At 40.2% G+C, this 144,179-nt stretch overlaps 1 protein-coding gene across 2 annotated transcripts; it reads right to left on the bottom strand.

Moving 5' to 3' along the window:
- Nucleotides 1-60,317: 60,317 nt before the first annotated feature.
- LOC107386783 (gamma-aminobutyric acid receptor subunit beta-2) lies at nucleotides 60,318-140,903 on the bottom strand. 2 transcript variants are annotated; one of them, XM_015961398.3, is made up of 10 exons: nucleotides 140,679-140,903; nucleotides 140,442-140,539; nucleotides 139,785-139,852; nucleotides 99,787-100,007; nucleotides 84,824-84,906; nucleotides 68,303-68,440; nucleotides 64,872-65,024; nucleotides 63,031-63,275; nucleotides 61,684-61,824; nucleotides 60,318-61,438 (listed from the first exon to the last, which is right to left on the bottom strand). In XM_015961398.3, the coding sequence occupies exons 1-10, from the start codon at nucleotides 140,759-140,761 to the stop codon at nucleotides 61,088-61,090; spliced, it is 1,581 nt and encodes a 526-aa protein (XP_015816884.1). In that variant the 5' UTR covers nucleotides 140,762-140,903; the 3' UTR covers nucleotides 60,318-61,087. The 2 variants fall into 2 exon arrangements, with proteins under 2 accessions (XP_015816884.1, XP_054586703.1); XM_054730728.2 differs by lacking the exon at nucleotides 68,303-68,440.
- Between the last annotated feature and the right edge of the window lie 3,276 nt (nucleotides 140,904-144,179).

Genomic DNA, 144,179 nt, shown 5'->3' with positions numbered 1-144,179 from the left:
TCTTTCTACCCATGCTGCTCTGTTTACAACTCGTTCGCAGGGACCGACGACATAACGCTCTTGCGCATGCGCAGCTGTCTTGGCAAGTTCTCGTTATGAAGGACGGGTACCGAAACGAGGCACCGTTTGAAACGACGTGAATCGGTGCTCGGTCGGTACTATGGAATTTGGTCAGTACCTTAAAAAGTACCGAATTCGGTACCCATCCCTAGTCCCTACACCCCCAGCAGGTCCCTGAGGTCCAGTGATCAAAGCCTACTGGTTGTGCAGAGCACCAGGCTAAAGACCAAAGGTGACAGATCATTTGCTGCTGTGGCCCCCAGATTCTGGAACTCTCTCCCCCTGAACCTGAGATCAGTGGACTCCTTTAAAAAGCAGCTGAAGACTCACTTGTTCAAGCTGGCTTTTGTGTGACCTTCATCACCCTCTCCTTGTTCTGTTCTCAGGATTCTCACCTTCCTCAGGATCCACTGATTTCCCTCTTTCCAGTTCACTTCCTCTCTTTCTTAACATCTTTTAATCACAATTGCCTATTGTTACTTTTTTTAAACATATATATTTTTTTTACCATTTTCTAAATGCTTTTTTATATTTTTACATGTTTTGCTTTTGTGGCACTTGAGTGCTCGAGTGGCACTATAGAAATGATACTTTCTTCTTCTTCTTCTTGTGATTTGAGACTGAAGTCATTGAACTCTTTCTTTTTCTTCATCTTTCCTGCCACATGCTCTCCATCCTTCCAACTGACATTTGGAGTAAAGCAGAGAGAAGAGTGGAATTTGAGCAAGTGGAGTATTTCCTCCGCTGACAGCCTTCCAACCATCCTTCCAAGCACTGGTCAGCTGTGAAATAATAACAGCTGAACCAGAACTCCATCCTCCTGTATGCACTTCAAATGTGATGTCCTCTCACGTGTGGTTGCAGGACCTTTGGTAAATAATTCTATTACTGCTTTGAATTTAAGCCCCTTCTTATTTAGGAAGGGGAACATCTTTGGAGATCTCACTATTCTAGAAGTTGCAATGGTATTTTAACTTCAGATTCTCCAGTTTGGATGGGTTAGGTTAGGAAGTCCTACTGTTTTTTCCTGAAATTCTGTTTTGATTTAGGAAATCTTTTTTTAAACCCCCCGAGAATTGCGGTTGTAAAAATGTCACATTAAGTCAACAAAAATAAACTTTCCCATTTTTAGCTTTTTGAAACCAAATTTACATTATTATATTTACCCTCTATGGCATAGTGTTCCCTACAGGTAGCAAACCATTTACCTGCAACTCACACTGCCCCCTTATTTTTTATTTAGTGTGGGATGAATAAAAGTATCACCACAGATGCCCCTGTCCAATAAAAAGAGGGTTGAAGGGAATGCAACGCTTTGGGCACGGAGAAGTCCTTTCTTGAAGCAGAGTTGGATGATTCCCATTGCCATTGATTGGTAACTGAGTGTCACTTTTAGCATGTTTAAATTTGTGACAATGTTTAAATAAACATTTTTTTATGAGCATGACCATGCAAAGAAGAAATTTTGATCATTTTATGACACAGTTTGTTATCATTTATATGTTAAAATGATCTGTTTTCATATGATGCCTCAAGATAACTCTCCGCAGTCAGGACACTTTTTCTCAGACAATATCTTTTGACAGATTGGATATCTGCTTGTTACAACATGATTCTATTAACTGTTAAACTTTACAATTGCAAACTACAAAGACCTTTACTTTTAGAAAGAGATGAGGAAAATCGATTGTACAAGATCCAACCATCACTTTCCCCAGTTATCATCCAAACTAACCTCAATGCCAATGGGTGAGATACTGGCCATTGATCAGGAAATGGTCTCATTCAAGAGAAGGCATAGAATGAAGCAATATCTAGCAGCAAAACAAGAAATCGGGCTTACAAGGTACTCCTCATGACTGGTTTGGATGGTGTGCTGGTAAATCTACACAGACAGCTGTGCAACCCCCAGGTCCAGCAGATGTAGGAGCTAGTGGCAATATTGCCCTGCACTTGGCTCAAATTATACCTAAGCATGGAAACAGCAAGCTCATCTTTGATTACTCGTTGACAAATGTGCCCCTGCTGCTCACTGGTACTGGAACTGGTGGCTCAGCAAGACATTTCCAGCAGAGGTACTGTTCGTGGTAACAGAATGCAGGCATTGACTTGACCTGTGATGCTTATCAGAACAGAGCAGGGCATGGATCTTTGACAGAGAAGATGGCCATGGTTGAAGCAAACACCATGCATGTAGTGGAGTGGTATGATAACCATTCAGTGACCCTTCTGATCACATTGGAGCCCATCCTGTCACTGACGTTGACAGGTGGTATTGCAACCAGTAGATGATCACAAAGGTCCCCTGCCCTGCTATAGTATATAAGTGGAGTGGATCTGCTTGATTCACTCCTTGCAATGTAAACCAAAATCAGAGTTAAGAAGTGGTACCAACAACATCTATTCCATTTCCTGGAATTGCTCTCATGACCGCCTTGCTACAGCACCATGGAGGTACCATGGAGAAGAGGACAAGAAGGAACCAAAGATCGATCCAATGAGGCTGTATATTTTTAAGACATTCATTGCTGAAGGCCTTTTAAGTGGAAATAATCTGAGCAAGAAAGGCAGCCCCAGTACCTCCACTTCAAGGGAGGGTGGATCTGGATGCTTCAGCTCACTGAGGATCATGGCACAACAGAAGAGGAGATGCAAAATAATAAAATGCATAGGTACTCCACAAATCAAGTTCTGGAAGTGTGATCACCTCCGCTTCAAATCAGCAAGCAACTGTTTCCTGAGATTGTATAAAGAAGAAAATATGGCTGACAAGATGCCCATCTATCTCAGCTCTCTCGCTCTCTCTCTCTCTCTCTCTCTCTCTCTCTCTCTCTCTCTCTCTCTCACACACACACACACACACACACACACACACACACACACACACACACACACACACACACACATACTTTTGTTTTCATAGGTGAAACAGATGTGTTTATTTTATGTTTGATTGGTTAGAAACATTTCTGGATCCAAATAAACTTATTTTCTAAACAAGATATTGTTTTTTTGGCTTGTAAACAACATATGTCACACTGGAGAAACCCCTGGAGTTTTGGAACCCTTGAAGCACATTGTTGCCCTGAGGCAATGTCACCAACTCTGGTTCTGGGGGGTCAAATTTATGATGGATGTATTTTCAGGGATGACCAAGTTCCCAAAGTATGGGGTGAAATTTTTTTTTCAGCCCAAAAACAAAAAGTCATGCAGGAGAGGGATACGTCCTATTGTTCAGTTCTGCAATGTAATTGAAAGGTAGATTGTGTTATTGGGCCCAGTTATCTTACTGTGCTGTCTGCCCTGTTGAATCCATTAATTGGGGCAATAATAGACCTTATTCAACAAGTCATTCACAGATAAACAGCGATAAAAATCACATAAATAAAAGGTATGTGTCTTTTTGAGATAAATGTTAAAATTGGACTGATATCTTGGACATGTCTTCACATTCATTTTATTTCTTAGTTGATCTGAACTGTCGTTAATTTAAAATGAAAATGTTTTGCTTTAGGATTTATAACTTACCAATGAATTGCCCTGCATCAGATATAACTGTAATTTCCCATACTTTAAATGACTCTTGAACTACTCACAAAGTTCTTGGTAATTGGATAAGCATGAAGACAGAACAATCTGACCCGTGATACATTAAAAGTTCAATGCGCAGGCTACCTGTGTGAATTGAGCTAAAGTAAAGAGCATTTAAAGGATGTACTGAAATGAATCAGTATAGATTGCTATTCCATGAACAGAGAAGGCCTTACTTTGAGCTAAAGTGTGGGATAGTGTACTACTCCACTGCCAAGAACAGTGTCTGTATCTGTAAATTGCTTGTGGGACTTTGGGACCATTAGGCATGAAAGAGGTGTAGCAGAATGTTCACACGTTTACTACTGTGTCAGTGTGGGATTAAGTGATCAGGGTAAACCTGGTGTGCTAGTTCAATGCCCTGCTGTAGAGTTAGTTTTTGTTGCTGCGCTAACACTCGAGTTTCCTGGCATAATTAATGGCTGACATTTTATTTCAATGCAAGAAATTTTGTTCTACACCATAAATCACACCACGTCTCGTTTGTAGACTCAGAAATGATGGGGACATTCTATTTAATACACTGTTTGTGTGAGGTACCTCTTCATAATAAAACTCCCTTTTTAATTATTAATCATTAATGAATAAAGACATGTTTTACACTTTAAGATAATGCTCCCTTTTGATTCTACATGTTTCAGTCATTAATAAACAACAATGTGCTTTACACTTTACAATAAGGCTCCATTTTAAAATTGTATTTATAAAGCACACTATTATATGCCCCAAAACGGTTTACAAATGCTTATAGTGCTTAAAAATAAAAACTCTGTCTGAAATGTTTAATATATCAACTCTTGATAAAGTACATAGATGAAGAGATTTGGCTCACTATTTGGGAAAAGTAATGAGTTTAGTCTCTTTCTCGCCCTTAAAGTAGTACTTTGCTTATATTTTATTACATCTGCAGTGGTTTCTAGTAGGAAAGAATGCCTTGCAGAACGTACTTGAAAGGGGAAAAAAGCTCTGGTGCAGCAGTTTAAGGAATTGCAGTGAGCCAGATCAAAGTTGAGCTTAATTCGACAGGACTCGGGAGGAGGCTGAGAAATCCCCAGTGTTGGGAACGTTACTTTAAAAAAGTAATTAGTTATAGTTACTGATTACTTTGTCAAAAAAGTAACTCAGTTACTAACTGAGTTACAAGATCATAAAAGTAACTAATTACCAACAAAAGTAACTACTTAGTTACTTTTTTCATTAAAGAATGCAAGAATTACTACAATAGTAAAATATAAATGACCAATGACTGAACATAATAAAACGTATGTCCAAATGTTTTTTATAAACCTGAATAATTTAAACAAATAAGCACTTAACAGGAGGAACTACTAATAGGAACATTACACTAATCTAGACTATTAAAAGGTCACTGTGTGATATTTAACAAGACCCCAATCAGCTAAAATTTTAAATTGCAAATAGAAACACCTGTAAAGGTTCCCGAGCCTTTAAATGGTCTCTCAGTCTAGTTAAATTACAGAAATAAATGTAATTTTGCACAGCATTCTAATTTTTCCAGCTTCACATAATTGTGTGTTTTTACTAGCATTTCTGTTGCTGCTAATCTAGTAATGGTTAAATAAATAAATATCCTTTAAAATGACACTAGAAGTGGCACAGATCTGATGGAGGACTTACATTTACTAACTTGGGTCAGACCCAACCACAGAAGAGCTGAAGCTGGGTGGTAAACACACACAGGTAGTTCTAGTAACACCTGAGCTCCATTACATTTGAGACTGATGCATCAGTGTTACAGCGGGACTAAAGACGTGATCAGAAACAGGTTACAGCTGGATGATCTAGGAAGGTAGAAGATCAGGAAGTCTGAGCGGTGAACAGGTGAGCGGACCTTCGGGACGTCCCGCTGTCACGCTAAGGGCACGGCTGCAGACCCCCCGCAGATTCGCTGCTGCAGCAACAAATCTGTGGGGGGTCTGCAGCCGTAGATATTCATCACGTCTTCCTCATTCTTCACGGGCCGTGATGCTCTTAAACATCTACCTCTTTAGCTCCTGATCAGCTGATGACAGATTCAACACACCGCGCTGCTTAACGCACGCATTTCCTTACCAGTAACAGGAATGACGTTTTGATAAAAGAAGACGTAATTAATTAGTTTGCTCGTTACAGAAAGAAATATTTTTTATTAACGCGGTTATTTTAAACTGAGTTATTCCTGTTGTGTCTACAGAATGCAGTGACTGAGACCGTGAGGGTCTCCGCCCACCCGGCCAATCATCATCGTGTTTGTAAGTGTGTTACCGACACCTCTCTCTCCCTGGCTGCAGCTGAAGTGTGGCGGTCAGAAAGTCTCACACTGCTGCTCAACGTTCGTCAAGCACATAGTAACGCACAACCTTCCATCCCCAGTAACGGTAACGGCGTTGCGGCGGCGGGAAAAGTAATTAATTAGATTATTCCGTTACCTATAAAAGAACGCAGTTAGAAACGCCGTTATACTTAAATGGCGTTACTCCCAACACTGGAAATCCCCCTGCCAAGTTCCGTTGAATGTGCTCACTCCCAAGGACCTAAGTGTGTGTTTGCGTGGAATGTCGTCGGTGGAAGTGTATAAGGTGCAAATAAAATTGGGGTGCAGGTTGCCACAGGAATGCGGAAATGGGGTCCATACCTGCACTCCCTGTCTTGTCCACCCCCAAGGTCCTATGTGCATGTTTTTGTGATAATGTGATGGAGCAGGAGGAGAGAAATATGCGGGGATGGGGAGGAATGGCTGGTTGGGCTAACCCCTTCTTTCCACCGGAGCCATCAGCAGCACGTTACTGCAGCAGCACGCCTTGCTCGCGTAAGCTGCTGCTTGGCCCTTCCCATGAGACGCGAAGCAGCAGGGGAGCAGCTGTCACCGATAGAGCACGAAGTCACACGAGTGACTTCGTCAGTAAACACAACAACAAGCAGGTGAAAACTACAACATGGCTCCAAAAGGTTTGTGTTTTATGTTCTGTCCTTTTTATAATTGCCAATGCGGACCTGAAAAACAAAGGAGACCGCTAGCTAGGAGATAACTTCTCACGGGGCTGCACAGTTAGTAACTTTTTTTTTTTTAGTAAAGCAACAGGAAGGCAGTACGTTTCTTTATTCTGAAAATCTTGGGAGCTTCGCTCCGTTTCCGCGTCCGATTTCCTGTCTTTCCTTCCCCAAAAATGTCGAACTTAACCCGTTTCAGAGGCGTAGCGCGTAGAAAATAGAACCGGCGCGTAAGGGCCGCGACATGCTGCTTCTGAGACGCGGCCGACTCGCGCTGCTGACGGCTCCGGTGGAATAGGTTCTGTTGACCACAGTGGTTCCTATCAGCAGCTATGACGTGCTGCTGCAGTAACATGCTGCTGACGGCTCCGGTGGAAAGAAGGGGTTAGCCCTCCAACGAGCCAGCTCCTTTCACTGGCCCCAATAGGCACCTCTCTTGTCAAATTGCCACCCAGGGCAAGGAGACCCCAGCCCATCCTGCCAGGGCCCAAAGAAGCAGCATTACAGAGCCTCATGAAGTCCAAGGGCACCAACCCAGCCCCACCCCAGCAGAATATCTATGCCCATCCCTGCATTTGCACAACTTCCAGATTATATAAGACATAGGACATCCAGGTAAGGTTGGGTCCTCCCCCTTCTGGACCTCCCCCTCCCCTGTGATGGGACAGCAGAGGAGCCAAGGTCTACCCGAGGCCCCCGAACCCAGGCCAGGCACTGCTGAATGTTCCTGCCTTCTTCCCGGCAGCATACATATCAGGACCCGTCCCCCAAGGCCCCGCCCAGATCCCCACACGGGACCGGCCACCCCCACACCCCGAGCCCCCAGACACCCCCCCCCCCACCCCCCAGACCTGCCCAGGGGCAATGCAGCTGCCAGGCAGCGACCCATGGTCGCCGCCAAGACCTCCAAGGGGCCCCACTCACAACCGCCAGTAGTCCACCACCCGAGGCAACCCAAGCACCTCCAGAGGGGGGCAACGGCCCCCCAGTCCCAGACACCCACAGTGAACCCACTTCCAGGGAACATCCGGATACTCCAAACTCAGACCCTCCACCCCCCCACCCACATCATCCCGCAGGACAACATCAATGGGCCCCCATAATCGCTATGTGATGGAACCTATCAAAGGAGTCCAGAGAGATTGATTTGAAGTGGAAGTAGAGGCTAAACCAGGTGTAATATGATCTAACAAAAGATTGAGCAGACAGAGTGCAGCGGTGAGCATGCGCTGACATTGACGGCCGAGCACCGGATACACGGCAGCGTTTGAAGCAGATGGCAGCTCGTTAACAGACATCCACACTTAAGACGCATTTTTGCCTAATTTATCTACTGACAACTCAAAAAATAATCTGGTAATTATAACTCACTCAACCTGGCGGTAAGTGAAGAAAATGTAGAAACTTTTCAAAACTATATTGACAGAGTTTTTCGTTATGGGTCCGAAGAAATCAGCAGCTGAGCCTGAAATACCTGGGACCAAGAGGAGCCATCCTCGGGACTCGCCAGAGGCCTCATCTCCCCGTAAGGACATATTAGAATTATTAGATTCTATAGATAAACGGCTTCTGGGATTTGAGGGGCATCTTCATCTGCTTGAGGTTCTACACCAGGAGTTTCAGAACCTCCGTCAGTCTCTGGAGTTCAGCCAGGAGCAGGTGGAGCGGCTCGCCGCTGAGAACGTGTCTCTGCGGGAGTCCGTTTCTTCCCTGGAAGAGGGAATGACGCGGATCACCCTGGACAACAAGACTCTGAAGGAGACGGTTTTGGACCTTCAGGCCCGTAGCATGAGGGATAATTTGGTGTTCGCAGGCCTGCCGGAGCAGATGGGAGGGGCGGAGAACTGCGAGCAACAATCAAGAACTTTCTCCAGACCCAAATGAAGATACCCGAAGAAACGGTAAAAAACATCACCTTTCACCGGGTACATTGCCTTGGAGCTAAAAGAGTGGACAGCAGAAGACCTCGTCCCATTGTGGCTAAATTTGAACATTTTAAGCAGAAGGATCTTGTTAAAAGTCACGGAAGAGAGCTCAAAGGGAAAGACTTCAGCGTAAATGACCAGTTCCCTAAGGAAATCCTGGATCGGCGCTGTTGAGGGTCTGCCCTCATGAGAAAATTACTATGCAGTATTTCTCCAAAAGACTGTGCCAAAAATGCCCTGGAGCGTCTGCCCTCATGAGAAAATTACTACGCAGCATTTTCTCCAAAAACTGTGTCATCTGTGCTCTGAAAAAGCAGATAATAAATTCCAGCGCCAGCAGACTCCATTTCCCATTATTCTCTGCCCGGAAGCAACGTGATGACGTCACCAAAGCGACATCGAACCTCCACACGCCCCACCCGCTGGCTGGAGAATCTATAAGATCCAGCGTAGAACGAAACTTAATTCTCTTTTGTCCCAGTCTCAGCTGGTGTTGAAGAGACTTCTGCTACAGCTCCGGACGCAGGCACGAGGCCCGAGCCGCTGAAAAGCAACGGAAAACGTCATTTGACGATCGAGCAACGAGGGACGCTTCAAGTTCGTTCAGCCAAGAGTTTTCCTTTTTTTTTCTCTTTCACTTTTTCTTCCGTTTCTCTTAATAGTCCGAATAAGCAGTCAACCGCGCGATTGCTTCATATTAAAAGACGGTTTTTCTCTTCCGTACCAAATAAGTCATCCAGACCATCTTGAAGTAAGATATTTTCTTTCATTCTAATATCTAAGTTGTTTTGAGCTGTGGCCACAGCATAAACAGATCGTTAGATATTTCAGTTGTTTTATGATTGTTTTGCTTTGCTTCCTGATTATTTGTGAAGTGGTTTTGAAGTGTTTGGTTAAGTTTTACTGTGATTGAACATGCTTTGGAAGTTATAGTGAAAGTTGCTCACGTACACGCACGCATACACAGACACACACACACACACACACACACACACACACACACACACACACACACACACACACACACACACACACACACACACACACACACACACACACACACACATTCTGGTTTTCAGTGTTTGGGAGGACACACACATCCCACATACATTTTGGGTCCTTGCTCCCTAAACAAAGGGATCGGCCATTTTGTTTCAAAACTACCTCCATCTTGGGTTACCCCATATCAGATTGTCACGTCACATTATCATTTTATTGATTAATTACTTGTTATTCGTTTGATAAAATAAGTTGGTGGATATTAATTAGCTAACACTTTGGGAGGAGCTGAAGTGGGTATGTTAGTTAATAAATGTTATTGCCAATTAAGCATTTGTCTCATGTGAATTTGTTTGTGTTGATATAAATACAACTGCTGCTCGTGAAAAGAATTCTTACGAACCTCAGACAAATTGATGAGAGGCTTGGATTCATTTTCCCCTGTTAAAAAGGGGTGGTGCCCCGAGGATACACAATGATTTCCTAATTACGTAATAAATCGGTAAATATTTCCATATTTAGGAATTTATTGATGAATCCAAAAAGTAAGTAAAGCTTACAAATTATTCGTTGACTAATAATCACAACAGCGCCGAGTTCTCTTTCCGCTGCGCAAAAAGTTTATCCAGGATGGGAAGAGGGCTGTCATCTCGGTGGATAAGCTTTACGTGGACAATAAACTTTACAAGGAGCGAGGAGTGACAGACTGGCTGTATTAGCCCAACATCAGGTCAGACATTTACTATTCTTATCAGGAATCACTCGGTTTGATCATGTCGGGATTAAATAGCTGCTAAATCCGTTTTCTAGATGATGAGATCACCTGTTCATCATCACCTCACACCCCTATCTTTTCTTAGTTCTTTCTTCTTTTTTAACCTGTATAATTCTTTCCTTTCCTCTCTTTACCTGCTTCTGTACCTTTACAACTGTATGGCACAACCACACAACTTTCCAACACTGCGTCAGACTACACACACACACACACACACACACACACACACACACACACACAAATATGTATATATATAAAAAATCCACAGCACAATATCATAATTTACGCGTCAAATAATACAACCACAAACACTGATGGATCATTAGTATTATTATTATTTACTTTTCTGTTATTTATTAACATAATATTTCATACATTTATATACTTATTCCATCCTATTCACATGAAGGCATCATATTTTAGCTACTCACACACACATCTATGGGTGCACTTAGGTTTGTCTCGTGGAACGTACATGGAGCTGGCTCCATAGAGAAAAGAATAAAGATTTTTGATCAGCTAAAGAGAGTGCAAGCAGACGTAATATTATTACAAGAGACTCATAGATCTGCCACATCCGCAGATGAACTTAAAACACCTGAGTTTCCCAACATGTTCTCTGCCTGCTATAACTCTAGGAAAAGAGGTGTAGCTATTTTAATACAAAAAAACATCAATTTCACAGTATTGGACACAGTCTCTGATCCAGAGGGTAGATTTATAATGTTAAAAATATCTGTACAGAATCAAAGCTTATGTATTGTCAGCATATACTGTCCAAATATTGATGACCCTTCATTCTTTCATAATTTTTTCTCTCTACTCTCCGAACACTTAGACTGTCCACTTATACTTGGAGGCGATTTAAATTTTTGGATGAACTCTTTAACCGACAGGCTCAGTACAGCTGGGACTCAGCGCAATTGGCAATCCACTAATATAGTTAAACAGTACATGAGTGATTATGGGCTTTGTGATGCATGGCGATCTCTTCATCCTAACCGTAGAGAATATACTTTTTTTCACATGTCCATCACTCATTCATGTTTGGATCATTTTCTAGTCAGCAGTTGGCTGACATTTCAGACACTGACATACACTCCATAGTTGTCAGCGACCATGTTCCGGTTTCTTTAACTCTGGTAAACAAGAAGACAATCCCACCAAGCAAAAACTGGAGGTTTAATACATCACTGCTTAAAGATGAAGGTTTTATAGAATTTTTTAAAAAGGAGTGGGCTTTATATTTAGAACATAATGAACTGCCTGGAACATCAGCATCTGTTCTCTGGGAGGCTGGAAAAACAGTGATGAGAGGTAAAATCTCTTTCTCATCACATAAGAAATAAAAAGAAACAGAAAACGAACGCATTCAGGAGTTAGAGGAAATCATTAAGTCTTTAGAGGCATCCACAGAAGAAGCGTTAATGAGCAAATTACGTAAAGCTAAATTAGAACTTCATGGAATTATTGACAAAAATACACAATTTTTAGCATAAAGACTACGAATAGAAAACTTTGAACATAGCAATAAATCAGGTAAATTTTTTGCTAGCCAGTAAAAAATTAATAAAGAGAAAACTACCATATCTGCTGTTAAAGACTCAACCAGGAATATAGTTTATGACACTGAAAGCATTAACAACACTTTCAGAGACTTTTACCAAACTTTGTACTCACCACAGATAAACCCATCAGATAACGAGATCAATGAGTTCCTTGACAGGTGTTGGTCTTTCTTCTGTTAGACCAAGCACGGGTACGGAGAAGATGGAGTTAAACACCTTTTGAGTTGGCAGAATGCGGAGACAAATGATCAGAAGTCCAGTCACTGTTTTCACCGCTCATGAGGGGGAGAGCCTTTGCAACATACAGCAGGTCCCGCGACCTGCTCCCGTCAGTTGCTTCGGACAGACTCTCGCCGTTCTGCTGAAACGGCTGATTTTTATTGAAAAGCACAGGAATGTAACATACGCAGTTTGCCATACACACACGTAATTCTGCCATCTGCACCTGTAGACGCACGTCAGCTAATAGCCTTGTTAATGAAAGACCAATTCATCCCAAGGACATGCAACCTTGAGATGACCAGGACACATCCTGCAACATCCTTTGCTAACAAAGACAGTTGTTCTTGTATTGAGGAACTGAAGGAAGGAACACTTTCACTCCCTTTTGGAGTTCCTGCAGCTGTTTAGAGCTCATGCAGGAGAGAAGCACAGAGAGGCCTTTGATATTATAACATGATTCCATAATGAAAAAAGTATCATATAACAATGAATAATAAAAGAGCTTATATGAGAGTTACATATATTTTCAATCCCCCTTTTGAACTCTTTTAAGAGTTCAATAAAGATATAAGAAATCAAAACAATAACACCAAATTCCATCAAAAATGAATCTAATAAGCAAAGTTTTAAAATACAAATACAAACAATCAATCAGATTACATTTTCTCATATTTCTAGCAGTAAACTAATACAAAAAACATGATCATATATTTAACTGAACATGTTACAACATGAATGGATCGCATGCTCACCGTATGAGGGCGAAAAACCCTAATTATCGTACGTCAAATAGGGAAAATTCCCCCATGTCCCCCCATTTTGGGGCGAACACCTTTTGGCACAGAGTGGGCATGCCTAGGTCATCAATGATCAAAAAATAAAAACAACACAATCAAAAAACTCATAGAAATGAACAGGTGAAGGGATTGTTACATAAATCACTGAACATTCTCACACTCTAACATCATCTTCTTCATCATGAGAGTCATCACTATCACAGAGGGTTCCCTTCCCAAATAGATGTTAGGATTGGCTAGTAACAAGGGCATCTGGATAATTGGGTCAGCAGGTGGAGGAGAGATGGCAATGGTGATCAATCCTTGTAAAATAAATGAGGGTGTAAAATATAACCCTTGTAGAATGTTCGTATGGTGGTTACTTCTTCCCCCTGTTGAGGTCCCTCCACTGGCTCCAGGCAGCTGCAGGGGGTGATGATGTCACGATTCTCGTCCTGCAGGATGTGGTGGCAGCTTGGCATGCTACCTCGTCCCGCAGAATTGGTAGCTTGGCACGCTACTGTAGTCAGCTACTTCTCTTCCTGGTTTTTGGAACCTTTCTCTGGTTAGGCAGATGTCAGCTGCTTCTCGTCCTGGTCCTTGGGTACTTTTGCTGGTCAGGCAGATGTCGGCTGCTTCTCTTCCAGGTTAGGCTCCTCCCTCTGTGACAGGTTTTCTTGGACCTCGGTCAGGGTGCGGTGTGGCTCCTCCGCTGCAGCACACTGGGTCCAATGGTACCAGGAGTCTCCTTTGCCGTCCAGCCGGACAGCGTGTGACGTCCTCTCCGTGATCCTGTAGGGTCCGGTCCACCTCGGTTCCGTCCACTTCCTCTTGGTGACCTTCAGCAGGACCCAGACGCCTGGCACCGAAGGCGAAGTATCTTCGTGTGTGTAGTTTTGGTCCAATGAAGGCTTTCTCGGCTTGTGCAGTCCAATTGATCTCGGCAGATAGTTGGTAGGAAGATTCGCACTCCGGCCGGACCAGAAGTTCCCCGAACCGATCGCCTAGGGATTAAAGGTTATGCACAAAAATGTCCTAGCTCTTACTGACCCTAGCCTCTGATACCTTCAACATCAGACACATACAGTTACGAACAGCAAGCGCAATTAAAGGTACAGTGACATCACGACATGGACACACACAGACACACAAACACATACACATGCACATACACAGAGAGAGAGGGAGAGAGTAAGAATGTGTGTGGGAGAAAGAAATGAGTGGGATCCACTTTGCCACCAGCATCTCCACCTGTGTCACAGAGAAAAAATTACAAAGAAATTAAAACACAAAGCAAACAACAATAATTCAATGAGTATAAATGATCAAACTAAAATATACAACCATGCATGGGTTTTATAACAGTTCCGGCAACACTGGAGAGGAAGCCTTGTACAATGAATTCTTAAGATGTCCTTCATCAATTAGAGGTTATAGCCAAATTGTTTCAGGATCCTGAATTTGAATTGGTCAATTTACTCAGAATAGTCCAATTGCTTTGTTGATGTTTCTCAAGGCTCGGCCATGCCCATATAGATAAATAAACAAACAAACAAAACAAACACAGTCAAACACACGGTCCATACACGTCTCTGTGCCCTCACACACCAAGCAAATGTCAGACTGAAGCGAAAGTGTGAAAACACTTAACCTAACGCTAAATCAGTGGAAAGAAAAAAATAAGACCTAAAGCGTGTAATCAAATTAATCCAACAAAACTTCCCATAACTGCCGTTCTAAACTCATGTTGCGGTGTGATCTTCTCCAATTATAAATTAGGACAACCACTTTTACTATCAATTCAACCAAATAGTTTCAGGTTGTCCCTTACCTAAACTACCTGTCTTTCTTACCTTCTTTCTTTCTTTTCTTTCTTTTTTAAGAACACTACTCGCACAAGAAATCCTAAGAATTAATTCACTACTTAAGGTTAATTCATAAATAACGAAACTGCAGTTACAGGTTTGTTTGTGCACAGTATTGGCAATCAGCAGTTTTTTTTCCTTATCTCCTCATCTAGAAGTGTGCTTCTGTGCTACTCCTCCATCTATAACACAAGTTAGTATCATCCTTAAAGCATCTGAAATTAAGCTGCATTGCTAAATCAATAACGTGATTTGTGCCAAGAAATACTCCCCTATCCTCTTCCTTCCTCCAGTGGCACCGAACGACAGATTCTAGATCAATTTAACGTTTTATTACTATTACGTTTCATTTAATTAATTTTGCTTTTTCTCTCTTATTTTTATCTATTTATTTATTTATGTTATTTACTTATTTATCATGCCATCCTGTGATGATAATCTTAAAGACTTTTTAGCCAATTGTCGTCAAAAAGGCCAATTAAAAATATTATGTTAAAGATTTCACAAGATAAAAATGTGAACATAATTTTTATCGAATGAGGGGTACCATTATTCAATATTTTTGTAACATTATTTTCTACGTTAGAACTTACAGCTGATAGAAAAATATAGGATCAGCTAGGTTTGGCTAGATCTGTTGGGAAACTCAACGGAGCTGAAACAACACTGTTGTCTCGGATGAGATGTTCCATGAATCATTTAGTCAGCTGAATGCCAAATTATTCATTTAATGTTTATTTTTATGCAATGAATGGAATGGGATGGAACGTTACTATAAACTGTCCGGAAATTTGCGCATGTTTGCTCGAAGGAGAGAACTGTTGAAGCCTAAAGCGTTCTCCTAGACTTATAAATAGACACCGTTTCCTTAACCAATGAAAATAAGTGATAACGCTGATGTATTCCGTTTTGAAAAGAAAATAAGGCTTTACTGCATGTCCGCTGCAGCTGAGAATCCTAAGACAATAAAGATTATATTGACGTCCAATGGTGAGTTGGGCTGAAATCCAGGTTACTAATCCTATTATTTATTTATTTATTGTTATTATTATTATTATCTTTTTTTTTTAGGCTAACTTTCTCAGTTAACTATGTTCTACAGTAGTTTAGTAAATTTTCCACAGTTCTGACATTTCATCAATTCAACTGGTTGTTGCCAAAAAGCCTTGTTCATTACCTGACTGCAGCAAGCACTCTTTTACTGGGTGTAACCATAGGAAACAGTCTCTTTTGAGCCTCTCTTTGTAAGTCCAGGATGACCACCGTCATTGATTAAAGTTCACATGTTAGCACACATGCTCCCCCTTTTGTACTTTGTTTCATCAGCAGCAGGGCAAATAAGTTTCTGCCTCTTTGTCCATCTTGTAGTGCTCCCCGTCTTGATGTTATAAGTCACAGCTTTTGGTGAGGGCTTCCAGGTTCTCTTTGTATAGAAGTCAGACCCAAACATTCTTTGCAGCTGGTTGTGACAGGCCCACCCAGTAAAGTTCATGCCCACCACAATGCACAGCAAACGTTTTCCTTAAATATGTTGATTGGGTTGAAATGACAGAACTTTCTCTTTTTACAAATCAAAATCAACAATGGTTTCTAATAATTAGTCAACTTTATTGACCCAAAGGTAAATCTAGACTACTTCCTATGCACAATTTGTTCTGAATCATCAAATCAGTTCTACACAGGTTTTAAACATTAAGCACAATCTATCCCAAATGCAAGATCCCTCCTTTCATTTTTTATTTATCTATTTTTATTTTAGGAAAATAACTACCAGTTTTTAACTCAAAACAGCCTGGTACAGTTTCTAGCCAGGTTACAGGAAATAATACTTAGTTTATCTGTTTTTTCATTATTCAGCGTCCCAAAATCCAGCCATTAACGTTAATAGTTCTTAAAGTTGAGGCAAGACAATTATTGGATTTTGTTTTATAGCAAGATTTAACAAATATTTTGTTTCTTGACTGATTATTTGTTAATTTTATGGTTTTCATAAAGATGATCCTGAGAAGTTCAGAGCTGCTTTTCGCAGCACCCTGTGCTATTTTTAGACTACGGGATTCTTGTGTGTAAAAGTGGGTGGAGTCAGGTCCCCAGGCTGAAACTCCAGTCATTCTCACTAGATCTGTCCGAGAGGAAGGATCTCCTGAATACCCTAACCAGGAGCCTTAAGGTACGTCCAAAACACCGAAAAATATCCTTTCTAAAGTCACAAATTGCTTAAAACTGCATGTTACACAGAAAAACAGAGAGAGCGAGGGAGTCCAGCTGACTCCACGGCCCATAATCAGACAAAATACTTCCTTTATAACCACAACCATGCAACTTTTGTATTTTAAAGGATTTACTTGTCATCACACTAACGATAAATTCTTTTTCTATTGTTTCCACAGTCTCTTGAACTAAATAACCGTCTAGCAAAAACATGGACCGCACCGTTTCTCAAGCAGCTGCTCCCTCTATTAAAAACTGAGTCATTTCAGGAGAAGATCCAGCGAAAGCAGCATTTACTTCTCATGCAAGAAGACACGCATCCACTCATTCACAAGGCACAGAGGCATTCTTTGTTTGTCACAGTCTTTTTTTTTTTTAAGTAAGTCAGTCCGTCACTTATTTATTCTCTCTCTCTCTATATATATATATAATATTTTAAGCACAGAATTTATTTAACACTGCACTGGTTATTTTCAGAATTTAATGCTTACTATGCTTTTAAGCAGGCCTTATGTAACATTAGAGCAAATCCAATTGCAATTTTTTTGAGAGCGCTCTGAGGAATAGTTTATATATTTATTTTCTGCAGATCTGTTTTGATTTTACTGTTTAGCAGCTACCTGACTTTATGTATATGTATATCCATATATTTCTGAAATAAAGCTGTCATATACAACCTTACTTGCATTTCTTATTGTTTTTTTTTTTTTTTTTTTTTTTTTTTTTAATCTCCAGGCCACTTAACCCCCAGATCGGGGTCACTCACATGCTGCACCGCACACAAATGATTATCACGCTTCTACACTACATATGTATATATATGTATACACATATACATACATACACACATACATATACATATGTTGCTTTAAAAACCTTTTATTTATTAACTTATGGTGTTCTGTTCAAAGACTAATCAGAACAGGGTTGCAGAATTTGAATTTTGCGTAGCTCCAAACATTAATTTTAGCACTGCAGTGTAATTTACATATAAGAGTTGCAACTTTTTAAAGCTCTCATTTATCTTATTTATTTATTTTCTGGTACCGCATCAGGCCTTCACACACACACCCAGCGCTGTACACACACACGCACACACGGAGCTCCCAAAACTCTGCTCTGCATTCTGCACTCTCCTAGTGCTGCACTTTCAATCCAGAGCCGTAAGCAGCCTCTTGCTGCGCCTCACACACACAGGCTGAACTCAGCTTACACACACAGTGAAGCTTGTCTACAGCTGTGCCTTTTTCTCTCGATTCTGCAGCCTTCACTTCCCAAATCTTGCTCCAGTTACCTCTACTGTTAACATCTACCCCTTTTTCCTTCATCGCCTTTTCTGCTGACTTTCTCAATAAAACCTTATTTCTCGTGGCTTCAACTGGGCTGCTTGTCATATTTAAAACATTGCTTATTTTATGCAAAAACAGTTACCTTAGAACATTTTTCTCATCTCATACAAAAGGTCCTCGACCTTTAAAATCTAGGGAGCTCTCTTTAGCCTCCCCTGCCCTTAACCCGAACCAGGTCCTCGACCTGTGCTTTAGGGAGCTCTCTTTAGCCTCCCAGGGCCTCAACACAAACCAGGTCCTCGACCTGTGGACTTTTAGGGTTCCCACACCTATGGACTCTTCGCCAAGCTCTTATATAACCTCGTTATATTTTCTATTCGCTCGTCAGCAAATAGTGTGGTCAGCCACGACCTGGAAAATGGAATTTAGGGCTTCTCTAATAACCCTGGGCCTCCAACCCTTCTTCTGTACTATTTCCTTATCTCATTTATCATTTAACCATTGTAAAATCCTTATCTTATTTCACCATTAAACCATTACAAAAAAAATCTCTTATTTTTTCTGCACTTGTCTCCACTTTCTTCTCCAACTATTATTTTAGGACCACAGCTACTATGATTCTGGACACAAAGGCTTTGGATAAATCCAATGAGCAGTTTTTAGAAATAAGGTTCTGCTCACCTTGTTTTCCACCGCGGTGTTCTGTGCCAAGATCGTTCACTGGGTCGGTTGGTCAAATTGTCCTCCAAAAACTCCTTTTTCTTCAAAAAGAAAAAATCCTGTTCGTGACGCCAAATTTGTTGGTCTTTCTTCTGTTAGACCAAGCACGGGTACGGAGAAGATGGAGTTAAACACCTTTTGAGTTGGCAGAATGTGGAGACAAATGATCAGAAGTCCAGTCACTGTTTTCACCGCTCATGAGGGGGAGAGCCTTTGCAACATACAGCAGGTCCCGCGACCTGCTCCCGTCAGTTGCTTCGGACAGACTCTCGCCGTTCTGCTGAAACGGCTGATTTTTATTGAAAAGCACAGGAATGTAACATATGCAGTTTGACATACACACACGTAATTCTGCCATCTGCACCTGTAGACGCACGTCAGCTAATAGCCTTGTTAATGAAAGACCAATTCATCCCAAGGACATGCAACCTTGAGATGACCAGGACACATCCTGCAACATCCTTTGCTAACAAAGACAGTTGTTCTTGTATTGAGGAACTGAAGGAAGGAACACTTTCACTCCCTTTTGGAGTTCCTGCAGCTGTTTAGAGCTCATGCAGGAGAGAAGCACAGAGAGGCCTTTGATATTATAACATGATTCCATAATGAAAAAAGTATCATATAACAATGAATAATAAAAGAGCTTATATGAGAGTTACATATATTTTCACAGGATAACACTTTCCAAATTATCAGACAGCCAAGTTACAGTCCTGGACTCGCCACTAACATCAGCAGAGCTCCAGGAAGCCCTTAAATCCATGACTAATAGGAAAGCTCCAGGTCCAGACGGGTTTCCAGCAGAGTTCTACAAAGAATTCTGGATCATTCTGGGTCCAATATTTTTTAGAATGGTGAGGGAAATCAGGCGCTGAGGTGAGCATGCGCTGACGGCCGATCACCGGATACACGGCAGAGTTTGAAGCTGATGGCAGCTCGTTAATAAACATTCACAAACAATTAAGACACATTTTCGCCTAATTTATTTACTGACAACGCAAAAAATAATCTGGTAAGTGTAACTCACTCAATCTGGAGGTAAGTGAAGAAAATTCAGAAAGTTTACTAAATTATATTGACAAAGTTTTTGAGTTATTCGTCATGGGTCCGAAGAAATCAGCAGCTGAGGCTGAAACACCTGCTGGGACCAAGAGGAGCCGTCCTCAGGACTCGCCTGAGGCCTCATCTCCCCGTAAGGACATATTAGAATTATTAGATTCTATAGATAAACAGCTTCTGGGATTTGAGGGGCGACTTCATCTGCTCGAGGTTCTTCACCAGGAGTTTCAGAACCTCCGAACATCTCTGGAGTTCAGTCAGGAGCAGGTTGAACGGCTCGCTGCTGAGAACGCGTCTCTGCGGGAGTCCGTTTCTTCCCTGGAAGAGGGAATGACGCGGATCACCCAGGACAACAAGACTCTGAAGGAGACGGTTTTGGACCTTCAGGCCCGCAGCATGAGGGATAATCTGGTGTTCGCAGGTCTGCCGGAGCAGACGGGAGGGGCGGAGAACTGCGAACATACAATCAAGAATTTTCTCCAGACAGAAATGAAGATTCCAGAAGAAACGATAAAAAACATCACATTTCACCGGGTACATCGCCTTGGAGCTAAAAGAGGGGACAGCAGAAGACCTCGTCCCATCGTGGCTAAATTTGAACATTTTAAGCAGAAGGATCTTGTTAAAAGTCACGGAAGAGAGCTCAAAGGAAAATATTTCAGCGTAAATGATCAGTTCCCGAAGGAGATTCTGGATCGACGCCGGGTTCTCTTTCCGCTACGTAAAAAGTTTATCCAGGATGGGAAGAGAGCTGTCATCTCGGTGGATAAGCTTTATGTGGAAAATAAACTTTACAAGGAGCGAGGAGTGACTGACTGGCTGTATTAGCCCAACATCAGGTCAGACATTTATTATTCTTATCAGGATTCACTGGGTTTGATCACGTCAGGATTAAACAGCTGCTAAATCCATTTTCTAGATGATGAGATCACCTGTTCTTCACCACTTCACACCCCATCACCCCTTCTTTTTAGTTCTTTCTTCTTTTCTAACCTGTATCTGTACTTTCCCTTCCTCTTTACTTGGTTCTGTTCCTTTACACCTGTATGGCACAACCACACAACTTTCCAATACTGCGTCAGACTCGACACACACACACACACACACACACACACACACACACACACACACACACACACACACACACACACACACACACACACACACACACACACACGCACACAGCACACACACAACACGCACGCACACATGCACACACACACACATGCACACACACACACATGCACACATGCACACATGCACACACACATGCACACACACGCACGCACACACACACACACACACACACAAACACACACACACACACACAGATATATTAAATTCATAGCACAATATCATAATTTATGCGTCAAATAATACAACCACAAACACTGTTGGATCTTTATTATTATTATTATTATTTACTTTTTTTGTTATTTATTAACATACTATTTATACATTTATATACTTATTCCATCCTATTCACATGAAGGCGTCATATTTTAGCTACTCACACACACATCTATGGGTGCACTAAGGTTTGTCTCATGGAACGTACATGGGGCTGGCTCTAGAGAGAAGAGATTAAAATTTTTTGATCAGTTAAAGAGAGTGCAAGCAGACGTAATGTTGTTACAAGAGACTCATAGATCTGCCACATCCGCAGATGAACTTAAGACACCTGAATTTCCCAGCATGTTCTCTGCCTGCTATAACTCTAGGCAAAGAGGTGTAGCTATTTTAATACACAAAAACATCAATTTCACAGTATTGAACACAGTTTCTGATCCAGAGGGTAGATTTATAATGTTAAAATTATCTGTACAGAACCAACGCTTATGTATCGTCAGCATATACTGTCCAAATATTGATGACCCTCCATTCTTTCATATTTTTTTCTCTGTACTCTCCGAACACTTGGACTGTCCACTTATACTGGGAGGTGATTTTAATTTTTGGATGAATTCCTTAACAGACAGGCTCAGTACAGCTGGGACTCAGCGCAATTGGCAATCCACTAACATAGTTAAACAGTACATGAGTGATTATGGGCTTTGTGATGCATGGCGATCTCTTCATCCTAACGGTAGAGAGTATACTTTTTTCGCACGTCCATCACTCTCACTCACGTTTGGATTATTTTCTAGTCAGCAGCTCATTGTTGGCTGACATTTCAGACACTGAGATACACCCCATAGTTGTCAGCGACCATGCTCCGGTTTCTTTAACTCTGGTAAATAAGAAGACAATCCCACCAAGCAAAAACTGGAGGTTTAATACATCACTGCTTAAAGACAAAGGTTTTATAGATTTTTTTAAAAAGGAGTGGGCTTTATATTTAGAACATAATGACCTGCCTGGAACATCAGCACATATTCTTTGGGAGGCAGGAAAGGCAGTGATGAGAGGTAAAATAATCTCTTTCTCATCACATAGGAAAAAACAGAAAACAAACGTATTCAGGAGTTAGAAGAAATCATCAAGTCTTTAGAGGCATCCACAGAAGAAGAGTCAATGAGCAAATTACGTAAAGCTAAATTAGAACTTCATGGAATTATTGACAAAAAGACACAATTTTTAGCACAAAGACTACGAATAGGAAACTTCGAACATAGTAATAAATCAGGTAAATTCTTAGCTAGCCAATTAAAAATAAATAAAGAGAAAACTACCATATCTGCTGTTAAAGACTCAACCGGGAATATAGTTAATGACCCTGAAAGAATAAACAACACCTTCAGAGACTTTTACCAAACTTTGTACTCACCACAGATAAACCCATCAGATAATGAGATCAATGAGTTCCTTGACAGGATAACACTTCCTAAATTATCAGACAGCCAAGTTACAGTCCTGACACTAACATCAGCGGAGCTCCAGGAAGCCCTTAAATCCATGACTAATAGGAAAGCTCCAGGTCCAGACGGGTTCCCAGTAGAATTTTACAAAGAATTCTGGATCATTCTGGCTCCAACATTTTTCAGAATGGTGAGGGAAATCGAAGAGAGCGGCAGATTACAGCCAAACATGAATTCAGCCAATATTAGTCCCTTGTTAAAACCAGGCAAAGACCCAGCATTTCCAACCAGCTATCGCCCAATTTCTCTTATTAATGTTGATCTCAAAATAATTTGTAAAGCCCTGGCCAAAAGATTAGAGAAGGTAACCCCCTTCATAATACACCCTGACCAAACTGGTTTCATTAAAGGTAGACAGTCATCCACAAACTCACGTAGATTACTTAATTTGATAGATTTCTCTTACAGTAGAAACATAGAAACTAGTATATTATCTCTAGATGCAGAAAAAGCTTTTGATAGAGTTAACTGGAAGTTCTCATTTGCAACTTTACATAAATTTGGCTTCGGGAACTTCTTCATAAACTGGCTAGAAACATTATACAGTTCACCAACAGCACGTGTCAGGACGAACGACCAAATATCAGCTAGCTTCTGTCTTCAGAGGGGGACCAGGCAGGGATGCCCACTCTCCCCCTCACTTTTTGCTATCTTTATCGAACCACTAGCAGCAGCAATTAGGCAAACAACAGATATTAAAGGGATAAAGTGTAAGAAAATAGAACATAAGATCAGTCTTTATGCAGATGATGTTTTACTCTTTCTCCAGAATTCTCAATCCTCTCTCTCCCAAGCAATAGAACTGATAAACTCTTTTTCAAGAGTTTCAGATTACTCTATAAACTGGTTAAAATCCACAGTTCTACCAATTAATTTCTCATTTATCAATTTGCTCAATACACAATTGGAGTCGGGGAATATCACTTACCTGGGAATTAATATCTCTCCCAAGTTAGCAGATCTAACCAAACTAAACTACATCCCACTTTTAAAGAAAGTGGAAGATGATCTTGCAAGATGGAAATCCTTACCGATATCACTCATGGGGAGAGTTGCTACAATTAAAATGATGGTCTTACCCAGAATAAATTACTTATTTTCAATGATCCCAAACAAACCACCAGCTGACTGTTTTAGATCTCTGGACTCCTCATATACCAAATTCCTTTGGCAGGATAAACCACGAATTAGCTTAAAAACGCTTCAGAAAACCAAATACAGAGGAGGACTGGATCTACCCAACTTTTATTATTATTTCTTAGCCAACAGGCTGCAATATATACCAAGATGGTTGCAAGATAACCCACTAGATGAGTCTTGGTTAGACATAGAACAGACACTTTGCAATACGATAGAGCTTTCAGACTTACCATTTATTAGCTCAAGCATAAGAAAATATGAAAGCTTCAAAAGTATTAGTATCAGCACCTCTCTGACAGCATGGTGGGAGTATCTTAAAATGACAGTCTTCACTAGTACCATGCAGACACACACCTATCTGGAATAATCCTGATATTTTGCAAAATAGTAAAATGATGAACCTTCCGGACCGGAAAAATAAAGGAATCCTATACCTGGAACACATATATGAAGGATTGGACTTCATCCCATTTAATATAATAGTCTCCCAATTTGGAATTGATAAGAATAGCTTTTTTGAATACCACCAAATTAAATCTGTAGTCAAGCAAAAATTTAAGCTAAAAAAAATAGAATTACAAACACCACCAAGGGTATTAGACTTCTATAATCTCAAACCCCCCAAACTACTGTCTAAAGTATATAAGACACAGTCCAAAATAGACAATAGAATAGCAATCCCTATTGAAAAATGGGAGGTGGATCTATCAGTCAGCTTTGACCAGAACTTCTGGTCCCAAACTTGTTTAAAAAGTTTTAAAATGATCAGACACTCCAATTTACAATTAATTCAGTACAAAATTCTACACAGAGTACACTATACAGGTCATCGGATGTTCAAGATGGGGTTTGTGTCATCTGACACTTGTACACACTGCAAAAACAACATTCCTGACAATTACATTCATGCACTGTGGTCCTGTCCACCTGTCCAGGAATTGTGGGGTAGAGTATGTGAAGACCTGTCAAAGCCTCTGAAATGTCATATCGCAACCACCCCCTCTCTTTGTTTACTGGGAAACCTGGACGATGTCCCGATTGAAACAGCTTTGGTTCACGTGGTTCTGACTGCCATATGCATCGCTAAGAATACTATCCTCTTGAATTGGAAAAATAGAGAAACTCTCTGCATTAACCAGTATAGAAATCTTTTGCAAGCTTGATAATTCATCAAAGTTGGGTGTTGTGGGTTTTTTTTTTCATTTGATTGATGAATTTCCCTTCATACAAACCTTAATTAATCATCAAAAGACATGTTTTTCCCCCACTTTTCATAAGGTTGAAATGTCTCTTAAGGAATCCCCACCAACTGTAAAAAACAAAAAACAAAAAAAAAAAAAAAACGATTTGCATGACTTCATTAATTTGCAGAATGACATTTTGGCTAATATTTTCCCCTGGGAAAAATTTAAGTCTTGGCAATTCAGATTTTAATGTTGTTACCTTAGTTAGAAAACAAGTAATCCAACCAGTGAACAAACTTTGTGAAGAAATAGCTCCAACAATTTGTCCCTGATATGGTATAAATTTTACTTTTTCCAGGTGTAAGGAAAATATACTAGTGTAGAAAGAGCAGGGGAGTCTAAAAACTGACTTTTGAAGCTCTTTTTTAACGCGAAAGTGGCACTTCACCAAAGATAAAGTTCCTGAAGCAGACCATTTTATGCGTTTGTTCTGTGTCAAGTAGACAGAAGGTAATTCTCTGCTTTATTATTAAAACATGCAATCATGCCATTTACAATGATGTTAAAGTGTTTGATTAAATAACTACTTTTGCATGGTGGAAAATTATGAAGCTGTTAAAAAATATAAAAAAAGTCTGGCCTTTTTTGTCTTATTTCCGAGAGCCTCATCACAATGAAGTATTCGATTAGAACCAGTCTTTTCTTGTTTTGATCATCAAGACTTATTTTAAAAAGTGTTACTTTTTAGTGTGAAATACAAATTTGAGATGGAAATTCTCCCTAAATTAGAAAAAAAAAACAATGAATCTTGACATCATTTAGTTTACTAAATACACATAGAAAATAAAAGTATGCTGCAACTCCCTACAATACAGGAAATGGGTATGGAGTAAGAATTTGATATATTTGTGATTCTCAAATCCACTATTCAACTTTTTCATATTTGTAAATCATTTTCTTTAGCCAGTATGTGCTAAAATGACCCCTTACAGGGTTAATGAAATGCCACTCCAACCTCTATCGTCTCTGTAGACAAATTACCGCATTTGCAACTTCAGAGTGCCAGTCTGCCACCTGTGTGAAATTCACCTAACTTACCTGGCGCTGCAGTCTGGTTCCAGCATGTTTCCATAGATCATGAACACAGCTGATTTGTTTCATTTAGTAATGAATATCTCCTGTAGACACTAATGAAGGCTGAGGAGGCATTTCAGCATCTTGATTAAGTCAGTAAAAAGTGAAGCACGCAGCGAGGAGATGAGTTTCACTTTTGCTTTGACCACAGATAATTAATAACAGACACTAGGGGGTGGTAAAAGCAAGCAAAACTGCCAAGTGTGCCTTTAAAAGATGGACGACACACCTAAGTTGAATATTTAGAGCCCATCCCTGAAGAGGGTGTACCAATCCATCAAATGGAGATCAGACTGAGATCAAACAGCCTTTTAATGGTGATGTGACTTCAAGATTTCCACTTCCACACACATTATTGCCTTATCATATAACCGATGTGACATTCATATGAAAGAGTGGTGTGTTACTTTGCATTTGTTAATATTACGAACAAATGCTAGTCAAGCAGGAAGCCTTCTGCTGTTTTTGTAAATATAGTCTAAAAAACAACCCTTGATAAATGTGTTAGACCTGATTAAAAATCTTAGATTCCTTTAAGAAGCTCCACACCTCAACCCCTTGGAGAAAAAATATCTATGACCCACCTCCCCTGCATTTTAGATGCTGCATGACATGTATAATGCTCCAGAAATATTTCTGTCACTGCAACCTAGAAATGTGGGCTCCGATTCAATTTTCTGACAATCCACATGAGGGATTTACTCTGTAAAACATCTTATTGAAAGCTTATTTCCCCTGACTTCTCATTTTAGTATCCTACGACACTCCAAGGGAAACAAAATCTTGCCAACGTTGTATTACAAAACCAGCTGTACACTAAAACTGGAGGATTAGTAAACACATCATCTGTTTCCTGTTAATTCTTTGGGTTTGAGACAGAAGAAAGACGTCACGCTAGGCTTTGATTTCCTGGATTGTTTTTTTCATCTGCATCGGTGCCTGTGTATGGTGTCCGAGTCTGCTTTTACAGGAAGTATAAAGATTTTTCAGAGTGGAAGCTGGAAAGCCATGCTGCAGAAAGTCTTACACCATACATTCCTCTGACATGGTATGTGTTTCAACATGGAGGACCATATGTTGTTCCACTTGCTGCCCTAATGTTTAATTTTAACCACCTGGTTGGGAATTACTAACACCTGTTCTCCATTTGGGAGCACCTGCCTTTATTGATTATATTCTAATTATTTTTTATTGCATTGGCTGGTGAAAAAAACAATTTAGCTGCTATTGAAGATGATTAAATGTGGAAAAAAGTGGTTCACACTATGTTCATTTAATGCTTTTGTTAATCTCAGAGGCAAAATAATTGTTTTAACTCTGGTTTTCAGTCTTGTCCTCATTTGTATATGCTCTCTTGAATTTGGGGGTGGATGGATTGACGCCGAGGACACACCGGACGCGGAAGCACTGCAAAGTGCCGCGAAAATGGGGCCGCCTTCATTTGGCACCCTTGTTAAGCTATTCCATAGACCACATGGGCCGCCGAAGTGCCGCAAAGTGCCGAAGCGCCGCAAAGTGCCTCACGCCGGCGCTCCAGCCCGCGCCGTACAGCGATCATTTCGGCGTCGGCTCTATTTTTTTCACGAGCCGCAGGTGAATCGCGTCAATTCTGGCAGGAAGTCAAACCTAGACATAAGAGTCAGGCCGGTAAAGTTAACAAAATAAAGCATTTCAAAATAAAGTTCCACAATAGTCAAATGTGTTCGTAATCAGACACTGCAGAAAAACCACACGAACACACACACACATACACACACATCGAACTTGTGTGCGTGTGTGACCACGTGAAGGGGGGTGTGGTTTTGGGTGTCTTTTCACCGGAGCAAACAGGAGAGAGGCAGAAAGTGTGAGGCAAGCAGTTAAGATGGATGACTTTAAATTAATTATGGAAGTTGAGAAACACAGGGAGCTGTACGACCCCCGAAAAACATGGTTATTTACGTACCCATTTCGGAAGAAACTGCTAGGATACAGCTGCAGAATTGGAGCGGGTTCCAAGAGATTCAACTGGCAGAAACAACTGGTTCAAACCATAGGTTCACACACACACACACACACACACACACACACACACACACACACACACACACACACACGTACAAACACTCAAATGTAGAGGAAAAGAGCTGAGAAAAGGCAGAGAGGAAATGGAGGACACCAAGTGTTTAAAAGAAAAACTACAGCTGACCTGAGGCGCGCCTCGACTGGGGCGCGTCTGATCTAAACTGAGGAGCGGCGAGCAGCGGCCAAATTTCGTGAGCGATTCGCTTCTCGGCGCTTCACGGTGCTTCCGCGGCCGGTGTGTCCCCGGCGTTACTTGCAGAAGTAAATCGGCTGCTTCTGTGGGACTACTTTGAACTGAAGTTACTGTTACAAGTTGCTAAAATGTCCAGCTCAAATACAACAACCGTCTATTAGAATTGTGACCATGAAGGAACTGAGGCAAATGCCTCTCTTTCTGACATTTATCAAAGACATAATCTCTTTATCCCAACAACCTACCCTGCATCTCCAATTGTAGTGGAAACAAAACAAGCCACAGCTTAAATTAAGATTTGCAAACCATGGCCCTCATTTATCAATTTATCCACAGAGCTGTGCGTATTTCATGAGTAGGAACAATTTTAATGTGTAGGGTATTTACTAGGGATGAGCCGAATACTCGTTTCAGACGAGTATCCGGTACGGATAAAGCATTTTTGACGAATACGAGCATGAAACGAGTAAAACGAGTCAATATCTGTAATCGTGCTGAGTGGCTGAATTTCCAGGTCTTGCCAGAGGATCATTACAGTATAATCTGGCCAAAGATGGACCCGTCGCCCACACCAGATTGGCGTTCAAATGTAGAGTCTGCTATTGGCAACTTAGAGACAAACGTTCAGGATATGTTGTCCATGCTGAATCTGTTGTCCACAGCTTCTGCACCGTGGACGGAAGCTCCGCCCACTTTATCCGCTCCTCCCCAGTTTCACGCCCTCCAAACACCCACGAGCCACATTTGACTCTGCCTGAGGTTTTCAGAGGCAAACCTGATCAATGCAGGGCTTTCCTCACTCAGTGTGAAGTGCACTTTGAACTTCAACCCTCCTCCTTCCCCTCCGGAAGAGCCAAGGTTGCCTTTGTCATTTCTCTTTTATCTGGAAAATCCAAGCTGTGGGGAACAGCTGAGTGGCAAGCAGAAACTTATAGATGTTACTGCTAGTTATGTGGAATGTGCCATCGCTATGGCAAATCAACTCTCTATCCTTTCCCAGCCTGGACGGGACTGTGGGAAGGCTGCTGAAATGTTCCAGGGTCACTGCAACCCTCCAACCCTCAATGCTCCTCCCCTATCCACACTGAGGTGACATGTGCTGCCTATCGTGGCTGCAGGAACTAAAGTAGGGATAGTCCCAACCCACCATCCCACCCAGTGGACACTTATGTTGTGTTGTCTGAAGTCTGTTGCATCTATGTTTGAGGTGTTTTTTGCAGAGCAACGCTGCCCTCCTGGTGGGAGGGTAACTTGGAAGTGCCTTTTTTCCCTCCACCTGAACCAATCCTCATGTAACTCCTCTTATCTCTATTAAGGTAGTGCGACTCAGGGTTGCGAATGACCACAGTCACCAATTCTTGTCATGTGTCTTGCCCATGTATGTGTGATCTCTGAATTGTGTGTACTGAACCTCTAATTTCCCTCTGGGATTAATAAAGTATCTTTGATTTGATTTGCTACAAGGAATTTGCTGTAGAACTGCTAATGGTTTTTAGCCCATTGTTGCCATCCAGAGAGGCAGCATGGGGTCTCCTCACCATAAGGCAGGGTAGGAAAAGAGTGACAAAGTACATAATTGATTTTCATTTCCTATCTGCGGGAAGCAACTGGAATGGGGATGCCCTCTGTGATGCATTTTACCAAGGAATCTGTGAGCAAATCAAGGATGAGCTTGCAGCCTGAGACCTCCTCCAGAGGCTGGAGTAACTGGAGGCCCTGGCCACCAGTGTCAACCTGCGACTCCATGAGCGAAAGCAAGAGAGAAGCCGACCCTATCCAGGGCATCAAGTGGAACACAGTTCTCGGCCCCTTCCCAATCCTCACACCCCCTGTCAGAGCCCTGCCAAATCCTGTTGAGACCCCAAAACCCATGCAGATTGGCCATTCCAAACTTTCGCCACAGGAACATGAGATGCTTTACAGGAGGACTGTGCTTTTACTGCGGAGGAGGGGGCCACCATCGCCTCCAGTGTCCATAGAGGGGGGCTAACACAGAAGTTAAGAAGCTTCTCCTAAGTAATCCGTCTGTCACTAAAGCTTCTCTGTGAAACCCCCTACAGATCCAGATCCTCACCAGGGACCGACACAAAACCGTTCCTGCCCTGGTGGATTCAGGTGCTGATACAGAGTTCATGGACTCGGAGCTGGCTCACCACCTTGGCATCCAACTATGCCCCACATCCAGGCCGCAAGAAGTGGTCACTATTGACGGTCATGTCCTGCACCATATAACACATGAAACCACTCCAGTTACGTCAATCACAGGTGGCAATCATCGAGAAACCCTATCCTTTTTGGCAATAAAATCCCCTGACCTCCCTGTCATTTTGGGGGCTTCATGGCTACGTAAACACAACCCTCACATAGACTGGAACACAGGAGAGGTCCTCAACTGGTCTGCCCAATGTCATGCATCCTGTCTGCTTATGGCAGAGCCCCCAGGTCAGTCTGCTCCAGGTATTGAGCAAATGTTCCCTGACCTCTCTAAGGTTCCCCCTGACTACCATGATCTCAAGGAGGTGTTCAACAAGCACCGTGCTTGCTCTCTCCCTCCTCATAGACACTACGATTGTGCCATCGATCTACTGCCTCCCTGGGGGAGGTTGTATTCAATGTCTGATCCAGAAAATTTGGCTATGGAACAATGTATCAAGGAGTCACTACAGGCTGGCATAATCTGCCCTTTATCATCCCCTGCTGGAGCAGGATTCTTCTTTGTGGCTAAGAAGGATGGATCTCTTAGAGCTGTCACCCATTGCCTCTCATGAACACAGCTTTTGATTTACTTCAAGGAGCCACCGTGTTTACACGGTTGGACCTCAGGGGTGCTTTTCACCTGGACAGAATCAGGTAAGGGGATGAATTGAAAACTGCTTTAACCACACCAATCGGCCGCTATGAGTATCTAGTCATGCCCTTCAGTCTAACAAATGCACCTGCAGTTTTTCAAGCCCTAGTCAATGACGTTCTACGAGACATGATTAATCAGTTTGTTTTTGTTTACCTTGATGATATATTCATTTTCTCCAAAGACCTTTCCACTCATCGACAACATGTTTGTTTGATTCTCCTCCCTCTTTTACAGAACAACCTCTTTATTAAAGCTGAGAAATGTGAATTTCATCAGGCCACCACCTCCTTTTTAGGTTTTGTAGAGAAGGAAGTGACACGCCACCATCAACGTCAGCCTGAGGAAGTCTGCAGCCGCAGGCGAAATGTAGCGAAAAAACAGGTAACGAAACCGTTTCTGTGTTTTAAAAAAGAATGATAGCATGGAATTAGAAACAAGACACAGCAAGAACACACCTAAGATGTTCAAAGAGAAATACAGACAACAAGGAACGAAGGACTTCCGCCGTTTGGAGCGATTACACCAGAAATGCGCACGTCTAAGAAACCACCTTCGCTTCTGTTTAAGATGCCGGGACGAAAACATCACACCCACAAGCCTACAGCTGAAAACACGGATCCGGACCAAGACAGCACAAAATATAATAGAAAGAGCACAGAGAGCACTGCTCAAGGAGAGGATAAGAAACGTCATAACCAAACAGAAGCAAGTAGAAGACAAACTGGAAAGAAGACACCTGGACCTTAAAAGGAGTTACAAACTCGATAAACAAATGGAGGAACTAATTAAAGGACACATGATGGAAAAACAGGAAAAAGAGTTCACAAAAGTAAAAGAAAGACACATAAAGAAGTTAAACAAACTCATAAACAAGAAAAAGAGGGAGGAAATACAAGATAACTCCACACCAAACTCATGGGTATGCAACATTTCACAATACGAACTAACAGAAGCAGAAGAGAGCATATTAAAGAAAGGTTTAAACTTTGCAGTTACACCAAAAGAAATACCATATGATGAATTCATAGTAGCAACAGAACTAGCATGTCAACAGATCACAGATGAGGGAAAGAAAACAGAACTCAGAAATAACGTAGTTGAGATATTAAAAAACTGCCAAATTCAACACAGCATTGTTACAAAAGAAGAACAATCAGCCATGACAGCTTTATCCAAAAATGAACAGATAATTATTCTACCGGCAGACAAAGGAAGAACTACAGTAGTTATGGACAGAGAAAAATATAATCAACAGATGAAACAGATGTTAGAAGACAAAAATACATATGAAATACTTAAAAAAGATCCAACAGAAAACATTAAGAAAAACATGAAAAAAATACTGAAGCCACTACAAGAAAAAGGCTAAATAACAGAGAAATGTACAAACACTGGATTCCTACAGCAAACATAACACCAAGAATATATGGAACGACTAAAATACACAAACAAAACACCCCACTTAGACCAGTAGTTGATAGCATAGGTACACTAACATACAACATGGCAAGAGATATCAGCAGAATCATCAGCCCGTTATTAGGAAACACAGATCAACTCTGCAAAAATAGCATAGAACTGGCAAAAGAACTAAAGGAGATTACAATAGAAGACAACGACATACTCATCTCACACAACGTCACATCCCTGTTCACAAAAACACCAACCCAAAAAACCATAGACATAGTAGTTAACAGAATCAGACAGGACAAGATTTTACACAAAAGAACAAACCTCACAGCAGATGACAGCACAACTGATAGGACTGGTAGCTAACTACACTTACTTCACATATGACAACACAATATACAAACAACTGGAAGGCTTTGCCATGGGTAACCAGTTATCAGCCACCCTGTGCGAGTTTTTCATGGAAGACCTAGAGCAGAAAGCCATAGCCACCCCCCCCCCCCCCCCCCAAACGGCAAAATAAAACTATGGAAACGCTACGTAGACGACATACTGGAAATCATAACAAAAGGACTAACAGAAACACTAACACAATACTTAAATAACATTGATGACACAGGCAGCATAAAATTCACTTATGAGTCAGAAACAGAAGGCAGTATAGCATTTATGGATATGGAAATCACCAGGCAGACCGACAGGACCCTAAACATAAATACATATGGGAAACCAACACACACAGACCAATATCTATTATGGACATCAGAACACCCTACCATACACAAAATGTCAGTAATCAGAACACTATATCACCGAGCAAACATAATAACAGAAGAAAGAGACCGTAAACAAGAGGACAAACACATACAATACACTTTAAAGACTTGCGGATACCCGACATGGGTAATAAACAAAGGAAAACAACAAACAAAAACAGAAAGAAAAGAACAACCTAAGCAAAGAACCAGAAACCCAGAAAGACAAGAACCAAAACCAGTGATAACCCTACCATACATCAGAGGATAACAGAAAAAATAAGAGCAACGATGAAAAAACACAACATAAACACACCGACAAAACCATACACAACAGTTAGAAAAAGACTAGTACACCCAAAAGACAAAATATCAGCTGGACTTAAATGTGGAGTCATTCACGAAATCCCATGTAAACTTTGCAATAAAACATATATATGAGAAACCGGACGCCAACTCAACACACGAACAATAGAACATAGAAAGGAGTGCGAGAAAGAGGCAAGTCGAAAACACACGAGAGCAGCAAAATAAGAAGCAGAAAGTACAATAAAGAAGTCAGCCGTAACAGATCACTGCATACGAGAAAATCATATAATGGACTGGGACAGCACAAGGATCATAAACATCGAACAACAAAAATACAAAAGATGGATTAAAGAAGCAATCGAGATAAGGAGACGTGGATGTGGGACCATGAACAGGGACGATGGAGTTTACACATTGGACTGCGCATGGGACTGCATCGTCGGAGAGGGGAGAGCGGGCAGCAGAGGGCGACAACGTCCTCTGCTGCCCGCAGATAAACGGAGAAGGAAGTGACGCACCACCATCGGCGTCATCCTGAGGAAGTTTGCAGCTGCAAGCGAAACGTAGCGAAAAAACAGGTAACAAAACCGTTTCTGTGTTTTAAAAAAGAACGATAGCATGGGATTTCCTTAAACGTTTGAAGGTCTCTCTCTCTCTTCTCTTGTCTCTCAGTTAATACAAAGTGTTATCTAAATCCCTGCAATAAAAAGATCAAATCTTCTGATTTAAATAACCCAGCATTCGTAAGATGGAATTCATACTCGATATGAATTTTTAATGTCTTATGGTCCTTAATTAAATGTAATTAACACTCATTACACCAGATATGCTCATTTGGGTTCAAGTCCGGGCTCTGGCTGGGCCATTCAAGAACAGTCAGAGTATCTGCGAAGCCACTTCTTTGTTATTTTTGCTGTGCGCTTAGGTCATTGCCATGTTAGAAAGTCCAGGATATCCCTGTACTTGGCTGCATTCATCGTTCCCTCGATTGCAACCAGTCATTCATTCGCTGCAGCAGAAAAACACACCCACAGCATGATGCTGTCACCTCCATGCTTTACAGTGGGGACTGTACTGGACAAGTGATGAGCAGTGCCTGGTTTTCTCCACACATACCGCTTAGGATTAAGGCCAAAAAGTTCTATCTTGGTCTCATCAGACCAATGGGCCACTCTGCCATGAAGCCCTGACTAGTGGAGAGCTGCAGTGATGGTTGACTTTCTACAACTTTCTCCCATCTCCTACATCTCTGGAGCTCAGCCACAGTGATTTTTGGGTTCTTCTTTACCTCTGCCACCAAGGTTTTTCTCCCCAGTAGCTCAGTTTGGCTGGATGGCCTGCTCTAGGAAGGGTTTTGGTCGTCCCAAACGTCTTCTATTTAAGGATTATGGAGGCCACTGTGCTCTTAGGAACCTTAACTGCAGCAGTGATCTTTTTGTAACCTTGACCAGATCTGTGCCTTTCTACATGAGCTCTTCAGGCAGTTCGTTTGACCTCATGATTCTCATTAGCTCTGACATGCATTGCAAGGTTTTATATAGACAGGTGTGTGGCTTTCCTAATCAAGTCCAGTCAGTATAATCAAACACAGCTGAATTCCAGAGAAGTGTAGGACCATCTCAGTAATGATCAGAACAAATGGAAAGCACCAGAGTTAAATATATTTGTGTCACAGCAAAGGGTCTGCCTACTTAGGACCATGCAATATTTCAGTTTGTCTTTTTTAAATAAATCTGCATACATTTCTAAAATCCTGTGTTTTTCTGTCAGTGGGGGGGGGGGGGCTGTGTGTACATTAATGAGGGGGGAAATTTGAACGTCGTTGATTTTAGCAAACTGCTGAAATATAACAAAGAGTGAAAAATTGATGAGGTCTGAATAATTTCCGTACCCACCATTTTAATGTTACTCTGCAGAAAAAGCCAGCGGGCTATAGATATGTTACAGCCTAGATTGATGTCATTTTTAAACTTTATCTTTCTTAAATATAGGTTTGCAAAGTCACACCTTTCATATTATCTATCAACACAATTTATTTAAAGGGCCATGAAGCTAAAGCCTACCCTGCCACTGACCTCATTATACATACAGAAAAGAAGTGGAACATTTCTTAAACAGTAATGATGGTAATTTAAGTTTCATGCCTGTGGAAGCTATTTTAGTCCTTCATGTTGATCACTTCAATAGTTCAACACTGTTGTGTCCCTCCCAGATTTTTGATCGGCATGTTTACTGACATGCATATCCCATTCTGTTAAAGTGCACATTGCCATACCAAAGGGCAATAATGCAGAGCTGAGGTTGAGCACAGAAACAATGGCTGCCTACTGCCAATGATGAGCTAAATGTAGATACTCAGCAGGCACCGTCTATGCTATGATACAACTGCTGTACCAGCCAGTTAAATAGCTAGTCATCGGTAGCCAAAAGGCCCTGTGGAGTAGCCAAGAGGGGGTGGCTAACTGGCCAAGAGAGTGAGTCATTCTCTATGGCTACAATGTTTAATCAGAAAGCACACAGACCTCAGGCTAGATGCTGGGGGAGGGTGGTGGTGAATGCAAAGTAACAATAATAACGTAAACACCAGTTGGTGTGTGTGTGTGTGTGTGTGTGTGTGTGTGTGTGTGTGTGTGTGTGTGTGTGTGTGTGTGTGTGTGTGTGTGTGTGTTCAGCAACAGAAACATAAAAATACAGGGTGTTAATAAATGGTCATTGACATGCTTCAGTAAAAGGAAGCATTTGATTTCCACCACAGAACCACATCACCTAAACATGATTAATTGTAGCCAAATGTTTTCGCAAAAAACTAAAGTGGAATTCCTAACTGTGTTTTATCATTTACCCTCCTTTTTGATAATGGCTCTTTCGGAATCACTTTGCTGCTAAGACACTTAATATCTTTAATAAATTTAACATATTATACTAAATAAATGAGAACAAATTGCACCTTTGTGGCAGGCTGCTAGTGGGCAATGTTCTTTTCCACATTGTTTATGTGTAGAGTGTAGAAGACAAAGAAACAGAAGCACACACTGCAGCTTTAGAGGGGCAATCATATATACTTGTTACAGCGTACAGTGAATATAGGCTCCAAGACAAACACTGACGTGTCCTTACAAAAGGCCTAGAAGAGAAATTTGTTTCTGTTCCAGATGCGAAGTAGCTACTGATTCAGATTTACAAAGCTATTGGTGAAGCTCTTTGGGTTAACCTTCTTATGGGACAGATTCAGGCTGCAGCAGACGGTGAAAACTGCACTAGTCTAATTGGCATAACCTTGGCAACCCTTTTATTAATTGTACACTAAATGAACACAAAAGATAAATCTGAATATCCTTCATTTGCTATATGGAACATAGTCAAGTCAGGAGCCAAAACATGGCATGTATTAATCAAAAATTATAGTAGAAATTATTTGCTTTAAATTACATATAAATCTGGAGCAAACACACTGAGTGACTCTTATAAATAAGTATTTTAACCTCCAAAAGTGTTTTGCACAAGTTATTTTTGCTTTTGCTCCCTTTATGGTCCAGACAAATATACTTAAATCAACTGAAATGTTCTAGAAATGTGGTTCCCTTTAATTCCAAACACAAATATTCATATCATTTGTATGTTGCTTCGTGTTGACATTTTAAAATTTGGTTATATATATATATATATATATATATATATATATATATATATATATATATATATATATATATATATATATATATATATGATGAGACAATACTGGCAAATGGTATTTTGTGCCAGTTGTTGAGTGATGAAAAGATTGTGTCGAAACATTTTCTACGTTAGTGACTTTTGAACTGCCCTTTTGTGCTTTTCACTTGTTTTCTGTTATTTTGATTACATTAAATTGTACGTGTAGTACTGAGGAGGATACAAAAGCATCAGGGAGCCTCTTGCATCCTCCTCTATGTGTTGCAAAGAGTGCAACATTTGTCAAAACAAATCCATAACACATAACCTGTGACCTGTATGCTTTAAACAGATGTTTCCCCACATCCTCCCCCTTGTTTTCTGTTATTTTGATTACATTCAATTGTACATGTGGATGTCTAATCTGCAGCTGTTACACACCTGCTTAGACTCTATCAAAACCTGGATGGCTGGGAGCTTTCTTCAGCTGAATGAAGATAAGACTGAGATCCTCATCTGTGCCCCAGACAAGCTGGTTTCCAAAGTCAGAGACTCTCTTGGTCAGCTTGCTTCTCACACCAAACCTTCCGTCAGGAATCTTGGTGTGACCTTTGACCCAGCTCTCACCCTGGATTCTCATCTCAGTTCTCTTGTTTGCTCTTCCTTCTTCCATCTCACGTGCTAAGCTGAGTCCCGTTCTGTCCCGCTCTGAACTTGAGATTGTTATCCACACCTTCATCTCCTCACGCTTAGTCTACTGTAATTCTCTTTTCACGTGTCTGAGCAGAACCTCCCTGAACCGTCTACAGGTGGTTCAGAATGCCTGTGCTTGGCTTCTGACCAAGTCCTCCAAACACACCCACATCACCCCGCTTCTCCTCCAGCTTCACTGGCTGCCAGTCAACTTCAGGGTTCATTTCAAGATCCTGGTTCTGGTCTATAGGGCCTTACATGGACAAGCACCATCTTACACTGGTGATCTTATTAGGCCCTGTCCACACGTAGCCGGGGATCTGCCAAAACGTAGATATTTTTCTACGTTTTGGCCTGTCATCCACACGAAAACAGAGTTTTTTTCTCACAAAAACGTATCTTTTTAAAAACTCCGGCCAAAGTGAAGATCTGCGTTTTCTCCGTTTTGGGTGTCTGCATGTGGACAGACAAAAGCGGAGTTTTAAGGTCCGCAACGTCACTTTCTGCAACAAAAAAATGCTGACATCACGTGTGCGACCTGTGTTTACACTAGCCGACAGCATGGATGCCCTCAGAGCTGCGCTCGCTTTATCAATTGTCCAAGTGCTTTTTGCTTGTTTGTTTTTGCAAGCGGAATTACTGCTACTTGCGGAAGACCACAGACGAAGGACGAGATTAAGAACGGGGGAAGTACTGCCGCCTACAGGTCTGGCATGTTCTTAACAACGAAGTTATCCGGGTACGTGTGGACAGAGTTTTTTTAAAAACAAGGTGGTGTGGATGCAAGTTTTGGAGGGGCGGATATATTTAAAAAAAAAAAAACGGCTATGTGTGGACTAGGCCTTAGTCCCTACACCCCCAGCAGGTCCCTAAGGTCCAGTGATGAAAGCCTACTGGTTGTGCAGCGCACCAGGCTAAAGATCAAAGGTGACAGATCATTTGCTGCTGTGGTCCCCAAACTCTGGAACTCTCTCCCTGTAATGGTCGAAGAACAATTTGTTTGAGACTTATCACTGTGCAATTAAAGAATAAAAGGTGCATAGGATATTATAATAAAAGTGTTGAAGGTTGATAAGTGTAGTTGTGTGTAAACTAGTAATTTCCCATTGTTTACGGTGCACATGAATGCATCACAGTTATATTGTAAATTCTTTACCCGAGGTGCTCATCATAAAGATTTATGAACACTGAAGAAAGGTTATTCTGTATGTGGTTCTAAAGGCGCACACGGTAACTGTTTTAAAGATCCTGTTTTTAATTTATTTAAGATGTAAATATTACTAATTGTGGTGATGTTTATTTCTTTACTTGTGTTACTGTACGGAATTTGAGACCTTTCAGGCTCTAAAAGAGAACTGTAATTACAAGATCTGAGCCAAATGTTCTTTATTTAGTTTTCATGGTGTTGATGGAGAAGAGAAAGTAAAGGCAAGAATAAATCTTCAAAGACACCCGTATGATTTGTGGCCATTATTTCATCAGACCTGTGCCGCTATACTCCCCCTGAGCCTGAGATCAGTGGACTCAGTGGACTCTGTTAAAAAGCAGCAGAAAACTCACTTGTTCTAAGTGGCTTTTGTATGATCTTCTTCACCACTCTCTCTTTATTCTGCTCTCCCCAGCTATTCCACCTTCCTCAGGATCCACCGATTTCCTTCTTTCCTATTCACATTCTCTCTTTCTTAACATTTTTTAATCACAATTGTCTATTTTTTGCTCATTATAATATATATTTGTAACCATTTTCTAAATTATTTTTCAGATTTTTACATTTTTTGTTTTTGTGAAGCGCCTCATGATTTTTATCTTGAGAGGCGCTAAAGAAATGTTATCTTCTTCTTCTTCTTCATTTCCAGCTGTGAGAGAATCTTTGGTGGAATACATCCTGCTGTGCTGTACTTATGGACCAGTGTCCACATTCTCTCATACTGATTGTGTAAAAATGCTTCAGTTATGTCAAAAATTTTGAAAAACATCTTAGGTGCTGCAGCAGCTATTCAGAAATTAGCTCTTTTCACAATGTTGTCAAAAAAGAGGCTCAACAATTAAAGATAAAAAAAGGAAGAAACAATCTTTTATACAACACCTCTCAAGATAAAAATCATGAGGTGCTTCACAAAAACAAAAATAAAAGAAAAAGAAAAATGATAAAAAAATATAAAATTGGGAGAAGTAAAAAAAAGTGATATACAAATGCGAGGAGAAGGAAAGAGAAAATGAATAAGAAAGAGGTAATCAGTGGATTCTGAGAAAGACAGAATGAAGGTCACGCAAAAGCCAGCTTTAACAGGTGAGTTTTCAGCTTCTTTTTAAAGGAGTCCACTGAGTCCACTGATCTCAGGCTCAGAGGGAGAGAGGTCCAGAGTCTGGGGGCCACATCAGCAAATCATCTGTCACCTTTGGTCTTTAGCACAGGAGTTAAGTGCTCGCCCCGTATCCAGAATGTTGCAGGTTGAGCCCCGCTCAGTCTGCCGCTGTCGTTGTGTCCTTGGGCAAGACACTTAACCCACGTTGCCTGCTGGTGGTGGTCGGAGGGACCGGTGGCGCCAGTGCTCGTCAGCCTCACCTCTGTCAGTGCGCCCCAGGGCAGCTGTGGCTACATTGTAGCTCATCCCCACCAGTGTGTGAATGTGTGTGTGAATGGGTGAATGACTGATTTTGTTGTAAAGTACCTTGAGGGGTTCCAGGACTCTAGAAGGTGCTATATCAAATACAGGCCAGTTACCATTTTTTTACAACCAGTAGGCTTTGGTCACTGGACCTTACGGACCTGCTGGGGGCGCAGGGACTGAGAAGATCACCAATGTAAGATGGTGCTTGTCCATGTAAGTCCCTATAGACCAGAACCAGGATCTTGAAATGAACCCTGAAGTTGACTGGCAGCCAGTGAAGCTGGAGGAGAAGCGGGGTGATGTGGGTGTGTTTGGAGGACTTGGTCAGAAGCCAAGCAAAGGCATTCTGAACCACCTGTAGACGGTTCAGGGAGGTTCTGCTCAGCCAAGTGAAGAGCCAGTTGCAGTAGTCTAAGCGTGAGGAGATGAAGGTGTGGATAACAATCTCAAGTTCAGAGCGGGACAGAATGAGACTCAGCTTAGCAATGTTCCTGAGATGGAAGAAGATAGAGCGAACAAGAGAACTGACATGAGAATCCAGGGTGAGAGCTGGCTCAAAGTCACGCCAAGATTCCTGACAGAAGGTTTGGTGTGAGAAGCAAGCTGACCAAGAGAGTCTCTGACTTTGGGAACCAGCTTGTCTGGGTCACGGATGAGAATTTCAGTCTTATCTTCATTCAGCTGTAGCCATTCTTTGTGCTCTTTATCTTACAAGATTGACATTGATGACATAACCCACTGAAACTTTTTAGCTAACACCGTAATACCAAAAAGTCAGTTTGTCTATCAACATGTGTCATTCATGTGGAGAGCAAGATATTTCCCAGTAGCATCTTCAAAGTGGCTTTTACAAACTGCCATGAGGACATAAAAAGCCCAACCCTCCATTAATCCTCAATAAACAACCCATAAAAATGGTCTGATTCAAGAGTCCCAAAGTGCATTAGGTCAACTTTGAGCTGTATTTCTTGTATATGAAAAGTGCTGTACAAACAAACAGCAATGTGACTCTGCCACTGCCCCTGTTTGCAAAGTTGATGTTTAATCCTCACAAATACTACGACCCTAAAGGAGTTCTACCATGTTATGGAGTTGCCAATACTAACGGTTAGCTTCTACTAGTGTGAGACTTTCTCTGCTGTTTCCCGGACGCTAAAACGACAACAGCCTTCCCCGACGCGAGTCACGATTGGTAAGTCGATGCATGTTAACTGGCAGTGTGACGTAGATCTGTCAGGTTTTTTTCAAATCCTAGAGTTTCACCATCTATTTTCTATCAGAAGCTAATGCAGGCTATAGGTGTAGTAAGAAAAACTCATAGTGACCCATTATAATCATGAATAATAATAAAATTAATAAAAAGTTATTTTTCATTGAAGCTGACCTTTAAATAAAACGTTTTTAAATAAAACAAATACATACCATTTTAGCATATCCATGCCTCATACCACACGTCTTCTATGTTTAATGTACAGTAGCAGTTTAACAAAAGCGCTATCATTTCCAGATTTAAACAACTCCAAAAGAAAATAACTTTTTATGCATTTTACACAAGTAGTACTCATTTATGCTGTTGTGCAAAGAAGCACAAGTGTGTTTTTAGGTAAATGTGGAGTTATCTTGGAAACCTCTGCCTATATCATTTAGTGGATAATGTGCTGTTTACTTGGCTTTGACAGACAGTACACAATGCTGGGATCCTTCTCTACTTGTCTTTGCCATTCACACTAACAGATTAACATATAATTATACAGCATTTGTGCACTGCCAGTGCCCCCTGTGGGATCCACCTGGTCTTAGGAACCCCATGGTGTTGGTTTCACAGCACTTCTCTTCCTCTGCACATGCTATTCTCGAGAACAGGGGGTCATGATAAATAATGACCTCATTTTCAAAGTGCTATGTTGGCTTTTACACTCTATGTTGCACAAAAGTGATGATGGCATCATTGATATTTTTTATTTAAATAGCTGCATTGTTGGATGGATAGATATAAACAATTTCCCATCTGTGCTGAACGGTTGTAGGTTTTTGCCGAGTAGCTGTTTCAAAATGCCATTACTGCATGTTCAAATGTCTTATTTGAGCATGAGGTTATATCTGGGTATGAGGATACTCTGATGAACATCATTTATACACTTCAACATAGGCAGTTCAAGTTCCTGAACATTCTCTCCAACAAGCTTGATGTTCTATTGATGTCAATTAAGTTTTTTTAATGTGTTTGAAAACCAAATGTTTTTTGAAGTTGTAATCTTACTTCAGCATTAAAAATTTAAACACATTCAGCAGCAGATCTTAGGGCTCCAAACCCGCTCCAACTTGATTTCCAATTTATTATTATTATCCATCCATTTTCAGCTGCTTATCTGAGTCGGGTTGCGGGGGCAGCAGCCTAAGCTTATTTAATTCAATTCATTTCAGTTTGTTTGTATAGTGCCGAATCACAACAAGCGTTGTCTCAAGGTACTTCACACAGAAAACATTCCAATACAGGTCAGGTCATTAAGCCAGTCAGTAAAAAGTTTACTATATAAGGAACCCAGCAGATTGCATCAAGTCACTGACTGGTGTGAGTGACTTTACAGCAATCCTCATGCTAAGCAATCATGCAGCAATAGTGGAGAGGAAAACTCCCTTTTATCGGGAAGAACACACACACACACACACACACACACACACACACACACACACACGCACACGCACACGCACACGCACACACACACACACACACACACACACACACACACACACACACACACACACACACACGTCCATAGGCCCAGACTTCCCTCTCCCGAGCTACTTGCATCCTATGGGCCATTCCCATCTGTACCGGGTCGGCCCGGGCCGGGTAGCCCCAGTCGGCCCCAGCCTGGCCCGGTTGATTCCACACATCCTTGCCTTAAGCCCATGTGGGCTGATTCTACCCACCAATCAGAGGCTTGCTCTAATGGAAGGTGTGAATGGGCTGATTCTACCCACCAATCAGAGGCTTGCTCTAATGGAAGGTGTGAATTTGCTGTCAGCAGTGGGCGTATTGGCCCTGGTCGGCCTGAAGCAGTACCCCTCGGGAAGAGGGCCGAGAATGAGCCTTGGTTGGCCCGGGAAAATTCCAGGCCACCCAGATATGTAAACAACCTACGCTACCCGGCCCGGGCCGACCCGGTACAGGTGGGAATGGGGCTCAAGAAGCATCCTGACCAGAGGCCCGGGTCACCTTAGCTGGATCCTTTAGATGTTATTATTATTATTATTATTAGAATTAGTAGTAGTAGTAGTAGTAATAATAGTAGTAGTAGTATTACTATTTTCATAACTATTTTCATTTAATTGCATCTTCAAATGTCATGTATACTAAATTTATTTTTAATCGTAAATACATTAAAAACATATGTTTCTGTGTATATTTTCTTTCATGGAAAAAACATGTTTGGGCGGCAAATCCTAACGCTGATTTTTACCGTAATGATTTTAGTATTTTTAGCTTTCTTAGCCTGAAAGGGGGGGAAAAAAAAACAAAGGGTTGATTGACGTTGTTAAATTGGCCTTGAAAATGTACTATTGTCTACTTCTTTTCATGGACATTGTGATGGACAGTGTTTGCCCCGCCTCCCGCCCAAATCCTGTGTAATCTGTCAGAAACTCAGTGTCTTTACCTTTTAAGTTGATAAAACTGCTTCAATGACTGGAGGTAAACGCAGGATTTACATGTACTGACCTTAACAATCAAAATGAATAAAAGCTTAATCTCCCCTTGCCTCTTTTTAATTAATTTAACCCTGAAGGTGACAATTTTGCCCAAATAAAAAGATGTTTAAGACCATTAACAAAAATGAACTAAAGAGACATTTTGGACTTATTGAAATAGGCCAACATATCTGCTTTTCACGTAATTATCCAAGGGGAACTTGTTTTTTAATCCACTAATGTCTTTGTTTGCAACATTCAGAATGACTTGATAACATATGCAGGAATCTTTTATGCATGAATGGCAGCGCGTGTGAAACTAAGACTGCTATAACATCTATGCTTGTACAATACGTTTTATAAAAAAAAGGGCATGCAATTTGATTGCATGACTGTGAGAATCAAAGGACAGTTACCCAAAAATAACCACATAAGTGAAATAACCATCATATATAATTACTATGTGAATGCACATCTGCTTTGAACGAGCTCTTTTCTTCTGTTAATCCATGAGAGAATAAACTACTTGAGTTCAACGTCATTTATATAATTACATTTTTCCTGGCTTTTTTAAATTTGACCCATTTGAATAGAGACAATTTGATTTTAATCAAAGCCGTTAATACAAAAGACACAAAAGACTTGAACAAAAGACAAAAGAATGCCTTTTTATTAAAGCAGCTTTTTCAAATTCAAAATGATGAGATTAGTTACCAGACCAAATCAGTAGAAAAGCTGTGTTTCCACAATGAGATTTCTATAAAATTTCTGGGAGGGGGAAAAGTGATTTGGAGATACGATCATGTGTTCCTCTCAACTGTTTGGTCTCCATACAAATCAGCCCTTTCAGAACTTTGGTAAGACGTCAGCGTATCACAGCTGCTTTCACAATGAGTGATGCCACTTATCAGCACCAAACAATGTCTATGGGAATTAATAACGTTAAACGTTTAATCCTGTCAAAGTATGGCATAATGCTGAGCAGTGGCTCAGGAGGTAGGGTGGGTTGTCCAGTAACCAGAAGGTTGCAGGTTTGATCCCAGCTCTGACCAGAGAATGCTGCTGTTGTAAAAAACAAGTTATGTCCAAGGTAAACAGAAGTCCATGGCAGTGCAGAGACCACCCCCTTAAACAAAATCCATCGTATGGTTTGGATCAAGAAAAAAACAAGTTTGCAAACTGGAATGGAACCATTCTTCAACACAAATTTAACTTCTATATTCTGCATGAGTATGACTATTATCTTAATTTCTATTAATATAATAACAAATATAACTGAAAAAACAACAACAACTTTAATTTTCAAGCAAGAAGGCAAGTCAATGCACTACATTGTTTAATCTGTTTCAACGGATGTAAAAAAACTAAAAACTAGGCCAATTTCCTCGACAAGCAACCCGGTGGCAAGGCACACACACACACACACACACACACACACACACACACACACACACACACACACACACACACACACACACACGCACGCACACACACACACACACACACACATATATGTATGCACACATTGTGACTGGCTGACGATATCTTCACTCTAATCAGAATCTTAATTACTCTGCTAGCAGCGTCCCATTAACATATACTCTTCCTAATTACCAGGGACACGTGCATAGAAGACAAGAGAGATGGAGGGGAAAGAATAAAATAAGTTTCTTGAGATGAAAAATAAATTAACATAGCTATGTCGCAAAAATAAAAGCGGCAGCCCGACTAACTCATTTTGCCTGGCTGACACAATCCAGTTCAGCTCGATACTTTTGGTGGAATAAAAGATAACCGAACAAAGTCAGCAGACACAGGTTTATTTATTACAGCTCTTTGTCCTTGGGTCATGTCTCTGGCTAAGTCAACTGGAAGTGCTTGGCTGCTTTCATGGTAACAAGGCAGCATGACTAATAAAAAGGATGGGTGAATGCCTGTGAAAAATTGCAACTAGTTGTTTGAGAACATTGTTCTTGATATCTGGGTTCAACTCTGGTGAGCAAAAGTAAGTGATAATTTTTTGACGGGTTTCATTTTTAAGATGGGAACACTTTTTGAGACCGTAAACAATATTCCACACTTCAAATCTTACTTAAACCTTTAAAAACAAATAATAACAAAGTGCTGTGTCGCTAAAACAGAAGGTTTTATTACAAAAAGGGTGCACAGAAGGGTAATTACAACTATATATATATATAAAGCTAACAGGACTATATACAAAGGGGAGAATGGAAAACACCACCCCAGAAGGGGGTGGGGATAAAACAACCGAGAAAAATAAGAGCTTTCCTGATAAGCAGGAAAGCTCTGGGGAGATCCAAAGTCAAAGTCAAATATGTTCCGACGTCTAGAAGCCAAATTGCCAAATCCTAAATATCCAACATCCGAAAGAGTATGTAAACCAAAGACTAGCGAGCTAAACGAGTTTTACCTAAAGCACACGAGGAGAAGAGAATAGTATAAACTCAAAGAGTCTACACGACCCTGAACCTTTTCACTCAATGGGAGGAGAGGCGAGCCTTTTAACTGTGTGACCAGGTGATGACTAATAGAGAACAGCTGCAAAGGAAACCGGATGAGGAGGGAGCTGAGGGGGCCATCTAATGGCGAGCGTAAGTACCCCCCCCCCCCCCCCCCAAGAGAATAAATAGGAAACTAATTCCACCATGAGGTCTCCCGCTGTCTATACACAGAGGAAGAAATACCTAACTAACCCTGGATCACAGAAGGCGGGCTGATTAAACACAAAATATCTTGCTACGCTGATCCCCAGCGCTGCGGAGTGTTCCCGAGATGTCTGCTTGCACAGACAACACTAGCCTTCATTGGATTCGACATCTACAAACAAAAGCCTACAAGGCAGCCCCACGATCAAAACTGCGTGACAGAGCGGTGGTGATGAGGATGACAGGGCCCTTCTTTTGGCAAATCTCCAGGTTGAATTCCTGGAGAAGGAGGGCCCACCACATCAGCTGCTGGCCAGACTAGAGGGTTGTGGTCTGAAAAAAAATAATAGGGGAAAATTAATTGTTTCTAACTCAGACATGGAAATGTTGCAGAGCCCATCTGGGTGCTACAGTTTCATTTTTGACGGTTGAATAGTGAAGATGTGCGCAGTTGAACTTCCGAGAGAAGTAGCATATTGGGTGATCAAGCCCGGCGTCATCCTCCTGGATGAGGACAGCTCCAGCCCCTGCTTTTGCTCCAGCTGAAAAGGTTGAGTGAGATCTGGAGCAGCTAAAACAGGAGCACATTCGAGTAATTTTTGCAGAGACACAAAAGTGCTTTGGCATTCTGGGGTCCAAGAGAAAGGGACACAAGTACTGAGCATATCAGTAAGGGGCTGAGCTATCACTGAGAAATTACGGCAAAAACATCTATAGAACTCAGCCATCTCAAGAAATCGCCAGAGCTCATGATGAGTTGTGGGAGGCAGAAAGGCCACCATTTCCTGAATGTTATCGGACGAAGGAGCAACATCACCTAGAACAAAACGAGATGCCAGACAGTGGTCAGTTTTCTGAGCATCAGCCAACGATTTACAAGAACCAGGTAAATCCACTTGAGGATCTCCAGAGGCCAGATCAGACGCTTTTACAGCCGCATCTGTCTTGGCAACATCAGTCAACATCTTAAACCCCGAGTTGTTAAGCGAAACTTCCGGGTCTTTCTTAAGCTGGGAGTGAGGCAGCACACAAGTAGGTAGCTTATCCAGACTTTCCCCGATTTCAGGCGAAGAAATGAGCTCAGGAGGAGGTAACACTAATCCACCAACAGCGTCGTTCCCCAAAATCAGGTCTACTCCCTGGGTCGGCAACTCATCTAAAATGGCTACCCTTAGGCTACCAGTAATCAAAGGACAAGTGAGGTGAATATGATGAACCTCCGCTGGAACCGAACCCATGTCAATACCCCGCAACAACACAGAATAACCAGCCCGACTGGTTACAGAAAACGGTAACACACTCCATTTTATCAGGGTTTGAGAAGCTCCGGTATCTCTTAAAATTACCACCTCATGGTTAGCCTTGTTGCCTAACAGAGACCACCCCAGCTGACAAAAACGGGTTAAAGCTGGAGAGAGGGGTTTCACATTCATCCAACCTGTGTGAGATAACAGCACAAGCAGCCATGGGCTTCGTTGGAGGAGGGTTTCCACTCCTCCGGTTTTTCTGCTGGAGACGAAAGCAATCACGAATGAAATGACCTCTCTTGTGACAATAGGAACACTCAGGTGGGACATCATACTCAGAAGGAGTATCAGAGGGTCTCCTACGTCGAGTGGGGTCAGCTCTTGACTCCCAGGACCGATGAGTTAAAGTGAACTCGTCGGCTAATAGAGCAGCAGCAGAGAGTTGAGCCATTCTGTTCATTTAGGTACAAAACAAGTCTCTCCGATACATGTCAAACTCCTGTATCATAATTAATTCCTTCAAGTCACTCAAGGAGTCTACCCCTGAAGCAGAACACCACTTCTCAAAAAGGACCGATTTAGCATGAGCATATTCAACAAACGTCTGGTGAGGCAGAGGTTTTTCTGAGCGAAAGCACTGACGGTAGGCCTCAGGAATGAGCTCATAAGCATTTAACATGGCAGCTTTTACACACTCATAATTTGAACTGTCCATTAGAGACAGAGCCAAAATTACCCGAAGAGCCTTACCAGAGAGCCTGCACTGCAAAAGTAGAGACTAAACTTCACAAGGCCACTGAAGAGTCACCGAAATCCGCTCGAAAGCAAGGAAATAGCCATCCACCTCAGTCTCTCGGAAGGGCGGAAGGAGGGAGACACACTTGGAGACATCAAATGCGGGCGATAACGAAGTGGCAGCCGGTGGAGACAAGGCATCTCGGGACTGTTCATGCGGAGACGAAGACGAGGGCGAAGGACGGTCGGCAGCCGTCTGGTTTGAGGAAGCGGCGGCTTCCAGAGTCTTCATCTGGAGAGCTATTTCTCGGAGGCGAACCTCAGTGTCCATGCGCTTGAGTTCTATTTCATGTCAAAGAGTCCTTTCAAGAGTCTTTTCTTCAGCTTCAATCTTTAGGTGAGCCAGGCGCAGCTTCAGATGAGCGCCAGTAAGCGGAGTACAGGGAGGACTTGCTCCAGACGAATCAGAAGCCTGAGACGAACATTCAGCTGAGGAAGGTGGAGCTGAAGCGAGGGTCTCCCTCTTCTGGACGAGCCGGACTTTTTCCTCATCCGAGGGCGGTGGAGACACACCAGGAGAGGACAGCGAAGGGAGCATTCCCTGGGTTTTCAAGTAGTCCAACACCAATTTTCACAAAGTGGCTTTAGTTAGCTGCTTCGGCAGAGGGAGACTGAAGTGGGTGGCAACCTGCTGCAGGTCAGTTTTTTGGCAACTCTCCAGCAGCCGGCGCGAAGGAGCCTCCACAAACGCAGACAGGTCAAAGGTTGCCATGCTCTGACTCTAAGGGACACAAACACAATGTTAATATTTTGACACACACCTAGAAATGTCGAGAAAGGGTGGTAAATAAATATAAATCCCGGACGAGCCCCCACGTTATTACGTCCCCGGCTCTCTAGGAGTGATGTGGAAGAGGGAGTAATAAAAGAGGTGTGCGGGTGAAATAATAAAGTGCTGTGTCACTATAACAGGTTTTATTACAAAAAGGGTGCACAGAAGGGTATTTACAACAACAATATATATATATATATATATATATATATATATATATATATATATATATACATACATATATATATACATATATATATATATATATATACATACATATATATATATATATATATATATATATATATATATATACATATATATATATATATATATATATATATGTATATATATATATATATATATATATATATATATATATATATACATACATATATATTATATATATATATATATATATATATATATATAAATACATACATATATATATATATAAATACATACATATATATATATTATATATATATATATATATATATATATATATATATATATATATATATATATATATATATATATATATATACATATATATATATATATAACAGGACTATATACAAAGGGGAGAATGGAAAACGCCACCCCAGAAGGGGGTGGGGATAAAACAACCGAGAATAATAAAAGCTTTCCTGATAAGCAGGAAAGCTCTGGGGAGATCCAAAGTCACAGTCAAATACGTTCCGAAGTCTAGAAGCCAAATTGTCAAATCCTAAATATCCAAAACCCGAAAGAGTGTGTAAACCGAAGACTAGCGAGCGAAACAAGTTTTATCAAAAGCACACGAGGAGAAGAGAATAATATAAACTCAAAGAGTCTACACTTGTCATGACTCCCATCTTTCAGCCTTCATTCAGCACACCTGGTCTCCTCATCAAGCTACAGCCAAGACCTGTTTTCCCTAGCAACCTCAGTCAGCACCTTATCAACTCCATTCATCTCACCTGTTCCTGTCATCAGCTTCATCCACTTCCCCTGCTCCTGTCTCCTCAGCTCATCACACACACCTGCTTCCCCTGCTACATATTCACCAGCCAGCCACCAGTTCACTACCCCATTATTGAAAGCCTTTGCAAGTAAATCTTCCAGCCATCCACCCTGCCTGACCTCAGCCTCCGGACCTCGTTTTTTGCTCCTGCTCCCTTGTATTCTGCCTGCCATTACGACCTTCGCATGTCTCCAACTCCATCTCCAGCCTCTCCCACCTCGGGTAACTTCACTAAGAATAAAATATTTTTTTTAATCTATTTTTACTGTGTTTGGCGTCTTCACAGGTCTTCTAAGTTCTGTTCATGACAACACTACCCTGGACCTTCTCACTCAATGGGAGGAGAGGTGAGCCTTTTAACTGAGTGACTAGGCGATAACTAATGGAGAACAGCTGCAAAGGAAACCGGATGAGGAGGGAGCTGCCGGGGCCATCTAGTGGGGAGCATACGTAACAGTGATGTTCTGGCTACTGAGGGCAGTGGGGGTCTGAGTGACTTTTCATGAACTCTGTAACCCCTACTTCACACTGGAAGCATCAGCCGAGCATAACGGCAGCAGAACGGTTTACTCACGAGTTTCGAAGCGTGACCAGGAGAATTTCAGCTAGGGAGCCCCTTCTCTGCTGTAATCCTCGCTGGTCTCATGAGACCACAAAATCTCTCAAGTTTATGTCATCCGCCTTTAAACCAAGAAGAAGGAAATCACTTTTGACATTGCTGTTTGATGTTATATATGACGATTTTCCTCTCCACTGCCAGGATCAAAGCCATGAAAAACACACGGTTGCACTTCTGGAAAAATGCTGGGAGTAAATAAGCCGTTAGGTCACTTGTATTAATGTAATCTACATCGATATGAAATCACATGGCTGTAATAATCTTTTTTTTTTTAATTACCAGGGGTTTTACACTGAAACCATGTGTGATTTCTTGTCTAGCCCTTTGTTAACTGTGGAAATTGTCGTATCCCAGAAGCAGCTCATGACAAAAATAGAACCCAATCCCATCTTTACCTGAAAATTTCCCCCATAGCTTCTAATGGGTTGTAATTTAAAATTGTGACATTTTGCTGCAGTTACGCTCTACTGATGCTTCCAGTGTGAAGTAGGGGTAAAGGGTCATTTTGCCACCTACTGGCTCAAGAAAATTATATAAAAATATGATAAGTAGCATTTTGTCCCTTTAAAAAAACCATACAACAGTGTTTTATCTCCTCAAGCCGTGGTCTGTACGCTAGAGACGATTCTTGTGACAGGATTTACTCGAGTACTTTCAGTGGCTCACCCATTTAAAATAATGGTATGTTGGCTGAGCAAGCTCTGCTTCTTCAGTCAGTTTAAAGAGAAACTGCAAGGTGATGACCAAAAATGACTGTCGTGGGTGAAGGATGAAAAGGAACATTCTGTATTAGACCCTAATGTCTTTGTTTCAGTGCCAGGCCTGCCTACAGTTGTGTGTCATGACTCATGTCCTGCTATCCAGAGACACCATGGCTCAATTTCAACCACACTGTGGCTCAGTTTCAAACTCCAGCATTACACCATGCTTGTATAACAAGCACATATGCAGATTTGAATAGATCCTTGTTGCTATGAGATACATATTCTTCAGAATTAGCTGGTGTATACTACTGCTATTTACAGCCGTTTGAAATAGTAATGGGACACTAAAAATGAGAAAACCTAATGGAAGGCAGATTGACTTTATCCACATTTGGATATGTTTAGTTTTCATATTCCAACAAACCTTAACAATAAATGGTGAATGGTCTGTTTTTATATAGCACCTTGTTAGGGTTCCATAACCCCCAAAGGCGCCACCGGTCCCCCGACCACCACCAGCAGGAGCCAGGATTGAACCTGCAGGTTGCAGGTTACTGGACTACCCACTCTACCTCCCGAGCTACTGCTGTCGCACAGAAAAGAATAGTCTTTAATATTTGAGCAACAAAAGTTTTCTACAAGGCACAACTCATAAAGATTATGTATCCATGTCATGAACAACACAGCTAACTAGTAAAACAAATTCTCTTGTTGGCATTCATGCTTGTTATGAGTTGCTTGGTGGGCTGGGTGTCTGCACTGTCCCACTGTAATGAGGAGAAAATGATGAATATTGGCCATTTTCATACTTTATGTATTTTGCAGTGACACAAGGCTCAAATAATAGAAGACCCATACATATCATAGTATCCACATAGCTTGGCTCCTTCTCCTCAAGCTGGTCACCAGCCTGATCACGTTTTGCTGTGGAATGGAATCCCGATCCACAACCAGGAGTTAAAAGGCAACCTGCATTTCTGCGATTCTTACTGATGTACATACACAAAGCCCAAACAACTAAACTGTTGTCAATCAGCTCAAGATTTGATGCTATAATTTGTATTAACCTCACACACGTGTACTACAGCTAATTAGAAGTTCTTCGGGTGATAATGTTTTCTTTTGGACTTCTTTGTTTATTGATGTCATTTTTATTTAAGTCTTAATCTATTTTTTTGGTCTTTTTTCAATTATTATTACAATGTTATTATTTTAAAGGGATACAAAGCAGTTTTGCTTGCTTTTAGCACCCACAGGTACACAGGTACCTGCGTACACAGGTGCTCGTGTCCGTTCACTGTCATTCAGGGGCGGATTTGGACTGAAGAAGATCCGGGGCTTAACACACGTGCGCGAGCACACACACCGCACACACACACACACACACACACACACACACACACACACACACACACACACACACACATACATACACACACACACACACACACACACACACACACACACACACACACACACACACACACACACGTAACACGCACTAGTCTTTTCATAAAACATGCGGGGCTTGAGCCCAAGTAGCCGGGCCTAACGCCACCCCTGCTGTCATTTACATACAGACACACCCTCGATTAACCATATTTGGTCACACTTTGTCCTCAGCATGTGGGAGGATTCCCAGTTTTTTTCCAGAAAAAATAAGAAAAACTTTATTGACAACAAGACCGAAACACTGGCTGCCAAAGAGCAAAATAACCAAACAAGTTGCAGAGATTATAAACGCAGTCCGGACAGAGTAGAGGTTCCCATCAGAAAGAAATAAAAAATGAATTTGATAAATTGTGGAGTAATGGGTTGTCATTTACATTTATGGAGTCCTTCTGTTTGGAGTTAGTTTCATTTGGAAATGCTGAGTGCAGCCTCGCCTCTTCTGAGCTGTCAGTCTGGTTGCGGGTATGATCAGGGAGCAGAGGAGGTTCTGGAGGGTTCTCGTAGTTGTACAATAAAATATTAACTGGAATCGGATTTGTGAGGTTTGTCAGACTAGAAAAGGTCCCCAACCACAGCATAGCAGAAGGAGTTCCTTTGAGATCAGAGAGCTCATGGAGAATGCATTCCCTCCAGAGAGCATGTTCTGGTAAATCCTCCAATAACACAAAACAGCCATGATATAATGTCAGATTCCCGTCGATCACTGGTGCCTTTTATTGGTTTTAAGCACCAATTATGCGAAAAAGCCCTTTTTCCATCGACACAACTATGTAATGGATAAATATAATTTGTGGATGAGGAACACGTGTGGATGACTGAGACCTTCAGAATTGCTGTTCCCTTGTTTTACAACTAGATGCTGTTCCTGCGCATGGTCAGAGCTATTCTTATATTTAGGAACATTTTCACACACAAGTACAAATTGGTAAATAACACATAATGCGTAAAACCAATCCCACGCACAAAATATGCACAGAGCTGCAGTATTAGCTCGCAGGACACATGGCAACCCCACATTGACGGTAAACAGGAGTTACGTCCCTCCTTTCTTTGTTTTGAAAGGAGAAAAACTGAAGATCCCCACAGCCAGCTGGACATGAAATATGTTTCAGTTTAACCTTCCTTCCAAAATGACTGAAACATTAGACTCTTTTGGGAATTTCTCACTGTAAGATTTTCACTATATTCTTACAATACTGCACCTTTAAAATCTCAGAATCAACTTGTGAAAACACTAAAACTGTGCCTTAGTACAAGCATCAACTCCTTCCAGATTGAAGAAAGGAAATTTGCATTAACCAATTTAATTATGAGTGTTTTTGATTTCTTTCAAGTTACCCCAAACAAGCAAGCATGCAGAAAAGTAATTAAAGATTAAGAAATGGGGAGCCCTTCAACAGATGGAACGGCCTTAATAAATCTCAATTTTTACATTGCTAAGTGTCACCGAGAGTCCCCACAGAGAAATCTTTCTTCATAATATTTAGCTTGGATGATCTTCTAAACATGTTATCATGCTGGGCTCTATGTTCTATTAAGCTGCATAATTGAAAAGGAATAATAATAATAATATAACAATAATAATAATAACACTGTAGTATCATAGTTGTTTGAGCCAATCTCCTTCATTAAATGAAATAGAAAAACAAACACAGATTCTGAACTTTCTACAATATTTATTGACAATGTCATAATTTTCATCATTTTTTATATTAAAGACAAAGCATTATTCTTAACGGGATTAAAGAAGAGATTGGCGAAGGTTTTCATGGATTGTTCTGGAGAGTGGCACGTAGGATTTCTTGGTGGTTTCTTGGAGGGTAAACAGGGTTTGAAGCTGCTTGTAGAGAGGTCCAGGGCAGCAGGAGGCTAAGGCTTCTTCTGTGAGTGTGTGCAAACATACACTGTCACCAAGAGGCGTCGTGTAGGCTCTTTAAGATATCAGTCTTGCTACGCTCCAGGGATGATTTGGTTGTCCAATGAAAATTTTCCATTTGTGAAACCCAAAACTTTTCCAGTACAAAGAGGAAGGTATTTTCATATCTGAAAGTTTAAATATGACAACTTAGCATGGAAAGATTTCATTGGCGTACATCAATCGATAAATTTTCCATTTCCATCAAGGATGTAATCATTCGGTATATCAGTTAGAAAATTTTATTTTTACTTATAATATAGAAGTATAAAAATATATAAAACAACGAAAACAAAATGCACTGTGAGTTACAAACACATATTCAAAGTTCACTCTACTCGCTCACACACCAGAACATACCTCATACAGTATTACTCTGAAGATTAGAGCAAATTAGAAAAATATAATAGCTGAGGTGGACTTGGTGCCCCAAAGTGTTTAGGTATAATTCAGGTGTCTAAATTATACCTATACAATTAGAAAAGGGGAAAAGTGACATGCTGCTTTATGATTCATGTGTACTATATATAACATTTTGATGTTTATGTTGAACACAGAAAGCAAATAAACTAGGATTTAATCACACACAAGCTCATTTTCGTTTTCCTCAAATGCAACTGTTAAGCTTAGGTAAATGTGAATAATAGGTTTAGAATTAATAATGACCACAGTTAAGAAATCTAAGCTTAATATTTGAATTTTCCTGAGAATCAATATTAGGTTTAGAATGGTTAATTGTGGTTACCGTGCCAGATGTGATGGTTTCATCATGTCCTGATTCGGAGAAGAACATCTTCTCTAGGACTTATACCTTTTTCAAAAGAGGTACTCATTTGTACAAAAATGTGTACTTTTGCTGACATCTTACCCCTTAGGGTGCAAAGAAATGGACTACATTCATAAATACAGTTGAAGATTTTTGGCAAATACAATGATTTGTACTGTAGTAAACAGAAAAAAAGTGATATTTAAAGTTATACTATCATATTTACATAATTTCACCTCACCCTTTGCATTCTCAACATTACACTCTAAATAATACAAAAATGTCATTTTTGTCCAGTCAGCATTTATCTACAGAAATAGGTTGTTTCAAACTATAAATAATATACTTCTTGGTATTTACATATCGAAATAGCTTTGATAGTTTGATTTGAGTCCTTTTGGCCTGTTCAATTAACCTTTTTATTCTTCTTTTACTCATATTTTCATTTCCTGACACAGGTAAGAGAACATTGCAAACAAAAAAAAAAGATATATCGAGGCTTATTTTAAAAATACTGAGCTAAAATTTCATGTGGTAGTTACTGAACTAAAATAGACTCAGAGTGTTTTAAAATGTTGCCAGTAGACATGTTTCCACTATCAAAACTTCAGGACAATGTTACTGGAACTTTTCGGCTTATGCGTGTCCCTTACACGGGCCATTTTCAGGAACATTAGAGTAACAGAACAGGGGTAGGTACCCAGAAATGCCCAGTAGAGTCACTGTGTGGAACATTTGATAAACTCACACTGGTTGGTCGTATCTCAGTAGGAAAGGACATCAGCAGACGTCGTCCAAAACAACAAGCATTAGTAGAATTAGAAGAGTTGCTTGTGAAACAGAATGGAAGCACAAGCAAATACAGCTATTGCTTCTTTAAAATTGACATAACTAAACTCACATCAAAAAGCGCAGCAGAAACCCCCTCAACATTATTCACGAGGCTTAGTTGTCTCACAGAGTGCTGTAAAAATCGGTATCCAGCAAAGGTTGTGCTCCAATATGTAATGAATTCAGTCTAACCATATAGCAGCATATAAATATGAAACAAACCAGCTACAAAGAGGAAATTAGGTACTTATTTAGCTTTGTTCCTGCACTCATCGATGTCCTGTTGTTTAGTTGACGTAGTAAAGCCAATAAACGATGTTGAAAAAGGAAAAAACTGTTTGGAGATCATCCATGACCGTTTGTCAATTGAAGGAATCTCCCCCACAATGGCTTTGTTGTATCACAGAGCACTCTAAAAACCGATGCTTCTTCTGGCCATTAAACGCCACATTTTACATCACACAGCAGCTTTCCTGGTCCTCCATATGGAATAAATTTCAGTGGCATCACTCTCTGCTGAAGTAGTCTCAACATGCTGGCGTCTGTGCGACGTCCAGAAAGGGCTGAATTTGCATGGAGATGCAACGGCTAAGAGGATTGGGTCATCGTATCTCTAGGTTGATTCCCCCCTCCCAGAAACTACCCTGAAGTTCCGACAATAAAAACACGCTTGTTAATCGCTAAATTCAACCTTGTTTGTTAGCTAAATGCCTCACAGACTAAGTAATCCTTTGATGTGCATCAGAAATTTTTGAAGTCATCCAAATTTAAGTTGACTGCCATTATCATAAAAATAGAGGGTCGATATTTTTGCAAGGAATGCTAGGACTAATTGGCAACTGTAATAATTTATTTTTTTTATTTGTATAGCAATATTCTTATATTCTAAAATATTTCTTTGTTGTTTTTGTGTTGTTCAATATTTTGGGGCTTTTATATACACACATATATATATATATATATATATATATATATATATATATATATATATATATAAACTGCAGGTTAGTTAGCGGTGATGTTTATTTTGTTTATATATTTTATATATGACAAATGACAACAAGGTGAGTTTTACTCATACTATTCTATTTTGTGCTTCTGTATTTCATCAGAGCTGTAGTTAAACATTTTAAACTTAAAAATAAATAAATAAAATGAATTGCCAAACTTGGTTACTTGCACTTGGCTACTTTGTGCAGTTTTTGATTAGATTACATACAAATAAATATGAGTTTGATCAATTAAAAAATACTAAAAACTATGAGAGAAAAGTACAATAATTAGTCCTTTTCTCAAACAAATTTTGAACATTTCTTAATTTTTTTAAACATCTCTTATTTAAAGTGTAATTTGCCAGGCAGTGCTACCTAAATGTGCTTACAGTACATAAATGCATTGTGGGAAAATGTTTTAGTTATAACAATAATTGTTATTTAAAAGGTCAGGCATACTTTTACAATATCATATATCAATAACTTTTTCTGAGATAAATTAAACCGATGAATACCATAAACAAAATACATATATACCTGATAACATGTTTCATATACACTATCCAGATTTTCATATTAATCTGTCCTTAAATATTTAGAGAATATTGACTCATTCTCCTTAAACTAGTGGCAATAAATAACCTATTTGTCACTTTTAGTTGTTTTTCTTGAACTAAAGTTGAACAAAAATGTAAATCTGTCGGCTCCATGTAACTCACCATACTCTTTTAAATTTGACATTGTATATGTAACTACATAAGTATTTATTACTCCTTTAAATTGTCATTAATGGTTCTTTTTTTATATACCTAATCTTGTTTTTATCCACACAAAATACCAAATATTGGTTTGGTTCTTTTACACATATTTCTTTATAGTCTGTGTCATTTACTTTTTCTCTCTTAATTTGGTTTTCCCTGAAATTAAAGAAGAAATTGTTCAAATGTTTCAAAAGACAAGTCATGTTCACCAGGTCTAAGAACTATGATTAAGCCTATATGGCTTTTAAGAGCTTTTGTGCAAAACCACTTGGACAATTTACGTTGTGACCTCAGTAGCTACGTTTACATGGCCACAAATAATCGGAGGGATTGTCGTATCAGATCAAACATTCTTCATGTAAACATGTCAACTGGAATATCGTGATGCGACACGACCCGGTCAGAAAAAAAATCCTTCTGATTGAGAGAGGTGGTTTTGTCCAATCATCATTCTGATTGACATCCATGTAGACACCCATTTGGATTGTTGGGGTAAAATAATGCCCACTGTGCATGTATACATGATGTCTTTTTGCCTGTGCTGACACTCAGGACAAGTCAACAACAAGGCAGGAGGTAAACAGAAGTAGTCTTTTGACGACTATTTTTTACTGGAAGCACTCCGAGAGCTCAATATTATTTAACGTCTCGATGGTCGAAAGGCTCGAAAAGCAGAGTTATACACTTAAGTGCATGTAAAGTTGCAGGAAGTGCCACCAAATTCACTAAAGTGTTGACCAAATTAAAAAACCGTTGGAAAGGTAAATCCACGGACAAAGATGGAGTTTGTTTACAAATTTTTTTACAGGAAAGACAACTCTGCACATGCTCAACCTATTTAAATCTGATTGAATGCTTGGTGCATGTATACTCACGGCATAACTGGATCACTTCAGTTAGTGTCCATGTAAACAGAGATTTGGGATTTCTGATTAACCAAGAGTTGAATCAGATAGGGGAAATGTGGCACATGTAAACGTAGCTAGTGTTAAAATGAAAATGAAAAAAAAAATGTTTTTAGTTAAAAGCTCAATAAAATTTAGAAAATAAAAGACAAGTTAATAAATAATAAACAAAAATCTGGTCTAAGAGAATGAAAAAAAATCAAACATAGTTCTCAGAAAACAAGTATTCTTTTAAAAGTGTTGATAATTGAAATGGATGAAAATGTGGATTTTTGTGCTTTTATGCATCTGGGCTTTTTTTTTTTTTTTTTTTTTTGTTATACCTTGTAGTTTTAGTCATCTCTTAATGCACCCATACTGGATATGAGTGCTATTTAAAGAAACACAAAATACCCCACAGATAATAAACAAATAAAGCCAGTTTTTTTTAAATTACAAACAATATAGTCTTTTAAAAACAAAACAAGCCATTATAACACAATTGCTGAGCATATTCTGAATTATTCTGTTAAGAGTTTTGGAATGACAATTTAAAAACTTAATATAATCTAAATGACAAACTGTATCACCATTACACTACAACAAAAAGAAAAAAAGGCTAAAATGTAAATGGAAACTATTTGAAATATTTACAGATATTATTTTTTTCTTTGACATGAATGTTAAAAAAGTTAACTTGAAACTTTCAAGCACTTTCAGTGAAATTTCCACTTAAGTACAATGTAAACCTTTAAATTTGCACCTAAGTGAGTTTTTAGCTTTGTTAGTGTAACATGTATTAAATCTGACTTTAAATACAAAGTACAAACTCAAAACAATTATTTTAAGAAACAGAAATAATAACAAAAAATAAATAAATACATTATTTAGGAACAGGCACCTTATAAGTGTCATCTCTTTTTTATAAGGTTTTTAAGTGTTAGCCAGCAAAGGTTATGCTCCAAGATGTAATGAATTCAGTCTAACTGTATCACATCATATAAATATGAAACAAATCAGATACAAAGAGGAAAGTAGCAACATGTTTTGCTTTGTTCCTGCACTCATCGATGTCCTGTTGTTTAGTTGACGTAGTAAAGCCAATACACAATGTTGAAGAAGGAAAACACTGTTGGGAAGATCATCCTTGACCACTTGTCAATGGAGTTTACATCAGTCAAATCTGGGATGGTGATTTTCAACTGAGATGCCCGCCTTCGTAGTCGGCTCTTCTTTTGAGTCATATGGCGCTCCAGAGCATTTCGGCCAAAGTTGTGCTTGGCCAGGCCCGCTTTGCGGTACTGCAGGTTGGAGCTGTCGTAGGTTAACATGGTATTCCGTGGATCATTGAGACCCAGAGCCAGCTCTGTGACGCCCATGTCATTCTTGATATCGAGAGTTCCCAAGAGGATATTTTCGTGCGGGTCCATCTGCTTAGGGGAAAGAGTCAAGTTTGTGTGTTTTTTTAATGAGTATTTTTTTATTACATGCAATGAGAAAAATTATCAATCAGGTTTAACAAAAACGTGTAAATGTAAGTGTGGTATGTGGCAGGTATTTTTTTTACCCAACACAAGGCTAGCCTTAAATACACATAGCATTTGATGATAATAAATTGCATATTTGACCTTTTTCTAAATCAGTATAGGTCATGTGAATCAGCAGTTTTTTGTCATACCTTATTCTTTTGATCACCAAGTCCAATTGCTGCATCATCCATAAAGATTGGTTCCCACATCGAGTCATGGCCAGCTAGATCTCTTTGTTTCATTCTTGCATACAAAGTATCATCTCTGCCAACCACATTACCCACAAGCCACTGCAAGCAGAATTAAAAAGTGGCAAAGATGCACTAATTTAGTGTATACTGGCAAATATTTACTGCATAGATTAATTCCTCTGACCACAGCTCCATTTAAATACACAGTGTGCCTGCTTTGTTATTGAATCATGATATTTAAAATTGAAAGATTTGGACTCTTCTTTTTCTGCATTATCGTGGTGTTGCAGAAGTTATTGCTGCAATATTTTTGAGTCACTTTTTGGGGGGTATTTTACAACAGAAAACACATCGCCAGTTCATGTGCAGTCATGGTGGTCATTTATGTCTCCACTTGTAAATAATTGCTTCATTTTAGCTCAGATTGGAAAGAGGGAAAAAAGAGAGATTCTTTTAAATTATGGCAAAGAGCCACATGGCTCAGATACCCATTTTCTTTTTGTTTCAGTTGGCAACATGTCACACTGGGCTCTCAAATACTCCCAGTAAAAGCTCATTAGACTGGCTTCATGAAGGCAGGCAACAATTGTTCCACCCTCTACATAATGATGTGACATTTCTATTCTTTTGCTAGCAATTATTCCAAGTTTCTGTGGCTTTAGAATAATTACAAGCAACTTGGATATATGAACAATTAAATCAAGAGTGTCATGCAAAGTAAAAGAAAAAAGTGAATTAATTAATTTAGTGCTTTAAATGTTCTCAGCTCAAACACAAGACTAAACGGTGGTTTACATAAGGTGTCTCTCTAGAGCAGGGGTATTCAATTCCAGTCCTGGGGGTGGTGGTATCCAGCATGTTTTAGTATTAACCCTGTTTCATCACACCTGATTTCAATCAGCAGGTGATTAACAGGCTTCTGCAGAGCCTGATGAGCTGCTGCACAAGTGAATCAACCACTGAATCTAGTGTGTTGAAGTAGAGAAACCACTAAAACGTGCAGGACATCGGCCCACCAGGCCCGGAATTGAATACCCTGGCTCTAGAGTGATGGAAACATTTTTAAAGTAATTTTATAAGTTTATAAAGAAAAACAATTATATGCATACATATTTTAAAAATATGATGGCAATATGACATTTCTTGGGTTAACAATTTTGTATATTGTCTTTGATCTATCAGTTTTGCAAAGTTTCAAGTTGTGTTGAAAAAGTCTAACGTTTCTATTCATTTTTTTTTCTTTAATTGCAATTCCTGCATTTTTGGCAAGCATTTTCCCCTCAAACATGCCAACCTGATAAGTACCTTGTTAGGGTCCATCCTCATCTTTTCATTGTTAGCTGTAGCTGTCTTCTCTGCAGCTTTTTTCTGGCGCTGTGGACCCTGGCCAAAAAAGATGTAGTTCACCAGAGCATATTCCAACAGGGCCAGGAAGACAAACACAAAGCAACCCATAAGGTACATGTCTATGGCCTTGACGTATGGGATTTTGGGTAGGGTTTCTCTCAGGTGTGTGTTAATGGTTGTCATGGTGAGCACCGTTGTGATACCTGGTAGAGAAGGAACAAGACGAAAAAGACAACACATTTTAAAATTTGTGAAATTAGGTAATAGGTTGTTTATTTATCCATATACAAGCAAGTGAAAAAAATATCTATTTTGTTTAATTGTAAAAGGGTCAGCAGAGCTACATTTTTGTTATCAGACAAGTTAGCAAAATATCACATCAGACAGTTTTTTGGACAGTGTGTACAAGCGAGGGACAAAATGACAAGGACAAGGACCTGGAATTCCCAACACATTCTGCTTTTTTGTTCCTCTCTCATTCTGCTTTGTTAGCAACTCAGGCTAGCGTCAGCAGTAGCTCAGGTTGGTGTTAGCAGCTCAGGCTAACATTAGCAGTACTCTGGCTAGCATTGGAGGCACATGTTAGCATTAGCAGTAGCTCTGGCTAGCATTGTCAGCTCAGGCTAGCATTAGCAGTTCAGGCTAGCATTAGCAGTTGCTCAGTCTAGCGTTGTTTTGTGGTTAGCATTATCATCACCAATGTTTATTTATTGCCAACAATGAAGTAGGTCGAAACATAGCCATGTAAAATGTCTATGTATGACATGTTAAATCAACTTTTATCAGATAAAAAAGATTTCTCAGAGGTTATTGCAGCATTGTTCATTTGCAGCAGGCCAGAGATGGCACAGACTTTATGGTATGCTGCATTAGATGCCCCACTACCTAAATTCAACAACAATGTAAAGGAGGTTTAAATTATATGATCCCTTTAATTACTGTGTTTCATTTAGCAAACATATGGCTTGGCATTTTGCATGCTTTTAAACACAGCCTATGGAAATGTCAATATATTATTTACAAATAGCACATGAAGCCTAATCCTAGAACCCCAGTGCTTTCCCATGCATGAATAAAAAAAAAAGAGTTCAGAGCTCCCAACAACAACCTGAAATTCCCCTTTATACCCAATGAATCTTAATGCATTTTTTTTAAAGCAAATTCAGTTTGGAGTCACAGAATACAACTTTTTTTTTAAATTTTTTTGTGCTTTTGTCTTAACATATGACAAGTGACCACTGCTTAGACTAAAAATCAAGCAATTTCCCATTCAGGTTTTGCAAGAGCTTATCAGCAGCCAGCTGACTGAAGCCAATTCCAATGCCTCGTCAGAGTGAAGTGGTTTCCTCAACAGGACATTTCTCAACACCGTTGACCTGATTCCATTATGAAGCTTTACCCTTTTTTTTTGTTTTGTTGCTGCAGCCCACACCTGGCATCCCACAGGATCACTATTAGCAGCTCAGTAGTCAATCAGCAAAATTGTCTTGTCAACTAAATCAAAGGATGAGTAAAGGGGTGAATAAAGCAAGCTAGATCCTGAGTAGAAAGACTCAAAACAAGGCTGCATAGGATTTAGATAGGAGGGTGCCGGTAGGGGCAATCAAGAGTCCAGGTAAAATACAATGCCTTTATATTCAAATAAACTAGTTCATCATAAAAACAAACACTGATTAATATTTGAAGATCACACTAGCGATGATCATTGTAAAAAAAAAAAAGAGGGAAAAGTGCAAATGAAGGTTTAGAAACAACAAACTAAAGTTCCCACCAGATGTAGTTTTTATACATGTGCTCACCTAAAGCCACCCTGGCAGCAGAAGCATCATAGTTGATCCAAAAGGAGACCCATGAGAGGATGGTGATAAGGATAGAAGGCATGTATGTTTGCAGGATGAAGTACCCGATATTTCTCTTTAGCTTAAAACTCAGTGACAAACGAGGATATGAGCCTGTTGAGAAAAAGAGATAAGTAAATCCAACATATTTTACTAAATAAATTGTCTATAAGCAAGCTTAACAAAATCAGTGAGTAGTTTTTTTTTTATATTGTGAAAATGATGTGTGTGTATGACAGCCAATGAACTGTAAGGAACTGCCAATCAGCCGTAAACAAAGCAGACTTCATTACCGCATATGCAAACCACCTGTCACTCGATGCACTGGCTGTCACTGAAACCTGGATCAAACCACACTCAAAAAAAGGAAATCTCACTGTCAATGGCAATAAAACATACTGTATTATCATGTTAGAAGTAATCAAAAACTATATATTTTTTACATTTACTTATGTTATTTGTTTTATTTGAAAGCAAATACTTGCAATGTTGGATGGACTTAACTGTGTAAGTAACACCAACTCAAGTTGGTAATGTAAATATTAAGTCTAACAAAAGGCGCTTTGTAAATCGGTGTACTTTGTCCCTTGGAAAACTCCGTATGTCCTGGCTGATTTTTTTTTCCATTGCGGAGGGAGCCACGTGTCTATGGAGTGTTACATGCAGTGGAAAGAGCCAAATTCACCTTTCAATACGGGTAAGTGAAAGTCTTTCTTACTGATTTACAAAACTATTCTGTGTGGAAACTGTTAAATTACTGACAAAAATTGGTTGAATATATCGGCGAACTATTGTTCCATTAAGTCCTGTTAGCTTAGTTGGTGTGGTTAGCTCCATTAACTAAGTGAAAGTCTTTCTTACTGATGTATGAAACTATTCCGTGTAAAGCTGTTAAATTACTGACAAGAATTCGGTAAATATATTGGGGAACTATTATTCCATTAGTCCTGTTAGCTTAGTTGGTGTGGTTAGCTCCGCTAGCATGGTTAGCTCCGTTATCACAGCTACAACCAAACCCCAGCAGTGCTACAAATGATTTGTTTAATATATGGTACACGACATGTACAGGTGAAAAACTCTCCTATAGGTATGTTAGAAATGCATGTATTGAGTGGAAAATGTGAGACAATAGGAATTTTCTGATAGTATGTTTGAGTTGCACATTTTGAATTTGGGTGTACATTTTTCGTGAAGACAACTATAAGGCCAAATGCTGCTTTTGTCAGAAAGTAATTTCATTTAAGTCTGGGTCAGTAAACAATATACACAGGCATTTGAAAACTCAACACCCATTACTGCAGGTCACAGGTTTGAGAGCAGAGCCAGACTCATAACTACTGTGACACTGATGTGTCCACACATGACAAATGAGGTAATAATCAATATTTTGGAATAATTCAAACTCAGATATTGGTGTGTGATATCTGAGTTTTACTTATTTGACTACAAATCTCACCTCATCATTCCTCCCAGTGATTACTTCCAGGATGAACTGAGACACACACAAATAATACTGTTGTAAAGCAAGATAATCTAGCTACTTTTAACTGTCATTTGTCTACACGCACCTACATATCCTCGCAAGAGTATTTTAGCTATATTAATTATCATCTCAAGAACCATGAAACAGTGACTTGTGTTTTTCAGGGATGTTCTTTTTGTAATTTTTGTCCTGATTACCCAGTTGGAGAAGACAAAGAAAGTCTTGAGAAAATGCGTGAAGAACTGCTTTTGGAGGTCAAAAAGAGAAACAACCATCAAATGATCAAGCAGAAAATGGAGAAAACCTTTGCACTTCGGCAGTATGAGGTCGTTCAAGACATGTCATTCATCGCAGAATTCAAAAGTCGATGGCCAGCTCTTTACGGAAAACGAGCCTGCAAGTCTCGGCCCGGCTGCTCCAGTCATCACAGGATTGTCGGCTAGCAGTGCCTACACCACGCTCAGGACAATCCAGACTCTTCTCATGCATCGTTCCACGAATGTGGAATGACCTTCCAAGCACTACCAGAACAGGGGCTTCCTTTTGATTTTCAAGAAACTCCTGAAGACCCTGCTCTTCAGAGAGCATCTTCTAAACTAGCACCCTCCCTGCACCTGTCCCCCTCTCTACTGTCCACTCCTTGTTCCCTCCTCTCCATGATTCATCGTGCTGCTTCACCGCCACCTACGACTGACTGGACATTGTTTGTTCCTGTTATTGTTGTTGTTAGCCTCAAGGACAACATGCCGATTATCACTTGTAAGTCGCTTTGGACCATAACGTCTGCTAAATACATAAACATAAACATAAACAGCAGCCTCTCCTTGACAAGGTTGGTCGAATTTAAGTTGCAGAAGAGAGGTTAAGGGAGTAAAATGCATCATATTAATGCATGAAATGGCCACAAGAGAACCTGTTTTTTGTGAATATTACAAAAGCATTGGAGATGATATGACACAAATGGAATAAAAATATCATTAATGTAATACAGGATGTGAAAACCATTAACACAGAGTGTGAGAAAATTATGTTGTACTTTTTTTTAGACAACTTAAGTATGGCTTATTCACAAAATACAATTTTAAGCATATACATTTTTCTCTTCGGACAATCTATTGAATTAGCCACTAATATATATATATATATATATATACATATATATATATATATATATATATATATATATATATATATATATATATATATATATATATATATATATACTGGTATATATTTTTATTTTTTCCCCGGAAAGGATGGATCATTTCACAGTGAAAAATCTTTTTTTATAAGGTCAATAATGACATTGCCCACCTGCAGTAGCTCCCAACATTCATTTTAGATAAATTCCTAGTGATGTTTGCATTTCTAAGTGATCCAAAGATGGCTCTTTCATACAGCTGTAGACAGCACATTTATGAACAGGATACTAGCTGGAATTCTGCAGGCGAACAGAGATGCACCATGCATTCAGAAGTCAGGGCTGTATATTAATAAGCTGATTTGTGACTCCAGACAAAAACACTTCCGAGCTGAACTTATATGTTATTCCTGTATGAATGTGCACAGTTGTACGATGAAGTAACTAATGCTAACACTTTCAAAAAGGCCTTTGTCCTACTGCCAAATGCTTAGTAGTGTGACAAGTACATCAATATGGAAATGCAGAAATATGAATATTTCATTGTGTCAGACAGTGTTCTTTTTGTTTATTGCTGGTAAATAAGTCATGGTGTGTTTTGTCTCCTAGGAAATTGCTTAATTCAGATTTGTTTCTATGCTGGGTTGACATTTTTCATTTCCACAAGTTGGTTAAAGTGTTTGTTCAAAAACAAAATAGAAAATGCTCTAAAAAAAACTTTTTGAATCAGGAATTGTTTGAGGTATGAAGTTGTTTTATTGCCATCACCTGTAGAGAAAACGACATTCTTGGAAATCAGCTTGTGATCCACGATGGAGAACTGAGGCAGCTCAATCTTGTCCACTCCGGTAACTGCATTCTTTCCTCCTCGCCAGTAGAATTCAATGTCATCTGTGGTGTAACCATCTAAAACAGGACAAAGGAAATGCTAATAATTAGGATTATAAGTGTGTGCATTGTTGGTTTCTCCCATGCTCTTGTACAATCACCAAACTTAATTATTTAGCATTAATCCATTAGCAAGTCTTCACTTTTCCCATCTTTTATTTTTTTTGCTTCAATTAACTAAAATGTGTGCTCCATTTGAACTTCTATTCTGTCTGACATACTTCACGTTGAAATATACATGTGAAAACTAAATTGTTAATTACATCTTATATTGAACATGTAATGCTTATGTTGCTCAGTATAGCATAAGATGTCTTTGTTTTGTCTGTAGTAGGAAATAAATGATTAATACCAGAAGCGAGCGAGTAATAGCACGGGTTTGCATCCATTTTCATTGCTAAAACTCAATAAAATCTACAGCGCTACAAGAAACGTGTCCATTAACCTTAACATGAACCAGCTGCACCAACATTTGTGGTCACTGGCAAAACCATGGGAGACATGGACCACAAAGTGGCCAATCGGCAGGAAGGATTAATAATTGATTAGCATAGTACTCTACAAGCATTTTGTTGGAACAGTCTGAAAAACAAGCTTTTTTTTTCTTCATTAGACCGTGAAAATTGGCTCTTGCATGAAAGATGCAAGAGCCAATTGCTAACTTGTCTCACTGGTTCACTTATATGTCTGCTGACACACATCTCAAAAATATGGAAAGGAAACTGATGAAAAGACTTAAAGCGACAGGGACTGAGTTTAATGCACATTTTGAAGATTGATTCTCTTGTTTGGAGCAGCAAAACACCAGACTGCCCATTAATGATGGTAAAAATAAGTAATATCATTCTTTTTTCTTATCATTGCAAAGTAATACAACAAGTCTTATTTAGACCACCAATGACTTTTAGAATATGGCAACAGCTTTCTCTACGGGATACTAATTGAGCAACCTGCTGTGTTTTGGCCAGAGATCCTAACTTTAATCTGAAGAGATGTAATATTTCTAGAGACGCTTGATATATCAGCATCAATACCGTTATTGACCGAAGTTGGTCATTTTTTAACATTTTGGTATCAGTCCGATAAGTGGTATCAGTCCGATAAGTAAACCTGGGCTGATATTAAAGGGCAACTTTTTCATATTTTTAAATCATTTTGTTGAGCTTGTTTGTATTAAAATGACCCTTTAAAGGGTTAATGAAATGCCACTCAGACCCCCACCGCCCTCTGTGGCCAGAATACGATATTTGCAACGTCAGAATGCCGGTCTGGTCTATTGGACTTGGAAAAAAAAAGGAGCTGGCATACCTGCAATGTGCTTCCAGCATGTTTTAGATCATAAACACAGCTGATTTGTTTAATTTAGTGACGTACCGCTCCTGTAGACACTAATGAAGGCTGGGGAGACAAATCACCTTTCACATTAGGTGTTGAATAGACCAACGGACAGCGAGGAGATAGGTTTTGCTTTTGGTTCTACTAAAAGGACACTAGGAAGTCTTAAAAGCAAGCCAAAACTGCCTAGCCTCCCTTTAACAACTGATTTATTTTTCCATCTTGTTGTAGTTTGTGTATTTTTTTCAGAAGGTGAGGTGGGTGATTTCAAGAATCTGGTGACAATATACATCTCAGTACAATAGAGAGGATATATTGATAATCTAGAAGACGGACTATTTGCAATTTATCAGACTGAGCTTACTTGAAAAAATGAGATCAGATGCATGTAAAAAACATCCATCATGATGATGTCTAAATGAGAGTGGTATGACCTGCTGCCCACTAGCAGTCAGACTTTGAATTACATAAAAAAAGAAGTAAATGTTTGCATGTAAATTCTCAATAAAAAAATCCATACACAACTTTAATATATTAATTCAATATCTGAAAAGGAAATATTGTGATATTTAAGTTCATCGTTTTTTCTTGCATCCCTACTTATATTGAAGTTTTCCTCTTTTAGGAATTATGAATGCTTTTTCAGAAATCCATAAGTCATTTTGTTATCATGTACTGTGATATAAAGTAGGCAATACATATTTTTTCCTTAGCCTGCCCTCTGTCCTGTAGAGCTCCATGCAATATGAAATGAGCATCGGTAAGCACTAATAATATTAATGATAATAATAATAATAATAATAATATATTTTATTTGTAAGCGCCTTTCAGACCCTCAAGGTGACCAATGGTGTTACATGAAAACACAACATAACATAAGTATAATCGTAAAACAACGTGTTTAAGCTCTGTTTTTTCGGCTAAAGGAGCACGTTCGTGATCGAGAGGCGTTAGATACACTTGTCAGCCACTAGATGACACAATCGGATAAAAGAAACAATCCGAAGTTTTCCTTATATGTAATATCAACATATTCTCACTCCCAGCATGTCAAAAACAAACACTTGGTCAGCCACCCGCCGCGTCATACCCCTGATGCCAAAAGTGCCCTTTTTTTATCACTTATGTATGAAAAGTGGGTTTTCCCTTTTCTGACTGCAGATCCCAATGCAGCGTAAAACTGACGCGATGGGATTTCCACTACCGTTCCATCCTAATATTGGTAAATATTGGTTATCAGATGGTTGTCAGATATAATGTTGGCCTATATTTTCACATCGGCGCATCCCTGGATGTTCCCCATCTTGTATGATTTTACCTGCCACATAATATTAATGCATTGTCCTAGTCGACGTCCCACTTTTTTTTCCACAGAAAACAATTGAACTTCTCAGAGTGAGAAAAGCCTGTGCATAATAACCCACAGATTTTAACAACACTATTTTTGTAGCAGCGCATATCTCGCCTTCAGCTTGTGCTGACAATGTGTGTAACATCATCATCTCAGTTGTTGCCAGGCTACAAACACAAAATCCAGATGCATTCATGGGATTCTCTGGAGATTTTAACCGAGCTTGTCTCACTGCTGTGATTCTCATTTTTCTGTAGTTTGTCAACTGAAAGTAAAATGTTTCACTAAGCTTATGCAATTCGTGCAATTTATTAAGCTCCTCTGCCCTTCGTTTCCATCAGACCATAATCTGGTGTCCTACGTCTTACCTCCACCTACACACTCATTGTTCAGTGGCAGCCTGTGAGCAAAGGAAACGTTAAAGGTGGGTGCAGGATGCTAAGAAAACTTCAAAGAGGCGCTTAGAGGCAATACTATGACGTGAGCGTGACGTACTACATAAACGTTTCCATCCTTTCAAGGACATTAGGTGGCTCCTTAATAAGTCTTGGATAAACACTGATGTGAAAAGATGTTGAGCAGGAAGAACAACTTCAAAGTGAGATTTGTTGAATTATTGAGGAGTGAGCAGAGAGAGATTAAGGTCAAGCTAAGGTAGAGCAAAATACAGACAAACATTGTTTGATCAGACATGATAAAGATGCCAGAGCAGAAGGTTTGATCGGCATTAAATAGACCACAACAACCAACCTAAGATGACAATGGCTACGGTGTCTTACTATAGGTGAGTAGACTATACTAGTGCATCAATAAATGGGTCAGGACCAGTGACTGAAGAAATACCCATAGGGTTCTGAAGAGCTCCCTGGATGTTTTTTGAACATCCATCAAAGCCCAGTTTCTCGTCTTGTCACTCCTGGGAAAACAAATGGAGCTGAGGGTGGGGCTGTGAGGGCGAGAGCAGATGAGTGACACTAATCAAACTCTGAGCTGATGTAGTTTTGATTGGTTGCTTTTAGCCAAACAAATGCAATTTGGTGACTCTGCTCTCTGCCTTCTAGGCTGCGATACTTTTAATGTGAGGCCAAGGCTGGGGCCTTCCCTGAAGCAAGCATGAGGGCAAGCAGCTAGTGCTAGCACAGGTGGCTCATTGTACACCGGTCAATCAAAAGGGACACCCCCAAAAAGTAAAAAAATAAAATTAAATTCACCCCTCTCAAATTTGTCATTACGGTAAACTTAACCTATTAAACATAAAATGTTGTTTGAACCAGGCTGTAAACATGTTTATTTCTGCTGTGAAGTTGGCGTTTTTAACATAGGGGTCAACAAGAACCTGCTCCTTTCTGAATTCAGCCCCTAGTGGATGACGGGGGAACTGCAGATTTGGTCACTTTTGCGTTTGCTTCCCTTTTGGCAGCCAGAGATTTCCCCTTGGTCAGGCCTGATTCAATAAACAGCAATTAACAAACTTATCTTTTTTCCCATCTTTACATTCTTAAATGTTTTTATAAAATTAAACATGCAAATGAGCCTCATATGTTGCATCAATGAATTTTGTTCTGATTTTGTTTTTCTAACACCCAAAGCCGTATTATTGCACTATGATGCATTTAAGTCCAATGAATGAATGGCATAGAAAGTCTGATATTTATGTAGTCTTATTTCTAGAAAGTCAGTGGCTGAAATTCTTGATTATGTGAACGAATTCAAAAAAACTGGGAAGATTAGGGTAGATTTAATCACCGAGGTCCTTTTTTGTGCCCGTTAGTTCACTGTTTTGACTTTGGTAATTGGGTAATTTTATGTTGTTACTCCTGGCAGTGGAGAGGCACAACATTATATTACACTGATGTGGCTTTTGAAGTCTCCAGAAATGTTGTGATCTTGCGAGTCCAGCAAGGACGGCGGAGAAGCCACTTTGCAGCTGAGACGATCATCCGGTGTGGTTTAACATGCCGCGAAGCATGCAAGTAAACTGTCCCGCTGACGTTCCGTGTCACTGATGCCTTCAGTGTGGATTTGGGGTAATAATCTTAATGTTTTCTCTCAGGATTTGCTTGAGTGCATGTTGAATTTTGCTAGTTGGTTTATACATTATTTAGCACGGTTTGAATGCCTTAAATGCATTAAGTGTTTTATTTTATTTTATTTTTTAGCACAGTTGGTTGTGTGAGCTTAAAACTCCCAATCAGAGATTGAGGGTTAGTTTGCATCAGTTATTACAGGATGTGTGTGTGTGTGTGTGTGTGTGTGTGTGTGTGTGTGTGTGTGTGTGTGTGTGTGTGTGTGTGTGTGTGTGTGTGTGTGTGTGTGTGTGTGTGTGTGTGTGTGTGTGTGTGTGTGTGTGTGTGTGTGTGTGTGGACATTGAACTGATAACAAAAGAAAGCACACTTCTCTAAACAATTAAGGGAAACCCCCACACTTATTCAATTGTTATTGTATGAAAGAATATGCATCACAAAGCCCTTTTCTTCTTGCTGTCAACCTCACCGAAAGACAATCTTTTCATTTTGCCTTCTTCAACCATTTTTCACAATGAACGTCCTCTTACCTAGTATTTACAAAATTACCAGTTATGCTTTGTTGTTTTTTCGTTCCTTTCCTTCTTTAAACTCAATGTGACGTATAAAAGGAAACTCTTCAGGGACATTTTCACTCTCCTCCTTTTAACCAACTTTAAAAAGTAAACCCTTTTCTCACAACTTGAGGTTGCTGCCATCATAAATATAATCATAATCAGCACATGGAGGTTTAAAATACAAGGATGGATTTTGAACACCAACTGTTGTGTGACACATATTTCAACATACATAGTATGGATGTGAAAATGTGTATTGAACATTTTTACAAAGGCTTCTTTTATATATTCCTGAGCGAGGGAACTCTGACAGACCAAAATAAAATAAATAGTTCTTGATAGCATCAGAAGAGATAGCAATACAATATTGAAGCTCTTTCCTGGGGACTGTGGCAGATCTGCCAGACTAAATCTGACTTGAGGCCTTTTTATCAAGCTGATAAAATAATGTCCCTTTTGATTTGATTTGGCTTTGACATTGCTGAAGGAAAAAGATAAAAGGTAATGATAGTTTTCAATTTATTTATTTTAAAGTGGATAACTATATGTCCCTAAAAAGCATGTAATATGTAAGATGAAAAAAAAAGTATTTCTAACTTTTAAAAAGGGCACTACTATTTACTCCAGAGTGAATAGGGTGTGTATGGGGAGCATAAGTGGGTGTCTGGAGCGCATTTTTGTAAGTCTTAGGTTGTATGCATATGTGTGAGCATGAGGGAGGGAGTGTGTTGCTGTGTCTGTATATGACTGTATATGTCAGGTGGGGCCTTTGACTCCTCCCCTCTCATGGGACTTCTTTTGCTGCTATACATCTTTGCCTCCCCTCCGCCTGCCACACTATATGTGGGGTGTGGTGCCTTGGTCTCCCTGAGTGTTCGCGGCTCCAGGGTCAGGGGGTTTAAGATTTTTGGTGTCTGCCTGATCAATCCAGGTGGCTGCCTGGTGGGATCTGGGTCCCTGGGCTCTGTTGGGTCCCTGGCAGGGCTGGTCGCTTCTGGGTCCCAGGTCGCTGGGTTCTGGGCTCGGCCGGCTTGGGGTTGGAGGGCTGCAGGCGGGCCTGTGGGCTTGCCGCTGATATCCCCCGAGACTCTGCCAGCTGCTGGTTGTGGCCCCCGGGTCGGTCCTCTGCGCCTCTCGAGGGGGGCAGGGGCTTTTCTGGTCGCAGTCTACCTGGGGTCCCTGCGCTCTGGGGCAGCTCCTAGATCTCTGAGACTTGGAGCTCCTTCCATCTCCTATGCGTCTTTGGGGGGCAGTGTTTTGGGTTTTAAAGCTTTAATTTAGACATTGGCAGCACCTTTTCACTTTTTTTTTCAAATTTAGAAAACAAATGCTTAAAACATTTGTTTCATGCCCCTAACCAACATTCTAACAGTATAGCTATAAATATAGTGTGGAAGTGCATTTATTCATATATATATATATATATATATATATATATATATATATATATATATATATATATATATATATATATATATAACGTGCTCCTCTTGCATTTGTCTACAAACCTCCACCATTAACCCTTTTAAAGCTAAAAGCAACGATTGGACCATCCAGTTGGCAGTTTTGCCGAACGTCCACACGTCCCTGGGTCCTCCATTCACTAAGCACTTGCGTATTTTGCAACAGAACACCACTGTTGTGAGGTTCTCCAATCAATAATTTTAGAGGAGAAACAGTCGGCTGCTACCACTTCAATTTCAGAACTAATGACCAAAGTCCCAAAAAGAAAAACACCATTTGAAGTCATAGACAACAGAAGACATCTGGACCTAGAAAACAGTGACTGGTGTTAAGCACTTTTTTCCTCAGGCAACGCGGGTCTCCGGTTCTGGCAGAAACATCTCAGAGAAGATATCCAAAGGGAGCCGTGAGGGATCTGTAACCATGTTTGCGTTCAAAACCTAGTTTGTTTTGTAGATTCACAATAATAGCTTTAAGATCTTGTGATCTGGTAAAAGGACTAGACAGAAAAAATTGCAAAAAACAACCCAAACAAAACAAAATTAAACCTGCCAAGGTCTACAGAAAACAAACTTCAGAGGGTATTATCTAAGCTTAAAATATATGAAGTTATTTAAAACATTCATAGTATTTTGGGTGTTGTAATTAAAAAAGTCCTCAAACATCTACAGAACACTGGAAATGGCAACTAAATCATTTCACGTGATGTAATGACTAAAAGGTAAACTTAAATACATTTTAAGCAGCACGGAATATATCTGCAGTTCCCACAAACGTGTTGAGCTGAGATAGCAGCAAAACAAAGATAACAAAGATAAACGGAGAGGTGATTCTGATGCAGCTCAGTGGTGCAAAAATGTCATCATTATTAATATCATATCATTATTAAAGATGTGTTTACGAGATGAAAGCTTCATTGCAACTTCAAAGCAAATAATTTGGTATATTGGTGCTTTTACTTCCCATAAAATTGTATTCATAAAAAAGTTGAGTTAGTCTGTTGTATAAATGTGAAAGGATGTGTTGAGAAGTGCAGGTGTCCTTATTTAGAGTCTTGAATTTGCTAAAGCTTACGCTGCTAACCAGTTCAAATAGGTTTCTGTGTTTTATTCAGAGCTGGGTGACCCAAATCATGCTATGATTTATTGAAAGTGTGCACAGCTGCTGCTGCTGCTCATGTGAAGAGAAGCTTTTCCATTTTTTACCCAAATCTGCTTCCTGTGCAAGTCAAAAGACATACTACACATAAATGACTATGTGTGACCCAGGACATCAACCGTTTAACCCATCTGAATAATGCAGTGAATGGTGTTTCCTTCTTCGCATCTGGTGTACTTTGCTAGCTGAAGAGCAAAAGTAAGTGCATGTGACACAGATGCAGGAATAACACAGAGTGGCATAACAAAACTGGAAGATATTAAGAGTGACTTTTACACACATCATTTTCAAAGGAGAAATCCAGAATATGGTGTCAGGTCACCATCTAGAGGCTGAAAAATGTATTGCACCATAAGCCCTTTTTCCTACTTCTGCGATATTGTCTGAAAGCAAAGCCTCTTTTTTGTGATTGTGCACCTCTGGCTGGTCAATAGAGATAAAACAAACAGTCTTACACAGACGTCAGCTCAATGGCAAGAACAATATCTGAGAAATAAACAGCTATGTCCTGCTAATAATCAGATATCTTGTCAGGTATCCTGCAGGTATAATAAGCAGGGTAAAGGAAGAAATACAGGCCAGAGATGTTAAGACACGGAAGCTCCTAACCATGCATGGAGAGTTTCATCCCAAGTCCAGCACCCTGAGACTGTACATTAGCTGTAAGGAAGGAGGCAGATGACTAGTGAGTGTGAGAGCCACTGTCCAGGATGAAACATTCAAGATTCATAAGTACATCAAGGATAAGGCCCCAACAGATGACATGCTCAGTGAATGTCTCAGACAATGGCGAACAAAGGAGGAGATACTGGAAATACCATCGTGGGAGGACAAACCTTTACATGGGATGTACCACTGACAGATAACTGTAGTGGTTGATGTCAAGAAATCCTTCCAATGGTTAGAAAGAGCTGGGGTCTCATTTGTCAAACATTGAGAAGAATTCTTACTAAAACCGTACTTAAGCTCAGCAAAAGAAAAAAAAAGTACTTACACCAAGTAGGTTTGTGATCTATCAAACATGGAGTACGCACAGCCGCACGCAATCTCCGCTTCATAAATCAGAAACTATCTAGAAAGGTTCTCAGCTGCTTTTTAGTCACATCCCTCCCTCACCACCCCCACTTACTGCCATAAATGGTCGATGCAAAGTGCCTTGTGGACCTCATGCATAATACATAAGCCGGCTTGTTGCAGCATTTCGATCACGGCCGCAGATCAAGGAAGCGCTATTCCACAAGCATAAATTCAGGTACTTGTAGGTTATGTGGAAAAATGAAAGGAAGTGCTTTTGCAAAACAAATAAGAGGAAATCCACGGAGTGGCACAGCGTTGCTGAAGCCGTCAATGCTGCGTTCTTAAGAGAGATCTGTGGCGGATATAAAAAAAAGCGGTCCAATAGGGATTCGATCCCAAAACTGCTGGGAGAAAGTCAAGCGTGCTAACCAGTCAGTCAAACGGAGATCTCCCTTGCCCAAGTAGCCAGGGCGCATGCTCAATCGGGTCACAGTGACAGGACACACACTGTTACAGATGCATGACATTCTGTCTCAATCTGTCCCCCTGTTGATTTTCTGCATCCCGTATTCTGCGCTTCAGGCTGTGTGTGTGTGTGTGTGTGTGTGTGCGCATGTGCATGCGTGTGTGAGGTCTTTTTCTGTGTGAAAACGAAGCAGTACAAGTGATAATGCTGCTGGATTTCATAATTGTATCCTTCTCAGCAGCGGCACTGCAGGTGCCCTCCATGTCCAAAATGTGCGTAAGCAATGTCCTTAGTCAACTTAAAGTTGCACACATTTTTACGCTAAGCTTTCTTTCATAAATCCCAAAGTTTGTGTGGAAAGTTGCTTACGCAGTTTTCCGACCCCGTTTTGTGCGTAAGCAAGCTTGATAAATGAGGCCCCTGGTCTGTAGGACAGCAGAAAGACACTCATCATGGCAGCACAGGAACAGGCCCTGATCACCAGAGCAACAGAGGCCAAGATCTACCACACCAGACAATACCCAATGTGTAGGCTATGCAAAGAGGTCCCTGAGACAATCCACCACGCAACTGCAGGGTGTAAGATGCTGGCAGAGGAAGTATACATGGAACGACATGACCAAGTGGCTGGCATTGTGTACAGAAACATCTGTGCAGAGTATGGACCGGAGGCCCCAAGGTCAAAGTGGGAAACGCCCCCTAAGGTGGTAGAGAGCTTCTGTGGGACATCCAGATCCAGACTGACAAAATGGTGATGGTGAACCAACCGGACATTGTGGTTGTGGACAAACAACAGAGGACAGCCATTGTGGTTGATGTGGCAATATCAAGTGATGACAGAATCAGGAAAAAGGAACACAAGAAACTAGAAAAGTGCCAGGGCCTCAAAGAAGGACTTGATATAGCCTGGAGAGTGAAGACATCGGTTGTGCTCATGGTCATTGGGGCACTTGGGAAAGTAACCCTCAAACTGGAGGAGTGGCTAAAATAGATCCCAGACAAAACATCAGACATCTCAGTCCAGAAAAGTGCAATTCTAGGAACAGCTAAGACACAGCAGAACTCTGAAGCTCCCAGACCTCTGGTAGAGGACCCAAGCTTGGAAGTTGACATCATTAACAGGCTGCATGATGAGTACTACAGTTTCTCATTTAACTTAGGGGGGTAAACAGTAAATGGCCTGTATTTTTATAGCACCTTCTTAGTGTTGTACAACCCATCAAGCTAAAATGTAGCTACAATGTAGCCACAGCTGCCTTGGGGTGCACTGACATTGACGAGGCCTGCCATATACTTGCGCCACTGGTCCTTCCGACCACCACCAGCAGGCGAGGTGGGTTAAGTGTCTTGCCCAAGGACACAACAGTAGCATTCTCTGGTGGGAAAAAGAGTGGGGGCTCGTCCGGGATTTTTTGTTATTTATGTGAAGTGCCTTGAGACGACTCTTGTCGTGATTTGGCGCTATATAAATAAACTTGAATTGAATTGAATTGGGAACCGGGATCAAACCTGGAACCTTTCATTTAGTGGACAACCCGCTCTACCTCCTGAGCTACTGCAGTGAGATGGGAAACCTCCGCGGGTGGTCTCATTCTTCTCATCCTCTGTCACACATAATTATTGAAAAGAGAAAAACTCTGGATTGCTGCTTTAATGTGAGGCATCATGGAAGACAAGTTTTGTAGTTACGTTTCTTGTAAATTTAACTTTTCTTTCTTAAATGATGGGCATTGATACAGCATATTTGAGTTTCACACATCATTTGCTGATTTTTAGAAGAAGCTGATGCAAAAAGGAGGCTTGGCAAACACCACTCAATTATTTGCTAAACTGCTGTTGTGTAATACACAAGCCAACCATGCATTGCAAAGTGAAAGTGCTTGTATTTTTAACTGAAAGTTCGATATTGTTAACATAAGTGTATGGGAAGAATGTAAAAGGCGAGTCTTTGCACAAAGACAACAGACAGAAGTGAGAGCTGAGGGACTTGTCTGGGATAAAGCAGAGCAATGTAACCCAGCTGAGTTCTGAAATTGTGGCATCCTCGTACTGTTTTGTATTTGCACTTTCCCAGACTGTGACAAATAAATGTCAAGCTGAAGTTCACAAAGCATTCACAAAATATATGTAGGGAGTTGGAACACTGAAAAATGGTGGGTTGCTGTGCAACTGATGTATTAAAATATGGCTTTCTGTGCAGTGCACATTAATGTTTGCAGTAACACTTTGAAGCAGGATGACTAAAGCCAACAAAATGGGAGAACAAATCCTACACTAAAGTACTTTGTTCCTCAAGAAATATCTGGAGAAGAAAACCTACTGTTGTAGCATTGATCAAAAACCATTACATACCAAAGGCCCTTGATACAATAAGTTCACTTAGGAACAGTTTTTGACTGGTCTCTCAGAGCTAAACATGCAGGCTTAACGTAAAAATTAAGTTTAAGTACCATTTGTCATCATCACACACTGGTGAAATTACATCTCTGTATTTGATCCATCCTCGTGGGGAATGGTGAGAAGTGATGTGACGTCCATGAACAAATCGCATATTTTGAGTGAACGATAAGAGCCTAGTAGTCCCTGTAGAGAGCCATTCATCTTGTCTTTCAGTAACGACCCCCCCCCCCCCCGAAATCAGCCAATCATCCCCTAACCACCACTGTGACAGGCGTCGGTGGAACGCTACCCACCCTCTGTGCGCCCTCATGGACACTGGAGGAACACGTTGCTCCCAACACCCCCCCCAAGGAGAGAGCAGAGCACGTCTTGGCTAGTAGAAGCTAACATTAGCATTAACAACTCCACAACACGGCAGAACTTTTTCAAGCTTGTGTTGTTTGTGAAGATAAAACACCATTGCAAAGTAGATGGAGTTACTGGTAGTCATGTTGCTGTTAGCCAATCAGAGCCAAGATGTCCAAATATCAGGAAATAAGAATCCAAATACTACTGTCTTTAGCTCACCTCTGCTCACTTCTAGTTCCTGAAGTAGGAGCGCCAGAGTTTTTCCCCCCACATAGACTGACTAAAAAGGCATTGATTTATAGTAGAGATCACTGCAAATGTATCAAGAAAAAAAAGTGAACTCGGTCTTTAAGTGGTTTATCTAAATGTATGATTCAAAGTGGTTGATGATCTCCTCCTTATTAAATTGACTTCAATTCAATTCATTTCAAGTTTATTTATATAGCGCCAAATCACGACAAGAGTCGTCTCAAGGCACTTCACATAATAAAAATTCCAATTCAGGTCAGTTCATTAAGCCAATCAGAAATATTTTTTCCTATATAAGGAACCCAGCAAATTGCATCAAGTCACTGATAAAATGTGTATCCACAAATCCACAAATCATTGTCACAGGTATTATATTGAGTACATCAAAGCTTTAGAGGCATCTGTCAGTGATTATTATGAACAAAGGCTGATGAAAGTAAAAAAAAAAATCAACAAACAGAATTTAAAATGTGTAAATCTGTGTGAAAGCATGAAGGAGGAAGCATATAAAGAAAAATACATGAAAATGTAGGATGTAGGAAACCAGTGTGGAAAATAACACTTTGAAGATTAAAGCTACAATGGTAAATCTGCAAAACAAATGAGCTTAAAACATTTTTTTCATGTCTCTTAATGTTCTAGCACCGGTTTTTAAGGACCCCCTTTGCTAATGTCTAAGGCAAGCCAGGACCCCCAACCCCAAGTCCATGAATACACACATTAAATGCGATCATTTACAAAATTTAAACAGACATACAGAGGTATAAGGTTTATATGGAGGTCTGATTATACTGTAGGGCAGGGGTATTCAATTCCAGTCCTGGAGGGATCCAGCACGTTTTAGTTTTAACTTTTTCAACACGCCTGATTTCAATCAACAGGTGATTAACAGGCTTCTGCAGAGCCCTATGAGCTGCTGCACAGGTGATTCAACCACTGAATCAGGTGTGTTGGAGTAGAGAAACCACTAAAACATGCTCCAGGACCAGAATTGAATACCCCAGCTGTTAGGTATTGTTATTTAGATTTTGTTATTTAGATTTTTTAAATGTAATTTTTACAAATAAAATCTTTTTAACTTCACAACCTCAGCAATTAAAATTGTGCAATTTTGTGAGGAACCCCTTGGGGGTCCCAACCTCCAAATTGGGAACCACTTCTCTAGCATTGTATAGCTATAAAGATACAGTGGATATTTTTAAAAAAATGTATGAAGTTGTCCTGTCACATTTGTCTAAAAGCCTCAACAAACAAACGATTGGACCATTTGGTTGTCTATCTCACGGAACCATCACACTTCTCCACTCATTGCACACTCATGCATTTTGTAAAAGAACACCACTGGTGTGAGAGGTTCTACGCTCAATAATGTCAAAGAAGAAGAAGAAACAACCGGCTGCTACCGCTTCAACTTTAGGGCAAACTACCAGAGTCCTAAAAAGTCGCCATGTGAAGTTATGGAAAACAGAAGACTTTTGGAACTAGAAAACGGCAACTGGTGTTTGGCGCTATCCCACTTACTAGTGCAGGTTCCAGTATCAGGGGTCATGGCCCAGGAATGATTGTCGACTAGAGGGGTGAGAGTTCTATCACTTTAAAAGCTAGCTTGTTTTGCAGATTTGCGTTTTTAAGGAGAAAATGTCATGTAATCAGCAATCTAACAAAAAAGACTAGCACTATTTTATAAAATGTACAGAGCATCAGATAAAAATAAAAACGTCCCGAGGCTCATATCTATGGTGCACTGCTCTTAGCAGAATTCATAACCAGTTTATTTGTAGGTAGGAAAATGCCATAAATTAAACACGGTTAAATATATAATCTTCTTATTGCTACTACTGTGTACAACCTAACCTTTTAAAATACATCGTGTTCAAAAAAGAACATATGCACGTTTCACCTAAACCCTAAGAGAAAAATGCTTTTCATTTCAGATCTGATTGAGGCAAAGCAGGAAATGGGATGCAACAGCGCCTCATTCCTGGTTTACTGAGATACTATCATCAAACAGGAGCCTCTCTGTCTCTAGATCCCAAGAAGTGATATTGATTTGAAGAACAGAGATGAGAAGGATCGTGAGTTTATGCCTCTGATGGATAGTTTAAAGTAAGCTGTGTTATGCCCTCGAATCACTGAAGGATTGAGGAAGTGTTTTAGACCAAATGGAAAAACTACTTTAACATCCAACCTTCACTTCCAGGGTTTCCTTTCCTTTCCTTTTCCTTTTCCTTAGCATTAATGTTGAAATCAATCTATCAGTCTTTTTTAACAGGAATCAACTGTCTTTAGAACCTGATCCTTCATTAATGCAGATGTGGAGTCTTTTATATATACATATATTAACCATCCATCCATTGTCTGAACTCGCTTTGTCCACGTGGGGTCGCGGGGTTGGGAGGGGGTGGGGGGTGGGGTTGTGTGTGTGTGTGTGGGGGGGGGGCTATCTCCAGTGGTCAATGGGCAATCAGGCGGGGTCCACCCTGGACAGAGAGCCAGTCCATCGCAGGGCAACACAGAGAGAGACACACAGGACAAACAATCACACACACACTCACACCTAAGGACAATTTAGACGGACCAATTAACCTAACAGTCATGTTTTTGGACTGTGTGAAGAAGCCGGAGTGCCCGGAGAGAACCTATGCATGCACAGGGAGAACATGCAACCTCCATGCAGAAAGATCCCAGGCTGGGAAGCGAACCCATTACCTTCTTGCTACAAGGCAACAGCTCTAACAACTGCACCACTGTGCAGCCTGATATATTAACCATTATAGGTAAAACACATTATAGGTCTATTTTCTCACTGATGTGTATATGCTGTTGGGAAACAAAAAAGTTTAGAAAATGGCTACTTCAGAAAAAAAAAACAGCAGATGTTGTGTTTTGGATGCTGGTATGCTGGTCCAGCATGCAATGCTAGTCCGGCATGGGATGCTGTTAATTGGATTCTAGTCCAGCATGCTGGTTCAAGACAAGATGCTGGTCTAGCATGCTTGACCAGAACCCAATTAACAGCATCTCATGCTGGACCAGCATTAGAAACACAACATATGGTGTTTTTGTCAGCAGCTTTGCACATCTTGCCAAAGTGTACAAAAGCTTCGATCCAGCTAAGTTGCACAGTTAATTATACTTCTCTTACATTATTGTTGCATGCTGCAAAATTTGGTTGGATTTTAATTTGATGTATTTGATTTCTGGCTGAATCTTTTCCAAGCCAAAGCCCTTACTTTGTTGTTAAAATATTCTCTGGAATGCCAAGTGTATACTAAGCAAATAAGAGGTGACTTGTTTTGTACCATTAATTGAAGTAACAGTGTTTTTACTGGTGAGCTGGTATATTCTAGACTGTTGGTTAATCATTGTGTAAAAGAGACTAAATTTTCAGGACAATAAATTTCAAACATATTTGTTGTTTTTTTTTTTTTTAGAATTTTAGAAGAGCTTAATGCGTGTTGCCATTTTCACAAAAACTTTAGAGATTTATATTTTTGTTTTGAAAACGATGAGCATCAGCAACCTATTATGCATCTTTTTAAATTAAGATTTAAGTATTTATTTACTCTTTAATAATATATTTTATAGTCTTTTACATTCATGTCTTGATTACAGACAATTAATTTATAACCCTAACCTACAACTAAAGTTATAATAATATCCAAAATTCAAAATAAAAGAGACCAACAGAGAGACAGAGACATTGCACAATCATCCTCATCAAGTTTGACAGGAATGATTATTTACTAACCAGCTGTTGACCTGAGTGGATAGTTCACAAGTCACAACAGTGCAGTGTGTTTCAGTGGCATGGTTGTGTTGGAGCAGGAGTCTGACCCTGATCTAACAAGGATTATCTCATGATCTCATTTAGGTTATTAACCTCAGGCTGGCACCGAGCAGCCAACACAGTTTTTGGCTTTTATGAATCATTTATACTGTCTGGAATTCTAAATGGTCTAATACACATATTAAGATTGTAAACCTTTTGTATGTAATGTGATGATTAAATAAAACCAGATAATACTCACAACTTTCTATTTCAAGAGTGCAGTTTTGCTCATCTAGTGGATACCGTCTCAGGTCCATCATACAGGCGGCCGTAGTAGTGATCCTGAGAAATAAAATAAAACATTAAATAACTATTTCAACCCACATACTGTACACCTGTGATTGGCTTTTAGAAACCGCACATAGAAAGTCAGAAAGTAAAGTGGATAAATCCAAAACATCATTCATGATAAAACGGTCATATTTGAAAGGTGGAAGAATTTTTTTAACGCTTGACTTATGTGGCAATTGAAGGCCAAACACTGTCTCCATGTGTAGGATTGGTTTACTGAGAACTAAGATGTACGTGTACTAAGATGTAGATAATACGACTAGAAGGAGGAAAAGTGCACACTTTGGTCCTGACATTTAAAATAACATGTTTTCATTCCCCAAAACAAACAAGCACCCTAGAAATCTAGGAATTATCTCTAAACCTGTTTTCCTGGTGTGCCTAGGTGGAGGTGGGGATGCTCGCCCTCCCTGCCCTCGGTGCCCTCTGTCGGTGCCTCGGCTGCTGCTGTGGATCTGCAGCTGTCAGGGCAGATGGCTCCCCTGATGGTGTTTCCTTATCCTTATCTCAGCTGTTGTGGCTCATCTGATCTCAGTCCATTGTGTTTTTTCCATTTGGGGGGTGGGGGGCATGTGTGTGTGCGTGTGTGCCGGAGGATGAGTGCTGTGAAGGGATTTTTATCGTCAGACTGTTTTTAAAATTCTGGGGGATGGGAGGGAATGTGGGTATGCGGTGCCTTTTAAATTTGTCAAGCACTTTGAGTTGCATGCATTGTATGATTAAGTGCTATATAAATAAAATTTGAGTGAGTTTGAGTTAATTTTTTTAGCTTTGCAGGTCAGTACATGCTCTATTGGGGCACCAGCCAATCATGGTTTAGTGGGCCAACCATAAGGCGTTATCGGTTTGATGGGCGGGATGATGTGATAAAGTGGAATACTAACGGCGATGGCTCATTTAAAATGGATTTGGCATCAACTTTGGAAAATTTTAAATTTGGGTTTTCTTTGAGTCATGAGCAGATAAATGTACCCACATTTATTTAGAAAAAGGATGTATTTGCATCTTCTCCAACGGGTTTATGGCGAATTGCCTCGTTGAGTGACATCCGTAGTGATGTCTGTTGTCCAATAGCATGCAGAGATAGTTTATAAGACAACCGTTGAGATACAGTATTAATGCAGAATGTGACCTAATAGAAATGAGTTAAATGCTATCTACGTGTTTCTTGTTTTAACAAGCATTTCCCAGTTTTATCATTATCTGGTTATTACTGGAATTTTACTATGTGGTCTAACATGAGATAAGAGGGATGTGAGTCACAGCAGGTGTACAGCGTGGTGGGACAGCAGTGACAGCGTGCCTGAAATAACAGTAAAAGCGTCTTTGGTCTGACAGCTGCCAAATAATCAAAAAGGACATATTTTGGAGCATGACAAAATAACTCCAATCTCAGTTAGAATTGTATTCACCAGAAATATAATTTGGATGATTTTTCACTGTAATAACTAAAGTTCATTGATGAAACAAGGTATTCTACAAATCATAGTTTAGCAATTAAGTGAACACGTGAATTCCCTGAAGATTGGACTGAGCTTTGATTTGTAACATGTGAAGTGTCTCATATCAAAACGGTGAGAAAAAAGATCATAGGTGGCAGACAATTATGTATTTTTTTTCTTGTAAACCTGGCTCAAGGGAGCTAGTGGACAGATATGAGGGCTTTAGAGCTGAAAGAACATAAAACTGATAACTGATAAGCAGCCATGAGTTGGTAGAGTAGGCATCACTATCCATCAGACTTTGTGAACAAACAGATGAGACTTCAAGCTGCCATTCTTTAATCTTCACCTAGCTCTAAGAATTTCACTCCCACTGAGAGTTTCCACCAAGGAGCACAGCATGGTGGTTAATCGCTCAAGCACACCTGACAACATAGATAAGTTTGTGCCAGAGGAAAGGCTCCTCTCAAGTCCAGTTCTTTGTGCTGCTAGAATAATCACTCTCATCTGATTCTGTTCCAGAGTCTTTTGCTTTGAATATTCATAGCAACCAAGACATATGCAACTAAATGCAGGAAAACAGTCAAAAGGAAACAAAAATGACAAAAAAAGCATTTTATGAGCAGAAATGATGCAATGGCACTTTGCCAAATCTATTTTGGTTAGAGCAAGAAATCCTATCATCCTAGAGTGTGTTTGACGTAACCATATTCAATATCTACATGTAGCCCCTCTAGTAGGGTTACTGGAGTTGTAGCATTCAAGAAAAGCCCGTTTCTTGCAACTCTCTCATTTGCATCTTGTTGCAGTAGCCCACTTTTCATCAGGGTGCTCTGGTTCCCCAGCGCCTGATACAAACCTTGTTGGGCCGGGCGATGTCTGAGCCGACATTTCATGTGTTTCAGTTTCTCTCATCATATTATGAGGTAGGTGGTAGCGCCAAGGGTCTTGCCTAAGGAACCATGCTGGATGTTGATATTTGCCCGAGCCTGGATTTGAGCCCAGGTCCTATGCATAAGGGTTGGGTGCCGTGCTACTTGAACTATCCAGCCCCAATAGATGCACTGCCCCCCCCCCCCCCCCCCCCAAAAAAAAAGAAAACTCACCACCTGGAATTAACTAAGCAAATAAGTATGAGCTTCCTATTGGACAAATGATTGAACCCACACTGGTGCAATGAGTTGCTTCTCATTTGTTAAACAATCATGTGGAAAGACACATCTGGTGGTCGTGGAAAATATGTTGGTCTGTTTGAGAAGGGTCAGATCATTGGCATGCATCAAGCAGAGAAAACATCTATGGACATTGCAGAAACCACTAAAATTGGGTTAAGATCTGTTCAAAGCATTAATAAAAACTGGTCTGGTGAGTCCAGATTGACCCTGTTCCAGAGTGATGGCTGCATCAGAGTAAGAAGAGAGGCAGATGAAGTGATGCACCCATCATGCCTAGTGCCTAAGCATGTGGGGGCAGTGCTATGATCTGGGGTTGTTGCAGTTGGTCAAGTCTAGGTTCAGCAACAGGATGTACTCCAAGAAAGAGGTCAGCTGACTACCTGAATATAATGAATGATCAGGTTATTCTATCTTCCCTGATGGCATGGGGCATATTTGAAGATGACAATGCCAGGATTCATCGGGCTCAAATAGTGAAAGAGTGGTTCAGGTAGCATGAGACATCATTTTCACACACCAGACGTCACCAGAGTCCAGTCCTTAACCCCAATGAGTCTTTGGGAAGTGCTGAAGAAGGCTTTGTGCAGCGATCAGACTCTACCATCATCAGTGCAAGATCTTGGTGAAACATTAATACAACACTGGATGGAAATAATTCTTGTGACAATGCAGAAGCTCAATAAAACAATGCCTCAGTGAATGCGTACCGTAATCAAAGCTAAAGGTGTGTGTGTGTGTGTGTGTGTGTGTGTGTGTGTGTGTGTGTGTGTGTGTGTGTGTGTGTGTGTGTGTGTGTGTGTGTGTGTGTGTGTGTGTGTATATATATATATATATATAGCGTGGCCCAAAAAACATTCATTTACCCACCCACGTTTATTTGTTTATTTAGGTTCAAGAGCATGTTTCAAGTCAAAAAAAAATATTTTTAAATATTCATTTTCTATAAAATCTTGAATGGTAAATGGCCTGTATCTGATATAGCGCCTTCCAGAGTCCTGGAACCCCCAAGGTTCTTTACAACACAATCAGTCATTCACCCATTCACAAACATTTACATACTGGTGGTGATAAGCTACACTGTAGCCACAGCTGCCCTGGGGCACACTGACAGAGGTGAGTGTACTGTACACTGGTGCCACCGGCCCCTCCGACCACCACCAGCAGGCAAAGAGGATTAAGTGTCTTGCCCAAGGACACAATAACAGCGACAGACTGAGCAGGGCTTGAACCTGCAACCTTCCAGTCACGGGGAAAGTACATATCTCCTGTGCCACAGCTGTCGTTTATACTAATTAAACAAATTGGCATATATTGTTTCCAGTCTATATGCATTTTCAGAAGAAGGCAAGACAATAGGAAATAGATCATGTAAAGGTAATGAAGGAGAACAGGTGAAACCAAAAATCTTAGGACAAAAGCTATTTGTTGGGAAAGTGAAAAGTCTATCATTGAAGATGTCCTTTATTTCCACTGAAAAGGGTTCAAAGGGAAGAGATACAGCATTAACATGCTGTTTCATATTACACACCTCAGGGATTACTGACACCACCCTGCATGCTGCTTGTGACAGGAAGGTTGTTTGAGTCTAAGAGGTTTAGATAGATTCTCCCTTTCTTTCTCTCTTGTCCCCTGTCTTTGTCAGCGTTTATTCCTCTCTGATGGATTTGCTGCTGGTGATGGGGCTCTGTGGCTTCAAAGTGTTTAACCAAGGAGTAAATTGCTGGTTACTTACTGGCAACTTTCGGATCTCTATATGTCAAGATGAAGTCAGTGGTGCGGAACTCGGTACAGAGCCTCTGGCAGAACTCGTTGAAAAGACGGTGTGAGCAAAGGTAAAGGGTATTCATGTTTGTTTTGGATATTTGCTGTCTCTCCATGGATGTGTGTGAGTGTGTGTATGTTTTAAAGTGTCTTATTGTTTTAGCAGCTGTCTGGCTTTAACTTCATCCTCATTCCCATTTGTCCATTTAATGATGCACAGCCACATTTCTCACTCAGCATGATCTTTGGTTGCCTGGCTACAGACTGAAAACACTGCCAATTGCACCAACAGAGCTCCATATGCTGCATCACCTGTAGTGACCTGGGGTGTCACTCTAAATCAACAATCTGTTCCTGGACATGCAAGGTCAAGTTGGGCCCAAGTAGCAAAAAGGTCTTGAGCATTTTGCAAAGACTACATGCAAAAATTCAACATAGCTGAAAATTGATTCAGATGAAGTTTTTTGGTGAAAAACTACCATTTGTTAGATTTAAAAAACAAATAGTGAATATAAATAATCTGTCACTGTAATTTTATTTTACTAAATGAACGTTTTTTTTAACCCTTTAAGACATGCCATAGAACAGGTTCGCCAGAACTTATATTTACATTATTACATGCTCTGGTGCCAATTTTTGGAGTATTTCAACTTGCCATACATCCATACAACCCTTACATTCTAAATTTTTATTATATAAATGTTAAATGTTTATAGCAACTAAATATTTTACTAAAAATATAATTATCCACACAGAAATTGAAAATCATGTTTTGCTTTTACACATATTTTTCATTATACAGAAATGCCACAGCTTTATCCCTCAAAATTGTCAATGAAAAAAAGTTGCACACAATACTTTCAAACAACAACAAATTTATTTGAAGTGCTTCCATAATCAGTTTCTGAGATACACTCATTTATATGAACTGTAACAAAAACAAAAATAATAATAATCAGCAGGAGTCTAATATAATAATGTTGAATATTTGTAACGATTTTTTAGTAGTAGATAGTTTTCCTTTTCTCTCACTAATAATAATAACAATAATAAAGAATATTGCATGAATATAGACATGACGAAACAGAAACAGAAACAGAAACATCATCTGGCGCTGTGAGGGCGTCAACTGCTTCGAGGAGGGAGGATGTACCATTTGGCAGTTCCTCCTCGTTTATAGTAGTGTGTGAAGTGTGTAGGATGTGTTTGTCTAAATGTATTGTTATTATAAAAAAGCACAAGAAAAAGCTAAAAGTCTGGGACTACAAAGAACTACAATTTGCGGGGTAATTATGGCAAAGCAGATGATTGGGTGAGTGATAATCATGCGACGTTCACGTTGACAACGTGATGACGTTCATTCTAGCATGTGAAGCCATGTGAGCTGCAGATCAGAACAACACAGCGTCTGTGTCTAAATGAAAACGCTTTTGTTATTTGCACATTTTGGTTGTCTTTTGCAAACTCATTAGCGGAAATACGCAGCGCTCTGGGACATGTTCAGTGAGTGAGATTTAAGTGTAAATCCTCTGGTTTAATATGCAAAAAAAAGTTCTATCGTTTATAGTTTCAGTTCTACAAGAATTTAAACACAGTCTTAAAGGATTAAAATTGATCTATTTAAATATCCTATAGGTAGAATGTCTTCTCTAGGGGTCTCATTTATCAAATATTGCGTAGAATCCTTACTAAAACCGTACTCAAGCTCAGCAAAAAAAAAAAAAGTACATACTCCAAGTAGGTTTGTGATCTATCAAACATGGAGCATGCACAGCTGCACGCAATATCCGCTTCATAAATCAGAAACTATCTAGAATGGTTCTCAGCTGCTTTTTAGTCACATCCCGCCCTCACCACGCCCACTTACTGCCATAAATAGTCAATGCAAAGTGCCTTGTGGACCTCATGCATAATACATAAGCCGGCTGTTGTAGTGCTCTGCCAATTACGATGGCGACCGTAGATCAAGGCAGATAAAGGAAGCGCAATTTCACAGAAGCAGAAATTGAGGTACTTGTGGGTGAGGTGAAGAAATGAAAGGAAGTGATTTTGCTAAACAAATATGAGAAACTCCACAGAGTGGCACAGTGTTGCTGAAGCCGTCAATGCTGTGAATTCTTCAGAGAGATCTGTGGCGGATATAAACAAATGGTGCAATTGGCATTTGATCCTCAGACTCCCAGGTGAAAGTCACACACGCTAACCAGTCAGCTAAACGGAGATCTCCCTTGTCCTAGTAGCCAGGGCACATGATCAATCGGGTCACAGTGACAGGACACACACTGTCACAGATGCATGACATTCTGTCTCAATCTGTCCCCCTGCTGATAATCTGCATAATCTGCATTCTGCATTCTGCGCTTCAGGCTGTGTGTGTGTGTGTGTGTGTGTGTGTGTGCGGGCGGGCGTGTGTGTGTGTGTGTGTGTGTGTGTGTGTGCGGGCACGTGTGTGTGTGTGTGTGTGTGTGTGTGTGCGCATGTGTGTGTGTGTGTGTGTGTGCGCACGGGTGTGTGTGTGTGGGGGGGGGTCTTGTTCTGTGTGAAAACGAAGCAGTACAAGTGATAATGCTGCAGGATTTCATAATTTTATCCTTCTCAGCAGCAGCACTGCAGGTGCTCTCCATGTCCAACATGTGCGTAAGCCAGGTCCTTAGTCAACTTAAAGTTGCGCACATTTTTCCGCTATGTTTTCTTTCATAAATCCCAAAGTTTGCGTGGAAAGTTGCTTACACAGTTCTCTGACCCTGTTGTGTGCGTAAGCAAGCTTGATAAATGAGGCCCCAGGTCAGGGATGAGGTTCTGCCTCAATTAGGTGTCACTAGTGTCTCCTCGCCCCAGCGTCCCCTCCAGATGCCAACCTAACAATTAGGACTCCAACTCCCAGCACTCCCTGCACTGGAACTTCCTCTTCTATGTCATCTTGCAAACCTATATCAGAAAGTACTCTTCACCAGCTCAGCACTCAGTCATTGGTTTAGTACCGCAGAGTTTGTGCTTTCCTGCTCTTCAATTACTGAGCCTCCCAGCTCTCCAGTCATACAGACATTCATCTACCAGTAAGTGAGTTTTACATACCTTATCCGGAATGACTACATGGCCTCGCTGTCATCTGAGCCATGTACAGTCATTCCAAGATTAACTGCTTGCTAGCCTCTCCCGACTCTAGCATCTCTGCGTTTGAGTTGTGAAATACGTTACAATCCTACACCGGGTTCATGTAGCGTGACAGTAAAGGAGTTTAAGTATCTCAGGGTCTTGTTCACAAGTGAAGGGAATGTGGAGCGCAAGATTGGTGGATTGGTGCTGTGTCTGCAGTGATGCAGGTGTTGTACCAGTCGATCTACGTTCCAACCCTCACCTATGATCACAAGCTTTGGGTAGTGACCTAAAGAATGAAATCGTGGATACAAGCAGCCAAAATAAGTATTCCCTGCACGGTGTCTGGACTCTCCCTTAAAGATAGGGTGAGAAGCTCGGTCATCTGGGAGGAGCTCGGAGTAGACTCCACACTGATAGAAGCCATTTGAGGTGGTTCGCATAAATCCTGGTGAGGTTTTCTATGCACGTCCAACCAGGAGGATACCCAAAGAAAGACCCAGGACAAGCTGCAGGGTATTTCAGCTGGCCAGGGAACACCTTGGGATTCCCCCGGAGGAGCTGGCCCAAGTGGTTGGGGAGAGGGAAATCTGGGCACTCTCTGCTTAGGATGCTGTCCCCGCGACCTGACTCTAGATAAGCAGAAAACAAAGGATGGATGGATAGATCTTGTTTATTTCTTATATAACTGAAGCTTTCAACTCATACTGAATTTGTAGATAATTCCAGAAGGAGACAGACAGGGATATTCCAGGGCTAATTTCCTGTGCTATTCTGCTCCAGGTATAAATTGTAGACACAAGAAAGAAAGAAAAAACTTTATAGAAGGAACTGACAATACGTGTATTGACTAATTTCAGCAGCAAAACAATACAAAAGTTTCCTAATAACATTAAAGGCATAAATAATATATCATATAATTCAGGTATTTAAATGTCTTCATTAGCAGTAGTTTAGTAGCAGATGTGTTTGTAGAATTTACAGAATGTTGATTTGTACAAATAGGCTATGATTTTTATAATAGCTGAAAAAAACATTAAAATATCAAGATCGAATAGCTACTTTTATTTCTTTGTTTGCAATGGTGCAGTTTCCAGTGATCACTGGATGATCTAAAGACTTTTTTTCCACTGCATTCAGAAAGACTATTTGTCGAGTACAGAAGATGCATCATTTGATATTTATGGTAATGACAGCATTCAGTGCACAGTCATCCCACACAGCCAGCTGCTTCCCACCCACAGCCTACCAGAACAACACCGAGTGTAGGATTGCAATGAAAACATTGCCGTCTTTGACATTTACTGCAAAAGCTTAATGAGTTAATCACTGATTAATGCATTTTTACCCTTAATTGTCAATAAATCTGTGTATATTTTGCTGTCTTGCTGCTGCCTCTGCATGTACATAAATATTCAGTGATAAATACACTAATCTGTTCAACAAATATGTGCTTGGACTGCTGCAATAAAAAATAGGGACAAATTCTACAGTGCACAGTAGGAAATACGTGGCCAGGTTGGTCTGCCAGGTGAGTAAACTGTCTTAAAACAATATTACTAAAAGGCAAGGCAGCTAATACAGAGGCAGAATGCTTTACTATCAAGCATGGATTGTGTCGATCGCCCTTGTGTATTTACAGATAAAGATAAATGCACCCATCTATAAAAAGAAAAAGTCTGCAATGGTCTTTGAAAAATACCTATCTAGTAAGTATTTTGGGCCACTTTTCATGAGCTAATGGATCCAGCTTACTCATGTTTGAAGGGTGACTACTCCAGATTTCATGCTTAAACAACTTCTGCAGATGTTTTCAAAGGACTGAGATCAGGACTCTGAGAAGAGAAGACCACCTCAGAATAGTTGAATGTTTGGTTTTTAAACATTGTTGGTTGATTTTAGCTGAGCTCTCTAACTCATTACCTCATTGGAGAACCCATGAACACTACTTTCTGGCACTAGGTTGCACATTTCTCACCAGAGTGGTCTGGTAATCACAAGACTTCACTGATTCCATGATGCTCTGTGCTAGTCCCAGGACAGAACTGAGCCTCCTCAATGATTCACAGCAGTAGTGTTATTTTCTTTGTATACTGTTCTTTTTTATGTCTGTGAAAATAGAGTTGATGTAACTTGCCAGTGCAGAGGGTTTCGTCTCAAAGACACTCTAGCAACATGAATTATGGTAAAATCCAGTATTCTAATATTATGTGCTTCTAACAGTGGTGTCTGCCTCAAGCTGTCCTCCATTAAGTCCACTTTAAATCACATGTTCATTGACATGTAATGGGTATATTGTACAAGTATTTACAGATTTAACTTAATTAGGTTGTGCAAATTACACACTACTTGGACTCAAATGCGCTTTTGATTATTTTTAGTTTTTTTGCTTTTAAAGCTTGAATAAATACAAATGCAATACATTTCAAGCAGCAATGGATGATGTGATCTGACCCTCATGCACTATGACTTGGATTCCACCTGAAAATTCTTTGGAAGTTATTCTGGGGCCTCATTTATCAAGCTTGCTTACGCACAAAACGGGGTCGGAAAACTGTGTAAGCAACTTTACATGCAAACTTTGGGATTTGTGAAAGAAAACTTAGCGGAGAAATGTGCACAACTTTAAGATGACTAAGGACCTTGCTTACGCACATTTTGGACATGGAGAGCAACTGCAGTGCTGCTGCTGAGAAGGTTACAATTATGAAATCCTGCAGCATTATCACTTGTACCACTTCGTTTTCACACAGAACAAGACCCCCCACACGCGCACATGCACGCACGCGCACACACACACACATGGACACACGCGCGCACACACACAGCCTGAAGTACAGAATACGGAATGGAGTATATCAGCAGGGGGACAGATTGAGACAGAATGTCATGCGTCTGTGACAGTGTTTGTTCTGTCACTGTGACCTGATTGAGCATGCACCCTGGCTACTAGGACAAGGGAGATCTCTGTTTGGCTGACTGGTTAGAGCGCATGACTTTCACCTGGGAGTCTGGGGATTACATCACGATTGGACCATTTTTTCTATATCCACCACAGATCTCTCTGAAGAACTCAGCATTGACGGCTTCAGCAACGCTGTGCCACTCCGTGGATTTTCTCTGTTTAGCAAAAGCACTTCCTTTCATTTCTCTACCTCACCCACAAGTACCTCAATTTCTGCTTCTGTGAAATTGCACTTCCTTGATCTACGTTCACCATCGTCATTGGTGGAGCGCTGCAACAAGCTGGCTTATGTATATGCATGAGGTCCACAAGGCACTTTGCATTGATCATTTATGGCAGTAAGTGGGCGTGGGGAGGGCGGGATGTGACCAAAAAGCAGCTGAGAACCTATCTAGATAGTTTCTGATTTATAAAGCAGAGATTGCGTGCAGCTGTGCGTACTCCATGTTTGACAGATCGCAAACCTTCTTGGCGTAAGTACTTTTTTTTTTTTTTGCTGAGCTTAAGTACAGTTTTAGTAAGGATTCTATGCAATGTTTGATAAATGAGACCCCTGGTCATTGCAGGTACCTTTCAAATGATCCACATCTTTGAATTGTCATCAATTTTCTTCCCGTGGTCACATCCAAGGAGATGGGCAACAGGGTACTGAACCTCTGAATAGTTTGGGGAATTGGAGTCATAGAAATATCAAGCTGCTTGGACATGAGCTTATTATAACCTTTACTTGTTAATGTTTAGTAGTGTCTTGTTAATGTTTTAATGTTAGCTTCCTGAGGTCCATGTTCAGCATGGTACACACCTTGGTACCAAACAGCAATGTGACTATTTGTTATCCTTTGAATCATCAAATGATAAATGGGATGCAGTGATAGAAGCAAGGCTGCTAAGTAATGGCTGAACCTTCCACCTCCATCAGCAGGCAAGAAGGGCTAAGTGTCTTGCCCAAGGGCACAACAACTACAACAGGCAAGGCTTGAACCTGCAACCCACTGGTAACAAGCTGGGCACATAACTCCTCTGCCACCATTGCCCCTGACAGACAGACCGAATAAAAGATTAAGGACATGCATGAAACCAATTATTTGAACATGATCTTTTTGTAAAACATTTTTAATGTGGTCTAGGGGTAACATAATTTTCAAAAAGTTTTATAAACTTCACTTTTATCAGTTTCCAAGTTATTTCACTTATTCCAGTTATTTCAACTATAGTGGCCTTTTATTTCTTTAATCAAGGGATACAAACTATTTTACCTCCATCATTTATATATTACTAATGATTTTAGATTTCGATTTTTATCCTAAAACTGCACAACAATAATTCCTAAGGGATCAATATAATATTTATTTTTGATTAAACATTTTATTGGTCAAACCTAAAGAAAAACACATTTCAAAAGCATTTTGTTGACATTTTAGTCACGTAAATTAATTTTATTTATTATAGTACAGTTGAAATTATTTGTTTATACTCTTGTAAAGTTTGTGTAAGATATTTTGATTGGTTTCTGTTTTGATAACTGACAGCTACACTTGCAAACACTTTGGTTTAGATTGGTTTCATTTAAAATAAAAATACCTTAATTTTCTGCATGCATTTTGATTGGATTTAGGCAGAAAATTATGGGCTGAATATTTATGTGCTGAGCATATTTTTGAGTACTTGCTGATTGCATGACCCAATTTCAGATTTGTGAAATCCGGCTACCCTACTTAGATGATATTGTGTGTCGAGGGATGAATTTCTTCTCTCAGTTTCATATCCCTTTATGTCCACAGTCATTTTTGTGATGTCTGTTAAATGCTTCACAGTCCATGTCAAATATACAGATCCCTATTTTTGGTGATTTTGGCCTAAGAGGAGGGCTTCATAACCTCTGTAATCTATTTTGATGTAATGACCCAATGTATTGCATATTTGGTTCTGTCTGTACAATTCTGACCCTTTCCATCTGCTGCAGCTGTGTTCCTTCTGTTCCCTTTTGTCCCCTTCCGACAATCCAGACATAAAGCACTTCAGCTTTAAACAGCATTTATATTTAAAATGAATAAAAACCAATCCAAAAAGTCACACTGAATGAACATTTATTTTATTATAGGTGTAATAAAGTATTTAAATGATGCTGTCACTTTAAAGAGCCATTGTAGAGGCTCATTAATGTACTGCACCATGGAAACAATTTGGACATTTTTTAAAGTGTAAAGTTTTAAAAACGGATGCCTGCTCTAAAGGAAAATGAACTAAAAGGGATAAAAGGCAACTTTTTCATATTTTTAAAGACTTCCCTTAAGTCAGTAGGTGCTAAAATGACAGGATTGATTAAATGTCACTCAGAGCCCCACCACCCTCTGTGGTCAGAATATCGCATTTGCAACTTCAGAGTGCTGGTCCGGTCTGTTGGACTTAGTACAAAATGGAGCTGACATACCTGGCGCTGCAGTCAGCTTCCAGATTTTGTAGATCATGAAAACAAGCTGATTTGTTTAATTTAATGATGAACAGCTCCTGTAGACACTAAGGAAGACTGAGAAAACATTTCAGCAGTTATATTAAGATGTTAAAAAAACAAACGCACAAGATGGAGATAAGTTTTGCTTTTAGTGCTATTAAACGGACACTAGAGGTTGCTAAAAGCGAGCCAAAACTGACTAGTCAACCCTTTAATCTAAATAAAATGAAACTTCCACACAATACGAATCTCGCCACTGTTATTTGGTACTTTTTACTTCTTGTGGCATTTTGAAAATAATAGTTTGTGTTTTGTCTCAGCTTTTGTTAGCTTTAAAATAAATAAACAATCAAATACATCTTATTACTGGTATTTTTGTATTTTGTAGTCATTTATTTAAACAATTATTTTTCTGAAATGCATAGCTGACAAAATTTAATTTGTCTTTGGTGTTGATTAGAATAATTTTAAATATTTATTTAAAACTTCATCTCATTAAATCAAATAAATGAAGACTAAACTAAAACTTTACAGGTCCAATATGTTTTAAGCATTTTCTCATTGATGAGCATTAATTTAACAGATTATTTCAGCTTTTCTATGATCATTCATAGTTATAAGCTAACTGAATCTAGTTTTGCTAACTTTTGTTGTGTTTGCTTGTATTGATGAAAACCCAATGAACTTACAGAAAATTCTAAATTCAATCCACAGGTTGGAAATTTAATCACAAATATGCATTTTTACCAACGAGGTACCAATCCAGCATTACTATTATTTTTCTTTGTGAACTCAAGTCTCATGTTTTTGACACTATGCTAATTAAATAGTTAACATTTGTTGGAACTTCTGAGGCAGGAGAAACAATGAAAGTAACATCATTTAAAGTTAGAGAGAAATAAAAAAAAAGTTTGGAGGTCTTCCACCCTGATCTCATGATGTGACAAAAGCTTTTCCTACTAATTTAAACTTAACAATCATGGAAATAATCATTTTTTAGTTTGCAGTCCATTGTAATATAATGAGACCTTTTTTCTATGAACCTGAACCAGTTAAATCATCAAACACTGTGATAAATCTATGTAAAAAAAATCTGTATGCTACTTTTCTTTTTAATTGCCTCTTTGTGTAATCCCGCTCTCCCATCACAATAATAACTATAATCTTATTGAAGTCAGACATCTGAGACCTATTTGCAAAATGAACTAATATGACACTGGTAATGTATGAGAGGTGTACTGTGATTTTCTTAAGTTTAGGATATTAAAACTCACACTGAAACTCAAGCAGAAAGGTTTGGGAACCATTGATCTAAATGACAGAACATCTAGGCCAAAGTGATTTTTATCTCATTCGGTCAGAAAGAAAGTATTCAACCTAAAGAACAACAATGTTTCACTAGCGACTGCATTGAAGAGTAGGGGGGAAGAAAATTCCGCATTAGAATCTAAAGTGCCTGGAATGATGTGTATGCAAAAGTTTTACAAAGTCAACTAAGCTACAAATGAGCAGCTAATTAGGCTGCCAACTGATATTAGGGGAGCTCATCCCTGGTGTAAGTTGAAACTAACAGAAAAGCAATGCAGAGACTTTGCAAAACATTTTACGTCAACATTACTGAGATTTAGCGGGTGATGTGCACACGCCCTGTAAATGAGGACAAAAGGCGGCCATCAACGTTGTACCTCTAAGGCTGTAGAGAGACACTTCACATCATTAATTTTCTTCATCTGCCTCTAATGAGCTAATTACTGACTTGGTCCAGTTCACCAGTCATTAACTCATTGTTACACAGAAGCTACACAATTTGTTTGCTTCTAGGTTGTTTGTGTGATCCTAAAATAGGATGTGTGCTGCAGAGGTACTGAATGTGTCCATCATTATCTGGTGCTTAACACATGCAGCTTAGGTGAAAACAAAACCGCCAGCCCAAGCTCTTGTGATGCAGTCAAGAGTGGTTTTCAAAAGATAAAACCTCACCTCAAACCATACAGCACGGTGCCGTCTGGATGCAGCCGGATCATTCTATTTTTCACCGTGACACCATGGACAAACGATTTCTTGTCGTTGAGGAAGTAGGTGTCGGGGACCCAGAGCTGATCAGCCACCCGGTTATCTAAGGTCAAGTTGAGCGGGATCTCAGAGTAGGACAGCCGCTTGTCTCGCCAGGCCTGCTGGAAGTACATTGTCAATGTGTAGTCCTGTGAGTGCACAGAGAAGGAAAAAAGAGGGACAAGTGTTAATGATGAAGTGGACGCCAGCCATGAGTTGGGGAGACACACAGATAAAGAATCTGTAGAAGAGAAAAGAAAGGAGACAATTACTTTAAAGTGATGATGTGTATTTTCCCTGGCAATTAGGGCTGGGCGATATGGCCTAAAATCAATATCACAATGCTCTTCAGAGAGCGTCTTCTGAACTAGCACCATCCCTGCACCCGTCCCCCTCTCTACTGTCCACTCCTTGTTCCCACCTCTCCATGATTCATCATGCTGCCTCACTGCCACCTATGACTGACTGGAAATTGGTTGTTGTTGTTGTTATTGTTGTTGTTAGCCTCAAGCGCAACATGCCGATTATCACTTGTAAGTCGCTTTGGAAAAAAGCGTCTGCTAAATACTTAAACAGAAACACAAACATATTGAGGGTTTCACCTCGATAACGATAAATGGACGATGACTACAGGTATGCACAGAAACAAAAGTTGTTCATTAGATGGGGCTGTCACATGTATCATGTTAACTCACATTTTTATGAGACTCGAGGTGGTACAGCTTTTTAAAGGGACAAGAACATTGCCAACCTACACACATCTTTTCATTTTTTTTTTTACTATAAAATGTATTGACATGGGAAAAATGATCTCGATAAGTCAGAAATTTCAATAACGATCAATTTTCGATTCATTGCCAAGCCCTACTGTGAAACAACCCTCATGTAAACCCCTCTTATCTCTATTAAGGTAGCGCGACTCATGGTTGCGAATGACCACAGTCATCAATTCTTGTCATGTGTCTTGCCAATGTATGTCTGATCTCTGAATTGTTTGTACTGAAACTCTAATTTCCCTCTGGGATTAATAAAGTACCTTTGATTGATAAGGGGCAGTACATACCTAAATCCTTGCAAATAAGCAGCATTTTTGTGTTCGAGTGAGACCTTACCAACGGAAGGCCGTTAGGGTCAAAAACCCCTCCGTGTGCAATTTTCAAATAAGTACTCCATCAGATCGTTCAACCTCCAGCAAAATGACTCCCCTTCATCACCGGGAATGAGCTAAGAGGTAAATGGGTGAAACAACAATGTTTTTGAATAGCGATAGTTTTGTGACTGCTTGTAAAAAATCAGTAAATGTATTTTGTCCTCACAAGCTCATGTAGAAGGAAACATGGCATCTAATATGGCCTCGCCCAGCGACTTAGACTCACTCCCATGTATTTTAGACCCGGTTTTCATGGTTATATTTAATGAACAACTGGGCATCATTTAATTTATTTTCAGCAATATTTCAATGGATATTTCCTGAGATTAATGGTAAAAACTCCACAATGTCACTTAAAAAAAGTACATTACATGTTTTTTTAAAGGCAAGATCTACAATTAAATTAGGCCAGACATCAATATTGTATGAAGTTCACTTTAAGTCAAATGGAACAGTCGTGTCACAGACCGGGAAAAGAAGAGCCAGTACAAAGAGGTGAGGAATTCCTTCTCTTTACAGAAACATGGTACAATGTGCATGTGCCAGAGAGTAAAAAATAAATAAATAAAGAGCGAGAGAGAGACACGATTAAAGTGCATACATTATAATGTTGTATTTTATTGCCTTTAAACGGATGTTCACTCAATCCTCATGCATCATGAGGTTATTCGTGTTCAAGGTCACATCGATTTGCATCACATTCATTATCCTCTTCCTCTCACTGGCCAATAAAATATGCTTAGAACCAGTGGTTGGTTGTAAGTGTATGCATGAAGTTCATGCTGATGTCAAGGAGCAGATCATTTGTGACAACATACAAATACTATTGGCCCATTTCTAGGACAGCTAAATATAGAAGAGTCCTCCTAAATGTCATTTTTTATTGTCGAACCAATATAACTGATATAAAAACAAGGCCAAAATGAAGAAAAACCAAATACACTTTTCAGGGCACCTCTGGTATAATATATGTTCATGTTTTTCTCAGCTGGTGTTGTGTGTCTGGGATTATAAGATGAAGGGAGCAAACATGGCCTTATCGAGACAAATTATTTCTAACCTTTGTGAGGCCTGATAAAAATAAAATAAAATAAAAATACACACTTTCATAAAACATTTTCTATTTGCTGCATTTGCTTTGACAGTAACTTTGAGCACTGTTATCTGTAAAATCTCCACCCATTTGCTTGTTTTTATTTTTCCCAGAACTAGACAACTACAGTGTATATACCATCAGGCATCATTTGCAGCTTTTGGGCGACTGTAGGTACTCTTTGTCAACCTCATATAGTAGAGACAAAGTCTGAAGTGAGAAAATGTCTTATTCAGTGAGTGGTTAAAAATAAAATGATGTGTCACTTTCACAAGACAGGGTTCAAGTGATCCAGCCGTCTTAACATTTATCTCCTCACAACTTGAATTTTGTGATATGAAAGCTAGTGAGAAAACAAGGTATAAAGGGCTGCAAAACATGTGACTGCAGAAGGATGAGCATGACTCAAATAAGCCACAATCTCACAGAGATTATATTGACAACTAGCTGAAAACACATAATTGAGAGAAGACATGCAATTTTCCAGTTGAAATCATTCTAAAATGAAACATGTACCATTTTGAGTCTAGTTTTATACATAAGAAAGAAAGAAAACAATATTTTATATAGCGCCTCTCAAGATAAAAAATCACGACGTGCATAGGCCTAAGGCATGAGATGGTATTCCTAAAAGAATCTTACAGGCATGCAAAACTGTGAACAAGTACTTTTCTGCTAATGTTTCTTTATTAAATGTGAAATAATAGACTCTGTTCCCTTTCTACTCTCTGATGGAAGCAAATGTTACACCCAGGTCAGGTTCAGGGCAAATTGCCTTGAGTAAAATATTTAAAACTGTCCACCCAGAATTTCATTTACGATAATGCCTAAGTAAGATTTGATTTTAATATTTTTAACACCAAATAATTCTGTAAACAAGATTTTAGATAAGTGCAGAAACATGGCTTATTGGTCACTTAGTGAGAAAGCACAGGGCTGGAGTAAAATAAAGAAAAAATGGGTTGAAACACATGAATGTTTGACTTGAGTCCCTGCAAATCACTTACTTTAATAACCGGGGGCTTCATTTATCAAGCTTGCTTACTCACAAAACAGGGTAGGAAAACTGCGTAAGCAATTTTTCATGCAAACTTTGCGATTCATGAAAGTAAACTTAGCGGAAAACTGTGCACAACTTTAAGTTGACTAAGGACCTTGCTTACACACATTTTGGACATGGAGAGCTCATGCAGTGCTGTTGCTGAGAAGGATAAAATTATGAAATCCTGCAGCATTATCACTTGTACTGCTTCGTTTTCTCACAGAACAAGACCCCCCACATGCACACACACGTTTGTAGGTAAATATATGAAAAAGTATGGGTGGAGAGGACGTCCCTTTTAGAAGACTGTAATTGAACAAGTTCATCTGTTAACTTTTTCATTACAAGTAACTTTGCCCACTCTTGCAGCGCTAGAGCTCAGCAGACACAGTGACAATTAAGAGTAGGTACCTGATAGGTAATTTTAGATTTATCCCATATTACCTTAAAGGACGACACACACACAGAGAGAGAGATTATTTGTAATGTCCATGAATCGTCATGCGAGAGCTGGGCGCAGAAACCCCTCCATGGTGCTAACCAGCCCCCCTCTGTTCCTGGGGAAAGCCTTCAGGTCATCAGCTCTGCATGCCCCGGCATCTCCACCAAATGTTAGGTAATTAAATGTTAAGTGATATTTAATCTCCATAACCCTGAAACCTAAAATCAACACACATGACAACAAGGAAGACATTTTACCCTGAGTCCCCAAAATAAATGGAGAGGTAACGCAGGGAAAAACCTCCTCTGAGGCTTTTCCCCCGTCACTCCCATGTGCTCCCAGTTCGTCAGGGGCTTTATTCACAAAGGATGGAGGAGAAGGCGGGCCTTCTCAGGTTACAGAGGTACAGAGGTTTCCTTGGAAATCTACAATCAACATCCTGGAAATCCACAATCAACATCCTTGACTGCAAACAAGCTTCTCTGCTCAACCGTTCATAAACAGCCACAGTTGGCAAACACAAGAGATTCATGAAGTATTAAGAACACAAAATGGGCATCTTTTAGGCCTCAAAAAGGTACAATTATAAAAATACCCAACAACCTGCATAATTCAATTCACACCAAACTACACGGAACTGATTGTTGTCAACCTACAAGCTACTCCATGGGATATTTTCCTAAATTTGGGACAGTGCCCCTTAGATACAATAAAATCTTTGTAACTTCTACAAAAAAGCTCCAAACTATATCAAACATGGTGGGAGTCATCACGCAACTGCAATAAACACATGTATGTGCTCACTTGTTCAAATTGCTTTAACTCCGCCCACACACAGCCTTTTGGCTGTAGATGACCCATGCAATGTTTGATTGATGCCAAATTAACAGAAAACCATCTTTGATGACCAAAGATGACCTCTATGGGATTTAGTTTTAAATGGTCACAGTGCCCCTTAGATAGGTTCAAACTTTATTAACTTCTAAAGACAAGGTCAGAGTGGCATTATACTTGGATTGTGTCATCTCCTGACTGCACCAAACACATTGATGTGGTTGTTAGTTCAAATCCCTTTAGGTCCTTCCCTTTCAGCTCTCTGGCTCTAGAAAGCACACGCAAAGTGTGATTGATGCCAAACTACCACAGAGCCATCTTTGACTCCCTAAGAGGACCTCAATGGGATTTTTATGTAATTGGTCACAGCGCCCCCTAGATAATATTAACCTTCAATAACTTCAAAAAACGTGGGCAGAAAAACTTGGTCTGTGTCATTACACCACCAGTGTGGTAAAGATAGAGTATCCCCTAGTGGTGACATGTAATTTACTGGTGGGCTCAGAGGACATGCTGAGTCAGGGTGAGGTGTGGATGAGGAGACCATTGGTGATTTCTGGTGTCGGGGTGGTCGACGTTTCTGTTCCGCGGACGTGCCCGGGTGCCCCGGGCTGCCGGCCAGGTCAGGCCGGAGTGGCACGGCGCGGAGCTGCGAGGGCCGAATGACGCTGCATGCAGCTCTAATTATTATTATTATTATTATTATTATTATTATTATTATTATTATTATTATTTATTTATTTATTTATTTACTTATTTATTAATATTAACAAATAAAGACTTGAGATCTCATTTTGCATGTAACTAGCCTATCTCAAAAATTCATTTTACCTTTTAAGTAGAAATGCTGAAATATATTAACTTTTGCAACGTATTCATTTTTTTTTTTTGTTTCACCTGTAAGTCTGTGGAAAGGTTGAGATGCACTCTGATCTCTCTTGTATGCTACACGGGCTTCTTTGGTGGTGAGCCAGAATTGGTCAGTCTATAGAGGTTTAAGGTTTAGAGATTTAAGGTGCCTTAAAATGTACCACATTCTGTACCCATCCCAGATGTGACAGGAAGAAGCAGATGTTACACGCTTTTTTTTGTCTGAGCATTTTCCTGTCTATTTTATTACATCCCTATATGTAGGAAATAGGGGTAAAGGACAATTTTTACATTCAGCCTGTGAATGAAACTCAGAATGGTTGATCGTATTCCAAAAATAAGCAAAAACATGTTTATTACATTTACATCAGGAGGTCAGTGAAGCTACTTTGTAAGACGTCATCTCTCGACTTTCTAAACTCTGTTTTCATCTCTCGACTTTCTAAACTGTGTTTTCATCTCTTGACTATATAAACTATAAACTGTGTTTTCATCTCTCGACTTTCGAAACTCTTTCATCTTTCAACTTTCTAAACTCTGTTTTTACATAAAGTCAGAAATGAACAGACTGAAATAATGGATAGCTGCAATGAAAGGGTTATAATGGTGACAGCTCTTTTATATATTGAAAATAAAAACTTGCTGCTATGTTCATTCTGAATCATGTTCAGACCATCAAATGTGGAATTTACATTCAATGGATTTCAGGATGTACTTTATTCCATACACATGCAATCCTGAAACTTATACAGTAGGTTAATGATTTATGAGCAAATAGAAGAGGTTTGATGATCTGCAACAGAAATCCCTGATAGTAAATCTAGGACATGTTAAAAAAAGAGTCAAGCCAGCAGGAAAATGCTCTTGTAGCTCTGAAGTCAGAAACATCCATAAAAAAAAAGCTATGATAAATAAACTTGCTGTCTCAGGGAACTTTTGTCATGAGTGGCACATCCTGGCAAAGAGGCTGAACATGCATTTTTGAATAAATCTGTTGGCGACGGATCTGACATCCTTAGAGCACCTTGGGAACTGGAGGCTGAGATGTTTACTGGATGGAGTCAGGAAAAATGAGAGCAGGATTCTTCATGAAGCTGTTTTTTGACTTAAATGGGTTTTGTCATGTTATTGTTGTTTGTGCCATGTTGGGCTCAAAGTGCTGACAACCACATTTGAGAGTTTGTGAGCTGAGTTTTTCAAAAGGTACAAACAACAGCAACAGCGGCAGGCTGCAATATAATTGGACTTGGAGGAAAACTAACGATTTACGCAGATCTAGATTCAAACACTGCTTCGGGATTGTTTCATTTTTCATTTTTGACAGGCTTTATGCCATAAAGAAACCCCAGAGTTCTTTATTCAGTTTGAAATAAAGAAGAAGAGGGTTTGCAGACTTTTTTATAATGGTGAGTCTTCCAAAAAAATAGGATTACGCATTAAATACAAGACGATACTAGAATAAGCTTCTTGAAAAAGTTATGTTTTTCCACTTTAAAGTATTCTCATGTTTGATATTTTAGTAGCTCTAGGCTTGCACAAGCAGATCTGCACGTGCTTCCTTCTCAGTTCTTAAGTCCCTGGTTGGTCAGTTATGTAACTGCTCACTCTCTATATCTGGCACACTGTGCACAGCCGCATGTGCAGCTGGAGAGATGCTTGTTGCCACAATGTCCTCTTTAACTGTCTTTTTTGCATTCTTCAATGCATACCATCCATCAGTCAAATGTACTGGGATGGACACAACTGCAGAAATGCAGAGGCAGTACAGCTAAATAAGTAATTTCAAGGCAAATGTCACGGCCCAACGTGTAAACTCCATCATCCCTGTTCATGGTCCCACATCCACGTCTCCTTGTTTCGGTTGCTTCTTTAATCCATCTTTTGTATTTTTGTTATTCTGTGTTTATTATCTTTGTGTTGTCCCAGTCCATTATATGGTTTTCTCTTGTGCAATGATCTGTTTACTCAAGTTTACACGTTGGACCGCACATGGGACTGCTTTGTCGGAGAGGGGAGAGCGGGCAGCAGAGGGCGACAACGTCTTCTGCTGCCCGCGGATAAACGAAGTAGGAAGTGACGCGCCACCATCAGCGTCAGCCTGAGGAAGTCTGCAGCCGCAGACGAAACGTAGCAAAAAAACAGGTAACGGAACCGTTTCTGTGTTTTAAAAAAGAACGACAGCATGGAATTAGAACCAAGACACAGCAAGAAAACACCTAAGAGGGTTGATATTCTATATATAGATAGAGTATCACAGCTTATTGGTCATAAGTAGAGGTAATATATATATTGAGCTCTTAAAGAACTCAATTTACCAAACCCTACACAAGGAACACTCACTTCTGCCCGGCATCTTCTCTGAAACACTTCCACCAGAACCAGAAACCCGCATTGCCAGAAGACACGAGATAGTGCTTAACACCAGTCGCCATTTAGGTTTAAATGTCTTTTGTTGTCCGTGACTTCAAATGGTGTTTTTCTTTTTGGGACTCTTAGTTTGTCATAAAGTTTGTGTTCTGTTTCTAAATATGCAAGTGCAAAATGAAAGGAGGACTCAGGGAAGTGTGAAAGTGTGACCGTTCAGCATGACAGACAACTGGATGGTCCAATAGTTGGTTTCGGCCCAAAATGTGTTATTGGCAAAGGTTTTTATACAAATGCGAGAGAACCATTTTATTACGTTTTTCATATATTTTTCAAATTTCCGTAACATGTCCATAGCTATACTGTTAGAACGTTGTTAAGAGGCATGACGACAAATGTTTTAAGCTAATTTGTTTCCAGATTTGCTTTAGCAGGCCTAAGCTTTGGATTGATCCATTTCCAATGTCTTTCTCTGCTACGTTTTTAGGCGTCTTGAATGAAAAATAATTAAATAAAAGATTGCATTTTGACTGTAGATGGAAAAGATTAAACAAAGAGGAATGTAGACAGAAAACATGGAGGCAGAAAAGAAACAGTAACAGAATGAAAATGACTACATAGCAGCCTTGGTGATTTCTCTTTCCCCCATATGTTCTTGAAGCTTGCTTTCCATTCGAAAGATGTGAAATGACGTGGTGAGTTTACTAGAAGGGAGAGGAGGTGTAATAAAATACATTAGAAAGCTCAGTGGGGCAGTGATGCAAATTACAATCCTTCTTGCAGTTCTTTACTTTCAACTTTCATGATTTCAACACCAAAAAATGGCCCCTCTGTTTATTTTTCCTCTCTTTTCACTCTTTGCTATATATTTTTTTAACATTATGTTTATTGAAGTTTATAATACAGAACACTCAAGAAAAATAGTACAGTTAACATGGGATTTATATTAAAGAACATAGTCCTCAAAATAAACAACTATATAAAAAAAAACAGTAATAAACAAAAAAAGAAAGAAAAGGGGAAAATATATATATATATATATATATACACATACATACACACATACATATATATATATATATATATATATATATATATATATATATATATATATATATATATATATATATACATATACACACATATATATAATCAGCACCAAGTATCACTTTCCGGATTAATTCACTTCATAATGTCTCAGAAACTCGATTAGAGGTAACCATATTTCTTCAAAATATGCCCCCTTTCCCCTGACAATATAAGTAAGTCGTTCCAATGCAATACATGATGCCATCTCCTTGACCCACATATGGCTTGAGGGTACATCCATTTTCTTCCAATACAAAGATATTAAGCGCCTCGCTTGCAGGAGTCCAAAATCAATTAACTTTATCTGTCTGATGCTAAAGTCACAGTTCTTTGGATATATACCCAACACACACAATTTTGCTTCAACAGGTATACTTGCTCCAACAATCTTCGATAAAGTTTGTGTGATTGATACCCAGTACTGTTGTAATTTTGGACAGCTCCATACACAGTGAAGCAAAGTGCCCTTCCCATCTAAACATTTACTGCAGCTATCTGGAATGACAGGTGACCAGCGATTCAGTTTGACTGGGGTTATGTAAGTTCTCATCAACCACTTATATTGTAGAAGTTTCATCCTCGTATTAATTGATTGTCTTTGGGCTTTTAAACATGCAGTTTCCCAGTCCACCTCCTGTATCTCCTCTTGGATGTCAGCTCTCCATGCGTCCAACTTGTCAATGGCAGATTCCTTATCATGTGTTAATAGAGCTGTATAAACTGAGGAGATATGACCTCTACCCACTGGCATTTGAAGTATAACATTCTCCAAGTGTGATAATGGTGGCTCAGAAACAATCTGTTTATATTTTGACATAATGAAATGTTTAACTTGTAAATATTTAAAAAAATGTTTTTTGGGGATGCCGTATATTCGGCATAGCTGATCAAATGTAAGAAAACTGCCATCCTTGTAAAGATCTGCCACCTTCTGTACACCTTTATCTGCCCAGATTTTGAAACCCCCATCCGCTCTTCCTGCTTTGAAACATATGTTGCCCCAAATAGGTGTGAAACGAGAGATAGAAGACTTATCTCCCATATACTGATGGGCCTTATACCAAATATCTATTGTGTTTTTTAAAAAGGGGTTATTTGTCATTTTTTTAATTGTTTAAGCTTGCAGAATATAAATACAAATTCAACTGAAGATTTGTTACTGATGTTTGCTCAATTTGTAACCAGGCTGGGGGTGTCTCAGTGGAAAAGTAAAACATGGCTGAGCGCAGTTGTGCAGCCCAGTAATACAGTCTAAGATTAGGGAGTTGTAATCCCCCTCTGTCATACGGCAAGTACAACAAGCGAAGTCTTAGTCTAGGTTTTTTGTTATTCCAAATAAATCTATTAAAGATACCATGTAGCTTATCAAAGAATTCTTTTGGAAGAGGCAGAGGAAGTGACTGGAAGAGATATAAAAATTTTGGCAATATATTCATTTTAATCATGTTAATACGGCCAATCACTGATATGGGCATTGTCATCCATTTATTTAAAGATCCCTCCACTTCACTTATCAGTGGATCAAAGTTTGTTGCTACAATGGTATCAATGTTCGGGGTGATTTTAACTCCAAGATACACAAATCCTTCTTTTGCATTAATAAACGGGGTCTGCATAATAGGATTTAGCCTTTCATCCTTATTCAGAAATAGAATTGAGGATTTTGAATCATTTATGTTATATCCAGAGAATTGTCCGAATACCTCCATTTGTTGAATTAATTTGGGTATACTAATGGACAGCCTAGTCATAAACACTATCAAGTCTTCAGCATACAGAGCCAATCTATGCTCCTGATCCCCTAACTGGACACCAAATATATCAGTTCTCATTCTAATTGTCATCGCCAGGGGTTCTATAGCTAAGATAAATAGCATTGGAGATAATGGGCACCCCTGGCGAGTGGAACGCTCCAGCGTGATGGGGTTAGAAACTATGTTATTTGTTAAAACATTAGCTTTAGGATTTGTATACAAAAGTTTAACCCATCTGAGAAAATTGTTTCCTAATCCATATCTTGGGAGAACAGTAAATAAATATGACCACTCTATTCTATCAAAAGCTTGTCGAGCGTCAAGTGATAATAATGCTGTATCTTTAGCATCAAATTTCTCGTGAATTATATTTAGAACCCTTCTTATATTGTGAAACCCTTGACGTTTTGGCACAAAGCCATTTTGATCGTTATGAACTAAATGTGATATATAGGGGTCTAATCTTCTTGCTAAAACTTTACAAAGTATTTTAGTATCAACACTCATCAAACTTATTGGTCTATATGATGAACGCTCTGCAGGGGATTTACCAGGTTTCAGTATCAAAGTAATCATTGCCTGCCTCAGAGTGGGCGGGAGAGCCCCATTTTGATACGCTTCTTCATACATGTTAAAAAGTGGAATTAATAATTTGTCTTGAAAAGTTTTATAAAATTCAATCGGGAAGCCATCTGGCCCAGGCGTTTTACCACTGTTAATGCTTTTGATAGCTTGAGATATTTCCTCAATAGTTAGACGTCTGTCTAATTCCTGCTTTGTGTTTTCTGTTAGCGTCTGAAACTGAAGTTGATCTAAGAATATGTCCCGTTCTTCTGAGGTTTGAGCGCATTCTGATTTATACAATTTTTCATAAAATTCTCTAAAGCTGTCATTAATTTCCAATGGATCTACTGTTACATTCCCTGAGGAGGTCTTTATACTATTAATTGCTCTTTCACTCTGCATTTTCTTAATTCTCCATGCCAAAAGTCTACCTGCTTTCTCTCCTTGGTCATAGTAAGATTGCTTCAGCCACATTAGACTTTTTGCTGCTGCATCAGATGATAATTTATTATATTCAGTTCTCAAACTTAGCAACTCACTTTGTTTTGTTGAGTCATCGCTAACGTTTAATTCTAATTCCAAAGATTTAATCCGTTTATCCAGGGTTTCCATTCGCTTTCTTTGCTGTTTATTCTTTGTACTTGTAAAGCTAAGAATTTCACCTCTAATATATGCTTTGAATCCTTCCCATCTCACTGAGGCAGAGGTTTGATCTGTATTTAACTCAAAGTAGTTTTCTATATTCACCTCTATAAATTTAACAAATTCCGGATTCTGCAGCCATTTTGTCTGAAGACGCCAGTGGGGGGGATTATGAATAAACTTTCCTAGATGGATACCCAATGAGACAGCCGCATGATCACTGATCACTATGCTATCATACTGACACTGTTTGATCCTTGATAAAAGTTCCCTTGAGACAAGAAAGTAATCTATACGCGAGCGGGATTTATGTATACTTGAATGACAGGAGAATTCTATTTTATCAGGATTTAGTTCCCTCCACACTTCTACCAAATTGATGTCTGATATAAATTGATTTATTAGTCGTCTGGTTTGCGCTTTATATATATCTGAGCCTGTTGAGCGATCTATACTCGGATTAAGAGTGCAGTTAAAGTCTCCACCAATTATATAGAGTCCTTGCAAAGCAGATATAGTAAGAAACAGATCTTCAAAAAATTTGGGCTTATTTTCATTTGGGCCATAGAGATTCACCAAGTTTAAAGTAATAGAAAGGATGGTACCCTGAGTGATTATATATCTACCAGCAGGGTCTTTTATTATTTTCATCAGTTGGAATGGTATGCTTCTATGAATCAAAATAATTACACCTCTCGCGTAATTATTATATGACGCATGGATCACCTGACCAGGCCATCTGTTCCTCACAGACTTTAATTCACAGTCTGTCAAATGTGTTTCTTGAAGAAAAACTATTTTTGATTTCAATTGCTTGATCCTGCTTAGAGTCTGCTTCAGTTTGATTAATTTCCTGAGACCCCTGACATTCCAACTAGTAACTTTTATATCAGAGAGATTACAGGTATATGGTTGGTCCATACTTGGAAGTTTTGTTCTGTAATATTAAGATAACAACACGTGATGCTGGTGTCGAGTAAACGAAAATAACAAGTGAACCTTGAACAAAATAAAATAGAGAAGAGAAAAAAAAAAAAAAGAAAGAAAAACTGGGATTGACCCATAACACAAGTCCCCCCCCCCTCCCTTATTCAGAATAGTAAACTAGGGGCTGTGCTATTCAACTACTAAGGGGGAATAGCTGAACTATGAGCACCCAACCCAGCGCAAGCAACAGTGGTGTCCGTCAACCATGCACACACCATATGCAAAGACATAATCATAACAAGCCCACATGTGTTAACATATCAGATCCACGGCCGTGTCCTTCTAGTGACTTACAGAATCCCTCTTGAAAAAATAAAAATTAGACCAAAGTAGATAACATTGTTGCAGTCAAGATGAATTTAACTGAGCGAAAGTACAGATTTCTTACAGCCCGTCTATCAGCTACGAGCAGTTGGTTTTGCAGTTCAAGGAGTGAAACACTCACCGCTACAGTTAGTCATGTCCAGTGTGTCTATAGTGAAAATCCCTGGCCTCCTTTGGAGATGAAAACAGGTGGATCTTCCCATCGTGGAGGATCCTCATTTTGCATGGATTATATTGAAACCCGCGGAACATTCCTTTATCGGCGAACAACTTTCTGATCGCGTTGAACTCGGTTCGCTGCCGGATGGTCTCAGCAGAGAAATCCTCGGCAAAGAAGAGTGCGTTTCCATCGTGTTTGATGTTACTGTGTTTTGTGAAGCGGAAAACAAACTCCCATCTTGGAAGTTCAGAAATCGGATGAGGACAGCTCTGTGTTGGTTTGGCTTTGGAGGTGCTAGAGTACGGTGAGCCCTCTCAATAATGAACGATCTGTCGGTCTCAAGCCAGCGCGGTAACATCTTCATTATAAACTCCAACAGTGGTAGCTGACCCTCGGCGCCCTCCCGGAGGCCAAATAGCCGCAGGTTCTTCCTTCGGCCCCGGTTCTCCAGGTCGTCGGTCTTTGCCTCCAGGTAGGATATCCGCTTCATGGCCTTGCTGAGATCAGCCACGCTCTTTCCCATGAGCTCCTCCGCCGACATTATTCTGTTTTCAGCTTCCTCCAGTCGTGTAGCGTTTGCAGCAACATTTTGCTTTACCTCCGTCATGTTTTTCTCCAAAGCAGCAACTGACTTCGTCATTTCGCCCATACGGTTATCTATGCTGTCCAGTTTAGTTCCGAAAACACTGAACTCGGAGCGCAATGAGCGAAGTTCAGCTAACACCGTGCTAAGCTCACTCATGCTACTAACGCTAGCAGCTCCCTCGTCGTCGTCAGGCGTTGCCAAAGTATCGGTTTTAACTGGTTTTTGGGAACCACGTTTTCGGGTGAAAATATCACAGTCCTTGAGATTAGTCGTTTTTGACATTTTCCAATGACAGTTAAGTTTCTAGTTTTGGGTTGTTCTAAGTCTTTAGTGCAGGTTACACGGAGCAGCCACTTTATGCTGCCATCTTGGTCCACGGCTCCATAGCGCCCCCTCTTTGCTATATTTGACGTTTCTCCTAGTTTTTCCTTTTCCGTCTTCTTCTTCCTATAGATCACTCTCTTATACATTCTCATTTTCATCTCGCTCCCAGAGGAGCAAGAGTTGCATCCACTTGTGCGGAGTGAAAACGAGGAATAGATAAATGGAAGGCATGTGTGAATAACTTAGATCTTCAGTAATTATCAGGTTTTCCATTAATGGCCACTTACAGGATTACAGGTGCTGGATCAGCCTTGAGGGTGCCAGATAGACAATGGAGAACCTAATTAAGCATTCAGACAGGAATATTCGATCCTGCATTAATTCCCCACAATAGCAGCCTAAATGATCGACTAAATACTTTATAAATATTAACACACCGTGATAATGTGGTTTGCTTTTGACACTAACAATTTTGTTGTTGGTAAAGACGCTAAACGTTGCTATAAATTGATTTTATAGTGCACTGTCCTTGAAGAGTGGAGCTGAATCCAAAAGAAGCCTTCCTCTGAAATCCTCCTTCTGCTTGTACTCTCACTTTGTCTTCCCTTTTTCTCCACTCTCTTCCACTCTTTGAAATATCTTTAGTGCAACAAAATTTAATTTCTCCTTGTGTTCAAGCTGCACTCATCCTTCTCTTCCAGTTCCTCCAAGTAGATATCTCAGACGTAGTTTTCAGTTTCCTGCCATCAGTGGTAGCATATGAGCAACCAGACATGAAGCACAACTGTGCCAAAGAGATCTATTATGCAGCTTTTTCCTCAGCAATGAGTAAAATACACCAATTTGGCTTCTTTATGCATTACAGAGTCACACTAAAAGTTATGCAAAAGCATTCTGAAATGAAAATAAATGTTTCACTTTAAAAGTTTAAGCCAATATTATAGAATTATTTAAATGTATTAGTAACATAATAAATGCTTAAAAGAAACAATGTGTAGTTTTTACCAAAAATTTCTGGAAATATCCTCAAAATGTTGAAAATGAATAAAATGATGCCCAGTTGTTGAAAAATATTGCTGGTTTCTTAACATAAAAACCAGATCTAAAATACATGGGAGCGGGTCTAAGTCTCTGGGCAATGCCATATTAGATGAGATGTCTAGGCTGCAGCTGTTACACGCCTGCTTACTCTATTAAAACCTGCTGGCTGGGAGCTTTCTACAGCTGAATGAAGATCAGACTGAGATCCTCATCTGTGCCCCAGACAAGCTGGTTCCCAAAGTCAGAGACTCTTGGTCAGCTTGCTTCCCACACCAAACCTTCTGTCAGGAATCTTGGCGTGACCTTTGACCCAGCTCTCACCCTGGATTCTCATGTCAGTTCTCTTGTTTGCTCTTCCTTCTTCCATCTCAGGTGCTAAGCTGAGTCCCATTCTGTCCCGCTCTGAACTTGAGATTGTTCTCCACACCTTCATCTCCTCACGCTTAGACTACTGTAATTCCCTTTTCACGTGTCTGAGCAGAACCTCCCTGAACCGTCTACAGGCGGTTCAGAATGCCTGTGCTCGGCTTCTGACCAAGTCCTCCAAACACACCCACATCACCCCGCTTCTCCTCCAGCTTCACTGGCTGCCAGTCAACTTCAGGGTTCATTTCAAGATCCTGGTTCTGGTCTATAGGGCCTTACATGGACAAGCACCATCTTACATTGGTGATCTTCTTAGTCCCTACACCCCCAGCAGGTCCCTGAGGTCCAGTGATCAAAGCCTACTGGTCGTGCAGCACCAGGCTAAAGACCAAAGGTGACAGATCATTTGCTGCTATGGCCCCCAGACTCTGGAACTCTCTCCCCCTGAGCCTGAGATCAGTGGACTCAATGGTCTCCTTTAAAAAGCAGCTGAAGACTCACCTGTTCAAGCTGGCTTTTGTATGACCTTCTTCACCACTCTCTCTTTATTCTGCTCTCCCCACCTATTCCACCTTCCTCAGGATCCACTGATTTCCCTCTTTCCTATTCATTCTCTCTCTTTCTTAACATTTTTAATCACAATTGCCTATTTTTGCTCATTTTAAATATATTTTTAAACATTTTCTAAATGCTTTTTTATATGTTTACATTTGTTTTATTTTTTGTTTTTGTTTTTGTGAAGCACCTCGTGATTTTTATCTTGAGAGGCGCTATAGAAATTATATTTTCTTCTTCTTCTTCTTCTAGATGCCATGTTTCCTTCTACGGGAGCCCATGAGGACAAAATGCATTTACTGATTTATAACAAACAGTTACAAAACCTTTGTCATTCTTAAATGTTTTTTTTTACACATTTACCTCTTCACCTGTTGGCAGTGAAAGGGAGTCTGATGTTCTTGTTATTTTGCTAAAGTTTGCACTCCCCAGGGCTTTTTGACCCTAATGGGTATCTGTTGGTAAGGTCTTACTCTAACACAAAAATACTGCGTGCTTGCGACAATTTAGGTATGTAGTCACTTTAAGTAGTTAAAGCTGCATTTTGGAGTTTTCAGGAATTAAGTATTATCTTTCTTTTTAATTCTTGAAAGTGAAAGTCTTACTCTGTACTGTGATGTAATGTAAGCAATATGTCAATGTTTTGTTTGTGTTAAGCCTGCCGCCGTCCTGTAGAGCCCCAAGTAATGTGAACAAGTGCTTCTTGTTGCTGTGGTTTGACACACGACCTGACATAAAAATAAAAGTATAGTTTGTCGCCGAAATAACAAAATAACAATGATACATATTATTTGTACAATATTTGATCCATTTTAATCCAAAATTGGAAAATACCAGCTTTGCTGACTGTTAAATAAAGAAAAAAAGTTTATTTTTCATCAAAACCGAGCTAAGCTGATTTATTTTTGATAGTAGGCTGGCTAATTAGCGTTTTTGGGTATTGTGAATTCTGAAGAAAACAAAGACACACAGCAAATTTTACAGGTTAGACACAATTCATGACAATAACAGGCAACTGTATACTTCTTTATTTGTATTTGTAATATAAAACTACAGTAATGAGCTTTCTCCTCCAGTTCAAAGCAAAATGGTTTGCAACACAATGCATTGCATCAAATGCATCCCCAATACAGTGGGTAGAGCAAGAACACAACACAACTTGCCTTAAAGCATTCTTGGAACAGTCCTTGGTCCAACGATGATGATGTTTTACACAATGTAAGTACACAAGTACAGACAAGTACACATACTGGGAAATGGCCATGTCCTGCCTCTTTCTCCTGCAACTGACCTAATGAAGATAATAGTTTGGGGTCGATGTTGGTTGAAATTTATTTGACTAAGGTTTCAGTTTAAGTTTGCTGGAAGAACTTTTCTTGTAAAATGGTGTTATGAAAATAATTAAACCTGAATTTAATGAAAATGTTTTTGCATTGTTGTAGCTTAAGTTACTACATCATGTATGATTCAGATCTGTCTATTTTTATGGTCTTGAAATGAAGTTTATGTGATATTGGAAACAATATATTTGATTAAAAAGTCAGGATGCGTGCTTGTTGTACTTTATCCAACCTTTCCTTTGCATGGAGGCTGTCTATTTTTGTTATTGCTGCTTCCTGTTTTCAGTACATACCCCATTCTCCTTTCTCTGTTTTCATTTACTTTTTCCTGGACATGGGTTTCAAGAGAGCCTCCTGAAGGTGAATCACATTTAAAGGAGAGTACCCCCCAGCCCCAGCCCGTATCTCTCCCACTGCACAAGTTCATAGATTTGTCTGTTGGCTGTCATAAAGCTGAACTGACTACATGCAATTTATTACAGTCGATTGATGCGTCTGCAGGCCTTTTGCATCCCAGGAGAGAAGAAGAGTGGAGTGGGTAATCAGATAGGAACAGTGGAGGGATGCTGATGGAAGAGAGGGGCAGGAGACAGATTATTAGGGTGCTTTTTAAGTCCCACAAGGAGAACAGAGCATGGGGTTGATGGAGTTTTCAATCTCAATTGTCTTTCATCTAAGAGGCAAGGTCAGCTGGCCAAAAAGATGACAGGAAAAGTGGATGTCTCAGAGAGGACCGTTATTCCCACTCCCTGCTTCTCCTGCTAGGTGTGTGTGTGTCTCCATTGTGTCTAAAGGTGACTGTTGTGGTAAGTCTACACACACTGTAAATGTGTTTGTTTTAGCAAAACATGTTTCACAACTTATTCCTTTTCGATACCAAAGTTGTCCTTTTCTGATGTTGCTAAGGGGCTGTTCCTGGATCTCGAATATGCATAAAACATAAACTGTTGATGTGGTTTCACTTCTCATACATTATGGAAGCACGAGGAAACAGGGAAGAAAGTTTTTGCTTGTCCAAATAAAAGTACCAAAATGCTAAAGTTCAACATACAAGTTGCCAGCAAAGTACTAAAAAACTGTGAAGAAATGTAAAACCTCTTTGACACAACAGCAACTTAGAAGCCACATTGAGAACAGAAAAATGTAACAGACATGCAAATGACGATGAGACTGAGTGCATGTATTTTTATTTATTTATTTTTGTTCATTTCCAGAATTCTCTGAGTCCAGATCGGACAGCATGCATACAATATCTCCTCAAGCAAGGACACCTATCAGGAAGCAATATCTCCTCTCAGTTGGAGTGACCTATAAGGGATGCAGGAGTTCTTTAGAGGTGTGTGTGTGTGTGTGTGTGTGTGTGTGTGTGTGTGTGTGTGTGTGTGTGTGTGTGTGTGTGTGTGTGTGTGTGTGTGTGTGTGTGTGTGTGTGTGTGTGTAAACTATGACTGTGAGGAGTTATTCGTCCCTTCACCACCTACCAAATGTGCAAAAATGTGAACTGAAAGACACACAAACACTACATCCTTCTTTCTCTATTTTAAAATTGAACTTTTTTATTTCAAATAGCCCACACACAATTACTAGAACTACCTGGCGTTTATTTTTGGGTCTTTTAAAATCCAAGTTCACTTTTTTTTAAAACATTTACAGTGGCCTTCTGTATAAATTAATGCCTTGTGAGTCAATCTCTGTTGGGAAAAAAAAGCTCTGGCGCTCCTGTTTCAGGAAGTGGAAGTTAGCCAGAGAAGAGGGAGGGTCAATCCCAATACTCGCACTTCCACCCTTGTGCCCTTTTATTGCACGATCCTGGCCAGGTGTAGTAGGGCGTAGGGTGTCCCGCTTCTTTAGTGCGAAAGGTGACCATGCCCCTTTTGCACCCTTGATCCGCACTTCGCCTAAGTCCGCATCAGCGTGGATTTCAGGCAAGGGTATTACCCTCAATTCATTGATGCGTGGGAATTTGGAGAAGGCAGAGCAATGGCTCAAATGCCTGTTCTAAAAATCTGTATTTTCAAATGAAAAAAGTTTATTTTAAGATGATTAATGATAATTAAGGTTCTTGATGGTTTAGACTAAGATTTAATGTGGACAGCATTCAATGTAAATTTAGTTAAATATTTGTTTGTTTGAAAGTTGTTAAAAAAAGATTTTAAAAAGTAGCACAAATAGAAACCGGCTTCCCAGCATGCCTCGCGGTAGATGATGCAATGCTCCCTGTCCAAAATTGGCACACTTGAGTACTACGCACTCTAAGCCTTACTGAGTACCTCTTCTGGGTGCACTTCACAGGAGGCCACACTTTGAGTATTGAGATCGGGCCGGAGTCAATTTCCTGATATTTAGATATTTCGCCTCTGATAGGCTAATAAAAACGCAACTCTACTAATTATTTCTTTTGCTTTGCAAAAATATTTTTTTAACTCCAAAAATAATGGCCATTTGATTGAGATATACTTTTTAGGAAAATAAAACAACAAATGTTTCCAAATGCTTCTGGTGTAAACTTCTGTAACTGTTTCAGACTTATTACGTAAACTGAAGCCTCCAGACTGGATTTGACTCATCAGGACTGGATCAGTTTTCACTGCTGACTGTTTTTTTTATATTAGTACGGATTTGGGAATCTATTTGTCGATATAGAGCAGGTTCAAAAACACAGCTTTATGTGAGTTGTCTTTTAATGTGTCCACAAAAGTAAGAAAATAATAGAAACTCATACAAGAATATAATTTGTTAAATGTGAAATGAAATGCTAAAGGATAAATATGCTTTTCATTCATAATTCCATTTTAAACACAATGCCTTTGCTTTATTTCTACAGTTTTACTTACTGAAATTGTGCATCAAAAATAAAAGCTTTACTTTTCCTCGTTCAACACATTTGTGCTAGCAGAAATTTACTTTTCTACTTTTGCTTCCTGAATAATGACTGTTTCAGCTTAAAATGTCTAACTCCCCAAAATAGTGGGCAATGTTATAATCCTGTTCATAGAAAGTTGTGGTGGCAAAAGGCATCACTAAGAGCAAGTAGTGCGACATCCAATTATCAGCCCTCACTGAAATGTTCAGCTGCTGTGAAAAGCAATCCACACCTGCCGCCTCTACTGTTCGGATTTTATCAACTTTGTGAATTTTGACAAGCTGCGACAAAGCAGTAAGTTGTCGTGTACGCCGACAGCTAACATAGTTCAGACAAGCTGTGAAAATTGGTGCGTTAGTGCCAGACGAGGGACAAATTATAGGTGTATGTATAAGTTGGTGACGACAACATCGGGTGCTGAAACTACTTGAAAGAGTCTATTCCGACAATAATACCTGCAGACATCAATACGTTTGACATAGAAAGTCAATGATGCTGGAGTGGAGTATGCTTTTTCTTTTGGTTTGCAGTGCTGTTATCACACCCTTTAGCTTTTTTAATTACAGTTTTAAGAAACAGTTCCCTTTAAATACAAATTTCCTGTTGATGGAAATGGAGAGATACGGTGGCACAGGAGTTAAGTGCTCGCCTCGTAATCGGAAGGTTGCTGGTTTGAGTCCCGCTCAGTCTGTCGCTGTCGTTGTGTCCTTGGGCAAGACACTTAACCCACCTTGCCTGCTGGTGATGGTAGGAGGGACTGGTGGCGCCAGTGCTCGGCAGCCTCGCCTCTGTCAGTGCGCCCCAGGGCAGCTGTGGCTACATTGTAGCTCATCCCCACCAGCGTGTGAATGGGTGAATGACTGGTTGTGTTGTAAAGCGCCTTGGGGGGTTCTAGGACTCTAGAAGGCGCTATATCAAATACAGGCCATTTACCATACCTATTTTCTTCTCATCCAATCATAGCTTAAAAAGCTTCTGTGTTATTGCTTAATATTTTCAAACAACATAAAACTCCACCAACAACAAGTTCTCAAATGTAGCACAACAGAGAACCAATAAGCAGAATTTTAGTATCAGTTCATGTGGATTAAAATGAACAGATTCTTGTTTGAGTTTGGTACCAAACACCCAGATGGCACGCGTCAGATTTATAATGCTTTCTGTGAATCACAACTTCAAACCTAAATATGAATATGATTTAAACATTAATTAAGGAATGTGCATCACCTTTCTGAATCATCACTTTTGAATCAGAAGAAAAGATGCTGTTTTACAGCTGGACAGGAAACAAGAAAAAAAAAAAGAGAGAGAGAGAGAGAGAGAGAGAGAGAGAGAGAGAGAGAGAGAGAGAGAGAGAGAGAGATTTAGCTGTGTGGCTCTTCACATCAGTTTAGTCCTGCATCATAAAACTATCAGAAACTGTTAAATTAGAAAGTTAAATCAATATCAATTAGGATAAAAAAGCAGAGGCTACTTATGCTACACAAAAACAATGTTTAAAGGATTTATCTTCCCTTTTAAGTTTGTTCCTAGGCCTTTCATGCAAATGGATACCTCCTAAGAACAAAAGCTGCAGGGGTGGCACCCTGCCATTAATAGAAAATATGTACATATAATTCATTTAGCAACAAAACAATTTAAAGTCAACTTTATTCATATTTTAATGCGTTTGCAGTGGTCTCTAGTAGAAATGAATGTAGTAGGGATGGACAATATATCAGCATCAATATCGGTACCGGCCGATGTTAGTCATTTTTTAACATGTCGGTATCGGTTCGATAAATAAAACCGGGCTGATATTAACAACCGATATTTTTCCATCTCGTCTCCATTTGTTCAACTGTTTCAGATGGTGAGGGGAGAGATGTGTAATTGTTTAGTCATGTGAACAGTGAATGAAATTATCTCAGAAGCATAAATGTGTATTTTGTGTGTACATAATAATGTAAATTCAGCTTTAATAATTTTATTTCTATACAAAATCTGCTGATTTTAGAAGCATTAATGTCAGTATGTCAGTATCGGCAAATATTGGTTAACGGCCATAACAGTGATCTTAATAGCGGATTTTGGTATCGGCCCAAAAATTTCATATCGGTGCATCACTAGAATATAGGTTGTTGTCTGGTGGGAAAAAAGCTCCAGTTTGCCTGTTTGAGGACATAGAAGTCAGCTGAAGGACAACGCAACTTCACATGACAGCAGTGTTCCTCCCACAAGGGCACTATGCCACGGCTGAAATTCCAGCACCATGCCCCTACTTTTCTAGGGGCCGGCCCAGACTTTTCTAGGGGAAACACTGGACAGGATTTGTTGTCTTACTTCCTGATATATGGACATCTCGTCTCAGATTGGCTAGCAGCAATGCGACTCTACCACTGAATCAATTTGTTTTTCAACGTTGGATGTTTCATCGCCACAAATAACACAAGCCTGGAGGAGTGTTGCCGTGTTGTGGAGCTAATGCTAACGGTTAGCTTCTACTAGTAGAGACATTCTCTGCTGTTTCCTGGATGCTAAATCAACAACTTGAGTCAAGATGAGTCCATGGATGTTAAGTGACAGAGTGACGTAGATCTGTCAGGATTTTCTGACCCGAGCATTTTCCCGCCTAGTTTCTAATCAGAAGCTAATCCTGGAAATAGGAGTAGAAGACTATTTTCACAGTCAGCCTGCATGTTAAACTCAGAGTGACCAACCATTTTCAAAAATTATGAGTAAAAAAATGGTTTCTCAGTGAACCTGCTCTTTAAGGATTTGAATGCAGACTTCAAGTGATTTGAATTGTTACTAATTGAATTCACTGAAGACATAAAATCAACTAAATTAAAGGATGTGGAATTAAATGTGCTTAAGTTTAAAATAATCTATGTTGTTTATGTACCTGTATAAAAACCTAACTAAATTCTCTATTGTGCTCATAAATCTCTCATCTATCAGGTCACTGCAGCTCCCTAACTTCTGTAAAGGCATCCCCTCTAAACAAGACTGAACAGAGAATCTCCAACACTTGAGTACTTGTGTATTTTTATAATCTAAACTATGTTAAATGTGGTTGTTACATTGGCTCCTTGGTCATTCACACCTGCGAAAATCTCATTTTTGAAGAAAAGTATTCCCAGAAAAGTGTGAACATGAGAGATAATGTACTGCTTTTATCACATAAATAACTACTTGACCTGGAGCATCTCAGCATATGACTGTAAAATACTTCACTCAACACTTGTCAAAGATGTAGAAAAGCTGTTAGAGAACGCTTAACACTGGTTAACGTCAGTTGATGGCACTCAATAAGAGCAATCCTCCGCAAAGCAAATCCAGTGACTTTTATGATGTCAACAGTAACTGGTTTCTATCTCACATTTAAAGAGTTCATTACTCATTAGAAAACAATACGTTACTCATTTGATTTAACAGGAAAAGGTTATTTCAAGCAGTGAAAGGAAGTACTGATGCTCTTCATTCTTTCTGTGCTCCATAATGCTTCAGTTCAAGTAAGGGGTCTGGAACGGGTCGGAGCAGGTCAGGATGCTATTTGGTCTGTTCCTATTGTAAAAGTGGGCCATACAGCTGAATCAGACCATGCCATTCATGGGTCTCCTTCAGGTATAGGAACCAAAAACAATGAATTTGTACGGCTAGGACTGAGCGGCCGACGTCTCACAACACCGTCCACTAATTAGGCAAATGAAAAACATCACTGCTTGCTTCAAGTAAAATAAACCCAAGTGTTTGTATTCTTACTACAGGAGTGAGAAGATGCCAGCAATAGTAGTAAGGGAAGGTTGGCTTCAGAAATGCGAACATTCCTCGATTACGTTGGTGAACACATTTAGATTTCACACCACCAGGACACTCTAGACCAGGGGTGTCAAACTCATTTTAGCTCAGGGGCCACATTGAGGGAAATCTAGTCCCAAGTGGACCGGACCGATAAATAAAAAAAAAAAAACTTCAGATTGTTTTCTTTGTTTTAATTCAATCAATATAAAACAAGGCTGGAGCCTGAGGACAGTGTAGTACAACACCTGAAGTGTACTTGAAAATTTGAAAAAAATAAAAAAATCAACAAATAAAAAAAACATTCCTTAGTGATTCAAAGAGCTTACAGATCACATGGCAAGATCAGTTTCATGCAGCACTTAAAGTATATTTGACTCATTTTACTTTACATCTTTTAGCTTTCACCAGCACATCAGTATCAGAAGTCACATCCTGAGTGGCAGCGAACTTCAGGATGTGATTCAGGTTCTTGTGTGAGCCTTGAGCGCAGCTTTGTTTTATTTATACTCATTACAGAGAAAACTTGCTCACAATGATAAGTTTCTTTTCACTCTACTACTACTAATACTCTAAAGTATGAAAATAAAATGTACACAACCATCCCGCCGGCCGAATTTAACCTGCTTGCGGGCTGGATCCGGCCCGCGGGCCGCATATTTGACACCCCTGCTCTAGACGGACAATGTCTCTCAGCTGGCCTGGGAACGCCTTAGGATTACCCCATGCTGGGGAGTCTGGGCCTCCCTGATTAGGCTACTGCCTTGGCAACCCAATCTCAGATAAGTGGCCAAAAATGGATGGATGGACCACCTGCCAATCGAAAAGCTCTCCTGACAAAGTACATCCATACCGGTCTAAACTGGCCTGTCCTGGAGCTCTCAATGGAACCAAAGCATAAGATAACTTATTATTTAAAGACTATTTTCCTCTGCAGTTCAGAAAGATTAGGGATTTATCATGTTTGTTTTGTTTTCTGTAAAAAAGACTATGTGTAGTTTTTACTAATAATCTCTGGAAATATCCTCAAAATGTTGTTGAAAATTAATTAAATGATGCCCAGTTGTTGAAAAATATTGGTGACTTCATAACATATAACCATAAGAATTGCATGTAAAATACATGGGAGCGGGTCTAAGTCTCTAAGAGACACCATATTAAGATGTCATATTTATTTCTACTTGATCCCATGGGGACAAAACACATTTACTGATTTGTAACAAGTGGTTACAAAATGTTCATTAATCATGAATGTTGTTGTTTTACACATTTACCTCTTCCCTCATTTCCAGTGAAGAAAGGGAGTCTGATGTACTTGCCTTTTTCCTGGAGGTTGAACAATCTGACAACTTGTTCAAAAATTGTGCTCCTTTTAATCCTAATAGCAATCCATTGGTAAGGTCTTATTCAAACACAAAAATATGGCTTGATTGCAATGATTTAAGTATGTACTGCCCCCTTTCGCCAGGGACTATTATGGCTTTATTATCATGACAGTGGTGGATGTTGGGCTAAACCCAAAGCAGGACTTAGCCAGGGGGAACACAATTTGGTTGTGACTAAAAAGAAGACTCAGAGACTTTGTAACACACACAAAAGACTTGATAGACACATTTTTAGTCCGTGGGAAGAAAACAGTACCTGGAGGAAAGCAACATGTAATCTTTACACAACCTGCAAACATTTCGCCGCCAAATGTGCCAACATGCTAGCCTACAGATCTAGACAAACCTTTGCAGTAGCATAAGAGTTTGGTCTGCATATCTAGAGTGGCTTGCCAGTCTACCAGCATGTACCCAACACCTCAGAATACAAAAACGTCAAATAGATTGGGACTGATGATGAATGCTGACTGAGTAAAAACAGGTGAGTTGATTGCAGATAAGAAGCGGGAGATGTGTAGGTGACAACGGTGGAGGAAATTTAATGGCAGAAGTTAAATAAAGATGTTAGGTCCCTGTACGTCCGGTGTCAGAGCTTGGTCCGCATTGCCGGCAGTAAGTCGGGCTGGTTCCCAGTGAGAGTCGGACTCCGCCAAGGCTGCCCTTTGTCACCGACTCTGTTCATAACGTTTATGGACAGGATTTCTAGGCACAGCCAAGGTGTAGAGGGCATCCGTTTTGATGGCCTGAGGTTTAGGTCACTGCTTTTTGCAGATGTGGTCCTGTGGGCTTCATCAGAACGTGATCGTCGGCTTTCGCTGGAGCGGTTCGCAGTCGAGTGTGAAGCAGCTGGGATGAGAATCAGCTCCTCTAAATCTGAGACCATGGTCTTGATTTGGAAAAGGGTAGAATGCCTTCTCCGGGTCAGGGATGTGGTCCTGCCCCAAGTGGAGGAGTTTAAGTATCTCGGGGTCTTGTTCACAAGTGAGGGAAAACTGGAGCATGAGATTGATAGGCGGATTGGTGCTGAATCTGCAGTGATGGGGGTGTTGAACCGGTCTGTCATGGTGAAGAGAGAGCTGAGTCAGAAGGCAAAGCTCTCGATTTACCGGTCGATCTATGTTCCTACCCTCACCTATGGTCATGAGCTTTGGGTAGTGACCGAAAGAACACGATCGTGGATACAAGCGGCCAAAATGAGTTTTCTCCAAAGAGTGGCTGGGCTCTCCCTTAGAGATAGGGTGAGAAGCTCAGTCATCCGGGAGGGGCTCGGAGTAGACCCGCTGCTCCTCCACATCGAGAGGAGCCAGTTGAGGTGGCTCGGGCATCTGGTCAGGATGCCTCCTGGACGCCTCCCTGGTGAGGCTTTCCGGGCATATCCAACCGGGAGGAGACTTAAAGGACACGGTGGAGAGACTTTCTCTCACCTGGCCAGGGAACGCCTTGGGATTCCCCCGGAGGAGCTGGCCCAAGTGGCTGGGGAGAGGGAAGTCTGGGCCTCTCGCCTTAGGCTACTGCCCCTGCGACCCGGATAAGCGGATGAAAATGGATATTACACATATATATATATATATATATATATATATATATATATATATATACTGTATATATATATATATATATATATATATATATATATATATATATATATATATATATATATATATATGGATATACAGTATATATATATGGATATTACATATATATATATATATATATATATATATATATATAGCTTTATATGTAAAGACTGTCGATAAAGCCATTTAAAAGTTTTAAGAAAAAATGTTGAACCAATACATCAAGCAATTAGTGAATGTCAATAGCCCCATGCTAAAAATTGAGCTGTGTGCTCAGTGAGCTGTGAGATACCTCCTGAAATGGTCCAGTGGCCGATTAACCCAGTTTGATTTGTAACTCTGTCTAATCCTCCCTTCAGCAGGGCCCTAGCCCTGTGTCATCATCAAACAATTTGAGAAAACAGAACAGAGAGATAAAGAGGAGACAACATGAACAGACTGGGAGAAAAGACGAGAGACGCTTGTGAAAACATTCCCCATGTATAATTGTATTTCAAAGTGACAACATGCTCTGAATTTCCGACTAACAGACAGGTTTGTTGAGAATGAACAGGACAGCAATTTTAGATCTTTAAACATCTTTGGTACGCTCTTGCTGTGTCTAATTTCTAATTCCATTTTTGGTTATCTTTTAAAACACAGAAAAGGTTTCTTTTTACCTTGCTTGCTGATGGGCAGCACTGGGCGACAATGTCTTCTGCTGCCCACGGATAAACGGAGTAGGAAGTGACGCTACCATCAGCGTCAGCTCTGAGGATGTTTACAGCCGGTAAACAAAACTGTCAGCAAGCAAGGTAAAAAGAAACTGTTTCTGTGTTTTAAAAAAGAACCAAAAATGGAATTAACTTTAGGTCTGACTAATATATTTGTATGGAGTGTTAAATTAGAAAAACATATAGTATTAGAACCAGTGACTACATATAAGATGGACAAACCCTCTGCGCCATCACCTGTAGGTTTCTGACAAGCTGAATTGAAGCCCAGTGGGCGATTACTGCCATCTTGACCGCGTCATGCCTCTCATCACTCCCCAAACACACAACAATGGCATTGAGGGTGGGGGCAGATGATTGACACTCAAAAAGCTCTGAGCTAATGTAGCAACAAGATAACTGAGCTAACCAAAGCAAGCAGAGGTTGGAGGGCCCTTTTCGCCCAAAAAAAATTAATAAACACTTTGAGCAACGTTGTCTTCTAGGCGGTCTCAGAGGCCTTCTCTGGAGTTAGCCACTAGCACTAGCACTGATGGCTCATCTGCTACTTACCAATCAACTGGGCACATCCCTTAGTAGTCATTTTTAAATGAGTAACAAAAAATTCACTCTCCTCAGAGTTGTCATGATTGCAAATTTAAGTTGGCATTTTAAACAGGGGAGGCAATGAGAACTTCCTCCTTTCTGGATCCAGCCCCTAGTGGATGAGAAGGAAACTGCAATCTGTCAGTTTCATGTTAGCTTCACTTTTGGCAGGTGGAATTTGCCCTTGCAGGATGCTGGGCATGTTGTAGGAGTATACTGCCTTGTAAAGATGCACAATTTAGTTAAATGCAATTGTTTACCTCACCATCATCACATAAGTACAAATCTATCTAATGCATACCCTTCCTACCCACTGGAAATGTCTTTACTCCTCTTTTTGGCCCATTTGGTTTTACCTGGCAATAACGTATCTGCTATGTAAGTCCATTTACTTACAACAGAACCTCTACCAGCTTACTTTATATTGAGCTGGCAATCATCCATGTACTAAATTTAAACAAGTGTTGTTCCCCTTGTTGGCAGGATGTACTTTTTTCTGTTTATCAGTCAGATCATATTCATAACAGAACCACAGTCATAATTTCAATTGCAATAATTTGTTTATTCAGACAACATTTTTGATTGTAATTTCATTACATTCAAGTGGACTGTGATTGTGATCCAAAAGAACTCTAAAGGGATTATGGAGGCATAAGTATCCAAACCTTCTAGCATCAATAAAACACACTGGAGTGTGGGTCCTTTTGCGCACGCTTTTCATCTATTTCTCCTTCACCTCTCCAACATCCCCCATGATTTTCTTCAGCTCACTACTCTATTTTCTCTACTAGTTTGTAATTTATACAGCTTCAGCTTCTTTCATGTTTTTTTCACTTTGAATTTGTTGCGTAGCTGGTAGTTTCCCAAGTTTTCCAGTTTGAAGAGAAGAAGCCAGGTGGAAAAGGCACAGTGTAATAGAAAAAAAGATCCAGGAAATTACTGAGGAAGCCTTTTGAGAATATTCGCCTCACCTGCGGGTCACCGCTCATCAAATGTTCCTTTTACATTATTAAATAAGTCTAATGGAAACAGATGAGTGTAATGAGAACGAATAGCAGAAAACGGTACATATGAATTCCTACTGTCAGCTGTGCTCTGTAAGATAAACTAGGGCTTCAAGTCAACAGAAATAACCACATAATTACTTAATGTATCCTTATCAGATTATTAAATTCATTTCTTGACATGTTGTCCAAACGTTGTACAATCTATAGATGCTAAACCATATCCAGAGCCATCTTCAGATTGGCTTTTGTTGTTCTTGTTTTTGCACAAGTGTCAAAGTGTGCCAACTAGGGCTGTGCGATATGGACCAAAAGTTATATCTCGATATCTTTTAGCTGAATCCCGATATACGATATATATCTCAATATTTTTCCTCCTGTAAAATATTTACAAGTTAACTCACTTCAAGCTGTCCTGAGAAATTATATACATAAATCAGTAGATTAAATGCATAACAATGTATTGATTCTTGTCAAACTTTAACCTTAGTGCCTATTCTCTACCAGTCTGAGCTTTAGAAACACAGGTACAGCTGTCTGCTAACACACACACACACACACACACACACACACACACACACACACACACACACACACAGTTGAGAGCTAGAGGTGTATCAAATGTCCCACAAGCACTTTTTAATATATATATATATATATATATATATATATATATATATATATATATATATATATATAAATATATATATATATATATATATATATATATATACATATATACACATATATATATATATATATATTGTAGAATTATTTAAATTTTATCGAGAGGTGGGCCATGTCATATATTTCTTGTCATAAGAAAATTAATCTATCATGTTAAAGGTCCCATGTGTGAAATCCATTGAAACCATGTTGAAAAAATGTGACTCTTTAGCGCCACGCAGTTCAGAGAAAGTATTGCAGCTACAGTGGCTCACTCATGAGTTTGACTGTATAATCAATTTCCAACCTGTGTAGCCTAACCCACACAAAGTTAAAAACAAGCTACTCAACCTCTTTAAAAAGTATTTATAATTATGACAGTTTTATCAACCTGTCAATTCTGAAGGAAGCAAGCTAGTTCTGTTAGATCTTGAAGCTGTCACGATTCACACACGGAGGAGGGGTGATGTCAGTCGGGAGGTCAGGTGTTGTGAGAAATTGTGTTCCCCGAAATATTCTGTCCCCCGTATCGGGAGATCGCACTTCTGGCTATTTTCACAATATTTGTGATAAACTTTTATGGGAATATGATAAAATATAATTCAATAATGTTATGTTTGTGATTTTATCTGTAATTCCTTCTAAAAACAATAAAAAAGATACAGTAAAAACATTCTTGCTCACTCTTTTGCAGCAAGCTTATTTATCATTTTTCAAAGTTATGTAAAAAATGTCATCTCACTCTGTTTAACCATCTTTTATTTGAGGTAGTTTAGTCCTCATAATGGACAAGAAGTTCTGTGAATTTGGAAACATTTGCTCTTGACTGCCTGGGAAATAGAATATTTCAGGGGAACATAATTTCCCACAACACCCGTTTCACGTGGATCACGGAGCCCACCGCTCGATGCAAACAAACTGGCTGCCGCTACCGGCTTATATGTATGATTATTAGGAAAAGGAGACCCAAGTCTAAAGGTAACGTTTGAGAAGAAGCCCTCTGTGTCGGAGCATCTCTGTAACGCGTGGAGAACTACATCGCCATTAGTTAAGTGTTGTGGAGATAAAGTAAACAACGCTGATTTAGCCACTAGCTAGCGGACGAGTGCTGGAGCATGTTGAGTGAGACAGCAGGCTGCAGGAAGAGAGGAGACTTGTACTTTGGAATGGATGCGTTGGGACCGGATCGGGAGTTCTGGGACTAGGAAAAGACAGATGAACAAGAATCAATGATGAACAAGAGTCTGCTTCTAGACCTGCAGAAAAGGGACACACAATAATACAACAGGAGCAAGCTATCACTGCATCAACTTGATGAAGAAATGTAAAGTCAACATTGTTTTATTGAACAATTACGATAATGAATCACAGTGCACTTAGAGTGAACCACAGCCTTAAGACATGTGTTGAACGTGCCCAAGTCCATACTTCTGAGAGCGCCATGTGAGCACCTGTGTGTGTACACACGCTTGTATATGTAAGGTTTCTCTATAGAAGCGTCCAATAGAGAGTGTGAGGGGCCACAGATCTGCCCCCAAAGATGCATAGGAGATGGAGGGAGCTCCAAGTCCCAGAGATCCAGGAGCTGCCCCAGAGCACAAGGACCCCAAGGAGACCGCGACCAGAAAAGCCCCTGCCCCCCTCGAGAGGCACAGAGGATTGCCTCGGGGGGCCAAAACCAGCAGCCGGCAGAGTCCTGGGAGATATCAGCGGCAAGCCCACAGGCCCGCCCGCAGCCTCCCACCCCCCAGCCGGCCGTGCCCGGGACCCAAGGGGCGACCACCCCCGTCGGGGACCCAGCAGAGCCCAGGGACCCAGATCCCACCAGCCAGCCACCGGGAATGATCAGGCAGACGCCAAAAATCATAAACCCCCTGACCCGGGAGCCATTAACACTCAGACAGACCAAGGCACCACACCCCACACCTGGTGTGGCAGGGGGAGGGGAGACAAAGATGTATAGCATCAAAAGAAGTCCCAGGAGAAGGGAGGAGTCAAAAGCTCCACCTGACATATACAGTCTCACACTCCCTCGCTCATGCTCACACATACACATACAACCAAAGACTTACAACAAATGCAAACCGGACACCCACTCATGCTCCCCATACACACCCTATTCACTCTGGTCCCGGTACTGCTGCACATGGGGTACAACCATTACCGGTTCCCAGAGTTTGACCCTTTTTGATGGGGTGCTGATGAGCAGGCTCCCCCTGCCCAATGCTGAGCAAAGCATCCCACCACCCAAGATCCCCAACCGGACGGCCGGATCTCCCTCGTAGCATCCAGCCCCAGGAAGCCAAGTGACAACAGAGGTGTGCTAAGACCCCTAGTCTCCCTACGCCTGCTCCAATATGATGTTAGTGTGTGTTGATGAGGTGTATTACATGGCTGTGGTGAGCGGGCAGTGCAGGCATCATCTGGCCTATGCCAGCTGATGCCACCACACTACCCCACTTGCACCCACAGCTCTCAGTGTCTAAGTGCAGTTTAAATTTGTGGGCACCGGCACTTGGGATGAGGCTGAAAAATCCCCCTGCCAAATGCCGTTGAATGTGCTCACTTCCAAGGCCCTAAGTGTGTGTTTGCGTGGAATGTCACTGGTGGAAATGCTTAAGGTGCAAAAAAATTGGGTGGGGGTGGGGGGTGGGGGGGGCAGGTTGCCACAGGAATGCGGAAATGGGGTCCATACCCGCACCCCCTGACTTGTCCACCCCCCAAGGTCCTATGTGCATCATTGTGTGATGATGTGAGGGAGCAGGAGGAAAAAAATGTGTGGGGATGGGTAGGAATGGCTGGTTGGACTTAAGCCCTCCAGGGAGCCAGCTTCCCCACTGGCCCCAATAAGCACCTCTGTTGCCAAAATGCCACCAAGGGCATGGAGACCCCAGCCCATTTTGCCAGGGCCCAAAGCAGCAGCATCACAGAGCCTCACAGAGTCCGAGGGCACCAACCCAGCCCCACCCCAGCAGAATATCTACTCCCATCACTGCATTTGCACAACTTCCAGAATATATAAGAGATGGGACATCCAGAGGATCTTTCATGGATATACAATCAACGAGTCGGAGTACCCAGCCCGGAGGGTTACCGGGGTCCCACCCTGGAGCAAGGCCTGGGGTTGGGGCCCATGAGCAAGCGCCTGGTGGCCAGGCTTTCGCCCATGGGGCCCAGCCGGGCCCAGCCCGAACCGGATATATGGGCTCATCCAACTTTGGGTTCTCGATTTACTGGTCGATCTCTGTCCCAATTGTCACCTATGGTCATGAGCTTTGGGTAATGACCGAAAGAAAGAGATCGCGGATACAAGAGGCCGAAATGAGTTTCCTCCTTATGGTGGCCGGGTTCAGCCTTAGAGATAGGGTGAGGAGCTCGGACATTGGGGAGGGACTCGGAGTAGAACCGCTGCTCCTCCGGATCGAAAGGCGTCAATTGAGGTGGTTTGGGCATCTGGTCAGGATGCCTCCTGGACGCCTCCCTGGGGAGGTGTTTTGGGCATGTCCTGCCGGCAGCAGGCCCCCCGGGTCGACCCAGGACACGTTGGAGAGGTTACATCTCCATTCTGGTCCGGGAACACCTTGGGGTCCTGCCGGAGGAGCTGGTGGAGGTGGCCGGGGAGAGGACAGTCTGGAGCTCCCTAGTTAGGATGCTGCCCCCGCGACCCGGACCCGGATAAGCGGAGGAAGACGACGACGGTGACATCCAGGTAAGGTTGGGTCCTCCCCCTCCTGGACATACCCCTCCCCTGTGATGGAACAGCAGAGGAGCCAAGGTCTACCCGAGGCACCTGAGCCCAGGCCAGGCACTGCTGCATGTTCCTGCCTTCTTCCCGGCAGCATACATATCAGGACCCGACCCCCAAGGCCCCACCCAGATCCCCACACGGTGCCGGCCACCCCCACACCCCGAGCCCCCAGGCCCCCACCCAGACCCGCCCAGGGGCAATGCAGCTGCCAAGCAGCGACCCATGGCCACCGCCAAGACCCGCAACCTCTCTGTTTTGTTTTAAAAGGGGAGGACTTGGTGACAGCATGCCTGGATCTGTGTTTCTAATTGAGTGGATGTAAGTAAAGACTCTGGTATTAGGCTACTCGATAGGCCAGTGGTACACAAATCCAGGCCCGTTTAGTACATTTTAGTTTTAATTCTGTTTTAACACACTTGATTTCAATCAGCAGGTAACTAAACAACAACCCTAACCCAAATGGGAACGTTTAATCAAACTTTTTGTTGACTTGTTTTTGTTTCTATCAATTGATATAAATTGTTATCGAATTATTGTTCAACCCTAATGTATCTCAAACTAAAAACTGATGACAGTTGCTAAGTAGTTTACAAATCATTCCAAATTAGCTTGAGAATTATTGAATGTGTCCATGTAAAAGATTTAGACACAACCACTATTGCAAATGTTTCCTCAAGGCCTGGGTTAAATGTGAAAACCATTCTTTTTTTCAATACCATGAGCAGCATTTGCCTTTCTTTTGTATGTTCGTTCTGTGAGTGTAACTTCATAATCCACCACTTTGTTCTTTTTTTTACACAGCTTAGTTACATTTGTCTGTTTTTAAGCCAAAATACATAAAACATCATACCATAAGACATCTACTTTCTTAAACAGTCAGTGTGGGCCTGGTTTGGAGTGGAATCATTGATAGTGGACATGCTGAGGAGGAGGAAATAATCGCTTACTGAGAAAGGGTGGAAGCTGTATTTTTCAGTCCTTCAGCAATCGATAAGCTCCCCTCAACCTTTATGTGCATCAGTAATAGTATTTCTTTCTCTTGGATGAGAATAAGAACTTTTGTTCATCTACACAGACGAGTATTTCTGCCCTGGTAAAAGTGCTGGCTTATGATTCAAGTGTTCAGGAGCTCAACCAAAAGCAAATATTAAGACTTGAAAGGTAGCAGAAAATCACTAAAGACATTCAGGAGATAAAAAAAAGGAAATGGGGAAAAAAATCTAAATGTCACTACAGGCTCCCTTTTCCCACCAGTGCATTTGGGAAGGCTTGCTAAATGAACATTTCTGGATGAGAATGTAATGTATTGTGACAATAGTGTTTGGTGTTTGTGTCCTGTTTTGTATGTCCATCTGAGTCATGCAGAATGAACCCACAGCAGTACAAGGTGCACGACCTTCCCTCCAACACTATAGCACCACTGCTGGTTCTCCCTGTGGTAACTTGTTAATGTCAAAGCTCCATCTCATATCTCACCGTCTTTCCTCTCTTTCTCTCTCTGTCACACACTCAGGGTGAAAATGTTGACCTCTAGGTCTAACACAATCTTACCCTATCTCTTTTATCCACCCTTGCAGGAATAGGATGTGGGCTGTGTCAGCTGAGAAACAGTGACCTTTCACAAGTCTGTAAGAAACACCAGCAACATTCTCCTTATTCCGTGTCAGGCTCTAGGGTCAAATGACATTTCAGACTCAAGTTTGTTTCATATATTCAGGAAATTGCCTGTAAAGTTTTATCTAATCAAATTTTCAAATATGATTTACTTTCTGGTTCCTCTTGAAAATCAGGAAACAATCCCAGTGGACAATTAACTGAAACAAAGGGACGTCAGAGTTCATACCAAAGATCCCTCTTTCCAGAGGTCATCTAACTGTGGTGGGCATAAAGGATAGGAGGGGGACAAGCTGTGATGGTGAATCTGCAAACAAGCAAGGTTTTGAATGTAAACACGGTCACGGAACACTCACCCCTCCCCTCAGGTTTCTTCTCTGAGATGCTTCTGCCAGAACCGGAAACCCGCAATGGTGGATGAAACGAGAGCGTTAAACACCAGTCGTTGTTTTGGAAGTCCAATTGTCTTTTGTTGTTCATGACTTCAAATGGTGTTTGTTTTATTTTGGGGGGGGGGGGGGACTCTGGCTGTTTGTCCTAAAGTTGAAGTGATAGCAGCCAGCTGTTTCTCCTTCTCTGATATTATTGAGCGGAGAACCTCTCACACCAGTGGTGTTCTGTTCCTAAGTACGCGAGTGTGTAATGAAAGGAAGGACCGGGTGAATAGTGGCGTTTCGGCAAGACTGACTATCGGATGCAGTCGGTCACTTGATAAATCGGGCCAATATTTACAGTTTTTTATACAACGGCATCGGCGGATTTTTGCCCTTAATGAAGCCTTTTTAAAGTAAGGTACATCCTTCGGCAGCCCGGTGCTGTTGCATTATTTAGGGTTTCCCCCAGCGCTTTATAAGCCTGGCAGCCCGCCAGGCTTTGCTTGCCCACCCGCTAGGCTAAGCGTCATGCCCCGCCCCCCTCCCCGACCCTACCGTGTCCGCTGACACGAACGGTGCAACAACACTAGAGCCCTCCATCAGCTGATAATGGTGAGAAACAGCAGCGGAACGTGTGCAACCACCCCACCCCCGCTCTCACAGAGGAGCGCTGTGGGATCGGGAACTTTATTTAAAGAGCAAGTCACCCCCTACAATAAACTTACTCCACTCCCACTTCATGTTTGAAAAATGCAACAAATGCTGTTGCTTGGCAGACCGAGAGGGCGGAGCTGCTAACAAATACACACACACACATGCTCACAATGGCATTATGACATCATAATATACCAGATGACATCATAGCATACCTCTTAGCCAATAGCGGTGGCAGATTTAAATTCAAATACAGTGCAGAATTTTTCCCTGACGACGGCGCAACACTGACAGTTTTAGGCAGAATATTTGAATTTTAACCAAGATGCACTGAACTGCCAAATTATTGACTACACGTGTCTGTAGCATGATTAGACACTCCTTAATATAGTTTATCAGCAAAAAAAAAGTGATTTGGTGGTGACTTGCTCTTTAAGTGTCTGAATTTAACACTGAACAGTAGGGCTGGGATGATAATTAATAAATCAATAAATCGTACGATAGATGAAAATTAACTCAATAATTTTTCCAGCCTCGCTATATCGAGGTTAAGAAATGTACAATTCTATTATTATTATAATTTATCATCACTATTGAAGTGCAGGTTTGGTTGGTTGGACACTGGATAGGCCATTGTATTTATTAATTTGAAGAGACAGGGTCTATTTTATTGTTTTTGGTGCAATATTTTTAAACGGAGAGTGAGTCATTTTTCATTTTATTTATTCATGTGTTTTTTGTTTGTTTTATTTATGTATTTAGAAGTTCTGTTTCTAGACATTCCAATGTTAAATAAAGGTTTAATTGTTGCATTTTAAAGGGTGTACTTGCAATATTATGATATATTCACATTACGTGAGTGGTTATTTTGGTCTCGATAATGTCGACAATGATATCGTTTATCATCAATAATTTGTTAGACAATATATCGTCCAGCAAAATTTGTTATCATCCCAGGCCTACTTGGCAGCGCACAAAGTTAAGATTTAACAGTTGGTTAAATTCAGAGTTCGAAAATTGATTTGGCTTCAGAAGTTTTACGCATCACCTGATGTTATTGACATTTTAGCATGGAAATAAGCTGGAAAATATCTAAATACGGGCCATAAAAAATGGCTCATGTAAATCGGCAGTTCTCATCGGCCATCGGCAGACCATATCGCCTATATAATGGTGTTGGTATCGGCAACAGAAAAACAAATATCGGTCCACCTCCAGTCTAATGGTTGCTTACAGTACAAAACGTGTTATTGGGAGAGTTTTTAGACAAATGTGTGAGATCTACTTCATTAATTAATTTTTTTTATTATTTTTTTTTATTTTCACAATATATCTATAGCTATGCCATTTTAGAAAGTTGTTAAGATGCATGACAAAAAAAAAAAGCTAATTTGTTTTCCAAATTTGCCATTGTAGCTTTAAGGAAAATACCATGGATGTGAACACATCACACAAATAGCTGTGGGCTGATGAATCTGTATGTTGGAACAAAAATAAATAAATAAACAATCCAAAGCATCTAATCAATTAAAGCAACATTTTGTCAAATTGTTATTAGTGGTTTTTCTAGTAAGGCCTTTCAGAGTAAGAAACATTACGGACAACATTTGGACATTAGAACGGATTTAATGACAAATATACCACCCATAGTCATCTATGTACTTATATTTGAAGGTCCATTTTTCACGAGTACCTCACTGGTAGCATGATTAAAACCATGATTGGGGGGAAAGATACCTTTGATGATCATTTATCTAGTGTTTTTGCCTCCTTTGGTGCCTTTGTCTAATGCAAAGCTTCCAACAGAGTAGGCAAGAAATGGAAGGCAGTATTGTTAATACATAGCAAAGCACTGATGTCCTGGTCTGTCATAATGACAAAAAAGGACACTGTTGGATGCGTCCCTCTGTGATATATCTCCATTACTCTCAACTCAGTGCCCTATCTGTTCACTAAAGACACAACACAGGGTGTTCCTTCACATACACCAAAATAAGTGAGAGGCAGAGAGCCAGATGGTGTACAGGAAATGGAAGAAAGGAACGTGCTTCTGTGGCAGCTGCTATCCTGAAAAGTGGTTACATTTATATCAGGACGGAGGGAAGATCAAAGATGCTGAGGCCATTACGCAGACACATGTGGCCTTTTCTTTTCATGAGACAGCAACGGGTCAGGTGGTAATGACTCGCCTTTCACATTAGAGAGTGTTTAGAGGGCCAAACCTCACAAAAGAATGAAATGATCAAAGATGTTGCACGGCACCAGCAGAATATGTAGAAAGGAGAACATTATTTTTGTTGTTGTTAAAGACTGTGTATGAATATATGAATATGGATGTGTATGCAACAGAAGAGCTTTGAAGTATTTTGATGCTCTGCAGTTTTTATATTTGCTTTCTGAAGTGGGTCGGATGAAAGTAAAACTGAAAAAAAAATCTAGATAAAAAAACTTTTTTGAGGTACAAATTATTTTTAAAGCTCATTTTTGTATGTACTCCTGGAAGTATGTCCCACTTTAACAAAAATAGCAACAATTTTGTGAGCATGTTTTGTTTATGTGGTGAACATGCCAGAACTGCAGAATGCAAAGCTGTTGCAGAGAGCACGGTGAAGTTGTGTCTGTGTGAGGGTGTGTGCAACAATTTTCCATTTGCAACTATGAAAATCTACAGTAAAAACAGTAAAAGTATCTGATTTATCCTGAATTCATTCCACGTTCTACTCGTATTAATGAAGGGTTATCAAAAACTTGTAGCTTTAAAAAAATGTTTTAAAATGGAGGAAATGACATCCTACCTCACCCAGTAGAGGTAAATTATGAAAACATTAAAAAAAGAAAAATATGAGGCACATTTCCATGAATAATCATTTTTGCTCACATCATAAGTGTCAGCATGACCTTCCGCCATGATGAAACTTAAAGAAAACTAGGTGCAGTACTACAATCACATCACTAAGGGGCGCACTTGTATGAAACTTAATCTCCACTTCTCACACTCAGCACTCATGTCACTATTTCTAGCAAAACACCTGACAAATGCAACAAGAAACAGCACAAAGCCAGTTATGCATCAGACATAAAATTGGTAGAAATGTTATGTTGTAAATTGTACAGATTTGATAAATTAACAAAATAATTGCATGTTGGACTGTGATTCAATGACTGAGCTGCAAAAAATAAAATAAAATTAAAAAAAATAATAATAATAAAATAAAAAAGACCAAAAAGCTACATTTACTTGTTTAACCCTTATTTTCCAAACAGAATAAACTCACTGGCGTTAGTCTTAAACACGATGCAGATTGCTCACATTTGATCATAAACAGGGGTTTCCCCGGCGGTTTAGAGGGGTATTTCCCAGTGGCCATGGCGCAAAGTAGTCACCAGTTATGAACCAACACATTCATGAACTGTAAACATAATATTGGCCTACTCACCATATTGACTTCTGACACCATGTCTATGCTGGCTATGTCTATGTTCATTCCCACTCCGACAGGAGGACCTGCAGATCAGAAGAACTGGTGAACCTTCAGGGACTCGCTGACAATTTTTTTTAATGATTTAATGAATTATTTTAATATGTTTCGGAATGCTTCCCTTATAGGTACGTGACTGGAACACAGATTAACACTTTGATGTGAGTTTGGGTTTTGCCAGCCGGATGAAGAGTTCCCAGAGCTCATTTCGGGTGGGATTAAATGCGCTGACCCGCAGTGAAAGTATCATCCCCTTTAAAAGTTGTTGACATGAAATAACACTGCTTTCGCAGATACGTGGGTTACAACGACACTTCACCCTCTTCACATTCCACCAGGAACATGCTCTTAATGTGATTCTTCATTCAGATGAATGCGCTTATGACGATCCCCATTTATCCCTGATGCATCATTCCTCTTCACTTTGACAGAGTTGTCCGACACATTTAACCACACTGCACGTGCACATCTACAATTACGCGTTCCAAAATGTTACACACGTTCACCTAAATTGGTGATCAAGTTGTGACTGGTAAGGCGCATCATTAAATTAAACACTTGACTTCCGCAGGCTAAGATTTGGACTAGGGTGTGTGAAAACACGACTCAATTTACCTCCGAAATCTGGTCTCAGTCTTATATCATAACCTTTCAAGAGCCTATCCACCGTTTCTTTCACCAAAGGCATATTGCTGGGGTCATTGGCACTGGCACTGTGGAGAAAAAACACAAACCAGAGAAACAAACGATTCAGTAAAGAAGCATCCTCGCACAGAAAGTGTCAGGTATTTTCCACGCAGTCTAATACAGTTACACTTCTGAGTGGAGCATCCGCCGACCCTTTTCACTTACCTCTGGGCGCACGCGACAGCCACAATGAAGGGGGAAAACCAGACGCACACAGTCTTCGTTCTTCTAATTCTTAACGCAAACATGTTAAATTGTGTTTTTAAGTGGAAGGCAGAGGAGGTCTAAGTTATTCTTGCCAGTGCAGTAATTCCAATACCGGGCGCATGCGTATTCTCGACCACAACATCAAGACCGCTTCTGCTGCTGCCGCTGCTGCTTCTGCTGATGGTAGAGGCAGACCCAGGCACGGGGAAATTTAAAGGAGAATCATGACTCCGTGTTCCTTAGGAGTACACGGGGGTCTCCCTGATTTTTTGGGTGTGGGGTATTGAAATCGCAAAGTTTGGCTGATCGGTGAAAAAAAAATGTGGGTGGGGGTTGTCCGTTTCTATTCGTGCAAGGCACTGCTGCTCCAGCAGAGCTGTCCTGAGGGGGGATCTCAGCGTAAGTTTGGACCGGACAGCTCCGACTGCGTCCCAAACCTGTCTACCTCTGACCACAAACCGAAAAGTTACGAAGCCAAAATAGGCAATTATATATTCTATTCTCATTAAAAAGATAAAAAGAAATACATGTTTAAATTTCATGAAAGGTTTTGAGTATAACTGTATTAAACCAGTAGAAGAGTTTTATTATTGAGGAAAATTAAACCGAAACTGGTTTAGTGTCTCTGTCCATGGTGCTGAAAGCAGTCACTACTCTCACCCCCTCTCCGTCTGATAAGCAAGCACCCTCCAGTGTCTCTCCATAGATTATGTATGTGTGTGTGCGTGCGTGTGTTTGTGTGTGTGTGTGTGTGTGTGGGGGGGGGGGGGGTGCAATCCCTGAGCAAACAGTTGCCCACGCATCGATCTCTCCTCATTCAGGTCCCTGACCCAAGCGTGACTTGATACCCTGAGAGGCGCGGTTCCCGCGTGCCGCGCCTCGAGCTGGAGCAGAGCCGCGCTGGCTGCACTGACGCCTTTCTTCACAGTCACGCCTGCTTGTGGCCGGCTCCATGCACTGGAAAGCAGGATAAGAGCCGCTGAGTGCACTTGGACACGGATCGTGATGGATATGGTGGGATCAGAGTGGTGGTGGGGTGGGGGGTGGGGGGGGGGGGGTAGTGGTCCCAGTTAAGAGGGTTCCAATAGCGATTTTTTTTCTTCTGAGAAAAAAAAAATAAGATTTGCTCAGTTTTCAATCAAAAATGAGAACTTCACTAAATGTATGTCAAAATCTGTTTCTAGATTATCCTCTTGAGGGCGCCCTCATTAAAAACCGTCTGGCTTTTTCAAGAAGTCAAACACAACATATTGAACAAAAGGTGCCCAGTGTTTTCAAAAGATAGGTAAGAGAGCACATTTAATCAATAAAACGTCAAACTTTAAAAATGAGAATATGTTGCAAAAGTCCTTTAATTTCTGTAATTCTGCTTAAAAAGTATCACATAAACACTCACATGCAAAGCCAGATATTCAAAGCCTTAATTTGTTTGTTGGTTGATGATTGTTAGGCATTCTTTCACTTTTTAAGTCATTGTTTCTGATTTTGACCATTCATAACATTTTCATGAAAATCATGTTGACACAACATGATTTTTATGGACTAAAGTAACTTGCATTTATTAATGTCTCCCATTTCTTGATCAGCGGAGATTGGGGCTAGGGTGTCTGTGCCCCCTGTCTTTCTCGACCATGTTGCTCATGCTCTCTGTGATTTGCATAGATGTCATTGTAGTTGGAAACACTGCTGACTGATTTTTGAACGCTTCTGTACCACTATCCTTTTCAGTCATGTTTTTGTACTCTGTCAGCAAACTATACACCATTTTTTATGTACACATATATTTAATTTCATTTCATTAATAATATTTAAAATGTGAAATAAACTAAAACTGTATTCAGTTGATTTAGTTTAATTTCCAACATTTTAGAAAGAGCATGGCATGCTGGGAAAATCCATTCCATCCAACCCTTAACCAGCATGTTGAATCATGAGCACAATCTTTTTAAGTTACCTCAACAAGAAGGAATCAACTAGAAACTACAATCCTGTTCATTTCAGGTCCCTGTAGCCCACTGCCTAGCATGTGTTATCTATTTCCCTGCTCCAACACACCATGCTTTACTCACCTACTGTATGTCCTTCATTTCTTCAGTAGTCTGTTAATCATTTATTGGTGCTAAGAAAATGAAAATAAGAGTGTCAGTCACAAAAATCCAAGTGTTCATACTTTCTGAGTGAAATAGACACCAGGAGAGTGTTGTGGTCTTGATCATATCTCTTTCCACTCTAATTCATCTCACGTTTAATGTCTGTCTCTTTTTTCCCCTCCTAGCAATCATGGTTTGTATTCATTATGTAATCAGGCACACAAGAGCTATCAACACAAAACCAAATATTTGCATGCATGTGTTTCCATCTGTGTAAAAATGTGAAAAGAGTGCAGTGTGCATGAGCATTTGTTCTTGGATTGCAAGTCAATTTTTTTCTAAGTGATGTGCAAGTATGTTTATGGGTTTTACAATAGACGTAACGATCGGGGGGTTTATAAACAAAGAAATTGCTTTTACTATTACATTTTATATTTTATATAGCAGCCAGACTCCTAACCATATCCAGCAGACAAGCTCACATCACTCCAGTTTTACAGTGCCTCCACTGGCTCCCGGTAGAATTTAGAATACAGTTTAAAGTTTTAGTCCTGACCTATAGAGCTCTTAACAACCAGGCTCCTATCTGAGCTTTTATCCCCACACATCACCTCTCGGAACCTGAGATCCACATCTGAAAACCTCTTGGCTGTTCCTCGAACCAGACTGAAAACCAAAGGGGACAGGGCCTTTCAGACTATTGCACCCAGACTTTGGAATAGTCTACCTTCAAATCTCCGTCTCTCTAACTCTGTAGAGGTCTTTAAAAATCATCTAAAAACTCACCTTTTCATCCAGGTGTTCCCTCCCTAAATGTTTAAAAAAATGGCTTTGTTCGGGTTCACACCTTCACTTTGTTTATACTCATGATTTTATTTTCTACGTTTATCACTGTTATTATTTTTCTGATGTTTTTATTGGTTAGAGGTATTTGCCCTGATCTTTATCATGTTGTACAGCGCTTTGTGATTTATATCTGTGAAAGGCACTATATAAATAAACTTTTACTTACTTACTTACTTCCTCCCTGCCTTGGATTTATTCTTTGGTTCATCCTTCAAAATAACGGATTTTTCTTTATATTATCACCTGCCTCGTGTCATCTTGAGTTCCTGCATTTTGGGTCCTATCAACCTCCAGCATACCGTGACAAAAGCAAGCCATATACAGTAAGCTGATAAATACATATCTGGTTTTCGAAGTAACTACAAGTATTACTGTAATATGTTCCCAGCATTAGAGGAAGTACAAAAAGATGCAGTGGCTTCTTAGTGGTACAAGAAATAACTTCTGGGTCACTCCTGTTTACTGGCTTCTGTTCTTCAACTACCTCTGGAGCTTTTTCCCTGCTGGTGAATTACAAATGCTG

Source organism: Nothobranchius furzeri, chromosome 10 (genome assembly GCF_043380555.1).
Source record: "Nothobranchius furzeri strain GRZ-AD chromosome 10, NfurGRZ-RIMD1, whole genome shotgun sequence".
In the NCBI taxonomy this organism is placed as follows: domain Eukaryota; kingdom Metazoa; phylum Chordata; class Actinopteri; order Cyprinodontiformes; family Nothobranchiidae; genus Nothobranchius; species Nothobranchius furzeri.
The sequence above is the reverse complement of the archived record's forward strand: the minus strand, read 5'-3'. Positions and strand labels throughout refer to the sequence as shown.

What these genes read in the sequence shown, in the direction of transcription:
- LOC107386783 (XM_015961398.3), bottom strand. Translation starts at nt 140,761, where the DNA reads ATGTTTGCGTTAAGAATTAGAAGAACGAAGACTGTGTGCGTCTGGTTT. An exon ending in GCTGTCGCGTGCGCCCAGAG is followed by an intron (nt 140,540 to 140,678) that starts GTAAGTGAAAAG and finishes TTTTCTCCACAG; the next exon opens with TGCCAGTGCCAATGACCCCA. An exon ending in TGCTGCCAGGGTGGCTTTAG is followed by an intron (nt 63,276 to 64,871) that starts GTGAGCACATGT and finishes CTTCTCTACCAG; the next exon opens with GTATCACAACGGTGCTCACC.